We start from the raw sequence: 107,195 nt of genomic DNA, 5'->3' as shown, positions 1-107,195 counted from the left end.
TAAGTAATATTAAAAATAGATCAGATCACTTGGCTATAATATCATATGTCCACTTTAGTGCTAGTTCACATCAGCGTAGGGGTTTGTTTTTTTTAAAATTCTGTTTAAAAAACTACATGGCACTATTTCATCCTATAGAATGCTGAAGGGACCCCATTATAGTCATTGGGTTACATTCGGTGCCAGTCACTTTTAACAGAAGCTGTTCCATTCAGTCAGTGGATGCCATTTTCTTACTGCCATAATGGAACAGGAAAATGGAACCTCTTAGTACAGATGTGAACAAGCCCTTAGGCAAACATGCATGCACAGGATGAGCAGCAAGCTTATTCCGTCATCAGAATCAATGGTGTTTCCCTTAGGCTGCCTATCCACGGGTGGGGGCTACGTTCCACGGGCGGGGAACGCAGTGAAAGCTCTCCATAGCGGTGCTATGCAGAGCACTTCCCCCTGTCCACGAGCGGAAAATCATTGCGATTCTCCACTCACGGTCGGCAAATCGCAGCACGCTGCGATTTGCCGCGATTCTCCACGGTCAGCCTGTCTGTCAGATAGGCTGACAGCGGTGATCCGTCTGCCGGCTCCTGCTCCCAGGCGGCGGCTCCCGCTGCCGAGATCCGCCGCAGGATACAGCAACACCTGTGGACAGGCAGCCTTAATGTGATCAATCTATCTAATGAATTTAAGCAGCAGGGAACTACCACTGTAGAGAATAAATGTTAAACATAGTGCTAGTTTTAGTAGACCATCACAGCACACTCATACATATCTTAAGTGTTCTGAGAACAGAATTCAGTCTCTTGATGTTCTTAATAGGAAATATGCTAAGAATGTAAATATTAGCTTGACATGTTCAAGTTGATCACTCCCCCTCATAATACATGACTGCTATGGTGAAAAAAGATAGCATATACTTTGCCTAAAGACAGCTTGATAGGCTGTTCATGAAATGTTAACCCCTTCTGTGCCGATGCAGCTGCAACCAGACAGCATCTTCTAGAGAGTTTGGAGAGGGAAAGAACTTCCTCCTTCTTCCCTTCAGCACAACTGCAATGAGATCACGGAGTGCCGATGGCTGCCATGACAAACGGAGGTCAGATCATGACCTCCGAGTCTATCATGTATGGTGGCCTGTGACTTGAATTACATTTTAACCATACATGTAAATACATTTTAGAACATGATAAATGGATGAGGATGCTGTGTGATATGGTGTCCAGGTTATTTAACAATATGTTAAGGAATAGTCACATTTATACGGTCTTAGGGTTCCTTCACAAGACAATGTTATTCTGCGTGCGGGTTTTGTGCGTGGAATACACTGTACCAATCTGCCATAGACTCCCCTTGCTGTCAATCACAGATATTGCGTGAAAAACGCGTGCGATAAAGATCACAGCATGGGAGTATTATGCACGCATACACGCAATCGGCTGCTCACAACAAATACACGTCATTGCGTACTTGATTTGTGACTGTGAAATGCAGGCGGAATGAAGTGAATTACACTTGTGTGCATCCGGATTTACAATTACAAACAGTGTTTTGAAGGCATCCATAATGCTGATGTGGCCCCCGATGAAAATGAGATAAACACCCCTGATCTAAGCGATCAAATAATATATATACCCCAGAAAAAGAAGCGAGGTATGTTCAAAAACACACTTCTCCAGTTTTGTGTATAGTTAAAGGGGTTGTCCCGCGGCAGCAAGTGGGTCTATACACTTCTGTATGGCCATATTAATGCACTTTGTAATGTACATTGTGCATTAATTATGAGCCATACAGAAGTTATAAAAAGTTTTATACTTACCTGCTCCGTTGCTAGCGTCCTCGTTCCCATGGAGCCGACTAATTTTCGGCCTCCGATGGCCAAATTAGCCGCGCTTGCGCAGTCCGGGTCTTCTGCTGTCTTCAATGGGGCCGCTCGTGCAGAATGCCGGCTCCGTGTAGCTCCGCCCCGTCACGTGCCGATTCCAGCCAATCAGGAGGCTGGAATCGGCAATGGACCGCACAGAAGAGCTGCGGTCCACGGAGGAAGAGGATCCCGGCGGCCATCTTCAGCCGGTAAGTATAGAAGTCACCGGAGCGCGGGGATTAAGGTAAGTGCTGAGCGGTTTTTTTTTTATGTCCCTGCATCGGGGTTGTCTCGCGCCGAACGGGGGGGGGGGGTTGAAAAAAAAAAAAACCCGTTTCGGCGCGGGACAACCCCTTTAATTAGTTTGTAATCATTGGAGAACTTCTTTAACATGCTTGGAATGGGAAGGCAGGTCAGAGGAAAGAAAATACTAAATTTAGTCTAGATAGACAACTATTGAGGAGTACAGAAGGTCACGGAAAATATAATTGAAAAAAAGTCTTGAAAGACTGCAGATGTGTTACATAAGCCAAAGGGAATGACCAGGCATGATCATAATGACAGTCACAGGTATTGAAGACAGTTTTTCACTCATCATCATCATAGTCTTTGATTAGTTTTAAGCCTCTCATAAATCCAATTTAGTAAAAATCCAAATAATTCAGAGATCAAGGGTAGCAACACTGGCGTAACCATTGGGAATGCAGTTGCATCTGGGCCCAGGAGCCCTAGGCCTCATGTCCACGGGCCCGCATGGTTTCCCCGTACAGAATCCCGCAACCGATTCCAACTGGCCTGCAGACATGAGGCCAAAAGATACATTATACTCACCTGTCCGGAAGCTGTGGGGCTCTCCTCCATCATGGCCAGATCTTCTTTCTTCTGCACGGCGGATACGCGCACCGTGCCTTTTTTTTTTTAAACTCCTGCTTTCCCTCAGCACGGACGCAGTGACAGCTGTGGACGTTCCGTGGATCCGGATAGCTTCCATTGGCTTCAGCGGAAGCTGTCCATGCGGAAAAAAACCCATGAAAATGGAGTAGGCTGCGGTTGTTTACCAGAGCTTGCGATCTGCATGCTGGGGGAAAATGACATCCGCAGGTATTTAATTACCTGCGGGTGCCCAATCTTTCCTTATGGGTGCAGATTGCACTCGCATGAGACCCACGCGGATTTTGAAAAACAATTTATGCTGTGGACATGAGGCCTTAGTCGGCCCATAAGGCCTCTCTTCTCCAAATAGGGGGCCTAGTACTATGAATGATAAAGGGCAAATGTTTTCCCTATCTTCAAAAAAGGGAAGAAGGAGGATCCAGGAAACTACAAGCCAGTGAGACTGACTTCTATACCGGGAAAGATCTGTGAACAAATTATTAAACAGCATGTATGTAAGTACTTGGATGAAAATGGAGTTATTAACCAGAAGCAACATGGGTTTTTAACAAGCAAGGCATGCCAGACTAATCTAATTTCCTTTTATGACAGTATCACTGACTGGGTTGATCAGGGAAATGCAGTGGATATAGTTTATCTTGACCTTAGTAAAGCATTTAACAAAGTATCTCATACCATACTTATTGAAAAAATGAACAAATATGGGATTGACAAGGCAACTGTTAGGTGGATTCACAACTGGCTGAGTGATCGTACCCAAAGAGTGGTCATAAATGGCTGCACATCCAAGTGGAAGAATGTATCAAGTGGGGTACCACAAGGCTCTGTCCTAGGCCCAGTGTTGTTCAATGTTTCTATAAATGATCTGGAGGAGGGAATTGATGGGAAACTGATCAAATTTGCCGACGAGTTCTCCTTCAATGCAAGTGTTAAAACAAAGGCTGGACAAATATCTGTCTGGGATGATTTAGTGAATCCTGTACTTAGCAGTGGGTTGGTTCCGATGACCAGTATTAGTGTATCTTGATGCCACCGGAAGAGTGGGCGGCGACAAGATACAGTGTTTTTGACATGCCGGCCACTCCCACCTGTCAGGTCCTCACACTCACTAACAGCACCTTTGGAGTGTCCTGCGTATCCGAAGAGTGAGGGAGCGGCGGCACTGTGGATTTCCCAGGCAACTGTCAGCATTCTGCAGTGGTGGGGGACACAGAGTGAGCGGATGGGGCTTCCCCGTCAGCTTCCCTGCACTCACCATCGGTGCCGGATTTCGGTGGACCACCGGTGGCATCAGCCGCAGCCTCCTGCGCTGCCTTATACTGATTAACAGAGGGAAGGGGAGGCGGAGGGTGAAGGCCAGCGGCAGACACAGAGGGAGTGGCGGGAACGACTGAGCCGCTTCCCCATTGGCCTCCCTTTACTCTGCAGTGGGTGGCGAGACACAGGGAGTGGGGGACCTGTGCCCCTGACTCTCACTAAGAGAGGGAGCCAGGGGGATGTGGAGACTGCAGGCCACCGGCGGACAGTCAGGGAGCAGTGAGCAAGGCAGAACCACTTCCTCGTCGCCCTCCCTTCACTGTGCAGCGCCCGACGACACACAGGGAGTGGGGGAGCTGCGGCCCTGACTGTCACTGAGGAAGGGAGGGGGACGCGGAGTCTGGAGGGCAGCGGCGGAGTGGTGCAGGGGTGCCAGAGCCGCTTCCCCGTCGCCCTCCCTACATTGTGCTGCAGCGGCTGGGGAGGCACACGGAGTGTGGGACCTGTGGGCCTGACAGGAGGCTGCAGGATTAAACTGAAAATAAAGGACCTTCCAGCCTTGAGCCAATCGGGAGCTAGGGGTGGGAGAAGAGCGTTCCTCCTGTCAAACCCCTAGCTTCTGGTGGCGTCAGGAAACACTAATACCCTGATGACCGTGGAGGTCCTTCCAACTCTACCCTTCAATGATTCTTTGAATAAAGCATTACAGTTGGGGGCTCTGTTACAGGTTTTGCATTGGGGCCCAGCATGTGGAGGACATGGCTGAAAGATTCATGAGAATGTGAGTGGTAGGCGAGACCTCCTCCCGTCCAAGACTCTCGTTACCGTTCCTCGAAATGGAGTCAATACGGATAGACAATGTGACAAGTTTGTTGAGACCTCTGGTGACAACTTGTTGTTAATTCTACTTGACAGGTCCTTCCAGACTGCAGTCTCACAAAATTTGGTATCTTTAATGGAATTATTTTAAAGATCGATGATATGAATATTAATAACATCAATATCGTACTATTGTATTATTGGCATGCAAGTATGATGGATGATAGTGGCCACAAATAGGACATGCTGCAACTTTTTTATCTAGCAGTATCACTGGGAGGGAAAAATCGCACATGTAAATAGACCCATTCAAAATAATGGGTTCTATTTCTGTGCGACTTTTGTGTGTCTCGCAAGATAAAATCACCCCACCCGTGTAAATACAGCATCATTTTAATAGATCAGATTTTTATGGATGTGGCAATACAAAATGTTTTACTTTATTAAAAATGGTAAAAGGTTTTTTAACTTTTAACATTCTTTGTTTGTAAAAATTAATAAAAATGTTTAATTTATTTTTACGTTTTTTTAGTCCCCATAGGGGACTTGAGCTAGCAATCATCTTATGAAATATACAGCATCACTTCAGTATTGCAGTATATTGTATTTCTGCAGGCATTCTATTAAGGCATGCCTGTGACACAGCTTAATAAGCAGAAATAAATTGCAGCCCTGGGGGCGTCTACAAGGTCTCAGGCTGCCATGACACCCAAGCAGCATCCAGTGATCTAATGGCAGTGGGACCGCTTGGAAGAGTTTTTAGAACCATTAGAATTCTCGTTTAAAAATTCACAACAGTATCTAAATAGTAAACATTCGTAATTGGAGTTATCTACGTTTGCGGCTGCATGTATAGCAGTCTCAGCTACAGGGCCCACTCCAAACACCTCCTGGTGCTGGAGGGCGTACATGTACAGCCTCTTAAGCAGGGATGGGCTGAGTTATGGGGCCATGTACCCTTTGGGCCAGTACCCTAGTATATGTTTTGGGCTCCCCAACTCGCTGATCTGACTTGCCATTACAAGTTACTCTGTGACCGCTGCCAATATCATGGTGCTTTCCCTGATCCTACTGTCATTTGCCTGCTTTTCACTGGCTTTATCTGTATGACTATTTGCAATGTGTGAACAAAGCGTTGCACTCAGAAATTAGTATTGCGCCTGGCCTTTACCGCTGGCCCCGGTTGCTGGCACCACTAGATTTTAGGGTTGGCACTTGCTGCTCCTGCAGCATCTACGATGTCTACTGTAACTGGCCGGCCTTGACTCAGGAACAAGTGGAGGAGGGCTGGCCTGGTATAGAGAGTCTCTGCTGCCGGACATACACTGCACCAGGCAGCATCATTCCAAGGAGCAAAGACTGCGCAGCTCCTGTTAGTATGTTTGCAATTTAAATTGTAGCTCGTTAAAGGACTGAAAAAAAAAAAACAACTAAACCACCACATTCCCAGGCCATACTATTGTTTAACCCTTTAAGGACATGGCCTATTTTGCTCTTAAAGGGGTTGTCTCGCGCCGAAACGGTTTTTTTTTTTTTTGCATAGGCCCCCCCCCCCCCGTTCGGCGCAGGACAAGCCCAAGGGATGTGTTAAAAAATATATATATATATTACTTACCCGAATCCCCGCTCTGCGACTTCTTTCTTCTTCCTACTTCCTCCTTCTCCAAGATGGCCGCCGGGATCTTCACCCACGATGCACCGCGGGTCTTCTCCCATGGTGCACCGTGGGCTGTGTGTGGTCCATTGCCGATTCCAGCCTCCTGATTGGCTGGAATCGGCACACGTGATGGGGCGGAGCTACGCGATGACGCGTAGAAGGGGGCGGAGCTAGAACGCCACTCGTGCCCGAACAGAGCAGAAGAGAAAAGACACTTCTGCGCAAGCGCGTCTAAAAACGCCAGAAGACATCAGAATTAGACGGATCCATGGCGACGGGGACGCTAGCAACGGAGCAGGTAAGTGAATAACTTCTGTATGGCTCATATTTAATGCACGATGTATATTACAAAGTGCATTAATATGGCCATACAGAAGTACTTAACCCCACTTGCTGCCGCGAGACAACCCCTTTAACCCATTCCAGCTGCAGGGCGTAAGTTTACGTCCTGGCAGGCTGGTACTTCCCGCAACAGGACGTAAACTTACGTCCTGGAGATAGCGCGGGATCACATATGATCCAGCGCTATCCCGCAGCGGGAGCCGGCTGTCAGTCACAGCCGGCGTCCCGCTGCAACAGCGGGGGGGCATCGGAGATGCGCGTCCCGCTGTTAACCCCTTCCCTTCTGCGATCTAAGTAGATCGCGGCAGAGAAAGAGTTCACAGAGGGATCACGCTCCCTCTGTGTCTCCGGCCGGAACTCGCGATGTCATCGCGAGAGCCCAGCCTGTCACCATGGCAACAGGACGCCAGACACTGGTGTCCTGTATTGCCAATGCCTATGCTCGCTGTATAAGCGATAAGGCATGGCAGAGCAGTAGCTCTGCCATGCCTTATGACAGCGATCATCAGTACAGTGATGTAAGTCCCTCAGAGGGACTCAAATTATGTAAAAAAAAGAAAAGAAAAATGTAAAAAAAAGAAAAATGTAAAAAAAAAAAGTAAAAAAACCCCCTTTTTTATGCTTTTTCTCAGATTAGCATAGAAAAAGGTAAAAAAAAAAATTAAACCCTACATATTTGGTATTGTTGCGTCCGTAACGGCACGTACAATAAATTGCACATGCTTTTGTCTGTGCACGCAAAAAAACGCTAAAAAAAACGCTAAAAAACTGAGGCAAAATGCTATTTTTTAGCATTTTGCCTCACTAAAAATGCAATAAAAGTGATCAAAAAAGCTGTATGTACCCCAAGATGGTACCAGTAAAACTACAGCTCGTCTCGCAAAAAATAAGCCCTCACAGAGCGCCGTACATCAAAAAATAAAAAAGTTACAGGACTTTGAATGCAGCAATTTAGAATAGAAAAAAGATTTCCAAAAAAAGGGGTTTTATTGCAGAAAAGTGGGAAAACCTAAAAAAAAGTAAGAATTTTGGTATCGTTGTAACCGTACCGACCCGCATAAAAAATGGAATGTCTCATTTATGCTGCATGATAAACGCTGTAAAAAAAATAAATAAAATCTATGGCAGAATTGATGCGTTTTCTCTCCCTGCTATCATAAAAAAATAATAAAAGTTTTACAATATAGTCTATGTACCAAAAAGTGGCACCGATAAAAACTACAGTTGGCCACGCAAAAAACAAGCCCTCACACGGCCGCGTCGACGGAAAAATAAAAAAGTTATGACTTTTGATATACGGAGAAGAAAATCCGCCAAACATTGTTGCGTCTTTAAGCCCAAAATAGGCCGTGTCATGAAGGGGTTAAGCCTTCTTTTTCAAATTTGACATGTCACTTTATGTGCTAATAACTTTTGAATGCTTTTACTTACTAATATGATTTTGGGATAGTTTTTTTGTGACATACTGTTGTTTATATTACTGGTACACTTCCATCAATAAATTTTGTCTTGATTAATAAAAAAAAATTCACTGAAAATTTGGAACAACTCACAATTTTAAAATTTTGACTTTTTATCCTTGTAAGACAGATAGTCAAACACCACAACACTGTTAACTATTAACATTTACTATAGGCCTACTTTATATTGCAATTATTTCTGTTATGTTATCAAGTGTTATTTTATTTTTAGGACCCCCTAAAGTATATAAAAATTTCGCAGTAATTTTTCACATTTACTAGAAAATTTCAAAAGCTGATTTTTTTAAGTACAAATTCAGTTCTGACGAGGATTTTAAGAGCCTATATATCAGAAAACCCTTATGAATCACATTTTATAAACTCCACCCCTCCAATTATTCAAAATGGAACCTCAGATGTTTCACAGAAATGTGCATTAGAAATTAGAGCAGTTACATTTTTTTTTGCAGATTTTCAATTTAAAACAATTTTTTTCTCTAACACAGCAGGAGTTAGGGCGCCTACCCACTGGCGTTGCCGATTTTCGTGCGTGAAAAACGCAGCGTTTTTGCGCGTTTTCCGCGGCGTTTTTCGTTAATTTCCATTGACAATCATGGGTGCATTAAGAGAAAAATAAGGAGACATATGTAACTGACAGTTCCTATGTGAAAAATTGCAACGAAACGAAAACAACCCCAAATGGACAAGAACACATTCTATGCTAATTGCTCTTCAGAAAAAACGCAAAACGCAATTTAGCATCGCAGGAGAAAAAATCGCCAGTGGGTAGGCACCCTTAGCAGAGAAACAAAACTCAGAATTTATCACCTGGATTCCACAGTTTTTATGTGGATGTAAAGTGTTGTTTGGGTAGATGGTAGGGCCCAGGAGGAGAGAAGCGCTATTGGGCTTTTGGAATGTAGATTTTGCTGGAAACTACTCGAGCGAGTAGTGCCCTATGCTAGTACCTGCCCGCTTGTCTGAAAAGATTCAGGTAGCTGCGGGGGGCGGGGGAGAGCGGGGATGAACGGGGGGGGGGGGGGGGGCGGATCTCTCACTCTCCCCTCCCCCCCGCTCACTCCCACAACTCACCGCTCTCCCCCGCCGGCACCCGAATCTTTTGAGACGAGCGGGCAGGTACTCGCATAAGGCACTACTCGCTCATCTCTAGTCCTGAGCTTTCCCTTTTTCTGGTCAAATATTAAGGCCTTGGTGACCTCCTCCTGGAATTCAAGAAAAGTGCCTCTCTGGCTGGCACATTGATATAGCATGTAGACATTATATAGTGCTGCCTGTATGATGAGCACTGGCAGTTTTTTATACCACACCATTGTTTTACGCATGGCAATGTACGGTCCGAGTACTTGGTCGGACAGGTCAACCGATCCCATGTACTTATTGTAGTCAAGGACCATGGGGGTCTCTGTACTGGTACCTCGTAGTGGGCAGGGGGTACTGTATTGTGGTGAATATAAGGACATCCCTTTTGTCCTTATATTTGATACACAATACTTTATCACTCCATAGTGGCCTGCTCTGACCCCTTTTGAGAATTTACCCAAGCAGCGACTTACATTTTTTTCTAACAGCACCATATGCCACAGTTCTTCTGGAAGCGAGGTTCTGGAATAGGGGAACACTGGTGTGTGAAAATTATCAAGGTAGAGGTGGTCCAGAGAAAGTCAGTGCTCAGTCTGTGAGTTTGACTCTTTTCGTCAGTCAGTTTGTGTGCACGCATTGACTGAAGAAAAGAATCATGCTCACAGACTGAACACCGACTTCCAGGGGTGACGGAGAGGGAACAGGAAGCTGGGTAAGTATAAGAAGTACGCCCCCGACTCCACATTTCCTGTACTATAAGCACCACAACTTAGTCTATGATACCTATTGGACGTGACAGGTTCCCTTTAACCCTTTGCAATCCAATTTTCGATTCAGTGTTTCCTAGGGGGCTTTCTCTTTCTGCCATTATACAATGGCGCCATCTGCTGGCTAGAGCCAGTACTGCAGTATGTGACATGCTGGAAAGCCCCCCCCCCCCCCCCCGACAACAGAGCGGCCAGTAATCTACAGTAAGAATACCCTGTCGGACGTCCTCCGACATTGGAGCTGTACAGCCTTCAATCAGAATGTCTTTAGACGTCAGACAGTAGATTGGAAAGGGTTAAAAAGTTGTTTTTTAAATTTATGTTGTTAATGGTCAATCATAATAAATATGATATAATATCTTATATTGACTTCTTCCGGGTCCCTGCAAATCTTGTGCTGTACCCTGCTATCTCCCCATGCGGGACATCACAGGCTACTACAGTTACAGTAGCAGATTCACAGCAGCTGTTTTAGGGTGTTTGCCCCTCATCAGTGTGCAGTGGGTTTCTGACTTGGCTAGCGAGAGTCCTGTGATGTGGGTCAGGGGAAAAGATAGCGTTCCTGACCCACATCACAGGCCTGTCGCTAGCCAAGCCAGAAACTCACTGCACACTGATGAGGGGCAAACACCCTGAAACAGCTGTCTGTGTATGGGTTCTGGCTTGACTTTTAATTCCCAGTCATTGTTACAAGGCTTGTATAAAGTCTAATATTAACTAGCAGGAATGCTGGCTTCCAATACGTGGCGCTGCAGAGGTATTGTTTCTCCCCCATTATTTGCATAGATGGCTGTGCGACACCAAACCATACCCACACGTTGTACCCAATGGCCACACAGTTTGCCAATAGTTCTTGCAGTCAACAGCCCTTGCATGTTTGCATGATTCAGCTGTATGCCATTAGACAGACCATATGTTTCCACCCTTAGGTTGGACCGCTGTTCATTGGCCAGTGCTGTATGTTTGGCACTTAGGCTAAAATTTGTCAGCCAGCCCCTACTACTGAGTGAAGGGGTTAATTCCTGATCTGTTTTTTTTTTCATATATTTTTTGGTAGATTTACTGACATGTTTTTGGTTATTGTCAAGTTAGGTCGACTTACAATCTTCTGCTGTTCCAACTGTAGCTGCCACTAGAGGGAGCTTTGGAACCAAGTATATAATGTGCTATTATTGTATTCAATGTGTATCATCTGTGAAGTAAGTTCACATATACAATATCCATTTTAGGACATCCTCAGGTCAAATCAACCATCTTCAGATCAGTCAACATGATATTATGATACAGAGGTGTGGGGCGGATGCCGGATGTTTCTGAGATCTGACACCAGCCACAAATAGCCGCGATTGGAGCTAGTGCCGATTACAGCTGTTTACCAGCTTCCATGCACAGCCAATCTTAACCTAAACATATACATGTCAGCTGGTGGACCCTGCCGATATACTAATGATGGACTATCCTGATTAGAGACCATCAATAGTCAAAAGCTAGAGAACCAATTAGGTCCCGGATAACCATTTTAACACGACCCTGAGATGTGAATGACTCGTCCATTAAAATAAGGGGGGGGGGGGGGGGGTGTCAATTCTGTGACCAAGGATTGATGTGTCCTTGCACTGCGCAGAGTTCAGTGGAGTCACAGTCACACGATGCCACAACTGCAACTCACAGGCTGCAAAAAACTCCAACCTAGATGGGTTTTTTTTGCGACCTACGACTCCTTTGAATTCAATGGCAGTGCAAGGTGATGGTGCTACACAGCGATCATTCATCATCCGAGCTAAGGCTCCACCTCAACGTGTGTCACATGTGTAATGATGGAGAATGGTGTCAGGTCCCTACATGTGAGCATATCCGAAGGGATCTGTTTGTCATATTTGTCTTTCTCAGGGCTTATTCAGACGGGCGTATATCGGTTGGGTTTTCATGCTCTGCTGATATGCGCTACCCCTCTCTGCAAGGGAGGAGGCAGGCTGGGAGCTAGTGCACTGAGCTCTCGCCCCCTCTCCACTGTTTCCAATGGGAGGGCGGGATGGGGGCAGAGCTAAGTTCCGCCCCCATCCATTGCAAACAGTGGGGAGGGGCGAAGAGAGGGTGGAGACGGAGCTCCCGCCGCGACTCCTCTTCTTGCAGGTGTGAAAACCCAACCGATATACGCACATCTGAATAAGCCCTCAGGCCGGATTCACACAGGCGAGTGTGATTTTTGGTGAAAAACTGACAATTTTCCATGCGATTTTCATGCATTCGGGAGCATAAAAAACAAGTTTTTAGGGCTTAAAGAGATGAGTGCATGCGCAAATACACCCGCCGCTATGGATCGTATTGTAGTCAAGATTCATTGTTTTTTGCCATTTAAATTGTGCGCTATTGCGCTCGGTAAGGAAAAAGCAGGGAGATAGGTCCGGCCCTATCTTTTCTTGCACATATTAATATTGCACGAGAGTCCCGCTAGTCAAAACGAAACCGTTCAAATCAATGCTTTCATTTCATCCAGTTTTGCGGATGTGATTTTCACAATCGCAAAACATGACAAAATCGCAGTCATGTGTTTAGAAGCCCCCCTTGAGCGTTTGTCTGTACTTCACACTTCCTGGTTCTTCTTTTCATGTGGTCCCCATAATGACCTGCAGTAACAAGGTGTCACACGCCGTGCGCTTGCAGTGTGTTTTTAACTGCTCCCATAGAAAAACACTGGCGATTCGTGAAGAACAATCGCACAAAAAGGCGACATGAAGCAAATCTTCAAAATCATTGAAATCAATGGCTTCGCTTTGTCACTTTTGCGGGCGCGATTTTCACACCTGCAAAATGTCCCGCAACCACGGTAAAGCCCTCACAAGTTTGTGCGTTGCGATAAAAGGAGGCTTAATAGGGAAACATGGGCTAGTAAGAAATAAATAAATAAATAAATCGCAAAACGCAGAGAGATAGGACATACTGCGATTTTTTTTCACGCTTCAGGGCCCCTGCACACTTGCGGTTTTTTTACGCTCCGTTAATACTGTGTTTTTTTCACGCGATTGTCAATGGGACTTTCTAATGTTAAAAACGCCTCGCAAGTTTGTGCTTTGTGATTTTTGTGCGATGTGTTTTTAACATTAGAAAGTCCCATTGGCAATCGCGTGAAAAAAACGCAAGCGGGTTAGAGCCCTCAGGCCGGCTTCACATGAGCAATTTTCTTGCGCGAGATTTGTGCATTGTGAAACGCACAAATATGAACCTCATTCTTTTGAATGGGGTCATACAGATGAGCGGTGTTTTTACACATGGCACCCTATGCAGGAAACAAATGGTGGCATGTTCTCTCTAGCTGCGTGGTCTCGTATTCTTTTCAGATCCTCTGCCCCGCTTTCCTGGCGTCTTCACATGGATGGCGCACTCACCCGTGTGAACTTAGCCTTAATGTATGAGATAGCAAATACGTCACAAAAGCGTCAAATGTATGCAAAGGCATACCTCGTTACCGGCGGATTACTATTGCGGAATCCACAGAGGATGCATTGAAAGGTATGTAAAAATCGCTCTTTCCTTCAACGAATTGCGTAAAATCACAGCATCTCTGTGCGAGTCATGCGTAATTGCGGACGCATAAGAATGTGCGCCGATGCTCCCCGTCATAATTAGTCTGAGTTCAAGACGTGTTCTTTTTCCTGCGCAATTCCAATGTTTCACGTATCTCCTAGCGTATTTTGCGCACATTATCCTCATTGACTTTAATCCCGCCCACGAAACGCAGAGAAGAGAACCCAGTGATGTCATTCTCACTTCTTTTTGCGCCCATAGCTTTCGACTCCAAATACGCACATCTGCCCACGCGGGGCTGCGCGAAACTCTGCGTATACCCTCAATCACTGGCACTGTATTAAGCTTATTAGCCATTTAAATCAGGGCGGGGTGATTCCGTCACCCGTGCGAATGAGCGCGCAAATTGCACTTGTTCTCTGCGCAAAAAATTTGCAAAACATGTTCATCTGTTGAAACCCTTCTAGTTGTAACAGGATGTACGCGTGCACACACACTGGGACCGCCGCAGGAAACTGCTGCAACAGCCAGTCACACTAATCCGTGCCCCCTGCACACCACTTAGCCGCCATGGACCAGCACGTATGCCTACAACCATGACACACAAGACGCTGTCTGCACTGGGAGGTAAGACTGCCGCTTCCGTCCCCCCTCCCCAGAATGAAGACGCCACTCAGCCCACAAGCCCCACATCGTACAATCAAACGCCTATTCCCTCGCTCCGTGCTGCTGTGTGAGTGTGCGCAGTTTCGGCGCTCGACTGCTCAGGTCTGGTTCCGGGAGTTAGTGACAGCGGCTGGCTGGGCTACACGTGACCTGGTGGCAGGGACTGCTTGAGGGTGGCTGAGGGATGCAGCCCGTCCTGCCATGCTGCTCAACTCCCTGCTGAAACTCCTGCAGAGGCAGACCTACACCTGTCTGTCCCACAGGTATGGCCTCTACCTCTGCTTTGGGGGCATGGTGCTGATGATCGTCTCGGCTCTGCAGTTTGGAGAGGTGGGTAACCCTTCCCTTGCCAGGTGTGTGCATGGTATTCTGCATGTATCTTTAAATGGTCCCAAGATCGTATATATAATCTGTGTGTAATATTTGCAGGAGTTCGCTATCAAGTCATTCATTACAGTCTGGATCCTAGACATTTCAGCTAATGAGGACAGTTGTTATTGACATTTGTTACATCTCTCACGTCAACCTAATAAGTCCTAACTCTTGGCGACCGCTTCCATAACCATCTGGAATGTTTAGCAAACTCTACAAAGCGCTTTTCTTAGCAGTTGACTAGTAATAACCTCATTTTAGCGTTGATGCAACAATCCGCCAAGAATATTCTGTATGGAGCAGTGCCAGATAATGATCTGTGGACAGTTTGTTTTTTTCATGGGAAAGTAGTTTTTAGTGTTTTGTGCTGGTGGGAAATTTGGCTAAAGTGGCAGATTTATAGATAGATCCGTCATAAAGGTGAAAGCTGTTCGATGAAGAATGTGTCGTCACTGCCCTGTACCCAAGCAGGTCCGCAGCAGCGCAGTGCGAGCCACCATGCATGACAGGGCAGTTCATCCTCATTAGCTGAGCCGCAATGGCTTTTTTTTTTTGGCTTGACTTAAAATTCAGTTGAGGTCCAGAGTTCTGTACGTTCTTCCCTTCCGATGACGGTCGTTGTCTTCAGTATCGCTATTCACAAGTACTTCGCGCTCACCAAGGACTCTGCTGCAGTCTGTATGCAACATTGTATCAATTGTGTCAGTTTTAGAGATGAGCGAACGTACTTGTTTCGAGTACTTACACACCCGAGTACCGCCATTTTCGAGTACTTCAGTACTCGGGTGAAAAGATTCGGGGGGCGCCGGGGGGCGGGGAGAGGCGTGGCGGTGCGGGGGGTAGCAGCGGGGAACAGGGGGGAGCCCTCTCTCTCTCCCTCTCCCCCCCACTCCCCACTGCTACCCCCCGTGCCGCCACGGCGCCCCCCCGAATTTTTTCGCCCGAGTACGGAAGTACTCGGAAATCGCGGTTTTCGGGCGGAAAAGGGGCGTGGCCGAGCACGTTCGCTCATCTCTAGTCAGTTTGTGACAACCTTGGTCAGTAGTATCCCCCACTACGGGATCGTCTCCAGAGTGGAGGGCAATACCCCCAGTAGAATAATTAAATGATATAGACATTTTTGCACTGAATTGTTTCTTTGTATATTTTATTTGACTCCTAAATGCAAGACTTTCTAAACGTTTTTTAAAAATTGTTAAAAATGTTTATTTTGCTGCTGTTTAACTTTTTATGGATGGCTGCCATGCTGAATGTGACAGATCCAGACCTGTAGGACTTCCCTGTTCTTCTTCCTACTTTTCTCTTAGGCCTCATGTCCACAGGCGGGTCGGATTCCTCATGCAGAAGAATCCAACCCTGCCGGCAGCGGCGTCTGGCAGACCTCACATTTTCTGGACTGAGGATAGTCCTCGCAGCTCGCTGTCGGCCATGCGCAGTACAGATTTTTTAAAAATCTCCTGCTTTTCCTGCGGAACCCATGGCCCGTCTACGATGTCAATTGCAGACGGGTCGCGGATCAGATGGCTTCCGTTGACTTCAATGGAAGCTGTCCACACGGAATCTGTGCTGAAATGGAGCGTGTTGTATTTTGTTTTCTGCACACAGAATCCAGAAAACACATCCGCATGTGTTAGTTGAGGTGAGGACACTCATGCTTCCTATGGGGAGCTTGAACTGTGGATACAGCGAATTTCTCTCACTTGCACCAATAGTGTGAGATTTAAAAAGCGCAGCATGTCCTCTTATTTTGGGCAATATCGCCCATTGTTTTCTATGTGAGCAAAAAATAAAATAAAGAGTCACATTGGACTCGCATGTAGAGGCGATTTTCATGCGAGTGTGATGCATTTAAAATCTTTTTCCTATTGAGACAACATTCGTTTTTTTTTGTTTTTTTTTTTCATGCGTGAAAATCGCACGTACAGCGATGTGATGCATTTTTCTCACAAAACACATTGCAATCGTAGAGAAAACCGTAGATTGACAGATTTTACAGGCTGTAGTCACACAACCGAGTGCGAGTTGCATCCAAGACTCTAGGGGGCACAGCATTTGGACGAGACTTGCATGATAAGAGGACATGCAGTAAGTTTTCAAACTCAGGCCATTGGTCCAAGGGAAAAGTTGTTCATGCGAAGGAACCTATTCAAATGACAGGTCCGTCTCAGACAGGGGTATAACTCATGTGAGAATGTTGGTCATGTGAATAGGGCCTTACAGATAGCAGTTAGGGGGAGCAGGATGCACACAGCAGATCAAAGTTTGGAGAGGAGGAAAGCATCCAGGATATCAGGAAAAGAAGATCACAATCTGTAGATGGGGGTAAAGCACACACAAGGCAGTTTGCAGGGGGAGAGGGAGAATCACATATGCTCTGCACCTGGTGGAGAAAGAAAGCAGAACACTCATGGCAAACTCTAGGGGGGATGGGAGGGAATCAAAGACTGACTGTCAGCACAAGAGAGAGGACATCTCAAGAGACGTAGAAGGAGAAAGCAGTACAGGATGGAAGACATGCTGATACATGAGAGCTAGTGAAGGCAGCAGCATTCTGGACACACAGACCTTACATATCCAGCATGGAATAATGTGGAGTCAGGTCCACACAAAAAAAGTCTGAAACCAGAAGCGGGTTGCAAACTGAGCATCAGCGCATCTGACAATGAAGATTGTGGCCTTAAACATTCTGTCATGCACAGCTGTGTGTGTATGATTGTACATGCAAGAGTAGAGGGCAGGCACGGATTTAGCAGTAGAGTCTGTGCGTGGAGGTGGACATTGGGCCTAAGGCCTTTCTACAGCTCCCATGTTTAGTTATTAAATCCTTCCCTCCCGTAGTGAACAAAATCGGTAACGGGAAGTATAAAACAAAACTGCTGTATATAAATTCTGTAATACACAGCATGTGCACAAAGGTTCACTTATGTGAAGGAAGTAGAAAATCTGCAGTGTATTAAAGGGGTTTTCCAGTTGTTAACTATTGAATAGGTCATCAATAGATCAGCAGGAGTGCATCACCAGAAGCCTTCGCCAATCGTCTCTTTCCCAGGCCAACTCTGTGTCCTGAGCTGATTTCTGCAGGGAGCAGTAAGCTCCGTTTCCACTGTAGTGGCCTGGCTTGGTATTACAGGTAAGGTTCACATTGAAATGAATGGGCACTTGGCCTGCAATACCAAGTCTGGTCACTGCAGTGGGAACAGAGCTGTCTGCTTAGTGGAGGAGTGCATGGGCGCAGTAAACAGCTGATTGGCAGGGTTCCCAGGTGGGCGTCAGACACTTGCTGATCTATTATTGATGACTAGAGATGAGCGAACCTACTCGTTTCGAGTAATTACTCGATCGAGCACCGCGATTTTCGAGTACTTCCGTACTCGGGTGAAAAGATTCGGGGGGCGGTGTGGCGGAGCGGGGGGTAGCAGCGGGGAACAGGGGGGAGCCCTCTCTCTCTCCCTCTCCCCGCTGCAACCCCCACTCACCCACGGCGCCCCCCGAATCTTTTCGCCCGAGTACGGAAGTACTCGAAAATCGCGGCGCTCAGGCGAAAAAGGGGCGTGGCCGAGTACGCTCGCTCATCTCTATTGATGACCTATCATGAGGATAAGCCAATAATAGTTTACAACTGGAAAACCCTTTTAACTAACTTACTGTACTGTATATTTTCTCTTTTTTTACTGTATGTTGTGGATTCTCCATTGTTGTTATATCATGCTTATCTACATCTCCAGCTTGTCAACCAGGCAGTTTTCTTTCTAGCTTTCTTGACATTATCAGTTTGTCAGAGATCTAATCAGTTTAACATTAACTGTTAGTATTTAAAGGAGAACAATCAGAATTGTTATATAAAACGGCTTTTTGTTTACATGAAAAATGTGAAGAGTTTCTTGTCAACGTCTTATTTCTTGTCCGTCTGTGCTTGAAGTTACAGAAACCAGTCCTGTATTAGTGCAATATATGTGCCGCCTCAGTATTTCCCCGTGGAAAGAAAAGTCATTCAAAAATCGACATGGTTGGAATTTTTGAAACTGTTGCAAGCTCTCTGCAAGTTTTTCAGCCAAAGGCAAACAGTAAGCTTGCTCGTGATTCACCATGAATACCCCAATTTTTATGCGTGCTTCCCACCATACATATTTATGACATGTGCACAAAATATCACAAGGCTGAAGAAAACAGAAAATGGACAGGAAGTGTAGTCATGAGGACGCTCATAACAGAAATAGAAGTTACACATACCCCGACCCTGTAGTTGTGCCCAAACCACGAAACACTGGTTTTACAAAAAATCAGAAACCGCACATTTTTTTCTGAACTATTTTGCATCACTAATTGTATTACCTAATATACAACTGTATTAAGAGTTTCTCTAATATGACTACATCAAAGACCGCAGCTGGAAAACCACAAACAGTCTTTCCTCAGTTTTTGATGAGATTTTTAACTACATCTCAAATGCAGCCTGTGGGGAGCGTTCCCTCAGTGTTATTCGCTAAGCTGTGGGATTCCGTCCGGGGGTTACATCACAGCTCTGTGACAGAACCCACGAATGGAAATGAACAAAAAGCATTCACTGTCGATAGTGAAACGGGCCCCACTTTGGTGTCCATCTGACAGGGTTTCCATTTGTTTCTGTAGTATTTGGAGTACACAATAGTGTAGGCGACTATGCTGTAACTGAAGCGAACGGAAACCCTGTCAAATGGGCATCAAAGTGAGTCCGTTATCACTGATGATATGAATTGTGGAAACACAGAGAGACGAGTGACTTTAACCATGAGGCTAGTGTGATATCGGGCTGAAAAAATCGGCGCAATATCATGCCCACCAATGTGCAATGTCCCTGCGGATGTTAGTTGTTTTTGTGTTTAAAACCACCTTGCATCACTTCAGGAAATTAGTGATCCTCTGCCTCGTTTTTTTAGCTGCTGAAAAGGGTTGCGAAGTATTTCTTGCTTGCTGGAGGCGGGGGATATTATTGTACCTTGTCACCACCGGAAGTTAGGGGTGGTGACAATGTAGCAGCTGTCAAAGAATTTAGTAACGCCCCCAGCTTCTAATTGTCAGGGAGGCGTTAGTAAATTCAGACAGGGCAGGAGGACAGCGGCGAGGCAGGAAGCGGGCGCGCAGCCAGAGGCTCCAGAGGACACCGACCACTGCGGTTCAGCGATGGCATAAAGACAGTTGCAAGGCTGTAAGCGGCGGCACACACAAAGGCGGCAGAGGCGCCGGTGCACACTGGCGAGGCTGAGAGCAGCGGGCTCTTAAATACTCCAAGTGGCGTCCTGACACGGAAGGAGGACCACTGCAAGAGTCAGAGCGGCGGGTGAGGCAGAGGTGGCAACTGAGGCACACGGACAGCAGACCCCATGAGTGAGTGACCGGGGCAATTGCCAGCGGGTGCGGAGCTGACAGCCGGAACAGGGGCTGCAAAGGAATGCCTGTACGGAGCACTGGGGGAGCGCAGGGATAGCTGCAGCATCTGTACTGCTTTTTGCCTGCCCCGAAGGGTTAGGGGTTAGTTTTCCTATTAGGCTTACATTTATAACTGTAACGGCTTCTGCTTTTACAGCTATAAATGTAAGCCTAACTGGAAAACTAACCCCTAACCCTCCAGGGCAGGCAAAAAGCAGTACACGGGCTACAGCTAGGACCTTACAGAAGTCACACAATCGGTAGCTAGGGGGAGTGACAGGGGTGTTCCTCCACCCGAGCCATGTCAAACCCCTAGCTTCCGGGTGGTGACAAGATACAATAATACCGATGCTGGTTATTCAAAGCCCCGTCACGAGAAAGACAGTGCTGTGTCAACGCTGAGGATTACACTGCAGCCTGCTGCAGCGCCGGGGACCAGCCTGAGAGACTCAGCCGCCGCGTGCCAGGTAAGTATATGACCCGCCCCCTTCCTGAAAATCAGACACTGGGCTCTTTAGGGGCAAAAATTAATATAAGACAGTGTCTTATTTTCTGGGAAACACAGTAGTATTAGCGCACGAGAATCCTGAGAGTGAAAACAAAACTACTGAAATCAATGCTTTTTGTTTCGTCCCATTATGTGGCCAAGATTTTCGCAGCCACATAGCAGGACTGAAACACCCATCTGTTTAAGCTCTTGATCAGTATTTGTTGCAGTGGTTAAATGTTATCTCCACGTCTGTTATTGGAAATCTCCCATTCACTGATGGCGCATTACAGTCTCTTTGCAGTGAAGGAAACATTTTTAATGACAGTCCCGGATATTTGGCCAGTAGAGTCAAAAACTACAGTTGAATGACTGTGAGGCAGGAGAAGAAGGGCACCTTTCCTTTAATCTTGCTTCTTCTTAAATAAATATTTACTTTCCCAATATACTTAAATGTTATTTTCCCTGAAGCAATAGGCAAACACAATTACAGGATGTGCACGGCTGCTATAAGACAACTGCATTGGTAAAAAAGTTATATGCCATTGCCTACTTGGTAGTGAAAAGCAGATTTCTTGTAGTGGTGCACTTCAGTGTGGTTACTTATCCCCTTTGTTACAAGCCTATTTTATGCCATACGGACCAAACAACCCGTATTGTTGCATACAAAAAACATAACTCATTGATCTATCCGTTTGAGGTCTTGTTTTGGGGGGGACGAGTTCTATTTTTTAATGGTAACACTCTGGGGTACATCTAATGTGTAGTAGGACTTTTATTAATCTTTTATTTTTTTTGTGTGTGTGTGGGGGGGGGGGGGGGGGGTGGACCCCACCGACCTTCCCCACCCCCATTGTTTTTAAGCTTTGTTTTTACGGCGTTCACCATTTGGTAAAATTAACACCATGACTTTCTATGTGGATCAGCACGATTACTGCAATGCCAATCTATATCTTTTTTTTATTTTTTAGTACTTTTGCACAATAAAAACACATTTTGAAAAAAACCCAAAAACAATTAAATCTGTTTCGCTGTATTCTAAGACCCATAACATTTTCATATTTAGTGTAATGGAGCTATATAGGGGCTTGTTGTTTTTTTTTGGGGGGGGAAGTGTTGTAGTTTTTATTGGTACCATTTTGAGATACATAAGGCTGGGTTCATACACACCAGAAGCCTGGCGGAAATCTCGCGGTTTGGCCGCAGCGAAAAACCCGCGGCACCTGGCTGCTCGCTCTTACGCTGTGGCCGGCGCTCCCATAGAGGAGAGCGCAGCTGCAGCGGAAGAAGAAAAAAAATTAACATGCTGCGGCCGCGAATCTGCGCCACAGCGCCGGCTTCTGCCAGCTTTATCGTGCCGGACTCGCCGTCCCATGTGGACGAGATTTCTGAGAAATCTCGTCCACATGGCTGGCTAATCATGGGATTAGCGCCCACAGGCGGATTTGCCACGGCAAAATTACGGACTGAATTTCCGTGGCAAATCCGCTCTCTGTGAACCCAGCCTAAAACTTTAAAAAAATATTTTTAGTGTTCACCATGCACGATAAATAACAAAATATTTTTATTGCCCTTGTTGTTACGAGCATGGTGGTATCTATTATATGTTGCTTTTTTTAAAATGTCTTTTTTTTAAATTAAACTTCATTGAGCTTTTTTTAATGCTTTTTTTGATTTATTTATTTTTTAAGAGTCCCTCTAGGGGATTTGAAGATGCGATCGTTTAATTGTTAGGATAGTGCACTGCATTACTTATGGAGTGCATTCTACTAAGCCTATGACAGCAGCCTACTGGACCCTGTGGGAGGCAGGGTCTAATAGGCAGAGTTACATGGCAAATATGGAAGTTTATGTCAGGCTTCCGGCTGCTATGGGATCCCATTGAAACCTTGCAATCACACTGCGGGATGCCTGTGGGTGACAGAAGCCCCCTCCCCGTCATCTGCTTATATGCTGCAGTAGCTATTGATTGTCACAAGGGGTTAAACTGCCGGGATCTGATATTCCTTCACTACTGGCTGTCAGTAGCCAGCCAATCCATCACATCCCACCCCCCCTTCCCACATAGTATGCTAATGTCCGTGGTCTGGTATGGCGGGCAGACCTGGACCATTTCTTCTGGCTGGAGCTTTGAACTTTCACATGTGTTGAATGTTCGCATACCAGCGCATGCGTAGATCCCTTTTGTGAGCAGATACACCGGTCCTGTTTGCGCATGTGCCAGTACCAGATTGGACCACGGACATTAGCATATGGCATGGGAAAGCTTCAAAAGTGATTTTAGCAGATATGATTTGAAATGGAACAAAAACAAACTTATTTTTGGCAAGAACTGTTTGTCAGTAATCTGCCCCCTGTTTAGTAGGGTTAAAAACCAATGACAGGTTCTCTTTAAATGTATAATAAAAATAGTGTATTTTTTAATTTATTTTTTTTAAAGATCTCAGATTCTGTGTGGATAATTTCTATTGCGAGAAAATCGCAAGCGGCAGTTATGTTTTGGCAAGAAAAAGCATTGTTGACGCTCAGACATCTCAAGAGAAAAATTGCAATATTGCCGTGATTTTCTCTTGGCTATATTGCATTCGCCAGTGTGAAGGAGCCCTTAGGGGAAGAAAAATTTCTTACTGACTCCAATCTGCCAATTGGAATAATCCCGGGGTCAACAAACCTTGAAGTTATTAATGATGATAACATATAATATTGTATCGCTCAAGAAAGGCGTCAAGACCTCTCTTGAACTCTTTTAATCGAATATGGTATCACAAGTCCTCAGGCAGAGAGTTCCATAGTCTCACTGCTTTTACAGTAAAGAACCCCCTATGTTGGTGTAGAAACCTTCTTTCCTCTAGATGTAGAGGATGCCCCCTTATTGCAGTTACAGTCCGGGGTATAAATAGATCATGGGAGAAATCCGTGTACTGTCCCCTAATGTATTTCTACCTAGTTATTAGGTCTCTCCTCAGATGTCTCTTTTCTAATCTAAATAACCCCAATTTTAACCTCCTCTGGGTATTGTATTCCACCCATTCCATTTATAACTTTAGTTGCTCGCCTTTGTACCCGCTCAAGCTCTGATATGTCCTACTTGAGTACCAGTGCCCGAAACTGTCCACAATATTCCATGTGTGGTCTGACCAGTGATTTGTAAAGAGGACAAACAATGTTCTCGCCAAGCGCGCCTAGACCTCTTTTGATGCACCCCATGATCCTGTTTGCCTTGGCAGCAGCTGCCTGACACTGGTTGCACCAGTTAAGCTAACAGTTAACTAAAATCCCCAAGTCCTTTTCCATGTCAGTGTTTCCCATTTAGTGTGTAATGGTGACATGTATTTCCCTGCCCATGTGCAGAACCTTACATTTATCAGTGTTAAACCTCGTTTGCCGCTTTTCTGCCCCAATCCCTCAACTTATCCAGATTCTTGAATGATATTGTTCTGTCTAAAATCACCTTTATTTTCTAACATTCCTTGCCCTCTGCCCAGTTTTCAAATAACTTGGAAAATCCTGTTAACTTCACCAGTTGGTGAATGGACAGTTGCCTTAATTCATTGTGCCAAAGCGGAGTCGTGTATCTCACAAGGGCAATGTTTTTCTTGCAGGTGGTTCTGGAGTGGAGTCGAGATCAGTATCATGTTTTATTTGATACCTACCGAGACAACATTGCAGGGAAGTCCTTCCAGAACAGGTAATGCACTCCCAGCAGTTACAATAGTTTGCCCTATTAAAGCGAATGTTACAAATGCGTAATCTGCAGGGCTTGTATAATCTGCTGTGTACTCTACACAGAATGGCAGTGAAATGCGGCTGCTGCTCACAGACTCTTATCTTCTAACGGGTTTTATATGAAGATGGGGTCTAACATGAAACCCCTTAGGGCTCTTGCTCACTTGCATTTTTTTCACGCGATATCGTGTTTTTTTTTTTTAAGGCGATCGTCAATGGGACTTTCTAATGTTAAAAACGCATTGCACAAAAATCTTAAGTTTGTGCTTTGCGATTTTTGCGCGATGCGTTTTTAACATTAGAAAGTCCCATTGACGATCGCCTTAAAAAAAAAAAAGTGCAAAAAAATGCTGCAATATTGCGTGAAAGAAAAGAGCACATGCGGATAACCTGTGAGTCATTGCGTGAATGAATTTTAAATGCTTGCAGGAGATTGCGGATTTAATGGTTTTTCCACATGGATGCATGGTGGATCATCTGTGCGGAAAAAAAAATCGCAAGTCCAATGGTGCCTTCCCTCTCCTCCCTGCCTGGTCTCCAAGCAATATGAGAAATATCTGCCTATCTGTAAATGCGGATCGAACGCTTCCATAGAGATCAATGGAGCCCGTCTGCATGGAATCCACGCTAAAATGGAGCATGCTGCGATTTATTTTCCGCTTGCGGAATTTGCAAACCAAATCCGCATGTGTGTGTGGAGCTGAGGACGCTCCATGCTTTCTATGGGCGACTAAAACAGTAAATCTCCCGCACGGGTGCCAATCGCAGATTCCGCAATTCAAATTCACCCGTGTAGATGAGGCCTAAGTAAGACCTTGAATAGATCAGTGTGACCAAAGACTAGAGAAAGAGCTTCCGGGTTTCTGTAGTCGTGCGAATTTTATCAGACATGTTCACAGACCTAGACGGGATTTTATTAAGGCTTCTGTGCCAGAATTCATCAAAAAGTAGGCCCACTTGTGACTACATTAGTGACTTTTTTGTTTTTGCTCCGGCCTCATCCTTTTCCTGAAAAGAGGGTATGGCCGCCCGGGACCGACAGATTTATGTATAATTTGTGCCAGAAATGTATGTCTAGTCGAACCTGAGGCGCATGGAAGTGCTGGGATGCACCTAATACATGAGAGTTGTGCACCTCTTTATGTGTTCGGTGCATTGTGGGCTGGGGGAAATTATACTAAGACCAGTAATGGAAATGACAGTCTTAGTAAATTTCCCTCCTAATGTATCAACAGACATGGATTTTTTAACCCTTTGCAATCCAATTTTGGATTCAGGGTTTCCTAGGGGGCTTTCTCTTTCTGCCATTATACAATGGCACCATCTGCTGGCTAGAGCCAGTACTGCAGTATGCAACATGCTGGAGAGGCCCCCGACAACAGAGCGGCCAATAATCTACAGTAAGAATACCCTGCCTGACGTCTTCCGACATCGGAGCTGTAAAGCCCTCAATCAGAATGTCTTTAGACGTCAGACAGTGGATTGGAAAGAGTTAAAATCAAGTACTATACATTGGCATACATCCATACTATTACATAAATGTGCCCTGCTTTTACTGCTGCTAGTCCCTCTTTATGATAAACCTCGTTGGGTGGGGTGCTTGATGTCAGATAAATACCCGTATCTGAGTGGAGATCATGTGCTAAATTGTGGTTTCCTCTCATCTCTAGACACTGCTAATGTGAGGAAGGAGAATTTTAAAGGGAAAGTGACCTATTGTATAAATCATGTTTTTATGTTAAACATACTTTTTAAGAATTATTGGTGATTGTTTTTTCCATTCATTAATTTACCTATTATTTGTAGGTGTCACCATATGTATTTAAAAAATAAAATCCTGCAATTTTCACACTGGCAATTAAGCTTAATATTAGTATGACAATTTTTGTTCTAAAGGCCCATTTACACCAGCCGATGATCGCTAAAAAAATCGCTAATCGGCGATCGTTTTAGCGATAATCGGTGCGTGTAAATGTGCGCCCATCGTCCGCTTTTCGGACACTGTTAGCTGATCGTTAAATTCAAGCTGACCTAAAAATCGTGGTTCACTCTTATCAGCAGTTCATGGGGAGTGCTGATAGCATTGTTTCCCTTGGAGAACAAAGGATCTGAGCGCAGATTAGAGCCCTCGGGCTATTAACTGCTTTCAGCTAAGGCTTCATTTGCGCACCTAATTGGTACTTAAAGGGGTTGTCCCGCAAAAGCAAGTGAAGTTAAACACTTCTGTATGGCCATATAAATGCACTTTGTAATATACATCGTGCATTAAATATTGGCCATACAGAAGTTATACACTTACCCCCTCCGGTGTTGGCGTCCCCGTCTCCATGGCGCCGACTGAAGCCTTCTTCTGCCTCGATTAGACGCGCTTGCGCAGTCTGCTCTTCTGTCCCGTTGAATGGGGCCGCTCCGGCGTGCTCGTGCCTCACAGCTGGTGTGCGCATGCGCAGAAGACCTGTGCGGCCATGAAGACGGGGACGCCAACACTGGGGTGGGTGGGGGGTGGGTAAGTATATAACTTCTGTATGGCCAATATTTAATGCACGATGTATATTACAAAGTGCATTTATATGGCCATACAGAAGTGTTTAACTTCACTTGCTTTTGCGGGACAACCCTTTTAAGTAGCTGAGTAGCTACTTAATAGTTTATGAAAAATGATTGCTCAAAGCTGTCACTCATACTGTCGTTTGAGCGATCTTTGAGCGATCATCTGCTGGTGTAAAAGGGCCTTAAAAAAAGAAAAAACTTTTCAGCATTCATCTCATTATCCCTGACAAGATTACAATGAAAGGTGACGCCTATATTTAGAGAACGCTAGATCCACTATTCATAAAAGGTGATGGTCACAGCTCAGCTCTTCCCCTTCCTTACAGAATGACCTTTGCACATGTCACATAGCAGTCACTGGGGTCCCCTTCTGTGTGCTGTGTGAATGGCCTATGATTTCAGCTGTGAAGTTTATCTGAGTAGCTCAGGCAAGATGGTCGCCCCCATAGTCACGTATTGACCATGTTCAGTCCTATACAGAACCTACAATCAAAATGAAAGTAGATTTTAAAAATGGAATAAGTTTTTTTTTTTTTTTTTTTTTTTTGTTTTTGTTTTTTTTTACTTTCTGGTTTTAATTAGTAAAAAAATTAAGTGAAACATGCCCTTTAAATTTGGGTTCTATACAGCTGATTTTCCCACTTTGATAATAACTCAAAACTGATATTTACAATTTTTTTGCTGTCCCACGATCTTACTTCACATTAAAGGGGCTATGTTTATTAATGACCTGTCCTCAGGATAAGTCATCAATAGTTGATTGGCTGGGGTCCACCGCTCAGGACTCCGACCAGTCAGCTGTTCGGACGCCCACTGTCACTGGAAAGAGTGCATAGGATATGGAGTGGAAGCAGTTACTTTGACTCCTGTGTGGTGGCCGATGCTGGTAATTGCAGGCACAGTTCGGATTGAAATCTGTTGTGCCTGCAATCAGTGACCGCTACTACTCAGGGGTTGGAGCAATCTGCTTCTGCTCCGTGTGTTTTGCTGGTGACAGTGGGCGCCCAAATAGCTGATCGGCTGGGGTCTAGCACTTGGGACCCCCAACCGATCAAATATTGATGACCTAACCTGAGGATAGGTTTTCAATAAAAATAGCCTGAAAAAGCCCTCTTAGGTATTTGAGATGGATAATGAGATGAATGCTGAAAAGTTTTTTCTTTTTTTAAGGCCCTTTTACACCAGCAGATGATCGCTCAAAGATCGCTTACTTTGCACTGTCAGCAGGGATATTTTAACCAATCATCATTCATGATGTGTTTTTTTCTTGCTTTGTGTGGGCTTCTTACAGGTTATGTCTACCCATGCCCATTGATGTGGTATATACCTGGGTGAATGGTACTGACCCAGAGCTTGTAAAGCAGCTACGGGATGTTCGAGAGCAAATGGAAGAAGAGCAAAGGGCTTTGAGGTACTTTTCAAGAAATACTGCAATAATACAGTGGATATAAAAAGTCTGCACACCCCTGTTAAATTGCTATGTTTTTGTCATGTTAAAAAATGATGAAACATTTCAGATTTCTTTTCACCTTCAATGTGACCCGTTATCTGTACAATTCCATGAAAAAAAACTGAAATATTTTATGTTTAATTAGTTTTTTTTATTAGAAGTTTTGTATGGTTTTACAGAAATAAAACAAATAAAGAAACACAACTGGTCTTGCAGGACCTAGAAATTAGAAAAGAAAAATACAAAAAAAGCTTGTTGTACTAAAGCAGGGCAGCTACAGCACTTGCTATGTATGTCTCATATACTACCTTGATAACCTATACTTGCATATTAGGGCTTATTTACACAAGCGTATATCAGCCGGTGTTTTCACGGCCGGCTGATATACGCTTCCATCTAAGCAGTTTCCTCTCCCTCACCGGCTCTCTCCTCCACTCCCCTGTTTGCAATGGGAGGAGGCGGAGCTAAGCTCTGCTCTGTTCTGGTCACTCCCATTGCTGGCTATGGACAAGGGGTGGGCAGGGGGCAGGAGCTTAGCCCCCCCCCCCTTGCCGTCCCGCCCACTCCCATTGCAAACCGTTCGGAGGGGAGGAGAGACGCAGAGAGCTGGTGAGGGAAGAGGTGAACTGCTTAGATGGAAGCGTATATCGGCCGGCCGTGAAATTCAGCGTTTTCACTCTCACACATCGCAGGAAAATCGCGCGATTTTATCGCCAGTGTGAAGGCACCCTAATACAGTTCAACAATCAAATCCCTTCATGTGCTGTAAACGTCAAGAGCTTCAAGAGCTGAACTTCATATGGGGTAAATCCCAATCAGTAAACCATGGCCGCCGTGTGCTGACTACTAGTTATCATGAGATTAGTTTTGTTATCTTTATTTCAGTGGGATTGTACCAATAACGGGTCACATTGAAGGCGGAAATAAATCTGAAATAATTCGCCTTTTTCAGATCTTTTAACATGACCAAAACCTGGCATTTTATAGGGGTTTGTAGACTTTATATATCTACTACACAAAGCAATATTCATTCTTTTGGTTACGGAGACAGAAAGTGTTTATGTCGTCTTTAGAGTTTAAGTGTATTTATACTATCCATAATGTTCTTGCTGATAATGCAAGTTACCATATTGTGGTTAAGTTGTAGACACAATGCATATTAATGATTTAAAGCATAGCTATGGTTTAATTTTTTTTCCATCAATCAATAGTGAAATTAAGAAACTTTGTAATATACAGTAATGTGGAACCATTTGCAGCACTCGCCACTTGCATAAAAACACTTCTTTATTCAGGTAGCTTAAAGGGGGTTTTTAAGTCCTATACTAAGGACAGGTCATCAGTAGTAGATCGGCGGGGCTCCACTAAACAGGATCTCCCCTGATCAGCTGTTTTCTGGGCCAGTGCTGTATTGCAATGATCAGATTTCTGCAAGAAGCAGACAGCTCTGTTCTTACTGTAGTGGCCAAGCTTGGTAATGCAGACCATGTTTCCACTGAAATGAATGAGAACTTGGCCTGCAATAACAAGTCTGACCACTATAGTAAAAACAGAGCTGTCTGCTTCCTGCAGAAATCAGCGCAGTGCATGAGCTTGCTGGCTTTGGCGAACAACCGTTCGTCGGATGTCCCGGACATCCGACCTTCACTGTTCTACTGTTGATGACCTATTCTAAGGATAGACCATCAATAGCTTACAACTGGACAACCCCTTTAGAACATCAACACGGTACACAGAGGCGATGTCTGTTTTGCACTATGCATACTTTATACAAGATGAAGTGCGATATTATTTTCAATTGCTCTCTTACTGGGTAGATTCTGTCAGCAGGGATTGCTGAGAACCTCTTATTACTTGGATTACAACACATAGGTGCAGATTGCTAGTGTTTTTCTGCATTTGTATAGAGTTAACCTTTATAATACATTTTATTACAAAAAAACTTTATTTTCTGCACTTATGAGAATCCTCTTCATTTTCCTGCCTCTTACACTGATCACTTGCTCTCATGTCTGTGGTTAAATTAATCTACAAATGGGTCAGGTTACAGCTGCTCGCCATAGAAGTGTATGAAGGAGGCAGGAGGAGGAATCGGCTCCCTAGAGAGATGCACGCAGAGACATTGCTGGTGCTCCTTCTATTAACCCTTTCCAATCCACTGTCTGACGTCTTCCTACATTCTGAATGAAGCTTGTGCAGCTCCAATGTCAGAAGACGTCCAACAGGGTATTCTTACCATCTATTGCCAGCCACTCCGCTGTCGGAGCCTCTCTGGTGCACACACACGGGCTTTAGCCAGCAGATGGCACCGTTGTATAACAGCAAAAAGAGAAAGCCTTTTAGGAAACCCTAATCCAAAATTGGATTGGAAAGGGTTAAGTGATTTTATTATAGCACCGCAGTGCTGTAATTATAACTACACTGCTCAGTACTGCTGAAGAATGTAATTTGTGCTGCTGCTTCTCATTGTGTGAGAGAGAGGAGAGCAGGATCTCCTTTTTATGTGTCTTGTATATAGGAAACATCATAGTAGTTGTATTGTTATTCCCCATGTACACATACGACACCTTATTCTAAAAAGTCATCCAGCTGGATAGGTACAACTTTTAAGGGCTCTTTCACATAGTCAGAATATTTCCACAATCCGCAGATAAAGGTGCAGATTTTGTTGCGGAATCTTCTGCATTTTTAGCTGCGATATTTGGAAATAATCCGCCCGTGTGACAGAGTTCTAAGGCCTCATGTCCACGGGGAAAATCAGATCCGCTGCAGATTCTCCATGGAGAATCTGCAGCGGGTCCCTCCTGCCCCGCGGACATGAGCGCTGAAAATAACAATAAATGAGAATAAACTCACCTCCCATCCGCTCCGTTTCTTCTCTGCGTCGCGGCCGGATCTTCTTTCTTCGGCCGGCGGATGAATTCGTCGTCGACGTGCCGCGCGCATGCGCTGGGCACATCCGCCGAGCCGAAGCAAGGGAGATGCGGCCGTAAGGAAGAGAAGACCTTCCCGACCCGCTGCGGGTGAGTAAATGCTTTTAAATTCCTATTTTAGGTCTCCCGCGGATCCGGACGGCTTCCATAGGCTTCAATAGAAGCCTGCGGGAGCCGTCCCCGCGGGAGACCCGCATGAAAATGGAGCATGGTCCAGATTTTTTCATGCTCCATTTTTAAAATAATCACTTTTATTGACCATCCGCGGGTATTGATCTACCCGCGGGTGGTCAGTGCATCCCTATGGGGTGCGGATCCGCGGGCGGGAGAAGAGTTAAAATCCGCTGCGGATTTTAATTCTTATTTTGCCCGTGGACATGAGCCCTAAGAATATGTTTGTCTTTGAGCACCATTTTTCATACTTTAGATGTAATTTTAGAAATATTTTCTCTAATGTCCTCAAAGACAGAAATAACGTTGGGTCTTCATTGGTGCATTAAGATATTCTGTATGTAATAAGTATTTATGTATTATCCTTTAATCTCTAGGGAACTGATTGGAAGTAACAGAACGGAACCAACAAGGAAAGTGTAAGTATATATGGTCAAAATTATATGTATATATGATCATTCCTGGTGGAGTGAGCAATAATGCAGTGTATATCTATATCTGTGTGTGTGTGTGTATAATATATATACACATATACGTGTGTGTATATATAATAATATATTGCATTATTACTCACTCCACCAGGAATGATAATACAGATTGTTCATGTCAACTTAACATATCCTGATAGACAAATACTTGAAGTGGTCAACTATTATAAATCATGGGAACTTTGTTGGATAGGCTTCCAGCATTGTGTAGTTGCCTGGGCTGCAGGACTACTTGCTCTTCCAGCTTTGTCTTCCACATTTAACCCCTTCAGTGGTGGGTTTCTTACCACCCTGTCGTAACCACCAGGGCAGGTTTTTTAAATGGTCTAAACATTTAATTTCAACTAATTTTCCAGTCGCGTTCCAAGAGCTGTAACTTTTTCATTTTACCATTGACACGGCCATATGAGGGCTTGTTTTTTGCGGGACAAGTTGTACTTTTTGATGGCATCATTTTGGGGGTATATATCATGTATTGCATAACTTTTGTAAAAAAACTTGTAGGGAGATTGGGGGAAAAAAAAGAAATTTGGTCATTTGTTTTTTGGATTTCATTTTTAAGGCGTTCAGCGTGCAGAATAAATACTGTGATAACATTATTCTCTGAGTCAGCATGATTCTGGCGATACCAAGTTTATACAGGTTTTTATGTTTTGCTATTTTTGTACATTTTAAACCTTTTTTTTTTTTCTTAAAGGTTTGCTTTTGCGTCGCCACATTCCAAGAGCCGTGTTAATGTTATTTTTCCATTGCCAGAGCTCTAGAAGGCCGTGTTTTTTGCGGGATGAACTCCAGTCTTCATTTATCTATTTTTTAGAAACATGTAAAATTTTGATCGCTTTTTATTCCATTTTTTTTTAGTGGCAAGATTAACAAAATCTGTAATTCTGGCATGTTTTTTATTTTTATTTTTCACTGCATTCTCGGAGCAGTATAAATAACATATTAAAGTCATTCTACAGGCCGGTACGATTACGCCAATACCAAATTGTAATATTTTTTTTTCTTTTTTGCGACTTTTTCACAGTTTTAAAAAAAAGTAATAAAAGTTTAAATCGCCCTCCTTTTGCCATATCAATAATAAAAAAATCTAAATCATAGAAGAAAAATACATATTTGGTATCGCCGCATCTGTAAAAGTCCGATTTATCAAAGTAGTGCATTATTTACCCTGCATGGTGAACATCGTCTGAAAAAAAAAAATAAAATAACACCAGAAATGCACTCTTTCAGTCACCCTGTCTCCCAGAAAAATGCAATAAAAAGTGATCAAAAAGTCGTATGTATTCTGAATTGGTACTATCAGAAACTACGGAACGTCCCGCAAAAAATGAGCCCTTGCTCAACTATGCCGACAGAAAAATAAAAAAGTTATTGCGCGCAGAAGATGCAGCAGAAAATAATTTAAAATTAAATGTCTTTGAAAAAAAATACAAGTGCTACAGCAAAAAAACCTATACAAGTTTGGTATCGTACCAACCCAAAGAATAAAGTTATCATGTCATTTTTGTTGCAGTTTGTGTGCCGTAGAAACAAAACGCACTGAAAGATGGCGGAATGTAATTTTTTTTTTTTTCATTTTACTCCACTTAGAATTTTATAAAAGTTTTTCAGTACATTATATGGTACTCTAAATAGCACCATTGAAAAATACAACTTGTCCCGCAAAAAACAAGCCCTCATGCAGCAACGTCGATGGAAAAATAAAGGAGTTATGATTTTTTAAACAGAGGAAGAAAAAAAAGGGGGGGGGGGACATTAAGGGGTTAAATATTATACTAACTTCCTTCTCTGGGTCATTACGACGCAGAGATACCACCTGTAATTTTGTTTTTAATTTTTTACAAAGTAGAGGGAGAAAAGTGTTTTTTTTTTTTTTTTTTTTACTTGAAATTTTTGTCCCTTTAGGGGACTTCTACAGAGACCCATCAGGACCCCCTGATCACATTGCGGGGGTCTGATGGTGACAGCCCTTTACATGCCGCAGTCGCATCGACTGGGGCATGTAAAGGGTTAACACAGCAGAGATCGGAAATTTTCTCCATTCTCTGCTGGGTAAGAGCTGATGCCCGGCTATCCTCTGACAGAGGGAGCCCCCTACCTCTGTCAGCCCTTTACATGCTGTGGTCGCATAGACCATGGCATGTAAAGGGTTAACACAGCAGAGATCGGAGGTTTTCTCTGATCTCTGCTGTAAGAGCTGGTGCCCAGCTATCCTCTGACAGCCAAGCACCAGCTCTCCCTGCCACAGAGACCATCAGCTGGCTTCTGACAAGCTGATGGTCTCCGTGGCAACCTGTAAGCAAAGCAGTGCAAGAGTTTGAAAATAGAAGCAGGAAGTTGTCGGCAGATCGATAATATCTTCCTGCTTCTTTTTTCAAAGTCCCGCATTGTTCTGTGTGGAACTGTGCAGGCATAGCACAATGCCACAGCTTATGGCAATGTGCTCTGCAGGTCCCATAGTGATACATAGCCCGGAAATCTTCCGGGCTATATCGCTATGGGCAGTGGAGCTCGTCCAGGAACATTTCCGGGCGTGCCACTCAAGGGGTTAAAGGGAGTCTGTTAGCAGTTTTGCATGGACAAAATTGCTTACAGTGCCATGTAGACCTGTCAGCTCTGATTGACAGCTGCGACTACCAACCAGGAGACTGCTATAGCTGTCAATCAGAATTGGACAGCGAGCAAAGCCCTTGAGGTAGAGGTCCTGCCTCCAGAGCACTTCCGGGAACTGCATGCAGAGGCTTAAAAGTTGATTTTTTTTTCCAATATGACCAATAAGAAATTACAAAATCGGCTCAGCCAGATAGTATTTGTGTCATTTTAAAATTGCTCACTTTTTAAAACTAGCATGTCTTCTAGTTCTAGTGACAAGATGCTGGAGTGTCTACTTACACATTGCATTCGTGTCCCAATGATTGTGCTGGACCCAGCCCTACCTGCCAACACTACTATGAAGGACTTACAATCAACCATGCCTTTCTTTCATGCAGCTATATCATTCTTTCATGTTGCAAAACCTAAAAACCCATCAACTAATGTCACAGTAGTTGTCTTTGAATCTCAACGCGATGGTAAGCATTTTATGTAGTCTTTTACATTATATACTGTATACATTTAGCTTTATCATATTGTTCCAACCACTTCTGCAAGTCCTGAACATGTATTTTTGTCAGTTTCTGTTTGGTAAGCCTGTTGCATAATGTCTCACTTAAACTCTTCATGTGCTCATTTAATGCGGTTTCTTCTTTTTAAAAACGGCTGTTCCATTGGTATTTGGTGTTACTATATGGGATTTGTGGATTAAAATGTAATTTATGTTTGAAAATATCACACTTTATTACTTGTTTTCATGCAAATAATTGTGCAGCTTTCTTATACTTTTTCTGTACTGTTTTTATACCTATTGTGAGCTATTTTTTTTATTAAATTAGTTTATAAAGTTCCGATGACTATTGTCGGAAACAGCGGGTTATCTCCAATCCACTGTAAAATATATGACCAAACTGCACAGCTTGAAGCTGTGTAATTGTCATCGAGCTCCCACAATGCACTGGGCTCTGGCAGCAGGAAACTTGTCAAGTTCCTGATCTAGACATGATTGGAGGCACAACATTAAAAACAGTACAAGTAGTTTATAGAATAACAAATGTAATAATGTAACAAATTGTTTTTCAAAAGTGGAGTTTTCTATAAACACTGATTTAGAAACAGGTAGTTAAAGGGGTGGTCTCGCGAAACCAAGTGGGGTTATACACTTCCGTATGGCCATATTAATGCACTTTGTAATATACATCGTGCATTAAATATGAGCCATACAGAAGTTATTCACTTACCTGCTCCGTTGCTAGCGTCCTCGTCTCCATGGTTCCGTCTAAATTCGCTGGCAGCTTGCTTTTTTAGACGCGCTTGCGCAGTCCGGTCTTCTCCTTTCAGCACGAGCCGCTTCAGTGTGCTCCCCGCTACAGCTCTTCTGCGCATGCGCAGATGAGCTGTCACTGCTCGGGAGCGCGCTGGAGCGGCCATTCTGTACCATCCTCTGTTAGAGGAAGGTGCAGAGCCGCCCAGCTGTCCGGAGAAGCCGCCCAGCTGTCCTGCCGTCCAGGTAAGTGATGGGCCGGGGGGGCTGCCGCTGCGCCGGGGGGGGGGGGGGGGGGCTGTCGTCGCTGTCGCTGCGATGGGGGGGGGGCTGTCGCTGCGATGGGGGGGGGGCTGTCGCTGCGCCGGGGGGGGGGGCTGTCGCTGCGCCGGGGGGGGGCTGTCGCTAGGCCGGGGGGGGCTGTCGCTGCGATGGGGGGGCTGTCGCTAGGCCGGGGGGGGGGCTGTCGCTAGGCCGGGGGAACTAGCGCTGGGCCAGGGGGGTAAGTGATGGGTCGGGGGTGATGTTCACTGACAGGTGAAGGCCCCGGAGCCCAGCGCTGGGCTCCGGGGCCTTCACCTGGGCTCCGGAACCTAGTGCTGGGCTCCGGAACCTAGTGCTGGGCTCCGGGGCCTTCACCTGGGCTCCGGGGCCTTCACCTGGGCTGAGGGTCTAGCGCTGGGGAGCCGGGAGCGTAGCGCTGGGGAGCCGGGGGCTAGCACCGGTTACCTGCTGCCTGGCGGTGGGTGACTGGTCGGCGGCTGCGGGGCGTCTGGTCGGCGGCTGCGGGGCGTCTGGTCGGCGGCTGCGGGGCGTCCGGTTGCCATGGAGACACAGCTGGCAGCGTCTCGGGAGCGCGCACGTCGGGCTGCAGCGAGCGACGGGGAAAGAGCCGGCGGCCATCTTGGGGAAACTTTTATAAGTTGCTGAAACGCTGGAACGGTAAGTACAAACCAGCTAGGAAAGTCATTTACAGGGGTAATTAGTAATGTATGTTTAATTAGGGGGACTGGGCAAAAAAAAAAAAAATCACTGCTTCCTCGAGACATCTCCTTTAAGGCCACCTGCACACAGGCGGGTTGGACCCCACATGCAGGATTCCCGCAGCGGAGTTTGAGCCGGCCGGTGCCCGGCCGGTGACCTCAGCTTACCTCTCTGCCGTCTTCTCCTCTGCTGCGAATGTGCTGGCCAGTAGATGCGCAGTACAGAGGATGCCACACCGCAGTGATGATTGTAGAATGGCCGCAGCACAGACTGCTTCTATTGAATTCAATAGAAGCTGGCCTTATTTAGCCCACCCAAAATTGCAGCATGCTGTGATTTCTTCCTCGCGAGTGGAAAATTGCAATCAATTTCCACTCGTGGGCAGGAAATCGCATTATCTCATAGCATGCTATGGGCTGGAATTGCTGCAGATTCCGGAGGCGGAATCCTGCTCTAGATTTTGCAATACAAATCCGCCCCGTGTGCAGGAGGCCCAAGGCTGATATTTTCAGCACTTCTTTTTGGCACATTGGAGATTTGTATAACCAGAAATGTGCAACTGGTGCCTGACTTTTTGGGTTGTTTTCTATGGATCTCTATGAAATCAGGGAATGTTAGAAAGGGGAATTAACACCTGGCTAACAGTATTTTATTTGAAGGAGTTGTCTCAGAATCAAAACACTGCTCCATATGCCCTGTAAGTGTCAGGATACAAGCCGGACACCTGACTTACAAAAATAGTCATTTGTATTACAACCTTTAAGGTAAAAGCAATGTGATTATGCAGGGTTAATAAATAGTTGAATACTTTTATGTAACTTTAACTATTACGTTCCAAGGTCCTATCGCTAGCTAAATAGCACTAACAACTCCTATTATATGTGTTCGGAAGTTAGCAATTAGTGATTACAATAGAGGTAACACTCAAATAACAAATGGGCAATATATCAACAAAAGTTAAGATTCAAAGGTCCCAGCGAACAAAATAAATGGCCGAAAGGTTAACCACAATGTGTGAAAGTGTACACCTAAAGTAAAGGTTCTATAAAGAACGGGCTTGGCTCCAAAAACATCCTTTTAAGTCTGACTAAATAAAGCGTGGTGACTAGTGTGCCTGCGCAGTCCTTATCTATCTCTTTGCTTTGTGTGCACATGTGCATTTTTTACTGATGTCCAACCTAAAGGCCCATTTACACCAGCAGATGATCGCTCAAATGACAGTTTGAGTGACAGCTTCGAGTGATCATTTTGCATAAAGTATTAAGTAGCTACTCAGCTACTTAAGTACCAATTAGTTGTGCAAATGAAGCCTTCACTGAATGCAGCTAAAAGCCCCAGGCTATTATCTGCACTCAGATCCTTTGGAAACAATGCTATCAGCACTCCTCCTGAAGAACTGCTGATAAGAGTGAACCACGATTTTTAGGTTAGACTGAATTTAACGATCAGCTAGCAGTGCCCGAAAAGCGCACGATTGGTGCGCATTTAGAAGCACCGATTATCGCTAAAACGATCACCGATTAGCGTTTTTTCCCAGCGATCATCAGCTGGTGTAAATGGGCCTTTACTCGCGAGACTCTCAAGGTACGCTGGCGAATCCTGGTCTGACGAGCTGCAAGACACTACAGCTTGCTCTCCCTGTAGTCTCTGGCCGACAGCAGCCCTCTGAACCTGTTGCGTGGTGTCTTGTTGGTTATCGCTATTAAAGTTGCTCCTTAGGAAGCAGGCACTTAGAACACCCGGTCTCTTTGCTAGCCCCCCGTACAGCCTCCAAAGCCCTCTACACCAGCTCTGTGTTGCTGAAACTTCCTTCTCTTAACGCTGCAGCGTTGCTTCATTTAGCACATAACTCTCTCTGATCACCCTGTATTCAGTGGTCTCAGCACAACTCCCACACTTGGCAGTCCCATTGGAAGTGCATGAAGCAGCAGCATGCCATTCAGTCTCCCCCATGCTGCAGGACTTACAGTAACCCTACAGTGAGGAGCATGGGTGACACGGTAGTCTCGTTCTCAAGATCAGCAGGGGGTCTAAGAAAGTGAGACCCCCATCGATCAGCAAGTTATCCCCTATCCTGTGAATAGGGGATAATTTATAATCTTGGTACAATCCTTCTACAGGGTTACAGAATGTTTAACTGTTAAAAGTTTGACGTTCACTTTAACCCTTTCCAATCCAATGTGTATCCTGGTTTTCCTAGGGAGCTTATTTTTCTGCAGTTATACAATGGCACTATATGCTGGCTAAAGCCAGTACTGTGTGCGGTGACACGTTGGATAGGCTCCGACAGCAGAGAGACTGGCAATATATAGTAAGAGGACCCCGACGGACGTCTTCCAACATCAGAACTGTACAGCCTTAAATCATAATGTCTTTAGACGTCAGACAGTGGATTGGAAAGGGTTAAGGGTGCATTCATACATGGCGGATTTGGTGCAGAATTTCTTTACTAAAATCTGTGTTAAATTCCAGGTCACAATCCACACCATTGATGCAGATTTTGAAGTGGAACCAACTGAAAGAGTGAAATCTACTCTGGATCCGTGTCATAATCTGCACCAAATGTTGTACGTGTTCATATAGATTTTGGTGCGGATCTATATGAAAGTCCACAGAAGAAAACATACTGCGGATTTTGATGCAGATATGCACCAAAGTCTGAAGCGCGTGAACGCGCCCTAAGGTAAATCATGTAATATTTCTTCAGTAGCTATCAAGAAGACCAAGGAGGTGGTAGTTCAGGTGAAGTTACCATAGCTTTTGCACTTTGCACTGTGTCTATAGTTCTTCCTTCCAGAAGCTGAATACATAAGGCAGTATTTCTGAAGCATTATGGCTTTTTGATTCTTTCTGAAGTGTAATTCCTGGTTCTTGCCTGTCTGATGTATATAGATGAGTGATTTCTTTTTTTGTGATAGTTGAGGATTCAGGGAGAGCCTCTTAATCTCTTTGCTCCAGGCTAGTAAACCACCTTTTGCGCCCTGACGTTTTTAGCTGTTTACTCTCTTCCTTCATTTTATCAATATTTTATTTTTTTGTCATCTTTGTAGCGGAAACTGCACAAGTGAATGCACTGTTTGAGTTCAGAAAGGAAACTGTGTGGCGAGCTTATATGGTAAGTGACTGTACGTGTGATGACGCCTGAACATTGCTCAGTTTTTTATTATAGTGCTGCCCACACACACTACATCAAGAACAATAGCGTTCAGTGAATAGTCATTATTCCTCACTCCCCCATAAACTTTACATGCTCAACTCAACATGCCTTTTATTTCAACTGGAGGGAGGGGAGCAAGGCATTATTTTGAGGTATGGAGTCTTTTGCTTCACTCTGAAATGGTTAGTCTTCAGATATTGGGTATTCATATTAAGGTTGTCTGGTTACTGGACAACACTTTTCAATAGCCTCTCCCCACCCCTCCCCCCGGGGTAAAAAAATAAACAAGCCTAGAAATACTTACCCCTCTGTGGATGCTAGGATCAGTGCAGTGTCACATTTTGAACATGTGAGGACAGATGGTGACGCTGCAGCCTCTCATTGGATGTGGTGGTCACCTGATTTCCTGTGACATCATCTGTCATAGGAATTTCCGGGACCACAGTGAGCCGCAGCGCTGGATCCCGGTGTCCGCAGAGTACCTCTCTGTTTATTATTTTATCCCAGGAGGTCCTATTGAAAAGTGTTTGCCAAGTAACCAGACAACCCCTTTAATTTTTTTTCTAATTTGTACACTATGCTGAAAAATACTAAGATCCTATACTCGCTGGTTCTGGACTCCTGCCATTCTGGTAGCACTGCATCTCCTGTTCTCTCTGTTAGACAGTGCACTGTGATTAGCTGCTGCAGTGTAAACCGAGCCATTGAAGAGAATGGGAGGTGCCGTGCTGGAGAGGCGGGGGTCCGGAATTGGTGAGTATTTGTTAGTTTATGATTTTTCACCATTGCCTGCAGATTAGAGACAAAAATCAACTCTGATAACCCATTTTAATATTAAAGGGTTATTCTGATACCAAAGTCAAATGTCAAAATAGTCATGAACCATCTCACAGTGTTATAGTAAATCTACCTATTTTTTTTTTTTTCCTCTACTTTTTCTGCTCTCCGCTTCATTTTGTAGCATCCGCTGTTCTTTGTTGTTTACATTAGTACTTCCTGTTCTTCTCTACTATATCTCCCATAATCCCCTGGGCTGCATCTCTGCCTGTTCACTCAGTATCCTCCTCCCACACACAGCTCATGAATACTAAACCCCACCCACTAAACCCATGATCATCTAGTCTAGTGCCTCTTATTGTTTCACAAAACTGAATTAGAGGTAAGAGGTATAGCCTGTATCACTGTCACCAGCTATAGTAATCTAGTGTACCTGCACTCCATTGTACTTTAATATGTACTGCAGATATGAAAACTAGGAGTCGAGAAGACAAGTATACTGTGTTTGGACTAAATAAATATATGCACACCATACCAATATGATGGGTTTCAAGCACAAATTGAACCCCAGTCTCCCATGTCAAAGGCAGGATTCTTCGTTACTACACTATCCAGCTACTCCATATTATAAAGACACATATATACAGGGTCAGCTGTAAATCCCCTATACAGTGTAATACACACTAGAGATGAGCGAACGTACTCGTTACGAGTACTTACGCACCCGAGCACCGCCATTTTCGAGTACAGCGGTACTCGCGCGTAAAGATTCGGGGGGCGCCGTGGCAGCACGGGGGGTAGCAGTAGGGAGTGGGGGGGAGAGGGAGAGAGAGAGGGCTCCCCCCTGTTCCCCGCTGCTCCCCCCCCGCACCGCCGCGCCTCCCCCCGCCCCCCGGCGCCCTCCGAATCTTTACGCCCGAGTACTGAAGTACTCGAAAATGGCGGTACTCGGGTGCGTAAGTACTCATTACGAGTACGTTCGCTCATCTCTAATACACACCTTTACCTTCCAGATAATATTTCTAGTGTCTACCACTGCGGTGGAATAAGACGTACACTGTGCACACACGCATACAGAACTGCAGCCTTTATTGCTCATTAACCCCTTAATGACACGGCCTATTTTGGCGTTGAGGACCAAGCGATTTTTTTGGTATTTTTCCATCTCCATTTTTCAAAAGCCATAACTTTTTTATTTTTCCGTGGACGCCGCCGTATAAGGGCTTGTTTTTTGCGTGGCGATCTGTAGTTTTTATCGGTGCCACTTTTGGGTATATAGACAATATTGTAAACAATTTTTTTTTTTTTAATGATAACAGGGAGAGAAAACGCATCAATTCTGCCATAGATTTTAATTTTTTTTTTACAGCGTTAATCATGCAGCATAAATGACACACTAAATTTTTTCTGCGGGTCGGTATGGTAACAACGATACCAAAATTGTTATATTTTTTTTTAGGTTTTTACACTTTTTTGCAATAAAAACCCCTTTTTTTTGGAAATCTTTTTTTTTTCTCTATAGCTGCATTCAAAGTCATGTAACTTTTTTTTATTTTTCTATGTACAGAGCTCTTTAAGGGCTTATTTTTTGTGAGACGAGCTGTAGTTTTTATTGGTACCATTTTGGGAAATGTACGGCTTTTTTGATCACTTTTATTGCATTTTTTGTGAGGCAAAATGCTAAAAATTAGCATTTTGCCTCTGTTTTTTAGCGTTTTTTTTTACGCTTTTTGTCGTACAAAATAAAAAGCGTGTTCAACTTTTTGTACACGTCGTTACGGACACGTCAATATCCAATATGTGGGGTTTTAGTTTTTTTTCCCTTTTTTTATGCTAATATTAGAGAAAGCATAAAAAAGGGGTTTTTTTACATTTTTTTTTTACATTTTTCTTTTTTTTACACTTTTCTTTTCTTTTTTTTATACTATTTGAGTCCCTCTGAGGGACTTACATCACTGTGCCTATGATCGCTGTCATAAGGCATGGCAGAGCTACTGCTCTGCCATGCCTTATCGCTTGTACAGCGATTATAGGCACAGGCAATACAGGACGCCAGTGTCTGGCGTCCTGTTGCCATGGTGACAGGCCGGGCTCTCGCGATGACATCGCGAGAGCCGGCCGGAGACACACAGGGATCGCGATCCCTCTGTGAACTCTTTCCCTGCCGCGATCTACTTAGATCGCGGCAGGGAAGGGGTTAACAGCGGCGGGCGCATCTCCGATGTCCCCCCGCTGTTGGAGCGGGACGCCGGCTGTGACTGACAGCCGGCTCCCGCTGCGGGATAGCGCGGGATCTTATGTGATCTCGTGCTATCTCCAGGACGTACCGGTACGTCCTTTTGCGGGAAGTACCAGGCTCCCAGGTCGTAACGGTACGTCCTGGAGCGGGAAGGGGTTAAAGGCTGATTTAGACACAATGATTCTCGCTCAAATATTGCTCAAAGCCGTCTTTTGAGCGATAATCGTTGTGTCTAACTGCAATGACATCGTGCAGTTTTCGTTAAGCCGTTGCTGATCGTTGTCTTCAGCACACAGTCGAGGTATGAAGAACACAGCGGTCCAGCTGTGTTCTGAATATCTCGCTCGGAACACTCAGCTGTATAACAGCTAAGCGCTCCGAGCAGAGAACAGCTGGATGCAGAAGACAAGCGACCCCGCTTGCTTTCTGAATAGCCCGCACGGAGTGCAAGGTGATCGCTCTACGTTTGAGCGATCACCTTGCCCTGTAAATGCACACAACGATTATCACTCAAAGGACGTCTTTTGAGCGATAATCGTTGTGTCTAAACAAGGCTTTACCCACCGTTATACATTTTGTCCATGAATAAAACATGAGTTCCTATCAATGAATGGCTAATATTCTACAGCCCAATGCATGACAGCCATCAGAGCAGTAACAGGTAGAGGGAGAAGGCTGCGGCTGTGTTAGTGAGCATGCAGTGCCCTTTTCAGAGGTTACAACTGTTCCTGCTCATAACTCTAGGTGACCCTCTGCTCCTGACTGCCCTCCCAGCTCATAAATATTCATGAAGCCGAGACAGGAGGGTCAGGACAGGAAGTTAGGAGCCGCTGACCATGGTCCTTGCATCAGAGGAAGTCTCAGAATCAGGACAGCAGGGTTCATAAGACAAACTCTGATCGAAGTACAACCACTCATTTAGGGTAAACAAAAAGCATTGTTGAATGCTTCACGGAGCCTGGCTATGGTAAAAAATAGAGAAAGTACCAGAATACACCTTTACAGAGGTTTTCAGGTTTTTCTTTTTTTGGCCTATTGATCTTCCCTTTCAGCCCTTAGCATCTTTTAAATTCACTAACAGGTCCCGACAATGCACCCATTCTTCTCTTATGTGGCGCATCACGTGACCTGCAACATCATCCTGGCTAGGTGTACAGATCAGAAGGGCTAGGACATGATAGTTTTAGCACTGTATAGAGGACGTCATGCTAATGATTCAGGGCGGGCAGACAGCAGAACTTCAGCTATAGCAGTGACCGCTGCAGCATATGTAAGCCAACGCCAGCACGAAGGGCGGAGTAGCAGCTGGCGATACCATGTCTCTTATTATTTTATACAATCTTTCCACTGCCATCATTTATAAAGAAATTGGGCAACCCCTTTAAGAAATAAAAATGGGAAATCTGCTTATATATACAGTAATTGTGAGCTGTACTGATTGTACACTACACCAGTTCATATCTTGCATTCTTTATACAGACCACCGACAAAGATTCTCCAGGGTTGGTACTCATGCAGGACCTGGTTTTCCTTAGTGGATTTCCATCAACATTCAAGGATACAAACCAGCTAAAATCAAAACTTCCACAGAGTCTGTCCTCCAGAATTAAACAGGTAAGGAAAGAATTGAGGGGCTCCGTGCAAGAATGGGATATCCCAACCCCTGACCAAAATTGAGATTTTATAGGCCGCCATCTATGAATGTATTCTGAAGAAAGCTTTTCACATGCATTGTGTTAGGAATACATGTTCTACATGATACCTCTAAAAAGAAAACCTTTTACTACAAATTTCTCAACAGCAGTCTGAGTTGGGACGCGTCAGTATTGTACTGAATTCAGTTATTCTGGGTTTTTGAACACGTTGCTAGAAATAGGTTTTAATGAAAGTTGTTTTTTTTTGTCCCTTTAACTTTTGTAAAGCTGATTTCTGAATATCAGTATATTTCTGAAGTAACAATAGATGTATGAGAGATTGATTACTGTAAATGGTTGTTCTATGGTTAAATATTAAAGGGGTTCTGTCATTAAAAAAAATAAAATCACTACTTGCCTATTCCTTTCCCATCAGTCTACTTACCGCACCTTCTCCCCGCCGATCCTCTCCTGGCTCCTGCAGTCCCCCATCTCTGCTCTGTTTTTGGAGCACAGAAACTAAAATTATAATACAGTTCCAGTTCTTTTTCTACGGAAAAATAATGCTGCAGACTGTTATTTTTCCATCCAAGGAAGCCGAACCTTATCATTTGCTTTTTTTTAAACCCCATTGAAATCAATAAGGAAAAACAGATCCTCTCTTTTTCATTAAATTTCCAACACTTTCCTCCTGACAGACAAAAAACCCAGAACTAAGCCCTAGCACATGTGTGAATTTACTGTTTTACAGGCTTTATTTTTTAGTAGTAAGAGTATTATAAACTTTAAAAAAGTGCTTAATCACACCTGGAGAAAGAAAAGTCTGTGTGGATGATGAGGATCTTCTCATCCTGCATTACCTGTCTTGATTGCACAAAAGCCCCCCCGCTTTATGCTATAGTCTTTCGCCATACAGAACAGTATATAGCTAATATCTGTGCCCGGATCAAGCTCATTAAATTATAACTTATTGAGCCGTGCCTATCAACCCAGGATTCATTGTGGTAATTCAGACACACTGATCAGTTTTAATACATGATATCTTTTGGGGGGTTTGGATTTGAGGCCTGCTTCTCTTCACTTGTTCTGATGGCAACTTGATCTTGTCTTTTGTACCACTATCAGTATAGACCATTTGTATAACAGATTGATAGATAGATACCAATAGATACTGATAGATACGAGACAGATAGATACGAGATGACAATTTGTCTAGGTCCTGAGGCAGCAGCACCTCTCCACACCAATTTCGCTGTTGGTGCAATTTTCGTACAACTTTTTCTTTGTGCCAGATATAAAAGTTCCATCCTAGTTCTGTTATGGAAACTGTAGACCAGATAAGAGAGGTCTGCAGTTCTTTGGATGTTATTTCTGTTTTATCACACTATTGATGCATCCTTGCTATACTTTGGCTGTAATACTTATATACTGCCAACAAACTCTGTAGTGATTTACAATCAGGGAAGCAATACTAAAATTACCTGGTGATGTACGTTTTGAATCCTAGCTGCTGGATTCTGCTATTGTAGTGTTATTAGATCTGTGTCATCCAAATTGCAAAATCTAGTGATTTACTAGTTCTAGTGAATAGCAGCCCGTGACTTCATATTACACTAAAAGTTGCAAATTCAGGATCCCAACCTATCACATTTAATACGATTTCAGAAGGGAACAAGGCATTTTATTTATCTTTCCTTTTTTAGTGATTCTTTCAACGGATTGGATAGGATAGTTTTCAACTCTGTAGAGGGGTTAAAAAAATGAAACAATGTTGTAATAGTATGTGCAGTAGTTTGTGGGGATTGACCACAAGGTGTGCCATGCCTAGTACTTTTAATTATGTGCTAAAATAAAGTCGTCATTACCTACATTGAAATATGTGATTTTCTTCGTGTCGCATTACTTGAGTGCACTTCAAGCACTAGGTGGAGCCCTTTGCTTTACAATATCTGTAGCCTTTGATACTAACTGACATAGAAAATGGAATTTACAAGTATCAAGTGCAGAAGATTACAAGAAATGACAATGGAATTCCTAGTGACATAGTATAAACATATACTGCATCAGGTTTCATCTTCTATTTTGTCCAGGACACGGTGTCCATGTTCTGCCAGTAATCCGGGCTATGAGGGATAAACAACAGGGTGCAAAGCACTGTAAAGTCCGCCAGCATCAAAGTTCTTCACAGCTATGCCGACACTTGTCAGAAACATAGCCGCTCTCCAGTGCACACGGGCGAGACTTGCAGTGGATAATTTTCACAATAAGCTGGCAGGAAAATCTCCAAACAAATCCTCACCAAATTAGATGTACCGCTGCGGATTTTCCTGCAAACGTCATAAGAAGCTGAACAAAACTCATACATTTAAATTCTGCACTTGAGGAATTTGCTGTGGATCTACCGGGTAATCCTCATCAAAATCTTCAGCAATAGCTTGCTTGCAGATTGTATTATAGATTTTGACCTGCCCGTTGAAGTCTGATCACATACATTTGTTTCCTGCACTCCTGGTGTAGACAGCAAGCATATCTATAGGCCGCGCGGTGGTATGCATCGGTATACCTTTTATTTATTTACACTTTCCTATTTTGTGCGCCACCAGTGGATGTATGCATGGATCAGAAATTGCAAATGCAACGAACAGAGCATTATTTAGCAGATTCAGACTGTACTAAACATGTTGTGTAAAACGCTACCAGATCTCCATGCCTGTATGGTCACGTGTGTATAGAACATCCAAGTAGTTCACCAGGCTCCAAGCGCACTTTGCAGTGCTCACCGTTTAGTTACATGGCACGAAAAACCTGCAATAGCTGTTAATGAGAGGAAAAAAAGAGAACACTTAGGATGGTCCACCGGTTTTAAATTGAATTTTATATCTAAATACATATATACACAGTGGATCATCCTAAGTGTTCTTTTTTTTTTTTACATTACCAGCTATTATTGTTTTGCAGATATTTCTCCCAGAATAGTTGAGTATGGACATGAAATGCAATACGCTCACGTCAAGTCTTTGCCTGTCCAGTTGCTCTTCCTGGATAGCAGAAACATCCGTGCCAAATAACAGGAATATTACACCATAGTCAGCTGCTTCCCCACGTATTGTCTGCTAGGCTCAATGCAAATGTTGTGCTGTTTTTAGAAGGCCTTTGGATGCTTCTTTTCCCTGCCCTACTACAAAATGAGAAAATCTGTTCGTGTCAAATTACAGTCACACTGTTGCTTATTTTTATATATTATATATATATATAGTGTGTGTGTATGTATGTATGTGTGTATATATATATATATATATATATATATATATACCTGTGTGTGTTCTAAATCCTATTGACTTTTCTTAGTGATGTTACATACTCTTTCATAAAAGAAGACAAGCTATTATAGAGGTGATACTTTTATTGGCTAACCATTGTAACATTAGCATTAGTTAACTATCTTGTCAAATTGTTCACCTCTCTGCAGATACAACTATATTCTGAAGCGAGTGTTGCACTTTTGCAGCTGAATAATCCCAAAGATTTCCCAGAACTCAACATCCAAGCCAAGAAAAACATGACTATAGAAGGAAAAGAGGTGACATTGAGTCCAGCTTACTTGCTCTGGGATCTTAGTGCTGTCAGCCAGGTTTGTAGTGAAATGACCAACGTCTTCCTTAGATTTCCTATCTGGGTAGGGTACATGTCTGAAATCTGAGAAAATGGATTTGTTAATTGACATCTACCTTGAATATAATTGGGGCTCAAAGGTCAGGGATCATTTTTCACGTCTGGCAAAGTTGTACTACTCAACAGTCATCCAGCTGGTGGTAGGGGATAAATCGGGCCACATAACTTGTACTCTTTGCTAAGTCCAAGTGAAATGTTCATAAATACGGGTCATATGAGAACTCAGCAAGTCATTTAACATGCAGAAACTAAGGAAGGTTTAAGAAATAGACAGCCCATGGGCTCAGGATATGGGGGCAGCAAAGAACATTCACTTCATACTGCGTTGTCCACACCAATATGTCCATTTTTGAGAAAGATATTTACATGAGAGAATTTCCATAACTATTGCCCTATGTTTAGGGCTACACAGGAAAGTTTCCTTATTGTGGAGAAATCGCACTTGATAGGTTTACTTTTGGCCCATTCATATTGGTGTCAGAGCATCCTGGTGAAATAACACAGCATGCTGCGCTTTAGTCTGTGAAGATGATGATTGGAATACTAGAAGGCAGACTGACCACATTCTGATAAACGGGGACATTTGTTTGGCTCTGGTATTGGCCAGATCAGGCAGTTCCAATATTTCTGTTGCTTGACGATAGAACTGACCAGCGTAAATCTGCTGGAGCCCTAGTACAGATGTGTATAAGGGCTTGGCTTAAAGGGGTTTTCCAAGCACAAAATGAAAATTCTGAAAATACTGAAATCTAGGAGGTATAATTAAAGGGGTTGTCTCGCGAAAGCAAGTGGGGTTAAGCACTTCTGTATGGCCATATTAATGCACTTTGTAATATACATCGTGCATTAAATATGAGTAGAGATGAGCGAGCACCAAAATGCTCGGGTGCTCGTTACTCGAGTCGAACTTTCAGTGATGCTCGAGAGTTTGTTTCGAGTAACGAACCCCATTGAAGTCAATGGGCGACCCAAGCATTTTTGTATATCGCCGATGCTCGCTAAGGTTTTCATTTGTGAAAACCTGGGAAATTCAAGAAAGTGATTGGAACGACACAGAAACGGATAGGGCAGGCGAGGGGCTACATACATGTTGGGCTGCATCTCAAGTTCCCAGGTCCCACTATTAAGCCACAATAGTGGCAAGAGTGAGACACCCCCCCCCCCCCCCCCGCACTGTCAGCATAAAGATCGTTCTCCTTTTCCACAGCTGTAACAGCTGTGGCAGAGAAGAACGATGTTAGCCCATTAAATTCAATGGAGCCGGCAATACAGCTGGCTCCATTGAAAGCAATGGGCTGCCGGCGATCGCGGGATGAATTGTCGGGAAGGGCTTAAATATATAAGCCCTTCCCTGCAATTCATCCAGAAATGTGTAAAAATAAAAAATATATATATACTCACCTTGTCCCGGCAGACGGAGTTCAGCGCGGCCGGCTGCAGTCCTCCTGAACTGCTCTGAACAGCTGTGAGTAGTGACTGCTGCCTCTCATCTGATTGGTCCCGCTGAGCCAATCAGAGGCAGCAGTCACACACCCATTCATAAATTCATGAATGGGTGTGTGAGTGGAATCTGCCTCTGATTGGTCAGGCTGTGACCAATTAGAGGCAGCTCATTCAGCAGGCGGGGATTTTAAATCCCCGGCTGCTGAATACTACTCACAGCTGTTCAGAGCAGTTCAGGAGGACTGCGGCTGGCCGCGCTGAACTCCGTCTGCCGGGACCAGGTGAGTGTATGTATGTATGTATATATATGTATATATAATATATATATATATATATATACACTACCGTTCAAAAGTTTGGGGTCACATTGAAATGTCCTTATTTTTGAAGGAAAAGCACTGTACTTTTCAATGAAGATAACTTTAAACTAGTCCTAACTTTAAACAAATGCACTCTATACATTGCTAATGTGGTAAATGACTATTCTAGCTGCAAATGCCTGTTTTTTTGTGCAAAATCTACAAAGGTGAATAGAGGCCCATTTCCAGCAACTATCACTCCAGTGTTCTAATGGTACAATGTGTTTGCTCATTGGCTCAGAAGGCTAATTGATGATTAGAAAACCCTTGTGCAATCATGTTCACACATCTGAAAACAGTCTAGCTCGTTACAGAAGCTACAAAACTGACCTTCCTGTGAGCAGATTGGGTTTCTGGAACATCACATTTGTGGGGTCAATTAAACGCTCAAAATGGCCAGAAAAAGAGAACTTTCATCTGAAACTCGACAGTCTATTCTTGTTCTTAGAAATGAAGGCTATTCCATGCGAGAAATTGCTAAGAAATTGAAGATTTCCTACAACGGTGTGTACTACTCCCTTCAGAGGACAGCACAAACAGGCTCTAACCAGAGTAGAAAAAGAAGTGGGAGGCCGCGTTCCACAACTAAGCAAGAAGATAAGCACATTAGAGTCTCTAGTTTGAGAAACAGACACCTCACAGGTACCCAACTGGCATCTTCATTAAATAGTACCCGCAAAACACCAGTGTCAACATCTACAGTGAAGAGGCGGCTGCGGGATTTTGGGCTTCAGGGCAGAGTGGCAAAGAAAAAGCCATATCTGAGACTGGCCAATAAAAGAAAAAGATTAAGATGGGCAAAAGAACACAGACATTGGACAGAGGAAGACTGGAAAAAAGTGTTGTGGACGGATGAATCCAAGTTTAAGGTGTTTGGATCACAAAGAAGAACGTTTGTGAGACGCAGAACAAATGAAAAGATGCTGGAAGAATGCCTGACGCCATCTGTTAAGCATGGTGGAGGTAATGTGATGGTCTGGGGTTGCTTTGGTGCTGGTAAGGTGGGAGATTTGTACAGGGTAAAAGGGATTCTGAATAAGGAAGGCTATCACTCCATTTTGCAACGCCATGCCATACCCAGTGGACAGCGCTTGATTGGAACCAATTTCATCCTACAACAGGACAATGACCCTAAACACACCTCCAAATTGTGCAAGAACTATTTACAGCAGAAGCAGGCAGCTGGTATTCTATCGGTAATGGAGTGGCCAGCGCAGTCACCAGATCTGAACCCCATTGAGCTGTTGTGGGAGCAGCTTGACCGTATGGTACGCCAGAAGTGCCCATCCAACCAATCCAACTTGTGGGAGATGCTTCTAGAAGCGTGGGGTGCAATTTCTCAAGCTTACCTCAACAAATTAACAGCTAGAATGTCAAAGGTGTGCAATGCTGTAATTGCTGCAAAAGGAGGATTCTTTGACGAAAGCAAAGTTTGATGTAAAAACAATGTTATTTCAAATACAAATCATTATTTCTAACCTTGTCAATGTCTTGACTCTATTTTCTATTCATTTCACAACGCATGGTGGTGAATAAGTGTGACTTTTCATGGAAAACACAAGATTGTTTGGGTGACCCCAAACTTTTGAACGGTTGTGTGTGTGTATGTATGTATGTATATATATATATATATATATATATATATAATTTTTTTTTTTATATATATATTTTTTTCAAATTTTTTTTTACACATTCCTGGATGAATTGCAGGGAAGGGCTTATATATTTAACCCCTTCCCGACAATTCATCCCACGCTCGCCGGCAGGCCATTGCTTTCAATAGAGCCGGCTGTATTGCCGGCTCCATTGAATTCAATGGTCAGTGCTTGTTTAATCGAGACGAGTACCGCGTGGTGCTCGTCTCGAGTAACGAGCATCTCGAGCACCCTAATACTCGAATGAGCATCAAGCTCGGATGAGTATGCTCGCTCATCTCTAAATATGAGCCATACAGAAGTTATTCACTTACCTTCCCTGCGCTGGCGTCCCCGTCTCCATGGCTCCGTCTAACTTCAGCGTCTAATCGCCCGATTAGACGCGCTTGCGCAGAAGGGTCTTCTGCCTTCGGCTTGGTCTGGCACAAGCGGCGTTCTGGCTCCGCCCCTTCTACGGGGCATCGCGTAGCTCCGCCCCGTCACGTGTGCCAATTCCAGCCAATCAGGAGGCTGGAATCGGCACACGTGACGGGGCGGAGCTATGCGATGACGTGTAGAAGGGGCGGAGCCAGAACGCCGCTGCTGCCGGACAGACCCGAAGGCAGAAGACCCTTCTGCGCAAGCGCGTCTAATCGGGCGATTAGACGCTTAAGTTGGACGGAGCCATGGAGACGGGGACGCCAGCGCAGGGAAGGTAACTGAATAACTTCTGTATGGCTCATATTTAATGCACGATGTATATTACAAAGTGCATTAATATGGCCATACAGAAGTGCTTAACCCCACTTGCTTTCGCGAGACAACCCCTTTAAGTAGCAGCAACCTTTACCTTTTTATTCTCCGCTTTGGACCCGCTTATTTGTCCCGTGCAGCACAGATCTGCCGCTGTGTTTACATACATTACTTCTGCAGTAAACACCACAACAGACTGTTACTTACAACTCCCAGCATGCATAGAGCTTGTTTACTGGCCAGCGCTGTAGCTCCTCCCACAGCTCACTGATCCTGCAACTTACTAGCACCAACCTCCCTGTCACTCAGAGTGCAGGAGCTTCCGGCACTCTGAACTGCACATGAGCAATACAGCACAGTGCTTACACTCCTGTCCTCCCATCATGCACTGCTCACAGGATGTTGAAGGCTATGGACGGGGAAGGAAGTAGCGAATGTGGACGAAATCAGAGGAGTGGAGATATTTTTCAGGCAGAGGGTCACATGACAGATGGAAAATAAAGAAAGTAGCTAGAGCCGGTTCAGTGAACCTATTACAAAATGACTTATTGTGGTGATTCACATTAGATATTAAAATGTTGGTCTCTGCCCGGAATACCCCTTTAATGGGGTATTCCAGCAGAAGCATTTATTATCAGTCCACCTGAATAGGTGATAAATGCTAGAACAGGAAGGGGTCAACCAGTGGGACCCCCACCGTTCACCAGAACCAGGGACCCCATTCCCACTAGCCGGAGTCCTGTAGCTAGGAGTCTGAATGGCTCAGCAGTCGTACAAGCAATCTGTTGCTCCATTTAATGTCTATGGGCTGTTGGAAGCAGCAGCAGATGTATTTATCCCAAGAGCCCTTATAAATTGTCATAATTATTGCATAATGCTTTTAGTTGGTATCTGAAAATATGCAATTATGTTGACCTATAACTTCCATTACATGACATTCTGGCACAGATATTTAACAAAAACTGTGCTGCTCTGCCAAGTGAAGAGGACATGTGTAGAATTGACTTAAACTATAATTTAGTTGCACGAATGGTGGTTTTAGGACTATTAGAAGGCACATAAGGATAGTTTTAATGCCCTAGCAATACATGGGTGCTGATTACAGTGATTTAGAAATCTATTAGATTGGAAGAAAGTGTCCAACTGCAGTGAGACAAGTTGGCAACAGTTGGGCAGAGGATTTGTGTTTTTCCTTCCTCTGGTTCAAGCAGCTGGGTCTGAGATGTTCAGCTTGATGGATGTGGTTTTTTTTTCAACCTAAGGAATCATGTAACTATATTTAACATACACTTTCCCATTCACCCCTTAAAAGGGTTGTCCCGCGCCGAAACGGGTTTTTTATTTTTTCAATAGCCCCCCCCGTTCGGCGCGAGACAAACCCGATGCAGGGGTTTAAAAAAAAAAACCGGATAGTACTTACCCGAATCCCCGCGCTCCGGTGACTTCTTACTTACCTTGTGAAGATGGCCGCCGGGATCTTCACCCTCGGTGGACCGCAGGTCTTCTGTGCGGTCCATTGCCGATTCCAGCCTCCTGATTGGCTGGAATCGGCACACGTGACGGGGCGGAGCTATGAGGAGCCGCTCTCTGGCACGAGCGGCCCCATTCAGAAGGGAGAAGACCGGACTGCGCAAGCGCGTCTAATCGGGCGATTAGACGCTGAAGATTAGACGGCACCATGGAGACGGGGACGCCAGCAACGGAGCAGGTAAGTAAATAACTTCTGTTTGGCTCATATTTAATGCACGATGTATATTACAAAGTGCATTAATATGGCCATACAGAAGTGTATACCCCCACTTGCTTTCGCGGGACAGCCCCTTTAACGACCACCCATACATCTTTTAACAGCAGCCATTAAGATGCTTTATCCTGCAGCGCTGTCTTTTGACAGGTTTTTTCTTAACATAATAAAGGGGGAAAGGTGGGGTTTTGACATTTTTATAATTTTTTTTTTTTTAACTTTATTTTTGTCCCACTAGGGGACTTAAATGTCACCATATTTTATTATTCTTCTAAAACAGTACTATACTTCATAGGCCATGGTAGCTGAGAGACCCAGAGGCTACATTCAAGCCTCCGGGTGCCATATCAACCCATCGAGACCCCGTGATCACATCGTGGGTGTCCAATTTGATTGAGCGAGAGCCCCCTCCCTCTGTCAGCGTTTTACATGCCGCAATTGCACTGACTACGGTATGTAAAGGGTTAAACAGCAGGAATCAAAGGTTTTTCTAGTACCCACTGTTTGAGCACGTGCCAGGCTGTTATCCAACAGTTGAGCACCCTCTTCCCCTGTCATCGGAGACCTGTGCCAGGCTTCTGATGCAGCCGCCATCAAAAGACGGCGGATCAGAATAAAGCCCCTCAATGACCATCGTCAAAAGGCGTATGGGTGGTCCTTAAATGTTTTTTACAACTTAACTAGATTTGGTAACCTAATGACACAGAATTAAACTATCATATCAGGATATTTGCATCCAGAGCTCCCCCTTGCAGTCTACTGGCATCCAGAGCTCCCCCATGCAGTCTACTCGCATCCAGAGCTCCCCCTTGCAGGATATTTGCATGCAGAGCTCCCCCACTGCAGACTACTCGCATGCAGAGCTCCCCCTTGCAGGATATTTGCATGCAGAGCTCCCCCTTGCAGGATATTTGCATGCAGAGCTCCCCCTTGCAGGATATTTGCATGCAGAGCTCCCCCTTGCAGGATATTTGCATGCAGAGCTCCCCCTTGCAGGATATTTGCATGCAGAGCTCCCCCTTGCAGGATATTTGCATGCAGAGCATCCCCTTGCAGGATATTTGCATGCAGAGCATCCCCTTGCAGGATATTTGCATGCAGAGCTCCGCCTTGCAGGATATTTGCATGCAGAGCTCCCCCTTGCAGGATATTTGCATGCAGAGCTCCCCCCTGCAGTCTACTCGCATCCAGAGCTCCCCCTTGCAGGATATTTGCATGCAGAGCTCCCCCTTGCAGGATATTTGCATGCAGAGCTCCCCCTTGCAGGATATTTGCATGCAGAGCTCCCCCTTGCAGGATATTTGCATGCAGAGCTCCCCCTTGCAGGATATTTGCATGCAGAGCTCCCCCCTGCAGTCTACTCGCATCCAGAGCTCCCCCTTGCACGATATTTGCATGCAGAGCTCCCCCTTGCAGGATATTTGCATGCAGAGCATCCCCTTGCAGGATATTTGCATGCAGAGCTCCCCCTTGCAGGATATTTGCATGCAGAGCTCCCCCTTGCAGGATATTTGCATGCAGAGCTCCCCCTTGCAGGATATTTGCATGCAGAGCTCCCCCCTGCAGTCTACTCGCATCCAGAGCTCCCCCTTGCACGATATTTGCATGCAGAGCTCCCCCCTGCAGTCTACTCGCATCCAGAGCTCCCCCTTGCACGATATTTGCATGCAGAGCTCCCCCCTGCAGTCTACTCGCATCCAGAGCTCCCCCTTGCAGGATATTTGCATGCAGAGCTCCCCCCTGCAGTCTACTCGAATTCAGAGCTCCCCCTTGTTTTATCATTTTATCCAGAGGTGGTCCTGCAGTATAATGACATCTAGTGCTCTGTGCTCAAGTATAATTGCACATAGAGCCCCTGCACAATATAATCACATCTAGAGCAGATTTCTTCCAATATATTCATGTCCAGAGCTATAACATCATTCACCAACCCCTCCCCTTCTCACACTAATTGCATTCAGAGAACTACTGGCTGCACATATCACTATGCATACACTATCTCATGTGTCGGGGTTAAACGCAGCAACGCTGAAAATCATAGTGATGACGTCAACTCATCTGATTTGTATTGCATGGCGCTCCTCTCCAGCCGGCAGTGTGTATGTCAGAGAGGTACATGTGCTTGACACAGAGAGAATATTTTTTGCTTCCTTAAAGCAATGATGCAGCGATGGAGTTGATCACAAGTTGCGATAAAACTAAGAGCTCTTCTTACATTCTGTCCTGTCCGCCTGCATCAATTCACAGTAAACAGGCAGTTGTTCATAAGTGAACAACTGCCTGTTTATGTGGGCCGAAGCGTTGTTCAGTTTTCTGCATGCAGAAATTGAACGGTGAATGAGAAGCCAACAAATTGTGATTCGTTGTTCAGTCGGGGCATGCATTTACACTGAACGATAATTGTTCAGATTCCCGCTGGATGCAGGAAGCTGAATAATTTATCTGCCCATGTAAAAGAGCCCTAAGCCTTTTAACTAAAGATTAAAAAAAACGAAGTCTGATCCACTTTTCTCAGAAAGTTACAAACATTATATACGTGTGCGTACTGTATATCCGTTGTATTATTGTCTATCTTGGATGTAAATAGGGGTCACGGAGAGCGCCAACAGCTATGTATAATACCACAATGGTGCTCGTGTGGTAACTCACCTGGTGCAAGGCATATCACCCTCAGGTGGTTATGCCTGCACCTAACATCCTGGTGTGCTCGTAAGAAATATTTTATCCAGGGTGTACCAAAAAAACAGATTAAATAAGAAGAACGATCCAAAACTTTCTGGAGAGCTGCGGGTCACAGTATAACTCCGTTCCTCCTAAGAGGTCGGATAAGTCAAAAAGAAACTACAGAAAAAACTATAGACCTGCGCTACTTGAAATATCGAATAAATTATGCATGTCTCAATAATCAGTGTTTCCAATAGAGACAAACAAAAACAAAAACACTGTTTTTATTGTAAGCAAACAAATAAAAGAAAAGAGGTAGCAACCTCTTCAATTAAATATATAAAAATACTTGGATCCCGCAAGTATTTTTATATATTTAATTGAAGAGGTTGCTACCTCTTTTCTTTTATTTGTTTGCTTACAATAAAAACAGTGTTTTTGTTTTTGTTTGTCTCTATTGGAAACACTGATTATTGAGACATGCATAATTTATTCGATATTTCAAGTAGCGCAGGTCTATAGTTTTTTCTGTAGTTTCTTTCTATCTTGGATGTAGCTTGCAAACAGATTTTATAGGATTTCTAAAATAATAGCTAGTAAGCTCTATGGCAGTGTTCCCCAACTCCAGTCCTCAGGGACCCCCAACAGGTCATGTTTTCAGGATTTCCTCAGTGTTGCACAGGTGATGTAATTATTGTCGGTGCCTCAGACATTGCCACAGGTGTTCTTACTATAGGATATCCTGAAAACATGACCTGTTGGTGGTCCCTGAGGACTGGAGTTGGGGACCCCTGCTCTACGGACTGTAGACACTGATCCTGGAAAGCCCTCGTTTAGAGGTTTCTGTAACTCCCTTTGTTGTACGTGGTGGAGAATCTTGGAAGTCTCGTCATCTTTTGGGTGAAAATGTGGACCATGACCCCTTAATTCTCAAGATCGTGAGGAAGGAGCTGCTGGACACCTTCCAGGTCGGCACTTAGGATATGCTAATCAGACATTTTGTATATGGTACACTTGGGGCAACGCCTTTCACTGAGAATCGACCTGCATACAGGCAGCCAGTCTACTTATCTATATTTGGCTTTTCAGTATTTTGCTTGTTGTTTTGTCGGATAAATATAAGTGTAAGACTATCCATGAGATGACTGATACCTGACTCAATGGTTGAAGAGTGAAAAGGTATGTAGATATTGTCGGAATGACGTCTTGGTGTCCTTTAATTAATGTCAAAGGCAAATATCTTTAACATGAGATAAAGTTTTAAGTCTTGTTTGTATTTACTTGGCATGCCACTCAAGCACACAAGTTCCTAATCTAGATATATTTAACTTGGGAAGATTGTTTACCTCCTTATTAGGTACAGTGGGTGCAGTGCCTTGGTAACCAGCCCATTTTCCTGTTACTTACATGTGGGTAGATGCCTCACATGTCCCTTTGGTTTTCTGTGTACTCTTCCGGCAGTAATTCTCATTTAGCCTATGTCTTTAGCAGGACAGTGTGAATGTAACAACTCGTGCCTTTATGTGAAGTGTAATGAGACTGAATAACCAAATAGACCAAGATGACGTATGGCTGTTATATGAAATGCCTGAACTATAGTAGTGGGACCTTCCCAGCTGAAACATAAGTGTATCATTTTGTAGCTACTTTCACAATTTCAGTTGCTTGGAGTTTTTACTTATATGTTAAAGGGCCACTCCAGCGAAAACACATTTTTCTATCCTTGCCTTCCTCACCTGATTGCCGATCATATTCTGGAGCTCTCCTCTGTGTATTGTAGCAACTTCCATGCAGTGTAGCTCCCTGTCTGATACACTCTCAATATGGTGTCTGATGAGTATTTTTTTTAGTTTCACATCAATCTCATGATGCAACAGCATACCATTAGCTGAGGCTATACCATTTTTGCCTGCTGGGGAAAGTGTTTAATTGTCATTATTTTTATATTCACCTAAATAAGCTACAGCCTATAAGTATACAGTTAGGAGGATGAGCTGTGATTTCATCTATAACTGTGTCACAGAAGCTGGTGGTTATCATCAGTAACTGTGATAGATGAAGAAAGTTTGTAATATCTTATTAGAGAAAAGTACTTCTCTCTAAGGCTTCTTTCCTTCTACCCCTTTTGCTCCTAAACTATTCACTCACTCTGAAAAATTGCTAAACTAGATCTCGGTTGACAAGACTGACTAATGGCTCACTGACAAATCAGATTACATGCTACCCATAGACACCTATGGAGAGGAGATGGGAGCAAAACTGTGGAGCTGTAGACATGGGTTGGGAGGAGTACAGTTTCTCTTTGTGGAGACCACCTAGTAGGGGTAAAGAGACATAAAAAGCCATGCAATGCTCCTCTGGGAAATTTAGTATGCAAATGGAAGATGTGACAATGCTTCGTCAGCACCACCTATTAGAAGGTAGTGAGAGACATATAGACATGCTGCCCATAGGAGTCTATGAAGAAGGAGGGGGAGGAAGAGCAGCTGAGTGAGGAAAACACCCAGACAGAGGCTGCTGCAGCTAATTGTGAGCTTTTTATCTTCCTCCGAGTGCTTTATTCATATCACTTGGCAGAATCTTCTCTGTATGTGTATTGTATAGGAGGCATCACAGCAGCTAGTCACTTCCCTCCAACACAAGGAAAACTGAAACCTCCATGAGATAACTAGCCAAAATTGTATTGAAAAGTAGTAGTCTAGGGGGAAGGGGAAAGCTCAAAGAAAATTGCCAGTTTGCATAATATTTAGTGGCTAAAATCTGTCACAGGAATCTGGTCTGAATAGGGGTTCTTCTCAAAGAGATGGTCTTTTAGAAGGATTTCACTGTAGTTTATTTCAGCATGATAAAAGTCAGCTAAGCAAGTCTGCTGTGGGGTGTCACTATTACACTGGGGGCCGCTGTGGGGTGTCACTATGGCTACTGGGGGCCGCTGTGGGGTGTCACTATGGCTACTGGGGGCCGCTGTGGGGTGTCACTATGGCTACTGGGGGCTGCTGTGGGGTGTCACTATGGCTACTGGGGGCCGCTGTGGGGGTCACTATTGCTAACTGGGGGCCGCTGTGGTGGGTCACTATTGCTACTGGGGGTCGCTGTGGAAGGGGGTCACCATGATACGGGGGGCCTCTGTGGGAGGGGGTCACTATGATAGTGGGGGCCGCTGTGGGAGGGGGGTCACTATTGCTGGGGCCACTGGGGAGGGGGAATACGTATTGCTGGGGGGGGTCACTATTATTGCTGGGGGGGTCACTATTATTGCTGGGGGGGGGTCACTATTTTTGCTGGGTGGAGTCACTATTGTTCTGGATTATGATTTTCTCCAGCAGGCTTCGGGGTATTTTGCCGCTTCCGAATTGTATCGTGTGCACACATCATCGAACCAGATCAGACACAAATGCTGGTCTAAAACTGGGAGAGTCTCTACAATGTATAGAGGCTCAAGCCTTTTATTATAACACATGACAACCGCCCTTCAATGGGCGTGCAACAGATTACATCAGTAACATATAAGATTCTCATTTGTCGGATCATATAGAATCCCCCGCCTCTCTGCCCACCCTTCCTCACGTCCGCCATAGTGTGGACTTTGTCTGCTTTAGCATGCAGACAGCCTTAAGGAATTCTGTGTAGTTGACAAATCATTGTTTAACTAGCTTGTGTGAGGAGTGGAAGGGGGCCTAGGTAAACACTCAGTATTAAACACAGGATATACACGTAACACTATGGCCCTTAACTCTTAGAGGTCTCTTGTGCAATCCCTATGTACTTAGCTAACATTACATCAGACATCCTTCACCATCCCATTGTCTAGTAAATACTATGATTAGATTGTGTGTCGATCAAACTCCAGAGCTAAAAGTCATTACAACAGCAAAATACATTTACGTTATACAAATCGATAGACATTTTATACAAAATAATCATCATGTCTATCACAATCCCCCCTTAAAATGTCTATCCTCTAATTCTCTATCTAATTTTCACAGTTCTCTGCGCATGAGCCTATAACTGGAGCGCGTTGAAGGTTCATTTTAGGGTCTTCAAGGGGGTGTAGGACTTGTCCACTCCTTCTGGGGATGCATCCAGCAAGCTCATGGTGGGAGCGGCTTTTCCAGCATCAGTTTCACAGGTCTCTCTGACACAGGGGATAACACAGCAGACTAGAACAGAAAAGGTAACCATCAGTTCACATACAACAGCGACGCCCGTCTGTGCCAGGATCCTTTACCACCCGCTCATCCATGGCGAGTACTGGTCCCAAAAGTTAGCCCTTTTTAGTTAGTGCGGTCAGCTTCTTAATGGCAACTGCGTCTTTACCCGCGGGTTACGTGTCGTCTGGGATGTAGGTCCAACAAGTCTCCCCTATCATCTTACAGACGCTCCCCTTTTTAGCTAAAGTCATATCTAAGGCCATTCTATTTTGAAAAGTCATAGTCGAGGTAGGTCCTATTGGTCGACTAGTCCCTATAAGACGTCTCTAGTATAATTTATAAACCGCTGCTAATTATAAAAAACATAATTAATCCAGTCAACGTTTATTTACCATAATGACCAGGAAAATGGACTCGAATCTAGTTTTAACTTGGTCTCTAATTTTTAAAACTTGTCAGGTACCCCCCTTGGCTATCCTATGACGTCAATGTACACGTGTAGATCAAAACTACCACCAGGGGTCTCTCTTCTCGCTCTAGCATAATGTTACAATACTAGTAGCGTGCACAGGTACGCACGGCGTGGGACTCCCTAATCTTCACCCACACCAATGTCCCTCCTGGAGATAGTCCTAATGGTGAACACGTCCAGGTCGCCTCACCCTGACCCTACACTACCTAGTGACAAGACTGGAAGGAACCGCCGTACCTATGCGGAAAACAAGGATAGACCAACATGACAGGATAACCACAAAACACAGACTGAGTTGGATCGAGATAAATTAACTATTGGGGGTAACCTCATTATCCTCAATGTTGTCTGACAGGATGTGGAGGAGCATAAGGGCTTTACTAAGGCACACTCCCCTGTCCAATTACCCTCCAGGCGGGTCCTCTACCTCATGTCTCCACAAAGCCAGTAAACGTCTCCTAAGGACTGGACCTGATTCTGCATCCATTCCCCTCCTATCGTACTGTAGGAGGAGCAATACCCGTTTGTGAGTTCCCCAAAAATCTCCCTCCACCCTGCCTATTTGCCTGGCAGGTGTAGTTTCCAGGGTAGTCAGTAATACTCTCTCCGGTGCAAAACACAAGTAGTTATAGAGTATTCCTTCTTCCATCTCTCACGGACAGTGTAATTAACGGAAATGTTCGTGAAGAGACTAATAAACCACTCTTCAGCATCTACAGGGAGATTTAGGGGGACCATCCCCGAGTGTAGTCGGGCACTACCGCACACGCAACAGTTAGACTTGTTGCTCCTGTTAGCATTGTACCTCATCAACTCCAACCAGAGATTCTGGTCAGAGTAGCCAGTCGCTACTGTCAAGGTGTCCACTAAAGGTAGGGTCGGCTATGATCATCATGTTCGTCAAGGTCTTTATCTTACGGCGGAGGGGGTTAATTATGGGCACGGGACTAAGTGAAGGCTTCCATTCGGCTGCATCTACCATACCCCTTATTTTAAACTTCCCTAAGGGATCTGTCCCCCCGTACCGGTATGTCCCCAGACTATAAGTCCCTCCGTCCCCCGGGCTTGGATCTCCCATGGTTAATGTAAAAACCGCATTAAAACCAAGCAACATACTAAGTTCAGCCTTCAAATACCTGCTGTCCTTATTATTCTCAAGGAGGGTTATACGACTAATTAGGGATTTCCCGCTCCTATCTTTCTTATTTAAGGCACTTCGCGGTTTATAGGACTAGTCTGTTCCTGCGTTACATCCCACTAATCCCCAATAACGGCAGTCTTCTCCCCAGACGTTATCAGTGGCGCGAACATATTGTATTCCCCGGGTATATAAGTCATATAACCAGCTGGACTGAGCTAAATCTGGCCTGCGGTGGGATCTTGCGCCTAGACACGGGACCACAGTACAATAGTCGAAGGAATATGCGGCTACTTGAGCATTGGACGAGTTATACTAGAAGGTAACCATACCCTCGTATTCTTCCGACTAAGGATTCCAGTTGCCACCCTCCTCTCTCACTAGCCCTAACCAGAGTAATGTCTTTGGCACAACTAAGACTGGTCTCCCGGATCTGAAGCTTTCTTACAGTATGAAGCATGGATCCATGTAAGTCTTTTGGCTAGTTTCACAGCGGTGGCAGTAGTCAGAAGCACCTGGTAGGGGCCATCAAATCAGGGCTCAAGAGGGTGCTTCCTGAGGAACTTCTTGACGCACACCCAATCCCCAGGCTGCAAGAAATGTGTCCCAGTGTCTGCCTCTGAGTCTGGAAGAGAACACCTGTGCATAGGCTTTGGTTAGTTCTTTAACAACGGAAATCACATACTCAGTCAACACATCAGATTGTAATTGTAACTACTGAGGATAGTAACAACCTAGCCTTGGGGCTAGCCCAAACAATCTCGTAGGGAGATAATGTATAATCCCCCCTGGGTTCATATCCAACACTGTATAAGGCTATTGGATGACAGTCTTTCCAAAGTGGCGTCATTTTTAAGTATCTTACTTTTTAGCGTGCCACTAAGTCTCTCCACCTTTCCACTACACTAAAGGTGGTACAGTATGTAAAAGGCCTGGGATACACCCAGAGCAGACATGATATGTTACATTCACCTGCGAAGTTTATACCTCTGTCTGACTCTGAATCACTTCTGGTACCCCATATTCACAGTTTACCTCGTTCATGAGCTTCTTTGCGGTTACCTATTTGTTTACCTTGGTAACAGGGTCGGCCTCCAACCTGCAAAGACATCAACAACAACAAGCACGTATTCATACTTCCCAACAAGTGGGAGCTGAACGTAGTCAATTTGCAATCCCTGAAATGGGTAGAGTGGTCCAGGCAAGTGTGATGTGGCAAATTTACTTCTGCCCTGTCTCACCTATGGCATAGATCATGCTAAACTGGACAAATGATGCAGCAGCTACAGAGAACCCAGAAGTCGCCCATCGTCTTTCAAGCGTCGTCGTCATTGCTGGTTTACTAGGTGGGTCTTTCCGTCCATCAGCTGGGCTATCATGGGATACAGGAACTGTGGTGGGCAAGTGCTGTTGACCGTTCACCACACGCTGTCCTGTTTCTGCTGCTCCCATATTAGTCCATTTATTCTTTTCTTCCTTGCTGGCTTGTAACTGTAAAAGTCTTTAGCATATCAAAGTCCAAATTTTTATCAATGTCTAAAGTTTTTACCACTGACTCATGCCGTCAGTATCTTTTCTTCTTTCTTCCACGGCTTGAGGGCCGCTGCCTTTGCTGCGCTGTCAGCAAGGGTGTCGTCTCTCGCCTCTCCAGTGTAGGAATTGGTGCGAACTCTCAACTTTGTCAGGTAGAAGTAGGGCCTCCATGCGACTCTGTACCGCTGCACCATTCTCAATTGGTTGTCCTGCTAAGGTAAAAACTGTCTGGCCTTCCATATTGGGCCGTAATCATGAGCTATGCCAAATACATACCAGGAGTCAGTGTAAAGGGTTGCCGTCTTACCTCTCACCACTCTACTCGCCTCAGTGAGGGCCTTCAATTCCGCTTCTTGTACTGTGACATGCGGAGGCAGAGCTTCTGCTTCTAGGACATCTTGTTGTGTGACCACTGCATATCCGATGTGGAGTCATCAATCCTCACCCTGGTACCATCTGCAAAAAGCTCAACATATGCATTATCAACAGGGGTTCTGGTAACTGTTTGCATACCTGCAGTTTCTTACTGTATTAGTACTAAATAATCATGTTGATGTTCTATTTCACATGGCTCGGAATCTTGTAGCACAAAATCATTTATTTGTTTATTTTTTTTTCAAACCCAATAGCTGATCTACAACACCTAGATCATCCATGACCCAGATCACCTATGCCTCCCCCCTTTTGAACCGGAATACTCAATGGAAAAAAAGAGTAATTGCGTTCAAACTAGTAAACCAAGAGGCACAAAAACAAGCACTTTGTAGGTCAAGATGACATTGTATGCAGCAAAGTCTGAGCGAAAATATCCTTTAGATTTTTTTAATTTTTTTTTTCAGGTTGCAGTTAGCATTTTTTAACACAAGGGGGCGCCACACAATTCAAATTTTACGTCACCCAGTGTAATAGTATTTCAGGGTATGGCCAGCGTTTAGCTTTTACTCTCCTGTCGGAATATAATTATAGCTTCAGTGTAGACTGACACTAGAATATACAAAAGACTTAAAGAAAAACTAAAGAATACGGATGAATTAACATCCTACTCTGGGCAATTCAGTCCCTCTTTCTTCACATAAAAAGTAAAATTACTTCACCAAATTGCATGAAAAAGTTTGCTGGGTGACTATAGGGAAATTATTTAATCTGTAGGAGCCTTCCATAACATCATCGGTCTGAGTATCCATTGGAGAAGCAGGCAGTGGAAAACAGAGCCCCTGGGATTATGAGAGAGCGTCCCCTGTCATGTATTCCCGGTCTCTGCCCCCCATGCATCAACTCCAATCTTCCATGCACTATAAACCAGCTTAGTCATCTACTATGTCCTAAGCTGCATCTCCACAAAGGTTTGTTTCCCTGAACTTATCACACATCCAAAGTGGCCACATCTTGGAGTGTAACAAAGGCCGGTCAAACAAAACCTTACTTCAGACAATCATGATGTTAGCACTGTGGCATTGGGGAATATAGGCCTCCCAAGTGCAGCAAAATGGCCGCTAGAGGCAGAAGGGGGCGGGGCTACAAATCTCCCAGGTGAGGCAAAATGGCTGCCGGAGGAAGGGGCGGGGCCAGGGGCAGCAGCACTTCCAGGTGAGGCAAAATGGCCGCTGGAGGAGGAAGGGGCGGGGTCAGGTCCTGTCCCGGATGGGGAGCGACCGGAAGTAACATCACACACCCTGAAAGTGAGCACATGGGGGGAAGTAACTTCAGGGTGGGGGCAGGCCTCACTACATTTACTGCAGAGTCACACTATGTTGGATTGTAAACATTGCAAGCAGGGCCGCCATTACAGGGAGGGGCTGTAGTCAACACAAAGACATTACATTGTTCATTAGCAATACACATACCCCACTACATGCTTTCCCCTCTTCAATCTCTTAACTACGTTATACCTCCTCCTAGCAATCTAAAAACACCTTTCTTTCTGCTAGGCTTCCTGCTCATCTTCTGAAAACTTTCTACAACCTATCTTACCATATTCATTTCTGCTTATCTGTCCATGACCTGACATTTCTTTCTGCAACTTTTCCTGGTCCTTTCCCATTGTTCAGTAAACTCTGCTCCCTTCCCTTCAGCAACCAGATCACAAGCTCTATGACCTTTGCCCTTGCTCACTTTGCTCCCCATTCTCTAAACAACCTGCGTCTATGCCTAACCTTCTCATTCTATCTTCAAATCCTTCCAATATAACCTCTCTTTCCCACTCAGATTACAATGCACATTAATTCTATAAAATACAATACAAAGGGAACGGAAGGGTTAATTGAGAAATGCTCTCAGTGGCTTAGCTTCAGTCCACTCTCTTATCAGCACCCCTCCCCCCAATAATAAACACTGCACATTCTTTCTATAATACCAAACAGACGGGATTACTGGAGAATACCCACAACGGCTCAAGGTATATATCTCATCTACCTTTTTTAACAACCCACCGTCCAGTAATCCCCAAGAGCACTTCTTGTACACGTTCTAGACAGGACATTTTAGCTATACACAGAGACTGACGATTATTTTAAATGACCAAGAGTTTTCTGGAGACATCAGCTGTCACACCACGGCTATATTCACACGTATATACCTTTTCACATATGAGAACATAACACGCTCAATCATAAAAGGTAAATGTACGTATCATAAATCTTCCTAACCTCACACTAGTTTACCTAGGAGCAAGTGTCACTGGCGTGTTCCCTCAGACCTAAACAGCCGAGTCCGCCCTTCCGACACATTAACCCTCACAAAATTTATCTCTTGGTCTTGTATACACAATTTTTAACCGTCTCAGACACAACAGTCACAGCATACAAAATACCCCTAGACAGGTAACATGGTGATTTTTCGAGTGGACAGACCTGTCTTTCAGTGAAGGTCCAGTCTGGATCAGATACAGGCAGATTTAGCAGTCAGAACCCAGATCACATCGGTAGATTTACATAAAGCAATCTTACCGTGTTCTGTAGATTTTCGGGCCCCTGAGTTCGCGTGCCATCTGCCGATCTCTGTACGTTCCAGGCTGTGACCTCACAGATCCACTCGCCCACCCAAGGACGACACTGTTCTGGATTATGATTTTCTCCAGCAGGCTTCGGGGTATTTTGCCGCTTCCGAATTGTATCGTGTGCACACATCATCGAACCAGATCAGACACAAATGCTGGTCTAAAACTGGGAGAGTCTCTACAATGTATAGAGGCTCAAGCCTTTTATTATAACACATGACAACCGCCCTTCAATGGGCGTGCAACAGATTACATCAGTAACATATAAGATTCTCATTTGTCGGATCATATAGAATCCCCCGCCTCTCTGCCCACCCTTCCTCACGTCCGCCATAGTGTGGACTTTGTCTGCTTTAGCATGCAGACAGCCTTAAGGAATTCTGTGTAGTTGACAAATCATTGTTTAACTAGCTTGTGTGAGGAGTGGAAGGGGGCCTAGGTAAACACTCAGTATTAAACACAGGATATACACGTAACACTATGGCCCTTAACTCTTAGAGGTCTCTTGTGCAATCCCTATGTACTTAGCTAACATTACATCAGACATCCTTCACCATCCCATTGTCTAGTAAATACTATGATTAGATTGTGTGTCGATCAAACTCCAGAGCTAAAAGTCATTACAACAGCAAAATACATTTACGTTATACAAATCGATAGACATTTTATACAAAATAATCATCATGTCTATCACACTATTATCGCTCGGGGGGCACTATTATCACTGGGGTATGTTTACATGTGGCGGAAATGGGCAGGGCTGTTTCAAAATAGCGTGCAGATTTTGACTGCTTTTTGGATGCGGAAATGCTGCAGAATTTTCCACAGAAATTGGAATTGGAGTATTTCTGCGTTCAAAAAGCTGTCAAAATCTGTACGCTGTGTGTTTTGATGCGGCCCAGTCCTTTTTAGAAGGACGGGGGTAAAATAGTACGTCTTGATAAGCCCCGCCCCCTGACGTGTTGGCACTTTGCAGTAAATAAGTAGGTTTTGGGTTGCAGTTTGGGCACTCGGTCTCTAAAAGGTTCGCCATCACTGGTCTGTACCATGGGGTATCGGACACATCCACAGCAGTATTCTTCATAATACATCAATGCGATACTCGGGGACACTGCCAGTACAGATAGGATTCAGATGACACCTGTTTGAGGTTTTGAGTAAACTACCTGGAAGTTCTGAATAAATGTAGTCCTCGAAGCAATAGCAAAATTCATGGCAGAATTTCTCAATTTTCATACTTTATGGTTTTTCAACTTTTCTTTTTAAAGCTAAAGCAGGATGAGGACATCTCAGCCAGTCGTTTTGAGGATAATGAAGAATTACGGTACTCTCTGAGATCTATTGAGAAACATGCTCCCTGGGTTCGTCATGTTTTCATTGTGACAAATGGCCAAATCCCGTCCTGGCTGAACCTCGATAATCCACGTGTCACCGTTATATCTCACCAAGTAAGATTTGTCTTGCTTCTATTTGCTTTTTCTCCATACTCAGTTGTTTAGCAGTAATTCCATTCTGCCATGTTTGAGGGTATGTTCACACGGGGTGGACACACTGCATTTTCCATCTGTACTTTCCATGCAGCAAAGGGAATTGTGTTAACAAATCTCATCCACAGGCCCCGGAATAAATCCGCTCGAAGTCCGGACAGAAATTGACCTGTGATGTGGATGGTTAATCTGCAGGATGCCAATTTATGTTGTCAATATTCACTGCAAATTTCACCCCTTTCAACGCGCAGAGTGAAATCTGCTGTGAATCCATGCGGATTAACACATGTGAATTTTGCTACAGAGTTACAGGAAAATATTCGGCACGTGTGGCTGTAGTGTTACAGAGTATTTAAGGATTGTAGATAGAATATATTCCAGGAACTAGTCAATGTATTGCTTTTATGGGTTTTGGAAGCATCTGTCATATTTATTGAGCTCAGTAGGGGAAATGTACTAAAGATTGGCAGTCTTACACCAGGCTTTAGCAGTAGTATGCTAGAGTAATGGTCCATTTAGACACAACAAGAATTGCTCAAAAATCGCTCAAAGCCTTTGAGAGATTTCCGTTGCGTCTAAATGCACTGACATTGTGCAGTTTTCGCGCACGAGTCATTGATCGCTCATTTCAAGTTTTCTTGAATTGAACGATCGGCTGTTATCACAGCCAGCTGCGCTGATAAGATTCTCTGTGCCTGTGTCTTGCTGTGAATTCACAGCGGGGCACGGGCTGTAAGTGTGCAGAATGATACAGCTGTTTGCTTATGCAAAACAGCTGTATTGTTCTATTAGTGTCTGCAGCTGTATCTTGCTTCAGCTACATAACTGTATAGTAACTACTTGGCTACTATAAGGCATGCAAAGATGATTGCTCAAAACTGTCACTCAAACTGTCATTTGAGTGACTTTTGAGCGATTGTCTGTCTGTGTAAATCCGGTCTAAGGGCCCTCTTACACATGATGACAGTCATCCCAGCAATGATCGTTTCTGTGCTTTCACAGAGGAATGATCATAGCTCAGTGAATGAAGGCAGAGCGGGCCGAAGATCATTCCCCACCTGCCTTCATTCACAGTAAATGGAGGCGGAGTGGTATTAGATCCTTTTGGCCTGCCCACCTCCGTTCACAGTAAACAGGCAGTTGTTCATAGATAAACGACTGCCTGATTACACAAACTGATTGCTGTTTAGTTTTAATGCCTGCATAAATTGAACGATGAGCAATAAGTGAATTAACTAATGTTTGTTGTTCCGCCAGTGTATGCATGATATTCGTACACATTCTCGGTGGATCGCGGCAATCTGAACAATTATCAGCAGTGTAAAAGGGGCTTTAGATGCACCAAATTTATCGAGAGGCAAACACTTCTGAATACATTCATGTATCTTTCCATGTGCCTCATAAGCAATTCATAGATGGCGAAGATTTGCGCTATAATTTACACTAGTTTCTGGTGCAATGTCTAGTAAATCTGTGGTGCTGTGGTGGGTCATGCAGTTTCCCAAAAAGTGTTTAGTGTAGCTTAAAAATGAAAAATGGTGCACATTTTTGGGCAGATGCAAGGCATAGCAAAAATTTCAGCCAGAATTTTGGCTCATATGTGTATGTATATTTCACCCCCGTGTGTTATGGTGACCGACATGAGGCCTCTCACCTCTACGAATCAGTAAGCCTTATTTATGGCTTTGGCATGAGCACTGATCCGACTCATGCTCCACTCAACATGTCTTTATGTAATGTAAACAGAGCGGGCATCCTGTTCTCAAATTACCATCAACCCACTGATCAGACAGATTGCTGCCTGTTAGATGACTGCTGGCAGAGTGATTTTCATTCCCAGTATTGGGAAAGAGTTGTTAAGATGTTAAGTGTTTGACACATGTGCTCTAGAACATTAAACTCAAGGACCACGGGCCAAATCCGTCCTGCTATGTGATTTTATCTGGCCCTTGATGAGGTACAGATGCAGAAGGACTGGCTCTCCACTTTCCCCGACCATGCAGCCAGCACTTGGCAGAGGGGGCGGTGGCAGTACAGGGAGCAGATGCCATCTTGGATTCTGAGCTCCGGCGCACACCTCCACACCGCTCTGTTCAACAACTCCCAGGTGGTGGCGCAGCTCTGACAGCCCTACCAGGCCCACTAGTCACCCTACAAAGTAGCTAGCTTGCCGCTAAAGAGCTAAAAGAGAGAAACTCCATTGTAGTGCATACAGCTTTATAGAGGTGTTAAGGAGTAGTTACATTTCGGGCATATGCAGTTTCGTTACATGAAATACACAGCGTTTTTACAGACCAAAACTGTGTGTATTCACAGCTTGTTTTTTTTTTTTGTGCACATATTCACTGCATTTTTCCTATCCGCAAAACGAAAACTGCAAGAAGTTTCCATAGATTTCTCCTGCCTTGATGCATAAATATGCAGTGAATACACGTGTATCATGCATAGTTACACGATTCCATTGACTTAAATGGGCAATTTCAGTCAGTAATATGAACCAAAATACACATATCTGTACACCCCAATGCAAATCAATTGGGATTAAGCTGTCCGTATTACGTGCGTACAAAATACACTGGTAACATGGAGTGCAAATACACCCATGTGAATGAGCCTTAAAAATGTCCCTTTGAAGGCAATCACAATGAGTTTGACCCTAGTTTTTTATCGGTAGCTAGTTCTTCCAAATCTATTGTGTTCTGGTGTGAAGAATAAGTAGTTTGTTCACCAAAAAGGTGTCCAGACACCTTACATAGCTGCTAATCAAACACTCTTTTGGCTGACAGATATTCCTCTCCACTCCTTAAGGGTGCGGGCAGACGAGCGTAGGCGTATTTACGTTCGCACGAGCGCAACGTATAATCGCACGAGCGATCGTTTTTCACCGATCACGACCAGAGCTAGAAAGCGTATTTTCGTTTGTTCCTACTTTGCAAACGGTCTTTTCGGCGATCGAATATGCGTTGGCGCGTATTTCGGTCGCATATGTTCCGTTTTTTTCGAATTGCCGTTTTTACGCGCCGTAAAATCGCCCATGTGAACGAATACATTCGAAACCATTGCCTCAGATGGTCACGTATATACGTTTGGTCGCAAAAACGCGCCGTTTATGCGCTCGTCTGCCCGCACCCTAATAGACATGCATACTCAACTATGCTTGCTTGCATGTGTATGAGGAATGGGGAAGAGTGCTGTCAGCTGATCAAACATTCAGCTGGGGTGGCAGTTTAACAAGAAGTGATCATATATCAGACAGTCCTTTCTCTGGCTACACCAATCTGTGGTTTCGTAACCTAACTTATCTATTGTGTGCTTATTTTAAAGGGAACCCATCACCACTACCTCACCCCTAAAGTAACTTCACTGGCCCCTAGGAGATTAAATATCTCTTTTTGTAATGAGCCCATGTATCTCCGCAGCCAGTTTTCTTAAGTCGTCTTGTGCTGTTATCGTCTTGGCCAGATAATACTTCACTGCTCATTTGCATATGGAGCTGGACAATTCGGAAACCAAAGTACATAGTAAGATGGGCTCATTACAAAACAAGAGGGTATTAAAAGTTATTGATGTTTCATCCACTGCCGGCCTGTGAAGTCAGTATTTGGGATGAAATGGTGGTTCTACTACTGTAATGTTCTACTTGATTCAAGAGACAACTTAAAATAAATATAGTTTTTCTTTTTAATGTTAAAAATGTTCTGGTTGGTGATACCCAAGTGAAAACTATTAAGAAGTTCTGAATTATATGGTTAGGAGTTGCCTAATTAGCAGTGTTATAGCAGTATTTTAGGATTTTTAACCCTTTCCAATCCAATTTTGGATTCAGGGTTTCCTAGGGGGCTTTCTCCTTTTGCCATTATACAATGGCACCATCTGCTGGCTAGAGCCAGTACTGCGGTATGGGACATGCTGAAGAGGCCCCCAGACAACAGAGTGGCCAGTAATATACAGTAAGAATACCCTACCGGACGTCTTCCGACATCAGAGCTGTACAGCCTTCAATCAGAATGTCTTTAGATGTCAGACAGTGGATTGGAAAGGGTTAAAGGGTATCTGTTATCACAGACACATTTTAGGTATTAAGGAGGATATATGAACTCATGCCGCTTCTGAGTGTTCCTAAAGGGGTTGTCCAACTTTAAACTAAGAAGGCCTATCCTCAGGATCAGCGATCAAAACTAGATTGGCTGGGGTTTGCTGCTCTGGGCCCCCTCCAATTAGCTGTCTGCCAGACCGGTGAGCTTGTGCACGGAGCTGATTTCTGCCAAAAGCAGACTGCTCCGATCTCACTGTAGTGTCCTGGGTTGCTACTGCATGCAAAGTTCCCATCTGCTCTATTTACAAGCGCACCTGCCCAGCGAACAGCTGACCAGGTAAGGGTCCAAGGCAGCAGACCCTTCCACTTATCTTCTCTTGATGACCTATCCTGAGGATAGGCCATCAGTCGTTTCCTTATTCTATATGATTTAAAGAGATGGTGGCTTTGCAGGCACCTTCTTGACTAGGTGCTGGACCTTCTTGACTAATGTGAAGGACGTTATTTTGATTGATGTTTATTTTTTTGTACAGGAAATATTTTTGAACACCAGTCACTTACCCACTTTTAGTTCTCCTGCTATTGAAAGCCACATCCATAGAATACCAGGACTTTCCCAAAAATTCATTTACATGAATGATGATGTTATGTTTGGAACTCATGTCTGGCCTGATGACTTCTATAGCCATTCAAAGGGACAAAAGGTAAATAGCTTGCATGCTAGTTAAGTATAGTGAAAACCTGAAAGCTCACCAGTAAAACACATAGCTATATGCCATCAGTGTCTTAAGTAAGACAACACCTTAGTGACCAGCCTTAAATGTTTTTTTTTTTTCTTACGGAAAGATGGATGCTGGTGGTGACTAATGGACCCCATTGGCTTCTGCTGGGACGTGTCGAGTTCTACTGCGATGTCTGTCGTCTTGTTGGGAAAAATAGAGCTGCATGCAGTGCTGTTCTTTTCCTCCACACGTTTGCAACAGAGGCTTTTGATTACGATGTGAAAATAGCCTTATGCCAGTTTCATATCTCCGTCGGAACCTTCAGTGGAGAGCAGGCGGACCCCATTATAGTCAATGGGGTCCATCCGCTGCTGTTCGGTTCCCTCCAGAGACGGAATCGTTCGGCTGCGGGCTTCCCCTTTCCTGCTCCCCGAACGGAGCAGGAAAGTGGAATCCTTGCCCAGAGCTCTACATTCTAATACCGTTATTCTAAAGTGTGTAAAGAATGGCAGGAGTAGAGTCAGTGGCTGAGCTCAGGCTTCATTGTTCTATCTTTTCAAAATACTAGTGAGACGTTCTTCTTGAAGAGGTATTTAAGCACTTTTGGACAAGTAGGGTTTTCTCAGGTGTTATGTATGAATACATATACGATAACAAATCCCTGTTTTTTCCAAACATTTTAAGGTTTATTTGACTTGGCCGGTTCCCAACTGTGCAGAGGGATGTCCAGGATCATGGATCAAGGATGGTTATTGTGACAAAGCATGTAATAATTCTGCGTGTGACTGGGATGGTGGCGATTGTCTGGGTGAGATTATTCATTTGTTTCAGTTAGGTTGCTGTCGCACCTGCGTTAGGGTCACTTCAGAGTTTCCATCTCTGCTCCATTTTTGGGGGAGAGAAACCTAAATAAAATAGAAAAACATAGATCTGTTTTTCCTCCCATTGATTTCATTGGGGTTTAAAAAACAAAACAAAAAAAACCCAGAAAGCAAACAGAAAGGCTTAAATCTGCTTTCATTCCGTCAGGTATACAATTTTTTGGATGGAAAAATAACGCTGCAAACTGCGCTATTCTCCTGTCAAAAAAACGGAATCCTATCGGCTTGTGTTCTATTTTTTTAAAATATCTTCTATTTTATTTTAGTTTCTCTCCTGCAAAATGCAGCAGAGAGACGGAAATCCTGAACTGAGCCCTAACGCAGGTTTGTACCCAGCCTAAGGGCTCATGCACACGACTGTGATTTCAGCACGTATAGCGGCTGTGTTGCACGGCCATGTGACACCCGGTGAACAGAGTCAATGAAAGTTAAAGGGGTTGTCCCGAGCCAAAACCTCAAAATTTTCAATTAACCCATTCCCCCTGTCACCCCCCGGCATAAAGCAGCCCTTTAAAGCGGTTATAAACCGCTTCCTACTTACTGTTTAGAAGAAATAATAACTTATAAAGTTCTTCATCTAAGATGGCGCCTGTGATGTCCCAGGGTGCGTTCCACGGTGCACCGCGCTTCCAGGAGGCTTTCATGCGCGCTCCCGAAACGCCGGTCACATGAGCAGGTGACTGACGTCATCGGTGGAGGCGTGCACTTGTAATGAATGAAACGCCGATCCAGCCACCCCATTGGCTGGTCGGCAGAACGCATCACAGCGGGAGGTGGAGTCTGCCGGAGAATACAGCAAACAGCTGTTTCTCCCTTCTCTTGACCACACAGACAAGCTGTATCGCACGGGCACGCTGGAGCGGCTCGTTCACAGCGGGGAGAGTACAGACTGCGCACGCGCATCTAAAACAGACTGCTGAGGAAGAAATTAGACGGCACCATGGCGACGGGGACGCAGAGACAGCGCGAGGACGGAGACAAGTGAGTGAATAACTTCTGTATGGCTCATATTTAATGCACGATGTATATTACAAAGTGCATTAATATGGCCATATAGAAGTGCTGAACCCCACTTGCTTTCTCGGGACAACCCCTTTAATAGACTTTCATTGATCAGCTCACATTAGTGTGTAGACCCTGCGTGTTGATACGCATGAGAAATAAATCTATTTCTCCGCATACCACATGGCGTAAGCCCTATAATTTTGTATGGGCAGTGTATACATCGCTGCCCATACGCAATACATTGCGTAGTGGCAGTGTTTTCATATGTAACCCTGGTATGAAACAGAGCAGGGAATTTAAAAAGAAAAAGTCCATGCGTGTGACCGTGTGCCAGACATAGGCGGTCATGCGTAGTGCTCTCACTGTCATACGCGGTGCCTGCCAGCTCACACAGACCGTTTTACAGATACGGCCATGTGAATGAGCCCTTAGGCGCATTTTTGGGTATTTTACTCAGTGATAATAAATTGACCATTTGCTTCACTAGAGTTTTTGGACAATATTGATTTTTTTTTTCTTCTTAACCACTAGGAAACAATGCAGCTGGTCGGTTTGCCCCTGCAATGGCTGGTGTAGGTCTTCCTCATGGGCAAGCTTGGCAGCCTGGACTTGGAATAAGTGGTGTATCTTACTGTAACCAGGGTTGTGCCAACTCATGGCTTGCGGATAAGTTCTGTGACCAAGCGTGCAATGTTCTCAGTTGTGGATTCGATGCAGGAGATTGTGGGCAAGGTATGGCATTCAGAGATGGAATCAAGCAAGTATGTACAAAATTGATCTCATAAGTAGTATTTTAGTCGCCTACCTGCCAAGATTACTGTTCGGTTCCATGATCTTTTTTTATGTAGCAATATCCTAGACAACTGTGTGAACCATATACATGAAATCTGTTCCTCTATTGCAGGTTTTGTTTTTGTGAATGATCTGTAAAAGAGATGAGCGAGCATACTCGCTAAGGACAATTGCTCGATCGAGCATTGTCCTTAGCGAGTATCTCCCCGCTCAGGAGCAAAGGTTCGGGTGCCAGCGCGGGTGACAGGTGAGTTGCGGCAGTCAGCAGGGGGGAGAGAGGGAGAGAGAGAGCTCCTCCCCGCTCTTCCCCGCCCACCGCTGGCAGTTGAATCTTTGCTCCCGAGCGGGCAGGTACTCGCTAAGAGCAATGCTCGATCGTGCAATTGCCCTTAGCGAGTATGCTCGCTCATCTCTAATCTGTAATTATTAATTATAATTTGAACAAGCCAATTTCCTGTCTTTGCAGATCATTTTGGAGAGTTGTACAAGCTAGATATGCTCCTGAATCAAACCCACTATGTCGTTCCAAAAGGAGAACATTTGCCATACTTCAGCTTTGCTAATACAGCTAAGAAGGCAGTGGAGGGAGTCTATAGTGACAACCCAATTATTCGTCATGCCTCCATCGCTAACAAGTGGAAGACCATTCACCTCATCATGTATCCTGGAATGAATGCCACTGTGCTTAATTTCAATATTACTTTTCATGATCAAAATGAAAAGGAATTCAAAATGCGGATTTTCATAGATGTGGAGACGGCAGCAGTCCAAAGGCGCAACCATACAAAATCTGTGGACGGGCAGAAACAAGCAGTACGTACTTCTCCAACACCAGAAGCAGAAATTCTTTTTGAGGACATCCCAGAAGAAGACCGATTTCCAAAGCTGAAAAAGCAAAAACCAGATGAATATCACAATCTGTATGTCCAAATCCCATATGTGAATGTGTCCTCCCTTCCTAACAAAGTCCAGCTGGCTCTTCATAATCTTGACCTCCAACTAAGCAATGGTGATATTACATTGAAGGGATACAATCTGTCAAAAGCATCTCTGCTTGAGCCTTTTGTCACTTCATCGCCACATACGAAGAAGGATATAAATGTGCAAAAGTCGACTATAGCTAAAAACAAAGCCATGTCAGAAAATAATGCAAAACTTCAAAAAGTCACATTTGACCCAAAAGTATCAGAGCAGGAAAGCAATAAGCATTCTGTCCGAAGTGAATCCAAACTTAATAGGAATGGAGTGCAAGGTTCCAAATTGGCAAAAGGTGTAAGTCACTTAGGTATTTTAGCAAAAAACAGTGAGGACAGCGTCATTCCAAGGAGGAAATTACAATATCAACCAAATTATGAAGGGTTCCTGCCATGGGAAAGAAAAAAGTACTTTAAAGATCTCTTGGATGTGAGTATCTAGTTTTGGCTAGTTTGAACATCTATTTGGCACACGTCATTTGGTCAGGAATAATTGTAATCTGTTATGCACTGAATAGCCACTTTTTTAGAGACACCCGTCCACAAGGGCCTCCCTGTAGAGACAATTAGACTTGTGATCATGGACTGCAGCATAATCAAGAGAGCAAGCTTTCTGTGGTTCAGTTCCAGTGTGAATTCACATTAGAATAGGAAAATCAAGTGATCTGAAAAACTTCAAACAAGTATATGGCATGCCCCATATATAAAAAATAAGAGTATAGGCGCTTAGGGCTGAAGGATGATTAGGCATTATCCAGAAATACTCATACATAGATGGGGGTGGCAGAGTTTAGATAACATATGCTTTCCCCGCACATCCAAGAAAGCACCAAAAGATCACCAGAAGGATGAAGTAGAAGTGGTGGTATCTTTTATTATACATAATTTCAACAACTTGCTTAACGTGTTTCAGAAATAAATATAATTTTTCTTCATCATGGAAATAATAAAATATATCACATACACTTATAATTCTATTCACTGTAGAGAAATCCCTTTAATGCTGATACGGTTGCTTCTGACCGCATCATGTTGGTGTCCAGCATTAAACCTGAAGCTAAAAAATGGGACAACCGGAAGCATGCATGTGCTCCAACAACTGGAGTTGTCACTTATAAGTGCTCATTTGAGTGATTTTTTTTCGGATGATATTTGGCCCATGTAAAAGTATCCTTAGCCTTAATGGCAGAACAAAATAGAGTACATCTGCCCCTGTGTACTGGTAGGACAGGTGACATTTTTAGTTGATCAAACATTAACTGACTAGAGTCCCCTCTAAGCTATTAAGGAAGATGTCTAGCCCCTCCTACTTTGTGTTCATTATAAAGAAGTAACTAGGGCAGTAAGGGGATTTAGCAAGGAGTAACCCAGTAGAAATGGTCCACTGGTGGAGCAAAACATAAAATAGATGGATCAAGAACTGGAGATTCAACCATTGAGGTTGATAACTATGAAGTGCGAGCTCGAAAACGTATGACAAAATGATCCAGTGGAATTAGACTAGGCAAATTAACTGTCCTATTCATGTTTACACTAGCCAGGAGGAGAACAATGGAATGTGTCGGCAGCTGTTTGCACAGCTGGGCATGTGTTTAATCACATGCTGGGCTCTGCAAACAACTCCTGGAGGTCCTTTACATGCAAATGAGGATGATAAAGTGTTAATGGCCATTAAAGCCATTAACCTTTATGCAAATACATTGCTAAATCTTTCAATTTTTCCACGGTTTGAAAGATTATCTTTGTGTGTAAATGGACCTTTAGAGTTTGGGAATTTTACTCCACGTTACCTTTTTAAATACAGTAGTAATCCAAGCTTCTGGGACAGATGAATAGGCCAATGCCTGTTCATCAGTCTTGTTGACTAATCTGATATTTCAGTTTTGTAATCAAGTAAACTGCCATCCTTCATGATGATGTTGTTTTGCAGGAGAGAGAAGCTTTGCAGCGTGAGCTTTCTTACATCACTGATGGCAAACAAGTTGGTAGGAAGCCTCTAGACACATTTGCTGATTCCCTGCGCTATGTGAACAAGCTCCTTAATAGTAAATTTGGCTTTGCATCTCGGAAAGTTCCTGCTCACATGCCACACATGATTGACCGTATCGTTATGCAGGATCTACAGGATTTGTAAGTATACTTTATCATCAGGTGGCTGCCTTGAAGGATTACCCCACCTATAAGCTAGTAGAGCTGTAGCTAGTATGCCAAGTATTGCAAAGATCAAGTATCACATACAGATCTCTTATGTTGGAAATCAAGTCTGGTAACATATTATTGTGCATTATGTGTAAATAAGCACCATTTCTGTAGATATGCTAAAAAATGTTACCATAGCCCAGATGAGACTAAAACACTGTTTTGCTTGGTGTAGGGCTTGAAGCGATTGTGCACAGTTAAAGGATTCATAGGCAAAACACAGTATCCATTTGGAAAGTCTTCAGACCCTTCACTTTTTTATACAGTTTATGTTGTGGTTTTGTGCAAATTAAAAAAAAAACATTTTTCCCCTATTATTCTACACTCAATACCCCACAATGACAAATTGAAAACAGAATGTTAGAAATCTTCATTTTTCTTTTTTTTTTAAATCATTTCTCTTGATCATCTTTGAGATGTTTCCACACCTTGTTTGGAGTCCACCTGTGGTCAATTCACTGATTGTACAAAGACACGCCCCTCTCTATATCAGGTTTCACAGCTCACAATGCATATCCGAGCCATAGTAAATGAGGAGGAAAGACACAACCCTGTCTATATAAGGTCTCACAGCTCACAATGTATATCACAGCCAAAGCCCTGAGGAGGAAAGAACTGCCCATAGTGCTCAGAGACAGGGTTGTGTATAGGCACAGATCTGAAGAAGGCTGCAAAAAGGTTCTACTAAGCTAAAAGTTCCCAGGAGCACAGTGGTCTGCGTAATTCCAAAATGGAAGAAGTTTGGAACAACTAGGACTCTTCCTGTGGGGTGTTTTTTAGTGATTAGGACAGGAAGACTGGTCAGGGTTGATGAAAAACTGAATGGAGCAAAATACAGAGTCAAGGGTACTTCAACTAAGTACTCGGTACAGGGTGTGAATACCCTGTAATAGCTTTAATGTTTCAAAAATGTACAAAGATTTCAAACATTCTATTTTCACTTTGTCATTATGGGATACTGAGTGCAGAATGATGGGGAGAAACAGGGCCACAATATAAAATAATGTAAGAAAGTAAAAGGCTCTAAAGACTTTCCAAGTGCATCGTACATTACCAATAAATTGTGGTGAAGCTGACAACAGCTTTAATGTGTTCTCCTTTGTGTTGTGATGTTTTCTTTCGTCTCGCAGGTATCCAGCAGAATTTGACAAGACATCTGCCCATAAAGTGCGACACTCAGAAGATATGCAGTTTGCTTTCTCTTTTTTCTATTATCTGATGAGTGCAATACAACCACTAAACATCTCGCAGATTTTCTACGAAGTAGACACTGATGGGTCAGGAATTCTATCTGATCGAGAAATACGGACACTGGCTACAAGAATACACCAGTTACCTTTAAGCCTGCAGGTATTTTTATATATCCTGATGTAATCTACGCTGTAAAGCATATGACTGCAGTTGTCACTCAGACTCTGTTTCTACAGCAGCTCTCTTAGGGCGGTTTCACACGGACGATCGCGAGATCGCTGCTAGAAAATCACGTGTTTGTTCCCACGATTTTTGAGCATCAGTGCTGCTTTTTCTCGCAAAAACATTGTTGCCGCTTGCAATTTTTTAAGTGTGATTTTGCCGCACAAAAGTTAACAGGAGTTTCTAATGTTAAAAACGCATTGCACGAAAATCGCAATAAAATAATCGCGATAAAAACATGGGCGATTTGGGGGGGGGGGGAATCGCAAAATGACGTGCCATGTTTTTTTTTTCATGCAGCATCACTTGAGTGAAAACATCGCAAATGTGAAGGAAACCATTGAAAATCATTGGTTTCATAATTCAGCATTTTCACTCACTCTCGCGTCTCGCATTTTATCGCCCATATGAACCCACCCGTAGGCTTGCATCTAAAGCATCGACCTTGGTCTTGTTTGCATAAGGAGTTCACTTGAGTACATTTTTTAGTTGCAAATTAAATTTTCATGCAATTTTTGCCTATTGTTTGATGCAAAGTTGTTTGAAGGTGGTTGTGCGAATAAAGTATTTGAAAAGATGGCGTTCTTGGCTAAAGTATTTAGGTTCTGCCCGAGAATCTGGGTTGCACCGCGTATTGGACAGCACACACACGAGAATAGGACATGCAGTGATTTATTTTTACACAGACCATTCGTCCGTGTCTCACAACCTCTGAATAATCCTTTAGGTGGTAATTTTATTCATGGCATACTGTGCGCTCTCGAACAAGGTTTAGGTAGCATAGTAGCTATTTGCAGCGTCCAGTATATATTTTTAATGCATTTGTAAATGACAGCTGAATATTGCATCGCCTCTATTTCAGCACTTTTGAGAGCACAAGTTCTGGTTGCTATAGATGATTGTGGTATATTTGAACTTTGCAAACCTTGATCTATTATTTTGACATTGCATGCGTAAACCTCTACTTGCATGTGTGATTTAGGCACAAATGTATGTTTTCATTAGAGATGAGTGAACGTACTCATTTCGAGTAATTACTCGATCGAGCATCGCTATTTTCGAGTACCTGGCTACTCGGGTGCAAAGATTCGGGGGGAGCGGGGGATGGCGTGGTGGAGCGGGGGGTAGCAGTGGGGAACAGGGGGGAGCTCTCTCTCTCTCTAACTCTCCCCCCCCCACTCCCCTCTGCAACCCCCTGCTCACCCACGGCGCCCCCCGAATCTTTTCACCCGAGTAGAGAAGTACTCGAAAATCGTGGTGCTCGAGTGAAAAAGGGGCGTGGCCGAGTACGTTCGCTCATCTCTAGTTTTCATGAATTTTTTTTTGTTTAATAATTCCTGTTTGTCATAAAGTTACATATAAGTGGACCTAGTTGTCAGTCACCTGTCAAGATAACTGCAATCAGCAGATTGTTTGCTTTATGAAAATATACTCTTTGTAAAAAAAAAAACACAAGCGCCTAGAAGGAGTTGTCGTTTTGCTGTAAAAATGCCACAGATGGATGTGGGATCCTAATTAGAGATGAGCGAACGTACTCGTTTAGGGCGATTTCGCAATCGAGCACCACTTTTTTCGAGTAACTAACTACTTGGGCGAAAAGATTCGGGGGGCGCCGGGGGTGAGCAGGGGGGGGGGGGGTTGCAGAGTGGAGTGGGGGTGGGGGGGAGAGAGAGAGAGCTCCCCCCTGTTCCCCACTTTTACCCCTTGCTCCACCACGCCGCCCCCCAGCATTCCAGAATTTTTTCGCCCGAGTAGTCAGTTACTCGAAAAAAGCGGTGCTGGAGTGCGAAATCGCCCTAAAAGAGTACGTTTGCTCATCTCTAATCCTAATAAATTTATATTCATCAGTTGCCAAGATACCCATGGACTTCCTGTTCTCTAGTAAAATATTCAACTGCCTGGAAAATAAACTAGTCAGGTCTTTCGTTAGACTCCTATAATATTGATTGCCACATAAAAGTCTCATGGATTAGCTCAGTTAATAGAGTTTGAAAGGGGTGCATTATTAGAATATGCGAAGCTGGATGGTCGTATCAATGAATTGCTGTCACCTGGGCTGTTCTGACCAGACTGTTAGGAGGTGTTGGGACCAGTGGATGCACAGTAGGAAGCTGGGCTCCGGATGCCCTCGTCAGACCTCGGGAGTGTGGGAAGGGTGCTTTTCAGGACTTCTCAAGTACTTCTCTGCTGTGAGTTCATTAATATATTTTTTGTTGCTGCATCAAGGAACTAGAAGTGCAGTTGGATCGTTATTGGAACACCCTTTCTAGTAAAGTAGCTCTAATGAAAAAATTCAAACAATTGTGTGTTATAGGATCTGACTGGATTGGAACATATGCTTATTAACTGCTCTAAAACACTCCAGCTGAACAGCACAGAGGACTCCATTGCTTCAGCAACGCAAGAATCGTATTATGATCCAAATTTGGTAAAACCATTTGCTTTGTTTGAAGTAGTGTTTATGGTGTATTAATCAAAAGTAACAATAGTTGCTACTAGGGATGAGCGAACGTGTCCGTTACGGACACATCCGCACCCGGACACCGGCTTTGCCGAACACTGCAGTGTTCGCGCGTAAGTGTCCGGGTGCCGCCGGGGGGCGGGGAGATGCGCGGCGGCGCGGGCGGCAGTAGCGGGGAACAGGGGGGAGCCCTCTCTCTCTCCCTCTCCCCCCCACTCCCCGCCGCACCCCCCCGCGCTGCCACGGCGGCCCCCGAACTTTTTCGCCCGAACACTGAAGTGTTCGCAAAGTTCGGTGTTCGGGCGAAAAAGGGGCGGAGCCGAACGTGTTCGCTCATCTCTAGTTGCTACCAATCACCACACTAAAATTATAATACATGGATGTATAAGTGGAGATCTAATTACAGGCTATTCAATTATTGTCAGCATACTGCACTACAAGAAGGTATAAGGCCACCTTGTTTTTTTTAGGAATTGTCTGATTTAAGTACTTGCATTCCTCATCCAGAATTATTTAATTGGGAATGCAAATATTCACTAAAACAGACATGTCAGGAGATCTCGCAGGTCACCTTTATAAATACGGGAAATTCTTAAGGCACTTATTACACGGGCTGATAAATCGTCCAGATTCCTGCATCCAGCGGGAATCTCAACAATTCTCTTCAGTGAAAATGCATGCCACAACTGAATGACGAATGAGAATTTATTTGCTCCTAGTTTGTCATTCAGAAAACTGAATGACAGATTAGCCCATCTAAACAGGCAGTTGTTCGCTTATGAACGACTGGCTGTTTGTTGTAAATGGAGGCAGGCAGGCTGAAACGATCCCCGAACTGCTCCGCCTCCATTCACTGAGCGATGCTTGTTGCTGTGTAAAATGCTGGGACGACCTGTCAGCATCTGCGCCCATCAGGTCGCCTCATGTAAAAGGGTCATTGGAGTTGACAGATGGAGGTCCCCTGTTCAGAACTGGAATCTATTAACTACAGTGAAAAATGACTACAAAGAGAATCTCCCAATCTGGAGCGGCTGGCACATTTTAATATAAATGGGAAATATGTAATGCTTAATTTCCCCTGCAGTACAGCTGCAGACAAATTGAACATTCCCCAGGATTCCCTCAACAGTAGGACACTCTAATCAGTTTATCTTCAAGTGACCCTTCCCACAAATAGAAGAGGTCCAAAGGGACATGAAAATACTAAGGACCACCTGTCTGTGAGTGACATGTGATGATGCCACAGTCATGTGATCAGTCACCGGGGCTCTGAGCTCCGTCCCTGGTCACATGACTGAGATATCACAGGTCCTAAAACATGAGAGTCTGAAAGCAGCCGTGTGCTTACAAGACTTGTGGTGATGTCACATTCATGTGATCAAGGGTGAGGTCAGTGCTCGGTGACTTTTTAAACGATTGTGACATTACAGTTCCTGTAAGCACACAGCTGCTGTGCAGCTCTGCTGGTTTAGGACCTGTGATGACGTCACCATCATGTGATCAGGGGCGGAGTTCAGATCACATTATCACAGATCACATTATAGTGACATCATCACAGGTCTTGTAAGCACACGACTGCTGTCTGGCTTTGCTGGTTTAGGACCTGTGACCAGCTCCAATCCCGTTCACTATATTATATTAGTAAGTGGCACATTGCACCACCAGAAACACTGGTACTAATAGTATAAGGAATATATGAGTATGCTAGAATATTAAAAATCACATATCTGCTTCAATAAAATGCATAAAACTTAGTGGAGTTATCCAATCCAGGTTGGAGATAGCATATGGAAGCTGCCAGGTCTCTTATGATATAGCTGGCTACAGTTATCCATCCTTGTCTACAGTTACTTGCTATAGTGTTCTTAGTGGAAGACAATTCTGCATATGTTAAATCTATATAATGTATATACATCATCAGCTAGTACAGAAAAACTATACATTTTGCTCACCCCTTCCCTAAATACATTCTGCACCTTCCTGATGTGAGGTAGTCATTCTGCCACTAGTTTATACAACCTGAGACTATTTTGCTATTTATATTGAGTGCACGTCCACTTGCATGACTGAATCCATTCAAGAAAATTTGCTTTGTTTTATAGCCGCCTGTCACCAAACATCTTGTAATTAATTGTAAACCAGTAACGGATCTGATACGAAAGGCATACAAAGATAAGAACAAATACAGGTAAAGGTACCTCATTGCTCTTAGACAGAATTTTTCTCTGATCAGACGACTCAAGTATTGATGCATTAGGTTGAAAAATCATTTATATGGGGAGATGTACTGCTTGGGTGGGAGCAAGTACAATTTTTCCTTTCCTAGCAAAATGAATCCTTGGTGTTCAACATATCTGATTCCCATCTGATCATTACTTGTGTACGTGCTACTTTTATGGCCGTAAGAGTGATCAGATCAGAAAAAATTTTATGCGGGTCCTACAATGATTGCAATGATCTGTCATACCCAGTGATGTTGTATTTCTGCATGCAATAAGGGGTTATTTTGCAAGTGCTGATTTGGCTGTAGTAAAATACATCTGATCTTATATAATGTAGTAATTGATCAATTCTTTTTTAAGGTTTGAAATTATGGGAGAAGAGGACATTGCATTCAAAATGATTCGTACTAATGTATCCCATGTGGTTGGCCAATTAGATGATATAAGGAAAAACCCTCGGTAAGAACACTACTATTTTTTCCACAGGATAGGGAATAATTTGCTGATCGTTGACTGTCTCACCACTGAGACTCCCACCAATCCAGAGAATGGGGGTCCCTTGTCAGCTGTCCTCCTCACTGTGGGCTTGCTGCACCCCTCGTATTGAGGAAGAGACTGAATGGAATGCTGGTTGTGCAAGTGGGCGGACGCTCTATTCACTTTCAATAGGCCTGCCAAGATCGCTGAGCGGCAAGTGCTCAGGTATTTCCGGCAGCCCCATTGAGATGATTGAAGCGCTGACTTCACGATAGCCCAGCGTGCCATTCATTACGATGTCACTGCAGGGAGGGGAAACGACACTCCCCTTCCCCCCACCTCAGTGACAGGCAGAAGGGGACACAGGATCAGTGGGGGTCTCAGCAGTAAGTGCTTACAATATACTGAAAGATTAAGGTAAAGGACAAACTCCTATGACATGGACTCTCACCACTATTGGAGCCGAGGTTATATCCACAAGATTTTGTGCCTTTTCTGTAAAGGCTGTGAGTAATGTAATGCTCCAGTCCACATAAAGGTCATGCATATGTTAATGGCCCTGTCCAGAATCTACACCTGTCTAAAAGTGAAAGTATTCCTGTAGCTACAGAAAGCAGAATGAACGAAAACGCCTTCTGAAACTGGATCGGATGATTAAATTAGTCACATCCTTCTGTTATGTTGTGGTCATGTGCAAATTGAAAAAAACATCAAGTTTTTCTCCATCGTTCTGCACTCAATACCTCATAATGACAACGTTAAAATAGAAGGTTAGAAATCTTTGTAAATTAAAAAGAAAAACTAACACTTGCATTCACATGAGTATTCAGACCCCTTGATATGACACTGAAAATTTCACCCTGAGAGCCTCCCATTTCTCTTTGATCATCATTGAGATTTTCTACACCTTGACTGGAGTCCACCTGTGGTAAATTCAGTTGATTGGACATAATTTTAAAAGATATACCCCTATCTATATAAGGTCTCGCAGCTCACAATGCATATCCGAGATAAAACCAAGCTATGAGGAGAAAAGAACTTTCCATAGAGCTCAGAGACAGGATTGTGTGGAGGCACAGATCTTTCCATTTGGAGTTTGCCACAAAGCGCTTAAAGGACTCTCAGACTGTGAGGTACAGGATTCTCCAGTCTGATAAAACCAAGATTTACCTTTTTGACCTCAATTCTAAGCATTATGTCTGGAGAAAACCAGGCACTGCTCATACCCTGCCTAATACCATCTTTACACCACCTGGAACAGGGAGACTGATCAGGGTTGATATGTTACTTTGTTACTATGGAGTATGATGGGGAAAAACTGGAATTTTTGGGGCAATTTGCACAAGACTACAACATAACTAAAGTCAAAGGACTTCCTGGACCCACTGTATATGAATTTGGCGTTCACTTCAATATTAAATCCATTATGATGCATCAGAATCTCTCAATAGCACAGCTCAAACTTTTGGCCTTTAAATTCACTAGACTTGGCATAATACTTTTAAAAATGATACTCCTGATGTTTACATTTGCATCATGTGGGTCTCCCTGAGAATCACCAAAACAAGTCTAACTAACATATTTTAACTCTTTCAGAAAATTCATCTGTTTGAATGATAACATTAATCACAACCACAAGGATGCACAAACCGTGAAGGCTGTTCTGCGAGACTTCTATGAATCAGTGTTTCCAATTCCTTCTCAATTTGAATTGCCAAGAGAATATCGCAACCGCTTTCTACACATGCATGAGTTACAGGAATGGTACACTGCTTTTATGCTTTACATATTAAATGCGATCGTTCTAAGTAATGCACAGATGATAATTGCAATGCTATGTCTTTAAGGAGAACATATAGAGACAAGTTGAAGTTTTGGACACACTGTGTGCTGGGAACATTGATTGTGTTTACGGTTATCTCCTTCTTTGCTGAACAGGTAACTTTTTATCATTTCTCCTTCATTCTTAAGGCCCATTTAGACATAACAATTATCACTCAAAATCCGTCTTTTGAGCAATAATCGTTGCGTCTAAACGCACGGCCATCGTGCACTGTTCGTTCATCACTCATTTATAGCCAGCTAGAAATGAGCGATGAGCCTTATCAGCGCTGCGCGCTGATAGTATTCTTTCAGTTGGTATCCTGCTGGCATTTCTTAGCAGCACACCAGCTGAAAGCGCCGAGAACAAAGCAGCTGCATTGTTCTCTGAGCTATTGCGGGGGTCTCCCGCTCGGCCTGCATAACTTTAAGTAGCTAATTAGCTACTTAGAGTTATGCAAAGATGATCGCTCAAAATTGTCACTCAAACTGTCGCTTGAGCAAACTTTGAGCGATCATCGCTCCGTGTAAATGGGCCTTTAGGGAGTTTAGACAGTTTCTTTTTATCCATTCACAACTATCAGCTCACTACAACAGTGAGATTTCATAAAACTGCATTTCTACAGCTCAATTAAAACTATGTTTTTTTTAAGACATTTATTTATGAAAAGCACAGTATGCCATATTTGTGGTGTTGCTTAAGCATTTTTCTTACTGTCAAACACAATTATGACAAAATTTACATGTGCTTTTTATGCAGTGCTGCTATGCAGTTTTCCAAAGACTAAATTCTAGGAAATGTAATCCCCTTCTCTCCTTGAAATACATTGTAGCCCATCACCCAGAGGCCTCAAGTGAACACTGAGCCTATTCTGAACAGTGGCTTGTCACTCACTAGATGCCACTGGTTGATGTGGCGCAACGTATTCCAAGGTGAGAGGGGGGCTACAAAAATCAGCTGCGGATATGCAGCTGATTCCTCATCAAAATCCTCTACCTACAGTACGCTACATGTGAACATACCCTTCAAGTTTTTTGTAATCCTTTCACTGAAATGCCTGCATTTTCTCGGTATTGCACTGCAGCTACTTGAGAAAACGTGCGTGTATCGTACGATTCTCTATAGCACAATAACTTAAAGGGGTTGTCTCACGAAAGCAAGTGGGGTTCAGCACTTCTGTATGGCCATATTAATGCACTTTGTAATATACATCGTGCATTAAATATGAGCCATACAGAAGTTATTCACTTACCTTCCCTGCGCTGGCGTCCCCGTCTCCATGGCTCCGTCTAACTTCAGCTTCTAATCGCCCGATTAGACGCGCTTGCGCAGAAGGGTCTTTTGCCTTCGGCTCGGCAGCAGCGGCGTTCTGGCTCCGCCCCCTTCTAAGCATCATCGCGTAGCTCCGCCCTGTCACGTGTGCCGATTCCAGCCAATCAGGAGGCTGGAATCGGCACACGTCATGGGGCGGAGCTACGCGATGACGCGTAGAAGGGGGCGGAGCCAGAACGCCGCTGCTGCCGAGCCGAAGGCAGAAGACCCCTCTGCGCAAGCGCATCTAATCGGGCGATTAGACGCTGAAGTTAGACGGAGCCATGGAGACGGGGATGCCAGCGCAGGGAAGGTAAGTGAATAACCTCTGTATGGCTCATATTTAACCCCTTAATGACGCGGCCATTTTTCTTTTTCAATTTTCGTAACTCCTTTATTTATCCATCGCCGTCGCTGTATCAGGGCTTGTTTTTTGCGGGATGAGTTGTATTTTTCAATGGTGCTATTTAAAGTACCATATAATGTACTGAAAAACTTTTAAAAAATTCTAAGTGGAGTAAAATGAAAAAAAAACGACATTTTGCCATATTTTAGTGCGTCTTGCTTCTACGGCGCACAAACGGCAACAAAAACTACATGATACCTTTATTCTATGGGTCGGTACGATTACTACGATACCAAACTTGTATAGTTTTTTTTTTACTACACTACTCTTTTTTTTTTTTCAAAGACATTACATTTTTTTCAATTATTTTCTGCCGTCATTTTGTGCGCGCGATAACTTTTTTATTTTTCCGTCGACGTAGTTGAGCAAGGGCTCATTTTTTGCGGGATGTCCTGTAGTTTCTGATCGTACCATTTTGGAATACATACGACTTTTTGATCGCTTTTTATTGCGTTTTTTCTGGGAGACAGGGTAACTAAAAAAGTGCATTTCTGGCGTTCTTCATTTTTTTTCCCGGAAGATGTTCACCGTGCGGGAAAAATAATGTGCTACTTTGATAGTTCGGACTTTTACGGACGCGGCGATACCAAATACATATTTTTAATTTATTATTTAGATTTTTTAATAATAGATATGGCAAAAGGGGGGTGATTTAAACTTTTACAACTTTTTTTTTTTCAATTAAAAAAAACTTTATTGATTGTTTTTTTTACATTACTTTGAAGTCCCCCTGGGGGACTTTAAGATGCGATGCTTTGATCGCTCCTGCAGTATGACGTAATGCTATAGCATTACGTCATACTACTTTTTGACAGGCAGTCTTTCAAGCCACCCTGTGTGGATGGCTTGACAGGCAGTCTGTTAAGGCAGCCCTGGGGCCTTTCATTAGGCCCCCGGCTGCCATGACACCTGCACGGCTTCCCCGATCTCACCGCGGGGGGGCCGTGCGGGACCCCCAAACAGCGTTTGGGGGAGTTAAATGCCGCTGTCTGAATTGACAGCGGCATTTAAATGGTTAATAGCCGCTCGCGGCTATTGCCCGCAGGTGTCAGCTGTTATAAACAGCTGATGCCCGCACTGTATGAAGAGAGGTTGCATCGCAAGCTCTTTTCATACATACCCTGCGGCCACAGGACGTACCGGTACGTCCTTGGTCGTTAAGGGGTTAATGCACGATGTATATTACAAAGTGCATTAATATGGCCATACAGAAGTACTTAACCCCACTTGCTTTCGCGAGACAACCCCTTTAACTACATTTCTTACATAGATACTTGTACATTAGAGAAGCTTTGAAAACTCATAGTTTTTCTGTTGTAGTATTGATTTCAAGGTATTTTAAATCAACTTCTCCATTCATATAAATAGCCACTTTCAATGTGGTTTAACAGTGCACATTAGGGTTATAACTTTTTTACAACCTCATATTCCTGTATCCTAATTTGATGCACTTTTGCCTAAAAACAAAAAATTTATTTATTTCAATATTTTTTCAGAAAAGGTCACCCAAAATCATATCATTGGATATATGGATGTATGTAAATTCTTTGTTTTTAGGCAAAAGTGCATCAAATTATGTCCACGGGTAGATTTGAATAGCAAAATCATCCGCCCCACGCAGATGATCCACAGTTCAAGCCTCCCATAGTGAAACATGGGCGTCAGCAACTGAATTAAAGCATGCAGATTTGATTTGCGGACCTTTTGGATGCGGAAATCAAATCGCAGCATGCTCCATTTCCACGCTGTTTCCGCACGGACAGCTTCTATTGAAGCCAATGAAAGTTGTCCGATCCGTGGCCCGTCCGCAATTGACATTGCGAATTCTGTGGGAAGGAGGAGTTTGAATAAAAAACAAAACTCTACTGCGCATGTGTGCCGATCGGCACTTCCGCACACATCTGCAGTAGAGAAAAAGAAAGACCCAGACGCGTAAGCAGGGTCGGATTCCACTGCAGGCTCCCACATGAGTCCTTGGGATACACGAATATGTGGTTGTAAAAAAAGTTATAACCCTAGTGCCCATACACCTTCAACAGCTGTTAGGCAAACAATCATTCAACTGACAGCTGTTTCCCTTGCTCTCCTTATGGTATATAGTCACGCTCAGTTTGGCTGAGGGTTCATGTGTTTAGAGAGGTAAGCAGCTCTGGAGGTGGCTTATCTCCTTAGTAACAAAAGATTTGGCATTGATATTTAGCAACCCTGATCCTTCTGTCCCTGGACATCACTTGTAGTAAACTTGAGGAGCCCCCATACATATTAGTGAGCAGGTTTGTACATAATGCATATGGGAACCTTTACCCAACATGTCATCAAACAGATGCGTTCTAAGCTAATAGTAACTGAATCGTTTTCTACTCCATAGTTAATTGCACTTAAAAGAAAGATTTTTCCCAGAAGAAGAATGCAGATTGAAGTGAGCCCAGAAAGAAGTAAAGTGTAAAACAGGAATGACTGGTTAGAAGACTACCTCATTACGAAGTACATGGATGTGTCAGAAGCTCAGCAAGGCAGAAGACAGGAGGCATGTTCTATGGTACAAACAGCATTAACGAGGCTGAGTGTTAGGTGGCTTCACTTTATAGGTATTATCTCATGGGGAGAGTATCCTGCACACACGCATTCTGCAAGGGGCACGGATATGTGTGAATGTAGCATGTCCAAAGCACTGGAATATAATATGTGAGAATCTGCTGGAGGTCATGCTTATGCTTTGAACATCTGACCTTTAAAACCAAAGGAATTGACAACACCGCTTTTAAGTTTTGTGCCATTAAAAGTGGCAGCTCAGTTTGGGCAGTTTGAGAAGAGACATTTTGATAACTTACCGAAAATGAACTAATTACACTCCAGTTTGTCTAACTCTGATATTCTTCCACAAAAATGGCATTAGTATCAAATTTGTGACCAATGTCAAAACTGTGTGACTTAGGAATGTATTTGTCTTGCCTATGTAAATACAAGTCAAGTGCCTGTGTACAGATAATAATTTGTCATATTTGTGACCTAACTGTAATGTATTAGAAGGATTTAGAGACATTGATTTGCACTCCAGTGAATGGTTTTAGTCAACAAGAGCTGTTTTTAGTGTACAGAAGACAAGCCGCTGTGTTGTGCATGTATGGATTGTTAAAACCATCCTTCCTTCACCTCTCTCCTCTATTTGCCACTCACTTTGGCAGTTTGACAAAAGGTGACATTTCCTTTCTTTTATTAAAACTACTCATATTTGTACATTGGTAGGGGGACAATAAAGTTATGCCGGTGGTGTATAAGTTGAAATGGTTGTCTAAAATGTAAATAAATTAGAAATTACGTTGTTTTTAATTAACACATCATTTTTTTATGCAATAAATTGTCAAAAATGTCTTTATTATATTAATAATTATTATTACTGATTAAAGGGAACCTGTCATCACCTTTGTGCCCCATAAACTAAGTTATGGGCCCACTAGTGAGAGAACAAGTAGTCCAGGGAGGTATCTTTCATAGATACCGAGCGCCCCGTTCCAGCGCTGTGTCCCAGTGAAGTCAGCACGCACAAGCAGCTTGAGTTTTTCTGCATGCATACCTCTCATAGAGATGAATGAGGGGTGCGCGCACAGAAAGAGTCAAGCTGCTGGTGTGCACAGACTTCGTGGGGACACAATGCTGGAATGGGACACTCGGTGAGTATGAAATATGACTCCCCGTTCCCTCACCTTTGAACCCCATATACCTAGTTTATGAGGCTCAAAGATGATGACTGTGTCACCTTAACTTTATCAGAGTGGTAACAAACCCCAAAAGCACAAATGTATGAGAACTGTACAAAGTTGGTTTTTATTGTCCATGGCACACAGTCAGATTTCAGCCCGGTTTAGAAAATGGAATATTAACTGATTTAGCCCATAATGACAAGTTTTAAAACTGTTTGAAAGTATTTACAGTAAAGCTTATCCTGCCCAGGAGTATCTCCTATGTCATTGTTGACTGGCATTTCAATAGCCAAGGATGTACATCCTTGCTTTGAATTGCTATATCTCAGACCGTATTGCAGATAGAGCTTTGGTTGTGGTCTTGTTTTAAAGCCAAGTATCTTGAATCAAAGCTCTATCTGCAATACAGCCTGAGATATAGCCATTTGAAGTGAGATTTGCATTTACCTGCAGCTCTCACTCCCAACTATTTCTACAGCCTGTATCTCAGACTGTATTTTAGATAGAGCTTTAAATGTGGTTTTGTTTTAAAGATAAGAATCTGTGTTTTAAATAAGATCAAAATGCTCTATCACCTATACAGCCTGATACTTTATATACAGCAAGTTGATGTTAATGCATAAAAAAAATATCCGTTTGTCATACATTTATGTGAAGGTGGACATAGATGTCGGCACCCTGTCAAGACAACTGGAATTAGCAGGTTGGCCTTTTTCACTGAATCTATAGGATTTGGGGTTGCACTTTTACAGGTGTGTAATTCCTGTATTTTATAGGTTTTTATATTTTTGGCCTTTCCGACTCTGATGATTTCTATGAAGATATGTGCATTTACATTTAAGCCAAAGGCTAGGTTTACACTAGCCATATGTGCGACTTGTGCCTGAGAGAATCAGGTACAACTCACAACAGATAGCACATTGTCACCAGTTCATATGCTGTCCAATTTATGTGGACGACATACATTGGCATGTCCTAATCCTCGCCCGTGAAATGGAGAGGAATAGAACATGCCATGAGTTTTCCATGTGAACAAACAGTTCATATGAAACAAATGATCATGTGCATAGACTCACCAACCTATAATGGGGATGTGTGCTGTTCATGGATTAACATGGACGGCACACATCTCCAAATACTGTAGTTTGTGGGAAGCCTAAGTGGTATGTATGAACCCTGCACATGTTGAACTTTTATTTTTAGGAATTAATTGTGCATCCAATTTTCTGCTTGGCTCAAACTTTTAGCCACTAAAATAAGGCCAGCTGCACATGGGCAGATTTGCATTGAGGAATCCAGAGTGGGCGCCCGCCTCCGGATTCCGCAGCAAATACCACCCATAGCATGCTGTGGAAAAACGCTTTTTCCTCTACATGAGCAGAAATCAATTGCTATTTTCCACTGGCAGAGGAAAAATAGCAGCATGCTTTATTTCTGTGCGCATTCCGCACAGACGGCTTTTAGTAAAAGCCGTCCGACCCATAGCCCTTCTGCAATAACATTGCAGAAGGGTTGCGGATTCTGCATCATCGCCTAGCGACGACGCGGTAGAAGCTGGAATTTAAAAAAAATAAACTGTACTGCTCATGTCCGACCGGTCGCCGTGAGGACCATCTGCAGTACAAGAAAAGAAGAAAAGCAGGTATGCGCGGATGCTGGGTGGGCACAGGGTTGGATTCCGCTGCGGAATCCAACACTGTCACGTGCAGCCGGCCGAAATGTTTAAGAATTTTTAAAGAAAAATTACTCTTTAATGCAAAATTGCATGAAGGTGCCTATGTACATGAAGTGCTGAGTGGCATTTTTACAATGTGCAAGGTGTATACTTTCCGAAAATAAATGGGTGTGTGGGTATAGTATGGTTTATTTTTTTTTACTTTGTAATTTAAGGCTTATTTGTTCATGTCAAAAGTATGGAAATTGTACTGGCCGCTGGAGGATCAAAATATCCCAAAAGCTCTAGTAGCGAAAGGGTTAAACTAGTATATATCAGCATGCAGTAGTCAAGGTACTTTTTATATGTATTTAAATGATCTGCTTTAATTAGGGCTCAAACATACTAATACAATCCACATTCGCATATCTTCTCAGCGACTTCAAAATAATTAGGTGTCACAATAGGTTTACTCTTTTTATCATTTTATGCAACAGTGTTTGGTATGCAAGAGCAATAATGTACAAACGCTGCGCTAAACTTCATAAATGTGCCTATATTGGTACAACCAAGAAAAGAGGTGTATAGAATACAGCAGGATGGAGTACAGAAAATGACAGTGGAAATGAAAAAGCAATATAGCAATATAAAAAATATAAAAAGAAAGGGACAGTAAAAGTAAAAAACAATATGTCGATGTAAAGTACACTCCCTCAGCAGTGGCGGGTGAAGAACGGGAGCAGAAGGCAATAACAAGCCATTGAGAAAAGGCACAGAGCACATGTGTGAGCCGCAGCCGCTCCAGCCGGTAGCGGCTGCATTCACCGATACTAGAGGTGACGTCACCTAGCCTTTTTTTTTTTACTTCCGTAATAAGGCTAGCTGACGTCACTCCCAGCCCGTAGTATCTGTGTATACAGCTGCTACCGGCCAGAGTAGCTGCGGCTCACACGTGTGCTCTGTGCTTTTTCTTTACTGCTACTTATTGCCTTCTGCTCCTGTTCTCTACTTGCTGCTGGGTGAGCGTTATGTTACATTGATATATTGTTGTTTTTTATCTTTACTGACACTTTCATTTTGTATTTTTAACATTGCTATATTGCTTTTTTATTTCCATTGTCCTTTTTTTGCACTCCAATCTGCTGCATTCTATAAGCCTCTTTTTTTGGTTGTACCAATATAGGCACATTTATCAAGTTTAGCGCACCGTTTGTATATTATTGCTCTTGCACTTCATTTATTCTGGTAGGCTGGGGTAGTGGCCTACTTACGGTTGCAGCTACTTGTTATATACTTTTGGTGCTGGGTTATACACACATCCTAATATTTGATATCATATAGAGATCTTGTAGCTATGTTGCAATGATCAACAAAAACAATTGAAGATGGTTAACTCTAAATGTAGGGTGGTAAAATGGTGTGCTAAACTGTCACGGAAATTTTTTTTTAAAAGCTAAACAATTCTTATGAGGATACGGTGTGTAAAACCTTGTTATATATAACATGTCAATTTCCCCTATGTTCACACTTGTGTTGTAAACCTTAGGAGGGAGTTCTGTCAAACCTTCCGGTATTAAAGTCTTTTTAACTTCATGTAAACCTCCATCCAAAATTCATGTTTTGTTTTTTTTGTGTCACTTCAATTACATCACTGTGGCTAATGTAGCACCAAGTACAAGCATACAGAAGACATAACATCTATAACAGATCTTTGCATTGTCTCCCTCCACCAATCCTTATCCTACAGTACAACTAGGATGGCACTGGCTTCATGCTTATTTATAAAAATGCTTGAAACACAATAACATTGGAGGACTGGCTGCTGTCACTGTCCAAAGCAAAACAACTAGTGTGTTCTGTGACTTGTAACCTTTTCAAACCCCTCATTTCATTACCGGTTCATATGTATATATCCATATCATATATTTAACAGGGTTTTATAAGTTACGTATGAAACATTAGTGGTAGTGGGGGCATGAGTCTTAGACCTCGTTCACATAGGCGTCAGTCATGTTGCTACAATGCTACAAATCACATGTATGTGAAGCCCATGTTTTCCTATGGGTTACTTCACACGTGCGATGTTTTGTAGCATGCGACAACCCAACTCAAAAGCCTTGTGCGTCCGGCGATATGCCAGCAACTCATGAGGTCTTGTAGCCCATGTTTCCCTATGGAGCCGCCTTCTCTGTTGCATCGCACCGCACAAAAACACAATTTTTGTGCGGTGCAACGCAACTTTGAGAGTAGGAAATCTTACTGTCAAAGCCTAAACTAAGCCCTGACTGCAGGAAAAAAAAAAATAAATGTATACATCACTTTAGAAGTGCCCCCCGTACTCCTTCATTTCATCTCTTCTGGCCAGGGATTGAAAATTCCCCGCCTCCTTGAAGCGCTGGCTGTGATTGGCTGGCGCTTAGCCAATCACAGCCATTCATCGAGTGCTGACTCAGATTGGCCAAGAGTTAGCCAATCACAGCAAGCGCTCCCAGGAGACAGGGATTTTTCAATTCTTGGTCAGAAAGAGAAGAAAACCACCACTGTCTGGGACCCAGGGAGAAGCCGCAGCGGAGCGCCGTACAGTGCTTATAGATGAAGTATCCTTTTTTTTTTTTTCTCTTCAGCTACGGCTTGTATTTGGGGTAAGGCTTAGATTTCAAGATTCCCCCTCACCCCCCCCCCCCCGAAAATCCTCACCTGTCGTGCTACAAAGTTGCAGTATCACAGTGAGAAATTGCAGCGCTATCGCACGGACCAGCGATGCGGTATCACTGCGATGTTCTGGGGACGATGCCATGTCGCCCATGTGAACGAGGCTTTTATTGGAGGAAGAAAAAACTGCTGCACCACTGGTACCACTCCCTTACTGTTTTGTTTACTTCATCTGCACCCACATGACAGCTGCAGCCAATAGAAGGCCTGCTTCTGACATCATAAGTGACGTCCCATAAACCTGCTGGGGCCTTCTACGTTAAGAGCCTGCATGACAGGTTTATTGGATGTCACCAGGGCAGAAGACCTGGTGATGTCACCCATCAGTTGCCACTGCGCTCTGGCGCCATGGCAAACATATTGATTTTATATAGTTTTGGGTACAAGGTGGCCCAAACGGTTTCCCTAAAAACAAGACTGTGTCTTATATTAATATTTGCTTCAAAAGATTTAACTTTTTTACATGTATAGCTGCCTGGACACTATATTGTCTTTTTTATTGAATATAACTAGGGCTCAATTTTGGAGTAGGGCCTATACTTTAAGCATCCTGAAAAATCATTCTGCATCCTCAAAAAACCTGAAAAATCATGATAGGGCTTATTTTCGGGGTAGGTCTTATTTTTTCAGGGAAACAGAGTATATAAGAAATTAACTCTGATAACCCTTCTAAGAAAACATCAGATTATCTGTACTGTTATGGCTTTTGCCAATAAAGAATAAAAATGTGTCTGTGTAAGGTGCCAGAGTTACACAGCTTTTTGAACATATATAGTATTGAGCTTCACACGGCTCTAAGCGGAATTCTGAGCAACCTAGCGTAACATTTTGCATGTGTATTGGCGTATTTTACTGTATTTTTTTTCTGCCCCCGGGGCAAACAAATATACCGATTGAAATGGTGGCAAACAAACGCACCACATGAAATGCCTAGTCCGTTCCAGATGTGTTCTTTTTCCAGCACAATTACACAGTGTTTCAGGCATTTCCTTGCGTATTGCATGCACATTTGGGCATCCCCCATTGGCTTCTATGGGGTGCTTTGGTGCACAAATACACAGGAAAATAGATTTAGCGCAGACTTTTTCTGCAGTGTCTGGACAAACCTTTTAAAAGCCCATCCACTTTGCTGCTACTGTAAATGCCATGGATTTTCGATGTGGACAGTCTGCTGCAAATCTGCCCTGTGTGGACATACCTCTTAGGTACTTTCAAACACAGCGGAAAATGGTACAGATTTCCACCAGCGGAAAATCTGCCCCATTTTGCTACGTGTGAACGTACCCCGAAGGTGTATTCAGTCTGAGGTTGAAGTGTGGTTAAAACTGCATCAAGAAATGACATTGAAAAGCGTGATGAATTGCTATAAGGGCAGATTCAGACGAACGTGGGTGGGCGCAACTACGCTCGGCAGCACGGATTGTAGTTGCCCCTGAACGAGGGCAATCCCTTCGCAGGCTTTTCAAGCTCTGTGATAGAGCACAGGAGTTTAAAAAAAAAAACGTTGGAAGGCAGGTGCCACAAGATCTTCTGCGCACAACGTATTCGCTAAGTGCAGGAAAGATAGTGCAGGTCCTATCTTTTCTCGCCCGTACAATTAACAGGCGAGAATCCCGAGAGTGAAAAGTAAACCACTGAAATCCATTGATATCGGTGGTTTCATTTTGTCCCATTTATGTGTCAGTGAGGCCGCTCTCACACCGGCCGCTTTTTACAGTGATTAGAGCGGCGTCCCGGGCGTCGCTCTAATCGCTGTACAACACTCCCATTAATTTCAATGGGGTCTTGCAGCGCTGTTTTATTTTTCTGCATTTTCGCATGTTTTAATGCATTTCATCACCCATCACAATGATGGGGAGTGTTAAGAAGCGCTGTCAAACGCTATACCATGCTTGAAATTGGGGTAAAGTGCCGCAGTTTGGAGCGGTGTTATGCGTTCAGATAATGTGAGAGTGGCCTAAGGGGACAAAACCACGTCCGTCTGAATCTGCCCTAAAACAGCATGCTCCTTCACACGACCGTATGCGGTTTTACGTTCGTCGTACACAGCGTTTATTTGCATGAACTAATATTTGACCCAATCTTTATTCACATATTTCATGGCATTCACACGGGGCGCTGCTGCGTGAAGGCTAAAAAAAACGCTGAAGAGATGGCAAGCTGCAATCGCTATAAAGTGCTTGGAATGTCAAGGCTTATTTAGGGCACGCTGTGTTCTTTTTCCTGCATTGTACGTCCTGTAACTCCCTCCCCCCTCTCCTTTTTTTCCCAGTTTCCATAGAAGTCTATGGGAGCACCCTGCGTATTTTGGCAAAAGATAGGGCAAGACCTATCTTTTCACGTGGTGTATTAAATACGCGATCGAAAACGATCGTGTATGTCCTATTTTCCAGCCGTGTTTTTTATACCGCCAAAAAACATTCGTCTGAATGAACCCATTGAAATCCAGTGCTTCGCAAGGTCACGGTTTTTTTTCTAATGCGAGTAAATACGGTTGAGTGAATAAGCCCTTAGGCTGCCTTCACATGGGCGAGATTTGTGCGTTGCGAGACGTACAAATATCGCACAAATATGAACTCCATTCTTTTTAATGGGGTTATGCACATGAGCGTGCATGGTTTTCTGCAGGACACCGCGATGCTTTGCCGGAAACAGATCGCAGTATGTTATATCTTGCTGCGTGCTCTTGTATCGCAGCGCCCATTGTTTTCAATAGGGCTGGCGCCAGCATCGCGGGGTCTCCCATTAAAAGTAAGCCTGCGATCCTCTGCTGTGGCCGAGGAATGCTTCTGCCCCAAAGTGATACGAGGTTGTTTTGACATTAAAACGCCTCACATCCTCAGGGAATTCACAAGGTGAGTAGCGCAATATGGAGGCCGGATTCACGGCCCCATATCACGCCTGCAAGTGTGAAGTCAGCCTAAGGCTACATTCACACGGGCGATATCGCACTTGTCAACATGCGCTTTTTAAAAAAATCGCATCTCTTCTGTGAAATTGCAAACCGCGTGCAGGTGAAAGAATCGCAAGTGTCTCCCATTGACTTCAATGCACAGCATGCGAGTGCCATGCGATGTATCTCAAGGTCCCATGGCATACAAAGGGTGAGGCATTCTGCTGGAACACCCAATGGTAAAACAGGTGCGAATTCTTTTCTGCAAGGAAGAAGCCGCTCATGTGAATGACTCCATTCAAAAGAATGGATTTCATATTGGTGCGAGAATCTAGTTTGTGTGAATGTGCCCTCATGCCAGATTTATGTGTATTTGTGCGCGCATGAGAAGTGTTTTTGCGGAATAAACAAGTTTTTTTGCTCGCGTATTGGCATATTTTACTGCACTGTTTGCGCCTACAAGGCGTGTTCATTTGTACACGGCAAACAAAGGCGAAGCAATACAAAAGGCGAGTGAATTCAAGATGCGTTTTCCAGTGGCATTTATGCCTCTCCGCATGCCTGCCCCCCTTTCTATTGACTTCTATGGGGGCCTTTAATATACAAATGTGCAGAAAGGTATATACAATATGTTGAACAGGGCTCTCACAAACACTGCAGTGTGGAAGCAGACCTTGTCTGACTTAACATGTTTGTACTCGTGTCTGAGGTGAATAGACAGCCATCACGCCTCAGCAGACGCTGTGGTAGGGAATGAGCGGGGCAGGACATGCCGTCCTTATACATGTTGCGGGCAGTATCACTATGTATGGCCGGTAACCGTGTGTGATAAGGGCTGCAGCCTCGTCACGATGGTTATACGATGGGTAATGGCCGCCGCTCGAAAAGCGCGGCAGAGTGCTGGGCTTGTTGCTGAGGCGATCTAAGCTTCCCGCGCTCTTCGCACATGCGAGAGAGGCAAACGGCGCGTGCGCAGTGGGTAGTGGGTGACGATATCGCGACAGGCGGGAATCCTGAATTGTGAGGAAATGTACAGCTGCAGCGAGTGTATTACATGTAAAATAGCTGTGACTGTGATAGGACTGGAGATATCCGTCGCCGAAGCTGCTTATCTCCACCACAGGTCCCCAGCATATTCTCCTGTGACGGCCCTGTGTTTACGGCCCCCTCACAAGAGCATAATGCGCAGTAGATAGAAGCCGTTGATTTCAGTGGGGGTCATTCACATGAGCATAGTCTGTCACAGGATGTGGGAGCATGTGAAAAAATACGCAGGTTGCCCTATCTGGGTACGCAATATGCCCTGTAGGCGCCCATTGATATTAATGTGTGTGTAAACGCCTGGGAAACCTGCATATTCGCTACGGATTTGATTTTGCGTCTTCTTTTTTTGTGTGTGTGCGCAAATATGCAGTGTATTCACACACACAAAAACATGTCGGAACGGGCAAAATGCACAGGAGTAATGGATTTTCAGCTGCATAAATATGTAACGTATTTGCCCAGCCATAATGTGCTTCTGCCCGTGTGGAAGAACCCTTGAAAGCAGTGCGACGTTTGTGGAGCCGTCCCCCGTCCCTCTGTGTCTTTTCGACGGCGCAGTATTCACGAATACGCTTTCTGTCCGATTCTTTTGCCTTGTTACAGCAGCCTGATATGTGGTAAAATCATACATTTGGTAAGGGTTCCTTCGGACGGGTGCAGGTGTAAATATACCGGCTGCTACGGAGCATATTTGCGTATAAACTGGTCAAACCCACTTTTTTTTCTCACGTGTAGTAATATGCGAGAATCACGCAAAACGTTAGGAAAACACGGCCGTCTGTTTAAGCCCTAATTTGGAAGGAAAGAAAAATAGGTGGGGAAAAAATGTAGACATCGAGTCGCCTTCAGACGGACGTATTGGCGCATGATTTCAATGGGTTTGTTCTCATTTCTGTGTGCGCGCCAAAAAATAGGACCCTTCTGTATTTTCCTGCGTATTTACACACCAACGGCACCTTAGAAGTCTAATGGGGGGGTGCGCCAACGTGCATCCAGAACACAGAAATATGCGCAATACGTTGCATGATTCTGAGAAAAAGCAAATTCATCTGGACCTCATTGGCTAAATAGCCCTTTAAGGCCGCCTGCACAAGGCAGAGCTGGATTCTGCATGCAGAGTCGTCCGCGCGCACCTGCTTTTCTTGATCTTCATCTGTACTGCGGATGGTCGACACGGCTCGCCGTTGGATATGCGCAGTGCAATTTTTTTTATACTCCTTTTTCCGCAGTATCACTTTTCCACAGCATGCTATGGCGGTATTTGCTGCGGAATCCAGAGGCGGTCGTTGTTTTCACTGTCGGGATTCTTGCTCATAGTTTTTCTACATGTGAGAAAGGCTGCCTGTCCTCAGGCGTTGCGATATCCCACGGCCGAGCCGCCACCGGAGAGCAGGAGCCAGCTGACGGATCTCCATGGTGAGCCTATCTGACAGATAGGCTCATCGCAGCAATTCACAGCATGTTGTGATTTGCCGGCCGTGAGAGGAGAATCGCTATGATTCTACACTCATGGACAGGGGGGCTGCACTTTCCATAGCAACACTATGGAAAGTGTTTACTGTGTTCCCCGCGTCCGGATTATTACCACAGGGAACGCAGTGAAAATTCACCCGTGGACAGGAGCCCAAAGTTAGGGCAGGATCCATCTTCCTGCTTTTTTTTCAAACTCGCGCCGAATTTGTATAGTCAAAAAAAAAACAACACAGGTTCATGCACTCATACTTCGTAGCGGCAAGCGTGTTAGCGCATGCGCCCATCTGTTTAAGCCCTAAGGTTAACTTCACACTGGCAAGCACGACCGTGAATGCCTCCTTCTTATCGCACTCCCCATCAGTGAATTCCCGAGGATGACAGGCGCTTTAATGTCAAAACAGCGTCCCATCACTTCGGGGAAGAAGGGAACCTCCTGCCGCAGCTGAGGATCGCAGAGTTTCTCCCATTGCTTTCAATGGGAGACCTTGCATCGCGTCATCTGCAGAAAACAATGGGTAGTGCGATGCGAGAGTATGCAGGAAGATAGAACAGGCTGCGATTTGTTTCCTGCGTAGTATCACGGTGCCATGCAGGAAAATCGCTCATGCTTTGCGATGTGATAAAAAACAGGCTCCACAGGAAAACGTGAGAGATAAGAAAAAAAAAAACGCAAAACGCAGAAAGATAGAACACGCTGCTATATTTTTTTTTTCCACTCCACATCACATGAGTGAAAACATCGCAAATTGGAATGAAACCATTGAAAATCATTCTTTTCATAATTCTGCGTTTTCACTCACTCTTGCCTCGCTTAAAAAACATGCAATTTTCTCCCAAGTGTGAAGGCACCCTAAGGGCTCTATCACATTGGCGATCGCGACTTTGCCACGGGAATATCGTGGCAAAATCGCGTCTTTGTTCTTGTGATTTCTGAGCGTCAGCTATGCTTTCTCCTGAGAATAATATTGCTTCGCTACCGCCCGTGATTTTCGAACGCGATAAAATCGCGCAAAAGTCAATAGGAATTTCTAATGTTAAAAACGCTTCGCCTCGTACGGAAAATGCAAGTTCGTGCATTGCGAGGTGCACAGAAATCGCTCAGGAAAAGAACTAATTGTCCTTAATGGATCTATTTACATGTGTGATTTTTATTATTTTTTTTCTCGCAGCGATGCAAGAAGCAATGTGAGAGAAAAATTGCAGGATATCCTATTTTGGGGCAATTCTGATTAAGAATCGCTAATTCTTCCCTATAGAAGCAGAAAAAAAACGCATCACGCTCGCATGTATATGTAAATTTCATGCAAATGCGATGTGTTTATGCTCCCAAAGGGAATAATGGGCAATTTTCATGATTATGAAAATCACAAGTGCACCAATGCAATATGTTTTTCTCACAAAACTTTTCACACTCACATCAAAAATTGTGGCTTTGCAAGTGCGCGCAACTCACCCAAGTAACTGCACCCTAAGGGCTTTTACCCACTAGCGTTATTTTTTTTCGCTGCGTTTTTTTTTTCTCCAAATGTCAATGGAACTTTCTAATGTTAAAATCGCACCGCACAAAAATCGCAGCAACGCAAACTTGCGATTTTTGTGCGATGCGATTTTAACATTAGAAAGTCCCATTGACATTTGGGGAAAAAAACGCAGCAAACAAAAACCCACTAGTGGGTAAAAGCCATAATTATGCAGATTTTCAGCTATCCTGTGTATGATTCTTGGGGGGTAAAATCGCTGCAACCTGTTCATTCAGTCATTGGCAATGCCACATCATTCACTGTCTATAGAGATGGTTGAGCGAAGCACTCAAGCACCTCTTTCAGTTCCATAGGAGAGAATGGAGGGAAATTGACGCCCATAAAACATGACAAAGCGAAGCCGTTGATTTCAATGGGTTCGGTCTCACAAGTGTGTTTCTCGCGACCAAATCCTGCATATGAGAAAAGATAGGCCTTGCCTTATCTTTCTGCATTTTATGCTGAAAGCTGCCATAGAAGTCTATGGCAGCTTAAAAGAAGACATCTAGCCCTAATTTTGCTTTGAATAGCCATTGTATTCCACGTAAAGAGAGTAACACGCGTGTGTGAACTGCATTTTAGGCACAATAATTATAGTGCTACATGTTAGCATGCACGTAGCAGAGTATTGCCATCTCAAAATCTGGAACTTAAGATTTGGTTTTGATTTTAAAAATACAGATGCAAAATATTTACCAAATTTTCATTGTGAAAATGGCCTCTGAGCTTTTTTTTTAATATTAACCACGGGCATCCTGAGTTTTATATTTCATACATTGGAAGTCTTAGGCCCACTGCACACGGGTGGAAATTCTGCAGCGGGATTTCCCGCAGAATTTCTGCCCAGGCCCGCCTGCATAGGATTGCATTGCAAAACGTAGTCCTATGCACACAGCTGCGATTTGTCCGTGTGAAAACACACGCAGAAAACAAATCGCGGCATTTTCTATTTCTGTGCGGGTCTCGCAGAGGCATGCATAGAAATGTCAGTAGTGATGGGCCGGCTCCGCTCTGCACATGCCCTGGCGCATAGCAGAGACGGAAGACGCCAGGAGCGGGTATGCCGCAGGTCTCTGCAGGGGCACAGGTCCGCATCCCGCTGCGAGAATTCTCGCAGCGGGATCCGACCCGGCTGTCCGCAGGCGGCCTTGTTTAGATAAACAAAAAATTGTTGCATGCAACATTGGCTCGTCCAGCAAGAAGGTCAAATCACCCGTCTGTAGATGTGAAGTGATGGGATCTACAATATAGGAGAGACTCACAAGATCGTATTTGAATTTCATAAAATACACGATGATTGGCTTCAATAAAACTGCATTGATTTTCATTGTTCTATTCACACTTGTGTATACTTATTGTGTATATTACGCACATAATAAAGAACGCAGCATGTTCTATTTTACTGCATATTGCATGCGTACAGCCCTACTGTTTTCTATGAGTGTGTTCGGAACACAGTACACATGCAATAACATTTCGTACGTATGGCATTCGCATGTTGCTAGGAAACATGAGAAGAAAGGTATTATTGTATCTTGTCACCACCAGGAAGCTAGGGGTTTGACAGGGCTTGAGGAACGCCCTTGTCACACGCCTAGCTCCCGATTGGGTGAATTCAGTAAGGTCCTAGCAGCAGCGTCGGTAGTGATTTTTGGCCGCCGTGGATGGTTAGGGTTAGGGGGTTAGTTTTCCAGTTAGGCTTACCTTATTAGCTGTAAACGCTGAAGCCTTTACCGCTAATAAGGTAAGCCTAACTGGTAAACTAACTCCTAACCATCCATAGCAGTCAAAAATCACTATGGACGCTGCAGCTGTCCCTGCGCTCCGTGAGTGCTCCGTCCAGGCAGTTTTTTTTGCTGCCGCTGTGGTGGCTGTGACCTGCGTCTCGCCCGTCAATTGCCGCACTCACTGTCTGTTGCGGTCCTCCTCCTAAGGTGTCAGGACGGCACTTGGAGGATTACAGTGCCCGGCGCTGGTACACTCCGTGGTGTCCTCCGGTGCCTCTGCACCTGTGTCTCTGCACCTGTGTCTCTGCCGCCACTTGCAGCCTCCACGTTGTATTTTCTCCGGCGCCTCAGCCGGCTGTGTTTCTGCCGCCGCTCCCAGCCTCCACGCGGTATTGCTCCCGTCGCTGAACGGCAGTGCCCGCTGTCCTTCGGCGGCACTGGCTGCACCCCCACTTCCTGCCTCACCGCTGCTCTCCTGGCCTGTATACATTTAGTAACACCCCCCGGCCATTTAGAAACTAGGGGAGTTGCTAAATCATTTGACAGCTGCTATCTTGTCACCACCCCTAACTTGCGGTGGTGACAAGGTACAATAATACACATATTTCCTTGCGTCGGTAAAATGCTGCAAATTTTATGCAGAGTACTACTGTACGGTCGTGTGAGACTGGCCTAAATAGTATAGAAAATGTATCACATTATTAGGAAATAAATAAGGCATTTCTTTGTATAAAATGGCTCATAATGAATAACTTGCTGATTATCCAAGAATACCACAAAACCGCCGCCGTCAGTGCAGCCTGCGGAAATCCATTCTAGGACAGGAGAATGCATCGCTAGACTGGAAGGGTTGAAAACGAGGAGACAGATATTAATTGCTGCTGTTAAGCTGAATGATAAGCCTGACAGGAACCAACAGCGTGGCATTAGGCTCTGCCCCTTGTCCATGGCTCTACCTCCACCCGTCTCCTTCTCCCTCCAATCTACAGATACGTTCTCTTTTCTTAAGGTGGGTTTCCACAGGCTACTTGTACGGCAGATGTTTTGCGGAGTACCTTGATAACCCCGTTATGATACAAGTAGTACAGTATACACTGACACAGCATTTGTGCCATGGAGGAGGAAA

At 44.0% G+C, this 107,195-nt stretch overlaps 1 protein-coding gene across 1 annotated transcript; it reads left to right on the top strand.

The window, feature by feature from the left end:
- The first annotated feature begins 14,461 nt into the window (after positions 1 to 14,461).
- On the top strand, positions 14,462 to 92,717 carry GNPTAB (N-acetylglucosamine-1-phosphate transferase subunits alpha and beta). The gene is made up of 21 exons (XM_066591412.1): positions 14,462 to 14,676; positions 24,214 to 24,299; positions 28,179 to 28,298; positions 31,819 to 31,860; positions 34,792 to 35,003; positions 39,823 to 39,887; positions 44,425 to 44,559; positions 48,049 to 48,210; positions 68,406 to 68,585; positions 73,194 to 73,364; positions 74,067 to 74,190; positions 75,800 to 76,000; positions 76,527 to 77,464; positions 78,965 to 79,164; positions 80,364 to 80,583; positions 82,961 to 83,074; positions 85,210 to 85,295; positions 85,690 to 85,788; positions 87,403 to 87,570; positions 87,654 to 87,744; positions 91,714 to 92,717. Exons 1-21 carry the CDS (start codon positions 14,548 to 14,550, stop codon positions 91,789 to 91,791), a joined length of 3,621 nt encoding a protein of 1,206 aa, XP_066447509.1. The 5' UTR covers positions 14,462 to 14,547; the 3' UTR covers positions 91,792 to 92,717.
- The last annotated feature ends 14,478 nt before the right edge of the window (positions 92,718 to 107,195 follow it).

The sequence above is a fragment of the Eleutherodactylus coqui genome, chromosome 2 (genome assembly GCF_035609145.1).
Source record: "Eleutherodactylus coqui strain aEleCoq1 chromosome 2, aEleCoq1.hap1, whole genome shotgun sequence".
Taxonomy (NCBI): Eukaryota; Metazoa; Chordata; class Amphibia; order Anura; family Eleutherodactylidae; genus Eleutherodactylus; species Eleutherodactylus coqui.
The sequence above is the reverse complement of the archived record's forward strand: the minus strand, read 5'-3'. Positions and strand labels throughout refer to the sequence as shown.

Coding starts and splice junctions, on each gene's coding strand:
- GNPTAB (XM_066591412.1), top strand. CDS start 14,548: ATGCTGCTCAACTCCCTGCTGAAACTCCTGCAGAGGCAGACCTACACC. Junction 80,584..82,960: donor AGTTACCTTTAAGCCTGCAG/GTATTTTTATAT, acceptor TGTGTGTTATAG/GATCTGACTGGATTGGAACA. Junction 83,075..85,209: donor CGTATTATGATCCAAATTTG/GTAAAACCATTT, acceptor TTTGTTTTATAG/CCGCCTGTCACCAAACATCT.